Source organism: Carassius auratus, chromosome 27 (assembly GCF_003368295.1).
Source record: "Carassius auratus strain Wakin chromosome 27, ASM336829v1, whole genome shotgun sequence".
NCBI classification, from domain to species: Eukaryota; Metazoa; Chordata; class Actinopteri; order Cypriniformes; family Cyprinidae; genus Carassius; species Carassius auratus.
In genome coordinates this window covers 3,894,695-4,038,873 of record NC_039269.1, presented here as the reverse complement: position 1 = coordinate 4,038,873, position 144,179 = coordinate 3,894,695, and the positions used below count along the sequence as shown (strand labels likewise).

Below are 144,179 nucleotides of genomic sequence, written 5' to 3'. Positions count from 1 at the left end.
AAAAAAAAAAAAAAAATCCTATACATTATTGTAGGTGAAATATTATTCTTAGATACTGTGGCATCTATTATTGATACTCTGAATTTGCTGCATATATAACCACAAGGCCGCCCCATTTTTCTCCTCCTGGCCTACTTGTCTGAGCCCTCAAGGGCACCAGTGATCTGGGAGATGTACTATATTTAGTGGGGAGCTTCTGAGTTCTGAAGGATGCTGGGTGGATGTGTAAGTCCTCTTGTCTGTACACACACACCTGCATTCAGTGGATGTGAAGCTGCTGTGATCCATCAAACAAACCATCACTGGTAATGGATTATTAAAACAGTCTATTCGTCGTGTAAAAATAAAAGCTTTTATGCCGGTCTCGCCTTCAAGAGGAAAGTATAGAGGAACATCTTTTCAAGAGCCGCTTTGACCCATATCACAATTGCACATTTGATATGAGTAAATCCTGGTATGCAGAACTTTTTGAATCCTATAGCTAAAAAAAAAAAAAAAAAAAAAAAACTTATAGAAAGTGTTACCTTAAATATAAAACATTTTAAATAAAATCATGAAAATGGTACGTAATTGGTACGTAATGGGATTTAATCCAAACAAAAACATGTTTTCAATTATTGTGAAATGAATGACTGAAGTTTTATAGGATATATTTGGCCTTTAATAATGTTTCCTTGTTTGATCTGGTTTTAAAAACACATGCTATACATTGTAGAGGTTCTATTTCTATTTGAGTTTTCTATTAAACATTTTTATTCGGTGTGTGTGTTTGTGTATGTGTGTTGGTGGGCGGTGGGGGGTAACTTGTAGGTGTTGTTTACCTCTTATTGACCACAGTCTTTTGGGATGTCCTCTCTATGTGGGCTTGCTTTCATAAACACCATTAAGCATAATTTCTTCTTGCGTTTCCCTCTGCCCTCCTTCATTTACGGTTGCAGCCAGTCTCGCCTTCATGTTAATTTGTGTGTTGAGTCCATTGAGCTTTGTGATGAGCTGGTGTTAATCACACAGCTCACACCACAACTGTGTCCACAGCCCCTCGGAGAACGCCATTGATCAGAGCCTAATGACTTCACAAAGCCTGTGATCCCAACAATTCAAGACACCAACTCGCCCGAGGACAAGGGCACAGCCCCGAACATCCCATCATTACCCTGGGGGAGACAAAAATGGAGAGAGAACAGGAAATCTTGCAGCAGAAATACACAGAACACTCAATCCTACATCTTGCTGCATGGGGCACTGAGGCAGGAGTCTTATGAAGGACTTGTTTGTAGATGCAAATTAAAAAGAAACAGACAGGATAAGAAGGCCAGCTTTGATTTGCTGTTTGTTTTCCTACTCAAATGACCCTAACCTCTTCCTTGCAGGGCCGTGATTATGTTGTGGCTTGCCCCGCTGTGTATGGGGGCCCAATCAGTGGGTGATAGGCCTTTGATTGGGTGCAGATTCTCAGCTCTCACATGCTATTAAGTATAACAGGTTTGTGGTGGCTGAAGCCACTAACACTCTCATTGAGTCGAGGGCTTAAATTCACTCTGCCCATTCTATCAACCATAGCTCACTCCGGTATAATGGCCTCTGACATCGTAAGGATGATGGATTATGAAGATGGAGTGTTTGTGATTTGGCTGGTTATTTTAAGTGATAGACCTTTGCATTCTAGAATCTTTACTGCTTCGCTTTGCATTTATCACTAGTTTACTGTCATTTCTTAGCATCAGCATCATAGTATGTATCAGTAATCGGCACATTTAAATATTTAAGGGCATACTTTGTCATGCATATTGACAACAGTGGAAGATGCTAATGAATGAGCCTGTTGACAAGAGTTTGGAGTGGCATCTTATTGCCATGGCTGCAGGTGTTGTATAATCAAGTGGGTAATTTTGATAATCCAGAGATTGGTACAGCCGATCCCGGTGGAATCAATATAAACCTAATCAAACTGAATGTCTAATGACTGTAAATATGTGTGTCTGTTTGCTGCATTATGTGCAGGTGGTAGCCTTTTAAACATACCTGTGTAAAACTGGGCGATAAGAACTCCTGCTTGTCAAAAAAGTTGAATATTTTATGAATATTTTATGCAATATGCAGTTTACTAGGTAAAGGGAACTAATGTTTCTCACCAATAACATTTATTTTTTATAACAAGCACAGTAACCTACCGAACAAAGTGTTGTTAACAATTTTCTTCGATCAATTAAAAAAATAAAAATAATATTACTTATTTTACTGAATTTGTGAATACTTGCATTAACTTTTTATATTCTAAATGTTCATTTAAATTCAAGTACTTTTGTCATATAAGATAAGATTTGTCAAATAAGATCTTATTGGTCAGAAATGCCTTAGTTTAATTATTATTTTTTTAACACCACAAGAGGGGGAAACAAAATGTTGTCTTAGATTGATGATTGCAGACATCCAGTTACTGAAGTGTTTGTCTTAATGCTAATTAGCAAATGTTTTATACATGCGGTGCTTGAATTACTCGATTAGTGTACGGTTTTGAGTTGGCATCACAATTAAGTGTTTCCCAAGTGTTGTTCAAATTTATTTTGAATGATTTGATGAAACAATTATTGTTTAAATAAATAAATAAATAAATAAAAACTTCTTAAAGTATTGGCAGAATTCTTTGGACAGCAGCATGAGAGAAAACATGTTTGCCGAAGGGCGTTTCGCCTGAGATGCTGAACTTGCCCAGACGGGCACAGCGTGAATCTGTCCGTCAACATCTGATGTGTTTTTGTGCCTGTCTGAAATCTCCCGCTGGAGGCTTTTAATTGTGGCCCTGTTTTAATGATGCGAATAAACAGGCTAGAACGCATCCTGAAACTGACCTTCCCTCTCCTCATGGGAGGCTGGACGCGATTGAAGGTTGAGATTTTCTCATTAAATCCTCATGCAGAAGGTCTTAACCAGCCCACCAGGGTGACAAAAAAACTGTCAGAAATCTCAAATCTCCATTAAATAGCACCAAGAAAAGTTCTGTTTTCTCAATTTGACCTCAGTAAATAAGCACAAAGTGTTGGATGTGGATGCAGATTGCTGTCCTCAGCCAAAACATTCATGCCTTCCATTAGTTTAAAGCAAAAAAGTGATTATGAGCTATTAGAAGAAAGCTATAACAATGCTTCCACAGCTAGTGACATTTACACTTTCAAAAACAGTCAGCTTAATAGACTTGTAAGGATGTAGGGATATGAATGGGTAGCACAAGCACTTTATTTGTATCTGCTACAATGATAATTGGAATTATGGTGTTAAAACAAAACAAAAAGCTTTTAGATCACACCATTTCATTTACAGCTGCAATATAACAAATATGCCTCATATCTCAGTGTACCAGCAGCAATCTGTATCTCCCCCAAGTTCTGTTGTCTTCTTGTGTTATTGTCTTATTTTTTTTTGTAGGGTTAGCCGAAAACCCCATCTCCTCCGGTTTGTTTTGTTCTCTAAATGCCTCTGAGACTCTCAAATGCCCATCAGGAAAACCAGATAGATCTGAACACGGCCTGAATGCTGAGTCTGTATTTGAACATGGATCAAGGCTCCCACACTTCACTGCGAAGCGACAGGAGGATCCTAGTGTGGGCGTTAAGCCTCGGCCCCCAGTCCAAGTAAGTTTTGATCGCAGGATCAGCTGGTCTCAACATTAGATCACTTGTGTCCTCAATAGGGTTAATTTGAATAAATTCACTGGCTGTTGGAACACTAGTTCACATTTTGAAATAATAACACTACAGTATATCTAAGCCATTATTAAAAATGCATTCAGTCATTAAAAATAACATTGGCGTGCATTTAGATTCAGATGTTTTTGTATGGATTTATATATTTTTTTCTTCACTTTTTCATGCCATTAAAAAAAAAAAAAAAAAAAAAAAAAAAAAACGGAGAGAGAAGGATTTGCTTTGTGTGCAGGTCTGGCCGTCTGCGAGTGAGCGCTCGCTCAGTAAACATGGCCATACCTCAGCTGAAGACTGAGTCAACAGCAGAACAGATGGTGAGATCCTGCAGGAACTGTTGGGTGTACACAGAGCCGAGAATTCACCTCCTGAATGAAAGAGGAGACAAAGACAGATGAGAGGGCTATAGAAAGAGCTATTCAGTGTTAAAAGTGAAATGTTTGCTGATACTTTGGTTGAAGAAGAGTTAAAGGGTTAGTTCACCCCAAAATGAACTAAGCCTTCATCTTCGGTACACAAATTAAGATATTTTCGATGACAGAATGCTGTCAGATTTCCTTCCATTGACTGCCTTTCTAACTACCGCTTCAAAAACTTCATAAAGAGATCAGGAATTCTAAAGTGTTACCGAAAATGTATATGAATCAAGTGTTTTAGTCCAAAATTTCTAAATAGAATCCATCATTTTTTATGATGAACAGATTTAATTTAGGCATTGGTTACGCAATGTTTGAGCTTCCAGAAGATGTTTGTTCTTGTGCGTTATTCAGGTTAGGTTGAGCTTCTGGTTATGTTCATTGATTCATGTTTACATGCGAGTAAAATCATAAATTAAATATGTTTGACCATATCAAGTGATCGATTCTCTTCAGAAAATTTGAACTAAACCTCTCAGTTCATATGGATTCGTTTTCTGATCTCTTTATGAAGTTTGTGAAATGTCAAAGTGGTAGTTTATGGAAAGAAGGCAGTCTATAGAAGGAATTCTGACAGCATACTGTCATCAAAAGATCTTCATTTGTGTTTCGAAGATGAACGAGAGTCTTACGGGTTTGGAACGACATAAGTGTGATTAATTAATGACAGAATTTTCATTTTGGGGTGAACTAACGCTTTAATATTTTTTTAGATTTAATTTCTTTCTTTATTTTTATGCATGGAAAGCGTACAAGAATTTAAAAAAAGAAGGTTTAAAGCTTTCACTGCAGTACCCTAAGAAATAAAAAATACAATAAGTTACCTAATTACCCCTGGATTGTATTTACTAGTTACAACTTTCAAAAAGTACTAATATGTACTTTTAAAGGGTAATGCCCCATTGAAAATTTCAGACATTATTTTAAACCATATTCAAACGTCCATCAGCCACATTTGTTCACATTTTTGGAGCCTTCAGAAGCAATTTATTGTATTTTTTTATTTATTTTTTGCTACCTGTGTCTGGACATGTTTTTTTGTGTGGGTCTGATTAAGCCTATTTTGGGGAGCAGCCAACTATGAGGGAAACGGCTTTAAGGACTGGTTCATATGAAAATGTCAAATTTAATTGAAAATATTATTTCCGGATATTTACTCATCCTCAGGCCATCCAAGATGTCAGAATGAGAGTCCAAACAGCTAATCACATCACAATTCACAAGTAACTGACATGACTTCAGTCCATCAGTTAATGTCTTTTAAGTAAATAGCTGTGTTTGAAATAAATCCATCATTAAAACATTTAAACTTTAAACCTTGGCTTCTGCCTAAAATATGAGTCCTTTAGCCATAATATTACTTTCTTCAGTAAGAAAGCAGTCTTGTCTTCAGGAGAGAAATATGCACAGATCAAGGACTGTTTACAAGCAAAAACAGTTCTAAATAAATATAGTTCTTTAATATATCCTACTAAATATTATCTTGCAGAAAGGTTAATTTTATTTATAGAAAATACCATTAGCTAGGCATTAAAGCAATGGAAGTAAATAGAAAGTCCTCTGTTACAGAAAACCGAATGTGTGTGTGTACGCTTGTATCCATCTGCACTGTCTATGGACATGTGACACAGGTTTGATGACATTTTAAAATATTCATGTGAATTAACAAACAGAGAAATCGAAGCTAGCGAGGATGGGGGCAGGTTTGTTTTGCAGGAGCAGCCCTTTGTAATTGCTTTGTTTATTGCCTCTTGGCTGCGTGCGATGGCACATATGAAATATTACCAGGATGATGATACGTCTCAGCCTAATTCAAAATTATGACAGCTTAAAGTGTGGCAGAAAACAAGAAGGGGGGAATTGGCTGGCTCTGCTGTCATACATAACAAAACTTTGTGTAGATCCTGACCTTCAGGCCCACAGGTACAGCTAACAAGATTTTAAAATGATGACCTTCCATAATAAATGATTCGCCTGAACCTCAACCATGCGTGGTGGTGACACTATTAGTGTTTAAAATGATGGCAACTTGAGTTGTGCTGTGAAAACTAATTACAGATGGGTAATTGTTTTATTTGTCTTGATGTTAGCGTGTGAGTAATGGCCATGGCAAATGCATATTGGAAAATATGCCACATGCAAAGTCTAATTTTTTCTCATTACAGGATAAGAGCTCTCTGCGTTGGGATTCTGAGAAGTATATGTGCTGTAATTTTCTGCCATTTATCAGGCAACAAACAGTAAACAGGTCAATTTAACCATTACCATGTATTGTTGAGCTCTTTTGTCTTGTTTTAGGGATTTGTGACATTTTATATGATGTTTATTTATTTATTTTTAATCCAGCCTCTTCTGGAGTCTTTTTTTTTTTCTTTATTTTCTTCAATTCTTGACAGACTGCATTCTACATCTGTTTTTACCACTAACCTATGGTGAAGTCAGAAACGTTTCTTTAAATGTCATTGTCCATTATATTGATTGTCAGCCTTCGAGACAGAGACGGGATCCAGGAGACGTGGAGACCTCAAAGTGTCCAGTCAGCAGTGAGAGTCCATTGGATATGGGTAGAATATCACTTTTCCATTGGCAGTCACAGCACTTGTGTGGCCAGTTTGGGTGGTCTGGGTGGTCATTGGAGCCTACTTTCTCTGTTAAAGCCATCTGATCGGCGTCTGAGTACCTCTTTGTGAGCTGTCTAGGTGTCTTTTAGTGATGGCTATCTTTGCTTTGCAATCAAGTATGCGCAATATGACCTTTAGAAACATGTCTTCTTTCGAAGAGGAGGCTGAAACAAATGCTTTCATGGCTGCAGCGATGACCAGAGCACTCTTGACCACAGTGCAGAATCTTTATAGGTTTTCTGGAGATGGAGTTAAAGAAAGACGGAATCTTCAGTATTGCATCTTCCTTCCTTTTGTGCACTTGGTAATATTTTTCTTATTTAAAAAATGATAAATAAATTATACACTTATTAATATGTGACATAAATTATTTTATATAATCCTAGGTCATACTTTTTATTTTCTTAAAAATATTTATTAGCTTTCCATTATAAAAAAAAAATAATAATAATTGTCTTAAGCATAATCTCTTAATCTTAAAGGTAATCATTTTGTTAGATATTTTTCCAGTTACAAATTATTGGTGGAGAGCTCTTAAAGGTGTAGTTTATTTTACTTTACTAATAGCTATTTCCAGGTATTATACACCTCCTTGGGTCAATTGATCATACATACAATTATGCAGCGCGCCTTTAAATATCAAAGACTGGTTTATGCAAAAGTAGATTCCAATTAATTTAGCATTAATCTCTCTGCAATTCATTCACTGCGCTTATCTTTATTCTTGTGTATATAGTAGCTTAAATTCAAACCTTATACATAAGGGGTTTCGTGAGCAATAATATGTGAATATCATATCTATTTAACATAATTAGCCCCAACATTTCATCCTCAAGAAAGGACCCCATGAGAAAATAGCTGACATTTGTGGAAATAAAAGGCCTCGTCTGTAGACAAAGCCTCTAATTGACGTTGAAATCTAAACCTCTAGAGCTCACAGTATGGGGTCTGGGTAGCCAAACAACATTCGATATCCTCCAGCTCCGAAAACTCTCCCTCTGGTGGAAAAGCCAATGTTCTCAACTCAAAAAAAAAGATTGTAGGTGTCTGCAATTATAGCTGAAGAAAGATGTAACTTTTATGTTGGCGTCAATGTAAATTAAGGATTTCATATTACCCAGATGCAATGCTTCAGGTCTGAGATTTTACATTTTCTTACATTCAAAGGTTTCAGTGACAGAATTGATGAAACATTAAATTGATTTTTTTTTTTTTTTCGCAGCTGACCAAAGCCATGTGTTTTCATGGCTATCTCTGCGACCTGCAGCTGATGAAATATTCAGAAAGGTGTTGTGTTTTGGGACTAGCAGGATATGTTTGTGAATTTCTCTTTCCGAGCAATGGAAGAGAACAAGCAACCCTAGGGTCTATTCATCTTACACACATAAAAATGGTCCTCTCCGATCCATTGTGTCTTTGTTTCGTATATCTGTGAAATGAGCTTAAATGCATGTGTACGTCTCTTTTGTTCGAGGAGATGATTCTAATTATCTAGCCTTTAAACCGTTTCTATACATCAGCCTTTCAAATGTGTGCATCAGAGAGTGTAATGGGTACTTTCCTTCAAATAATGATGATCGGAGTTAAAACCAGAGATAATGACATGGCGGTTATTATTGTAACATGTTGCTGTTACTGTAGCAACCTGAACAGCTCTAGAATATACTGGATGAATTCATTACAGACCACTGTATATTGAGACTTTACATTAAGTAGCTCAGTAATTGTTTAGTAATGCATTGAATTTAGAGGTGGCGAGAAAATAAGATAAAAAGACCAGTAGAAGGTTGAAAAAGTGAAGAAATGAGATACATTGAAGTGAATATGCGAGTGATTTTATAGAGAGGCATCTGTTGAGTTTCATGGTGTTTTTGGCACATGTGAAAGATGCTGTCCCAACGGACGGGCCCAATGAATTCAAATCAGTTTGAAACTGATTTTGCACGGTGCTGATCTTCGCCACACTTTGTTTACCTTGCTGTCAGTCATCCTGTGCGGAACATTCTGGGTCTGATATGAATCTGTAGCATGGGAGATTTGCTGCCTAGAGATGGGGATTTTGTTTAGACCACCCAAATAAAAGAGTGGGACAACAGTATTGGTATTTCAAACGAACAGTCATAAAAGTAATTAATTTTGGTAAGTGGTAAACGGTACTTATTCATTTGTTGCACAGATGTGTGAATTATAACGTCTGTCAAAGCATATGTTTCATTGTATTTTAGAGTTTACTGTAGTACGTATTAAACAAAAGCTATTTAGTAATTTTGTTAAATTATACTATACATTTTCATTGAATTCCATTTATAAGCATTAACTTAAAATAACATTAAAATATGTGACTTTTTAATGTTTTCGAAATTATTCTATTATTTATAGAATATCAATAGATTCTTAATATTCTATAATTTATAGAATATGATTATATAAACAATAAATATATAACACAAACACATACACGTGTCAATATTAAATTAATTTGTATAATTATTATTAATTTATCATTTGATGTCTGCAAATTTTTACATTGTTCTGATGTTTTTTATATAGTTAGTTTTTTGACTGTTTTCTAGAAACTTTACAATATTTGTTTGTTTATAAGCTTTAACAAATCTAAACCACTCGAAACAGAAAATAGAATTAGATTTTATTTCAAAAATCAGATGAGAAAAGGGTTTGAAACATGTCGTCCAAACCACACACATCCTAAAGTTTAAATGGGTTCAAATTGCTTAAAGCATTCTCTGATTCTTCCACTTCATCTCTTCTCAATGGGTGGATTTATTCTTAAGAGTGTATTCCAAAAAATAAATTGATTCCAGAAACTCTGGCTTAGCATGTAAGTGTAGCATCGACGAATGAAGGGGAACTGAACAAACTGTTTTGTGCCATGTCCCTGTTTCAAATTGACTTTATACATCCATCAGGATTTATGAATTTCTGATGACAAGCAATAATATGGACCATATTTTTTTGCTGTAATCATAGTGCACAATGCTATATGTTTGTCTGTGCGTGTGTAAGAGAAAAAGATGAGGCTTGGCACAAATTCTATAATCGGATAGCGAAACTCGGCGGTGCAACTACAGGCAGCTGAGCCACTTAGCTTATTGCTTCCACATCCAAAATATAAAAAAGGAGAAGAGAAGAAAAAAGAGCGTGCTAACAAGATGCTGAAAATAAAAACTGTTGAGATATCAAATAAATCTCTGTGTGCTCATTTTCTAAAAGCATCATCTTGAAACCAATTACTGTTGAATGCTGCTCACTTATGAAACCTCGTCATGGCTGTTCACAAGGTTGAGCTCCCTTTCCAATCCAGTGAATCTCTTTGGAATGGAGTTTTGAAAAGTTTTCAGAGACAGTCTGCATACTTTTGAAGGTTATGGACGGTGAAATTATCCTATCACTTCATAAAATGATGAGACAATCCTCAGAACACAAATGAAGATACCTCTGAAGAATGTTGAAATCCAAACAGTTTTGGTTCCCATTGAATTCTGTTGTAATTTTTGACCAAGCAATAGAAGTCAATGGAATCTGAAACAGTTAGGTTACCAGCCTTTTTGTGTTCTACAGAACAAAGAAAGACATGAAGATTTGGAATAACATTAGTATAAGTAAATGATCATTTTAATTTGAGGGTATATTATCAATTTAATGTATCTTACTGTCAGATCTTAAGCCAATTTTTCTTACCTTTCAAGCATTAACAGTCAATTTCTAAGGTAAATATGGAAGCTTGGTGTGTTTGATTTTAATGCTTATTTTCAAGTAAAAGGCGTTGCCAGCTAATGCACTCGCCAAACACTTGTCTTTGTCCCTGTCTTTCTGAAATCACATCCTAGCCTGTAAGCTGATAGGGGAGGATCAATTGAAATAGATCGGACTTTCGAGACAGTTAAAACAGTCTTACTCTTGGATGCAGATCTTCTTTCATAAAGAAACTTGGCTAGTTGAAATCAATATTGAAGGCTCCACTTCTTTCGGTTAATGCCTCTGTTCTACTTCCGTTGAATGGTGTTTGTCCTGCAGTGCAGGACAGTGTCATATATAAATATGTTTATATTTATGTAACATAAATATGTTTACTTCGCCTTCCCTCTTTACTTGGTCTAATGAGCAGACAAGCTTAACTTTAACAGCTCAATACTTGGTCTTCACCTGACCTCCCTCCAGCCTATTGTGATGCTGTTCAACCAACAAAGAGATGCTAATATTGAGAGCACAGCATCTGTGTAGCGCGCCAGGCACCTGCTTTAGCTACCACATTGACACCTTGGCTAGATTTCAATAACAGATCCATACAGCCGTCCTGGCTCACTCCACAGCAGGGCCACATATTGATGCTCTTGTGTTCTCATGCTCAACACAACAGATTGCTCTTTAGAAGTCATTTCCTGTACATTTTTCTTAAGTATTTAGATGTGTATCTCTCGCCTTCTCATTTGTACAGTAAGTCGCTTTGGATAAAAGTGTCTGCTAAATGATTAAATGTAAATGTAAATGCTACATGTTTGGGATTGTGCGCTAACGAAGAGTTTAAACAGTCTTTATCCTCTGTCAGATGTGGAATTGATTGTGGCCTTTTGGGTGAAAGGGCGTAAATGTCCCATGAGTCTCTGCAGTGACAGCAGAGGTGTGTGTACTCTGGTAATGGCAGATTGGAGACAGACGCTAACATTTCGAAAGATGCAAGGTCTCTGGTGACCTAATGAGAGGTAGGGGGAGTGATAGAGGATGATGGGAGGAAAAGAGAGAAAGAATGCCTTTGGGTGTTCTTATGTCTCACAAATATTGTCATTCTGGCCCTCGTGGTATCCCAGCCTCGTATTTCAGCTCAGCTGGGCCGGACAGATGTGACATTTGTGTTGATCAATATTCCTGCCATCCTCTTTTGTCACTGAGGTGCAAAGGATGCTCTTTTTTTTCATATCGTCAAATTCCGACAAATCTTGCTCTACATATAATTTGAGTAATTTAAGATATTTTTACGCCACCTAATTTCTGTAAACCCAAACATACACAATGAACATCTGATTAGTCAAATATCTGAAAATAAATAAATAAATAAAATGCAATAATATTACAAAACACAAATTTGTCGAGTAGTTTGTGGGAAATAAGTAATCAATAATTAAATTAATTGATTCATAAAAACTTACGGTTGTTTATCAGTTAGGGGTAGGTGTGGGGAACTTACTGTCCCAATAAGGTGGTGTCCATTTAATACTTTTTATAAAAATTGTAGGGTTACACTTTATTTTAAGGTGTACTTGTTATGAATATAACATGTACTTAAAATTATAATAAAATGTATTAATTATGCATAATTTCATGAACGTAACCTTAAGCCAAACCCTAATCCTAACCCTTACCATACAGTAAGTACATGTAGTTAATTAATATTACTCAGTAACTAAATATATAGTTACACTGTAACAAGGACACCTTAAAATAAAGTCTAACCAAAGTATAATTTACACTCAATGCATTATTATTGCATACAATTTTATAATATACTATGGTGCCGAGGTGCAAATATCTTTCAGTTGCATTAAGTATTATAAACAGCATCTAAATTTATTGCAAATGAAATATTGGTTGCACTTTATTTTACAGTATGTGTACTTACATGTACTTACATGTACTTACAGTGTATTTATCTAAGAAAGATCTGGCAATACAAAGTAACTACATGGGGTAGGGTTAGGTTTAGGGGTAGGTTCAGGGTTAGTACCTAGTTATTACATAGTTATTGTAATTACTATAATAAGTACATAGTATGTACATGAGGAACAAGATTGTAAAATAAAGTGCTACCGAAATATTGCTACATAGTGTAAACAGAGTCTATCGCTATTTACACTTAGTGTAAATAGCATATATCTACAAAAATATGCTATTTTCACTTACTGTAAGTAGCATCTATTGCTGTTTGCACTTAGAAGTAATTGTCATTTATCGCTATTTGCACAAAATTTGACAATTATTTTTATTTAAAATATTTTCTGTGCAATCTTTTTTACTTTTTTCTAGCACACACACATCTAAAATCAAACTAAATATGTTGTTTACTATTGTATAGAGTTATTGTTGATGCGGAACCAATGGCAATATTGACAGGGCAATTAAAAATCTGATCAAACATACAAAAAAACAAACAAAAAAACAAACAAACAGACAGACACAAAAGACAGTATGACAAAAAAATCCTTGCTGTTGAACCCTTGTCAAGGTGTCTTAAGCTATAAACTCACTGTCTAAATTGAAAGAGATTTACAGAACATTTTTATGCAAACTGTCTATGAGGAAAACTAATGGTGTGTATGATGTGTTTTAACCCCGGAGGATATTTTTGGCAGCATGTCGCCTCCCAAATACCTTTTCCGCAAATGTTGCGTTGGGTTTTGCTTAATGGTGTAAAACAGGGTTTGTAGTGCAGAGATCATCCAAACTGTAATATCTCAAGATTGATGGCATTTGATTCGAGGTCAAGAACGATTATTTAACATCGGTTACTAACTGCTTAATCATGGTTAAAGTAAATAGTATGTTTTAGTTGGCAGGAGGTTTGGGCATAAGATTGATCAAGTATGGTAGACTCAATGGCCCATATGGCAAGTTGTGCCTGATTTATTTTGATGATTTTATGTATGTGTTATGAATGTATGATGTATTTCTTATGGTTTTTAAAAGGACTGAATAATAATGGAACTGGAATTCTGTGTTTTTCCTGTCCTGATCATGCCAGATATAAAACAGATTGTACAAAATCATTTCACTTCTATGTTCCTAATATAATTCCATGTTTTTCTAGGAACAATCAATCCCCATTTCAGATGAGGCTGACAGAGGGAAGTGATTTGGAGTGTGAACACTCATCTGTTGCTTTGGTTGTCCACACCGTACCTCTGCTTCACCCCCTTATGATGGACCGGTCCCCTTGCTGTCTACCAAGAAAATAATTTCTGTCAGATTTGATTATGTGGGCTGGCAATAATAGACTGTTTTTGACCTCCAGGACCCTGATCACATTTGAACGGGCAAGTGTAGTGGACAGCCCTCGGAGAGTAATCAGTGTCAAATGAACCGTTGATAAATGTGTTTGGCTCTCATTTGAGAATCTGTCATGGAAGCTCACATGCAGAAGAGTCCAAACCTCTTTCCAGCCCTGCCGAGAAACACCAGGAGAGCTGCCTGCCAAGACCACCAATACCTTACTGTTTTAGCTTTGTAGGTTTTAAGTTTGCAGTGTATGAGTTACATATTGTAATTTTGTATTTCCTTTTTGTTATTTATTTATTTAAAATCTACATTTATTATTTTTTATTTATTTTATTATATATATATATATATATATATATATATATATATATATATATATATATATATATATATATATATATATACATATTAGTGGTGGGCCGTTATCGGCGTTAACGTGTTGCGCTAACGCGAGACTCTTTTAAAAAAAATAATCTATGCCCACCTCTAATATATATATATATATATATATATATATATATATATATATATATATATATATAAATGTAAAAGTTCTAAATATTTTCAGAACTAAAAGTGAGTTAATATGAGAATTATAGAGTGTGTGGGAAGGATGCTACAGTAAGTTGCTGTTAAATGGTTGTGAAAGTGCTCAGAGTAGTTCTTAGCATGTGGTTTCCAGGGTGTTCAGAGTGGTTTTGGTTGCTTGCATGCTGTTTATTATTATAATTTTTTTTCTGGAGTCCTTTTCATGTGTTTCATCCCAACAACTTAGCTAGTAAGCACCACTATACTATACACTACACTATACTGTGATGACTGAGTTTTGTGAATGTGCATTATGAAGCTGTTGAGTGATAGGATCTGGTATCGTTTGATGTTACTGTAAAGTATTTGCATCGCAGAGTCTGTTAAACATGTGATGATACCTGTATAAATCTCATCACGTGTAAATGCATGGTGTCTTCTTTCATCAGTCTTCTGATCTCTGTATGTCTGTTAGCTGCTCTTGAAACCTAAAGTCAGTCAAATTTCACATACTTTTTTTTACAAGGTGCATCTGTAGTTCCGCAATAACTAGTTTTTACTTTTAAATAGAAAGCAGAATATATATATATATATATATATATATATATATATATATATATATATATATATATATATATATATATATATATATATATATATATATATATAAATGTTGAGGGGGTTACTTTGGCACCCACAGAACCTGAATACATAATTTCATAGTTGTATATTCATGTATTAATATTTGGTTGACTGTTTGATTACAGGTACTTTTGAATACTTAAAAGTACAAAAATATTGAAAAATTTAATTTCAAACGGTTTTGCATTAACATTTAAAAATAGTGCATGTCCTGGAATGAAGCTTGATCATGACCTTGATTTTGGTACAATGACATTTTTTTGTTTTCCGAGAATTCGATTTGAATTTACTTGCAAAGTTAATAGCAGTCAGATAACTTGAATTTATATAAATAAGCCAAAAAGTATTTCTTTTATCTTAAAATATACTTAAGGGACAGACTAGTTTCACCAATTAATAAATCATACAAATATATATATTTTTATTATCTTTTACTTTTTCTCTTTTTACTCTTTTTCTTTCTTTTGCTTCTTTTCTCCTTTTCTCTATTTCTTTTATTTATTTATTTTTTTGGAAAGAATTGTAAATTTCTTGCCAAGCAAGGCTACATTTAAACGTGTTTTTTTTTTACTGTGAAACTAATGAGAAATGATTATTGAGCACCAAAACGGCATTAGAATGGTTTCTTATGGATCATCTGACACTGAAGACTGGAGGAATGGCTGGAAAATTCACCTATGTCATTGCAGGAAAAAAAAAATGTAAATTGTAGAATTTAATAAATGAGAAAAAGTTGTTTTAAATTGTAATAATATTTCACAATAATTATGTCTGTTTTTACTTTATTTTGAAAAATTTGCTGCCTTGATGAGCATAAGAAATTTATTTAAAAAAACATTTTAAAACATCTTACTGAATTGTAGTGTACCTGTTCACAATTCTATTTTCACATTGAAAATATACATTTCCAAACTCTCCCTGTACGTTATTGTAAAACCTTTATTATTATTATTATTATTCTGTTCAAGTTCCTTAAAGCATGCTCAAATTGAAGTATTGAAAGTATTGAAGTATTGAAAGTGACATTCAGCCAAGTATGGTGACCCATACTCAGAATTTGTGCTCTGCATTTAACCCATCCGAAATGCACACACACAGAGCAGTGAACACACACACACACACACTGTGAGCACACACCCGGAGCAGTGGGCAGCCATTTATGCTGCGGCGCCCGGGGAGCAGTTTGGGGTTCAATGCCTTGCTCAAGGGCACCTAAGTCGTGGTATTGAAAGTGGAGAGAGAGCTGTTCATGCACTACCTCCACCCACAATTCCGTCCGGCCCGAGACTCAAACTCACAACCCTTCGATTGGGAGTCCGACACTCCAACCATTAGGCCACGACTTCCCCATAAAATTCAGTGCTTTGAGATGACACTGAGATCTGTTAGTTCATATAAAACTCAAGAGCGTTATTACAACCTGATTCCAAAAAAGTATTCTGAAATTTAAGCATAATTCCTTTGTGGTCTGGCCTGTCATGTATTTCATTAAGATGCCATTATTGCCTCTGTACCCTGACTCCACTCTGTCAAGCTGTAGTGGTCGACTGACAGATAGCGCCACCATCTATTGATGTGTTTATTCCCCTGTTAGCTCTCAGTCATAGATGGAAAAATAATTTGTTTTGCGAGAGTAGGAAGACACTTGCTAATGGCGGAGTGAATTGGAGTGTGTGGGCATTCAGCATAGTGCTTTATGACCTCATAGCTGGACAAGATGTGTTTAGATGATTACAATCAAACATGCGCTTGTATGAGACTTTGTTGAACAGGCCAGTGACCATGTATTATTCTTTTTTCACAGTCTTAGTCACATTTATATTTTGATTTTGACCTGAAACCAAACAACCAGACAAAGTATGCTCTTAATGCTTGTTCCTGGTATTATTGTGAATTGTTCATTGGTGCATATTATTCAAAAGAAAAAAAAAATTGTGTTGACTTTAATTTCACCAACATGTCTTATCATCATTAGAAAGTTAAAGCACTGAAAAGTTTATTATGTAAATAAAAATCTAAATTTTAGGACACTTTTTGTTCTCTTTTATGCTCAGCTGAGCATAGTCTACAGCGCTTTTATCTTTGAGCGAATGTGGAGAAACATTCTGTTCTGAGCGCAGCTTTCTAAATGAAGATTAATGCAGGCATTTGGGTTCAAGGTGATATTTTATTTGGTATTAGCCTATCAATTTGCTAATGCACAACTTTGGAGAGTTGCTCTGAAGAACAAGGTGACAGCTGTTGCAAATGGATATTGATTATAAAAGGCTGCTGGGTTTTCTTTTTACTTTTCCCCCTCCTTTTATCTTTGTCTTTCTCTTTTTGTCACGCTGTAATGTCTTATGTAGCGCAAAGCATGATGGAAGGCCGAAGCAGATTTCAAGGCTTCACGTCAGAAGCGCGCTTTTGAGGATACCTGATCGAATTTCAGCCCTCTTTTCTGTGGAATCTCTTGGATATCATTATTGATTTTCAACCTTAAAGCTTAGCCATGAAAATGGACCTGTGCACAAATAACTGAATAAAAATAGACTTGGCGTTTAAATATTTCCTTTTAGGGCAATATAAGATAGCCACATGAGTCTACACTTGGAAAATCACAAAATCATTCTCCTGTGCAGTTATGTTCATGTGATCACACACCTGTATAGTCGACCTACATGTGGTTCCTTAGCAATGGACACTTAGAAATGAAACTCCTTTTTCACAGCCTCACTGCTGTAGTTTTACTTGTATACACTAACAATGTACTGTCATAGTATTTTTCCATACTATGGTGGAAAAAAAAATTCATAAACTTTGTTAAATTTATTGTGTAGAATTATTATATATTTTTTATGTTTTAAATGTAATACAAATGCAATTTAATAGGGCATTACAAGTGCACTTAAAACAACACACACACACACACGCATTATTAAGAATGCATCAATCAACATAAGTTGTAACATAAAACCCATAAACATTATTATGTTAACAAAAAATGACAATCAAGTGTGAAGTTCTGGGAATGTCAGTTTGCAGGGGTTTTTTTATCTGCTAATTATTAATGACTTTACTTTCAACATTTAACAGTATTTTAATGTAAACACATGAAATGTAAGGTTGGATTTATAATCTCCAGGTCTTCTTGAACTGCAGCTGATGTTGTTGTGCATTCAAGGTTGGACTCCATTATTTGATGAGACTGTGTGTCCTGGGTTTATGATCTCATATAAAGCATGTGTGCACCACAGTGTCTTTGTTTGTGTAAAAACGCCTTGCTGCATAAGCACTTATTTCTTTCGCAGTGTTACTCTTGGTTGTTCTTGCCATGTTTCGGGAGACGTGTGAATCTGGCTACCCATCTGCATCACAGCTGTGGGGTGTCCTTTTATTTAAATGACTTTGACGTGAAGCTCCAAACACAAGCAACTCCACAGAGCAAACAGCTCTCTGCACTCAATCAAAAACACTTCTAATGAAAATGATTCTACCATCTTTGTCATATTCTATCTATCTATCTATCTATCTATCTATCTATCTATCTATCTATCTATCTATCTATCTATCTATCTATCTATCTATCTATCTATCTATCTATCTATCTATCTATCTATCTATCTATCTATCTATCTATCTACCTACCTACCTACCTACCTACCTACCTACCTACCTACCTACCTATCTATCTATCTATCTATCTATCTATCTATCTATCTATCTATCTATCTATCTATCTATCTATCTATCTATCTATCTATCTATCATTTAAGGTTTGCAAGCGTTTATTTATCAGGATGTTATTAACCATATTAATGGTTAACCAAAACCTACTGAATCATAATAAGCAAAAGTTCATGGAACATGTATTTTTTGCTATGAAATCTTTACAGATATTTGTCAGGTAAACATAGGAATATTTTTTATGTTGTTTGTAAGTTATATTTTAAGATGGACACTCCATGGACTGAAGGAAATTGTAAATTCCTTAAAAAAAAAAAAAATAATAATAATAATATTTTTTTTTGCTCAGTTTGCGTCCCTGAAATAAAATGATGGTGTTTTTCCCCCTCCTCATCAAGTATAAGCTCCATTTTTTTCTGTGTCTTACTGTATGATTCCATAAAAGCATGATGGATAACATATGATACTCAAAAATAAATAAATAAATGCAAACTTATTAATAAAAATACTGTTCCAATAAACCGTGCAACAATATTTGTCAGACTTGATCAGGTTAATTTGTTAGTCAGCCTGCTTTAAATAAAGCTACTGACTGCTATATAAATAAAGCAGTTGAAGGCTAAAGGTTAGGTTCAGCCCACAGTAAGACCAAGCACATCAGATACCCGCCTATATTGTCATTTGTCACTAACTGTAATCCATTGATGGCTCAAATTAATTGAACCCTTCAGTCATAGATCAATGGGATTGATTATGATAATCACATCATTGGTGAAAGGTCAAAGGTTAAATGAATTTAAAGACTGGTAAAAACCATTTAACGCTCTGACCGATGCTCTGGATCTCTCTTTAAAACTGTTGGAGGGTTTCTAATTATGCAATATTAATACCTTGACATACCCTTTTGCGGCTCTCCGTGGAATAATGTTTGAAAAACCAGTGCAATGTTATATAATGTGTTGTCACAAAACTGTAAGCGTGAGACTGTGTATCATAATGTGTTCATCTTTCTACTGTACTGTATCTTCCCTCTTTTTCAAACCATGCTGACGTTTGGAAAAACATCCTAAGAAGAGCAGCCAGGCCTCAGAGTTGCCAGAATATCAAGATGTGTTTGATGTGACAGATGTGTTAGCCCAAACTGACACAGCATTCATGACGGGGTACTTACTGTTGACATATTGGGGGCAGAGGAGGAGATGTCTGTTGTCTACACAGACTGACTGTAGAGAGACAGGCCTTGTGTAGAAAAAGTCAGATATGAAACTCTCGCATAAGCTGATGTTTTGCCCTCAGAAGTGCAAGAATGCGAAGTTTGCCCTTGAAACCAAAGTCAAACCATAAACAGTTTTGTCAGCCTTGTTGTCCTAGACTAAGCGCTCGGCTTTAAGCCTTGATTGCATTATCGAAGGTAATCAAAGCAGATGGCATTGGCAAAAAATGAGCAGAGAGAGAATGCATGAAAGGTGGCATGTGGGAAATTCAGACTGTCCTTGGGCCTGAACCTTTTACTGCTCTGTTAGTTTGCCTTTAGCACAGGGAGGCACTAATTAAAGGTTCATTTAATTTCCTGAAACGGAATTTGTCGAACACTGCTACATGTGCGCTTGTTAAGCCCCGTGGCCCTTAAAGTTCCATCAAATAAATGCTGCAAGTCACAAAACACTATTCAGCAGAATTTTAAACAAGGTGTTATACGTTTGAGTATCTGGAAAGAAAGTGCTGGATGTTCTACATTTTTAACTTGCAAGGTTTTTCCACCTGAAATGAACAAAAACGAAACCAGGCATCACAAAAAAGCTTTGATTCACTTTTCATTTCCGCATCCAATGATGAATATGTTCTTTTTCAGACCTCCACTCTGATTAAGGCGGATGCTGTAAAAATGTCTCGTGTTACTGACCTTGATGATTCGTTTGAAAGGACTGATGATTCAATATGATTAAATAACTCTGACCTCTGATGACTCTGATTTTACTTGAATGCCATGTTTAAATAATGATAGTTATCATTTCTATCCATTTAACTCGGCTCAATAATGTGTGGTATTCTGTTTTATTATTTTTAGAGTTTAAGCTACATTTTCTTCATCAGTAATTTAATTTGAAATGGTTTAATCTAGGGTTGCTTAAAAAATGTATTTCTTGATTTTAATCAATACTTCATTTTTACGAAACTTAAATCCCACAAATCGATTAGTCTATAGCCTGTTTTCAGTAAATGAACGTAACATTGTAGTGCATTTCCCATCCAATGAATCACAATAAACTTTGAGCTTTGCTACTTGAAACAAATTTTATTATAGTATATTTGCGCTGTTTAATCAGAATCAGAATCAGAATGAGCTTTATTGCCAGGCATGTTCACACATACGAGGGATTTGTTTTCATGACAGAAGCTCCACAGTGCAACATAACAGCGACAGAACAAAAAAACACAATAGGAATAAAAAATATATATATACAAATAGGTGGGTAAGGAATGACAATATACAAATTGAAAATGTATGGCAGGTATATTACAATGAGCATTTATGTATGTACATGTATATTAGGTGCAAAATATTTAAGTGTACGCTAAGTATGTATGTTAGATAAATAAGTGTAGTGTATACAAATATAAATAGTGTGATGTGTTCCACAGTTATTATCAGCTGTTCATAAGATGGATTGCCTGAGGGAAGAAACTGGTCCTGTGTCTGGTCGTTCTAGTGCTCAGTGCTCTGTAGCGTCGACCAGATGGCAACAGTTCAAAGAGGGAGTGTGCTGGATGTGAGGGGTCCAGAGTGATTTTACCAGCCCTTTTAATATAAACGCTGACTAGCGAGAAATCTAAGGCAACACTAAAACTGAACTTTAAATTTTTATTGGGTTGGAAAATTTCAATTCCCAGCTGGGTTTTATAAATATCTAACATATTTGTGCTATTCAAACAAACTTGCAAAGACACCTGAAGCAAGAGAGCTGTATATTCTTTTCTCAGCTGCTGTGTGAAAAGTAATGAAATTCAAAGCTGCATTTCCAACAAGTGGGCTGCGGGAACTGTCCACAAACCCACGATTGATCTTTATTCATCCTTAACGCACAAAAACATGCTTAGAGTCTAATGCAGTGCTCCCAAACTGCCTTAAATTGGTTATTGATTTAGATTTTTCCAAAAAGCAACAGTGCATCCGCTTTAGCCAACAGCTTGTGACATTTGTGTTCACAGCAGCAGTGATAAGTGAAAACATAAAAAAGAAGCCCAAAATGTGACCTAAAAAAAAGATAATGACGACCATACTCTCTAAAATAAGCAGGAAATAGTCAATCTGAGAGCTTGTTCAGATCTGATACAATCACAGCCTTCAATAATGGGAAACACATGTGATTTTACAGCAGTGCAGCACGCTGAATTCATTTCCTCTGTGTTTTTGCCGAGCGTTTACTGTGATTCAACAATGATGTGATCTCTGTGCCTGAGACTTGGCTGTTTTCATAAAGAAACATCTCCAGTTTCAACACTGAAATGCACATTACTGTATTCCCTTTGTATAAAGTAATCGCATGGCCTGTATCCAGCAACCATAGATGTAAGTCTGTGAGGCTAATGTGTGTTGTGCACGGTCTAAAACAGACGTGATACCTCCATACTGTATTCTCATAATCTGTGAAATATATTACGTATTGATTTGCAGACAATAAATATTCTGCTGGTAACTAGAGGGGATTCAATATTTAAGATATATTGTACGTTATGATCGTGAGTCATTGACTTTTAAATGTGGTAGCTGTCTTTGATCACAATGAGCAGGTTTTATTCTTAAGCTTTAATGGTATGGGTCTTTTGGAGATCTTAAGGGCGTACAGTGGCCTCGGGCAGGCTCAGGGCTGCCGGAGACCTCTGGACCCTGAAAGGAGAATTTTTTGGGGAGGCTGTACAGCTGAAAAACTTCATGGAGAGGCACTCTGGCTCCTGGCAATTCAGGACTCAGTGGAGAATATAATGGAATAGAGAGAAGAGAGAGCTGACTCAGGAGAAGCAGAGTGTAGAATAATAGAGAGAGAGCAGGACAGATTTATGTTTGTGTTTGTGTGCCTCTGTCAGTGACCTACATATCTTGAAAACATTCTCTATATTGTACTAAAAGATGAAATCTTTTATAACATGCAATCAGAACTAGATTTACAAGGATAGCTCCACCAAAAGTGAAAGTTCTTCCATCATTTATACACCTTCATAATGGTTCAAACCCTTTTCATTTCTTTTGAGTAACATTTTATTGGGACTCAATTTTTTGAGATGCTAATATTACTAAAATAATACTAATCAAACTAATCAAAATCTATCTATCTATCTATCTATCTATCTATCTATCTATCTATCTATCTATCTATCTATCTATCTATCTATCTATCTATCTATCTATCTATCTATCTATCTATCTATCTATTTATTTATTATGCATATGTTTAGTTTTAAACAGGCATAAAAAACATTATTTTGTGTTTTTGGTTAAATGGCAATGTGTTTATGTGGTTTAAGGTTCAAAAAACACATTATTTTGTTTCTCCTCTATGCCCCACCTTCTGAAACGCGTCAATTTTTACAAAACTCATTGTTCTGTAAAGCGAGGTGTGCTCTGATTGGCCAGCTATCTAGTGCGTTGTGATTGGCCGAATGCCTCAAGCGTGTGATGGAAATGTTATGCACCTTACCATACTTTAATTCCATGTCCTGGCGTGATCAGACAAAAACAGGAAAACCTATTACAATTGCGGCATTAGTTTCATCCAGTTGGAACATAATTACTGATAATAATGACTTATACTGTCTTTTTATGCGTTGCGTTGTGAATCACGGTGCGTAAGCATAAAACCATGTCTGCATTTGTGATTGGAGAAATGACAAACAACTAGCACTGCTCTACACTGCTCAAAACTCATGTTTGAATTGTTAAAGACAAATTCTTTAAATATGAAGATGTACTTACAGGATATGAGTCAGAAGCACCATACTGTCCTTGCAAAGTTAGAATTGCCCCACTTTACAGAAAAAGCCTTTGAACACAACCAAGATCCAGGAAACAGTCAACCGTAAAATGCGCTGCACACATCTTCTGGAACAGTGTTGTAAATGCAACTTAACCACTGATTAAGTTATGTCCTCTTTTGGAAGACCAAACAAAATAGTTTCGCTTTCACAACAAAACACAGTGTCTCCAAGACATGGCAGCAGTCAATACTACAGCGAAAATCAAAGTTGTGTCTTCTTTATTTGCGTGAACAACGTTATAACGTTGTTATACAGATCTTCCCACAAAGTGACGTAGACGTGGGGGTATGTTTAAACGAGGCGTTTTAAGAGGGTGTGGACCAGTCTTAACTTTTATAAAGAATATCTCTTTGGGTTTGAGACTTTAGTCTTTGCAACTTTAGGGATCTCATCTGTGCATGAGCAGTTTGTTAAACTCCGAAGAGAAAGGAAAACTTGAAATTGCATAACATGACCCCTATAACACCTTTTGTTATGTCCATATTTACTACATTTCTATGTTTCCTCTGATGGACTGCCGTGGGTTGAAATGAAATGACGGAATTGGGTGACATTTCTATTTAAATTGCTTCAGTATGTTACAGTCAAGATGCTGATGTTATCACACCAGCACAACCACTTCCTCTCTCATGTTTCCTCAGACATAACAAACAACACAGCAATTTTCCTGTTTACCATGACAAAGGTCGGAGAGCTGTTAATCGCAGCAAAACATACAAACATTTCTCATTCAGACAACAACTGAAATCAGAGAAACCACCTGGCTCCAAATCCCTGTCAGCAAGTGTACATGCTCAAATGCGTGCACAAAATGAACATGCATTTCCATGCAGTATTCCGCTTGTCTATTCTCAGAACCCTTCATTTGGAGGAAAAGTAAATAAATAAGCTGACACAGCAGGGCTGGGAAAACAAAATGCTTAAGTACTAAAATTAATGAGTGGGTCCCATGGAGGGCTTGACTGAAGTGGTCTACCCCAAAGACTCTGCTTTGCCTCCAATTCTGATCTGCTTTTCTTCTCTTTTATTGCAAGTCTAACCATTGCCGACATTATGTCTTACAGATGCTGCAATTTCATGCCTCCACGATCCACTGCCTCACTTTGGGGTTTGCTCACTGTACATATGACCACTCACAGTCATATGATCAGAAGATATTGATTCGTCTTTTTAATCTGAAAACAAGTGTTTGTGTGCGGGAAATTGAACAGGAAATTAAATCCCGAATGATGTCATTCTCAGTAATCTATAAGAGGATTTCTAATTATGTGTGTTTGGATGTGTAAAAAGTAAAACTAGCCGTTCTGAAACAGAATTTGAGCTGATTCTCTTGTGGGGTGGACAGTTTTATTGTGCGAGTTGATTTGTGTGGTATCAGTTCCTCAGATGTAAATACATCCAGATATGTCCAAGAGCAATAAAACAGTCTTTAACTAAAAACAAAGAAGTCTCATGGCGTGAGAAGAGCGAGTCCTGGTATATTAGTTCATTATTTCAAGTAAAAAAAAGCAGTTCTAGCACTGGAGCAAATCCTGTTTATTGTCGCAACTGAGTATCTGGTGCCGTGCTACATTTTTTACGTTTTTACAAACAAGATAAATTAGAGATATAAATTCATGTGGGAACTTTACTGAGGGTCAAATGATTCCAGCCGCCCAACTGAAGAAAAAACAAAAAGTATATTATGGTGGTATATAAATGGTGCTTATTTGTGCTTTTCATCTGAATCTGTATAGTGTGATTTATGATTTGTAAAATCTAACCATACAATTATTTATGATACTAAACATTCACCTGTAAACTTGTGAATAGCTATGAAACCTGCACCCAAAACACAAAGCATGCTGATCCTTTGAGCAGGCCCGTTTTTTGTTTTTTTTTCGCTTGGTTCTTTTCAAGTGATCTGAACTTGCGTAATTTCAGCAAACACCACTTCAGAAGATAGCATAGTCTAAAGCTACGCAACCGCTTTAAGGACCCAGTCACTTGAGAACAGATTTCAGTCAAACGAAACGTCTCCAGGCAGCATGGCAAAGTCACAGCCGCAATTATGCCTTTGCTGTTTGCATGTTTATAATTGTTTCTTTTATTTAGGAGCCCTTGAGGTCCTCTGGAGAATCATAAATTGTGTAATTAGGGGCAGTGAATGGAAATCCAGAACATTTCGCTGTCTTCTACTCTGATCTCTCCCGAGTATCTACAGTCTTTCAACTCTTTGCCCTGAAGCCTTCTGAAGCATTTTATTTTCTTTGCGATTGGAGGGCTCTGCAAGCTGAAGCGCATTGTGTTTTGTTCCAATAATTGCATTGTTCAAGATGTTTTTCCCCCTCACTGCCATTTTCACACACTGTTGTCTGTGTTCGGGTCTGTTCCAGTTGGCGGGGGGAGGATTTTTCATTAACTTAACTACTTTTGGTAAGTGTCAGAGGCTGGTTTGACTGACAGCACTGTTCGATTGCACAGTTGGCCAGAGATTGCTCCACTCCACAGTGGGCGTGGCTGAGGGAAATTGATCAAGCCCCCAGTGCCTGCTCCTATCTTCTGCCTCATGGCAGGTGGAAATGGGCTGTGCATGGACTGCAGTCTTCTGGAAATGGGATTGGATTGGGAGTGAATGCGGGTGGTAGAGTTTGTATTTCACTAGCAATGCACTCGTCCCCTTTTTTTCAATCTGGAATTGATCTAAAATGCTCTGGATTTGCAATTGATTGGAAGAAAAAGATATTGAGAAGAAAGTCATTTTTCATTTGAATAAAGGGTTACAGCAACAGCAAAACTAACAAAAAAAGAGTTCTTCCCTTATTTAATTACCCATTCATTAACTGGAACTTTTTCATTATTATATTTAGTATTTGTATTTTTTTTTACCTAAATACTTATTTCATGATTACCAAGTACACTCCATATATATATATATATATTTGGATATATAATTTAAACATAGTAAACAATCTCATATCACAAAAAAACATTTTATCTTTTCTTTTTATCTTAACCCCTTAGACAGTCAAAACAGTTTTGAGAAATTTTGTGTCTCTGGAAAAGGCACATTGACATAGTTTTATGTTAAAGTTTGGATATTTGACACAATTTAGGGTTAAACTTTATTTTAAGGTGTCCTTGTTACAATGTAATTATACATTTAAATACAGAGTAGTGTTACCTACATACAATTATTATATGGTTAGGGTTTGTCTTAAGGTTACTTGCATGTAATTCTGCATAATTTATTGTTATTATAAAAGTAAGACATAAAGAAAAAGTCAAAATACGCACATCCCAAAAAAGTATTTACCAGGCGCAAGATCAAAGGGTAAATCAAATAGTAGAAAAAAGATCTGCACACTCTTAAAAATAGCAACGTTTTGGTCAAATACCTTCGTCAGGCGTTTTGTTATTTTTTATTTTTTGAATAAAGGGAGCATAACAGTGTGCAGATCTTTTTCCTACTATTTTAAAATAAAGTGTTACCCAATTTAGTAAATGCTTATTTTTCTAAAGGTGGGCATCTTTCCCCAACCTTGCCCTTTAATAGCTTTCTAAACAGATAAATAGCAATCAAACAAACAAACAAACATATATACAGGCTGTATAATCATTTATTTATTAAATTCTTTATTACATTTTTTTTTTTTTTTTTTTTTTACTGAACAGGGCTGCATTTCTCAAAAGCATCATAAGCCTAAGCTGATCATAGCACCACTGGTTTCAAAGGGTCTACGAGGTACTTATGATGCTTTTGGGAAATGCAGCCCTGGACAATTGGTTCAAATTTCATTATTGTCTTTTTTTTTTTTTTTTGACATTGTGCTAAATAAGCATATATCCATGTGGAGAATAAATACGTACAGTAGATACATACATACATATAAAGTAGCTACTAATTAAGTTATTAGCCTGTCTCACACTCCTGTGTAAGCTAGTTAGCCTGGTCTGTTTATTTTTTTTTTTTTTTTTAAGGGTTTTGGGACTTTATCTGAGAAACTAGTAAACAGCTTAAACCACTTGAGACTAACAAATGACCTTGCTTTCTTCAGTGCACAGTTTAGGAATATATAATGTTTTGGACATTTTTCACATGCTGAGATGCATTTTCCAGTTCAGCCGTGATGCAGAGCTAGCTTCATGTAACTGTCAGAATGGAATGCAGAATATATGCTGTATGTTCTATGATGTATCAGATCAAATCATCAGCACTGAATTGAGTTTAATGTAGCGGTGCAGTTATTTTCTCTGCTGTAAGGTCTGTGAGACAGCCCTCCGTCATCATCTTTCATCTCTGTCCATGAGAATACTCATCTCTCCACTTCTGCTCCTCCAACATACCAGATCATCTTTTCCTCCAATCATTCATCATTACAGGACCAGAGTACTAGAAGCGTGCCTCCTCTCCCTCGTTCTCTTTCTCTCTCACACTCCATCCGCAGCTTTAGTTTGCTTCTCATTCCCTCAGTGTTCTGCTGCAATCTCACTCTCATTGTGCTTTTTCTATGACATATCACGACTACAGACCTACTTTTCCACTTTCAATCTTTCAATTGGTTTTTCATTTTTTTTTTTCTGGTACAGGCAGTGATGCAGGAGGGACAAGTGTTCCAGTGTGCTGTGGTAATCAACGCTCGCTGAGGTATCAGTCTCATGGTTGTAACCCATGTTTTCAGAGAAGATTGTGATTAAACAGACTTGTTCTCCACTGAGCGAAATCCTGTGATTGCAGTTGGGCTTTTTGCCCTGCTAAAAATGTTCACAAAGTTAGTTTGAGGGAATTTTTTTGTGTGAAAAATAAACTTGTTTTGTGATAAACTCAGTTGCTGTAGCTCAGCGGGTAGAGCATAAGCAACACCTACATCATGGTACTGAAAATAATTATACCTTGAATCCACTTTGATTGAACAGCATCTGTCAAGCACATAATGTTAATACAAACAAATGATAAAAAAACAAAACAAAAAAAAAACTTCATAAATGTGCTGTATACTCATCTAAATAATCTAATTGCACACATATGTTGCCTAGAAACAGGAGATAAAATAATATATCACTGGCAGGTAGATTCTCTTTATAAATGTAGAAACTTTTTTATTATATTTAGTGAGTTGGGTTGTTCTTTACTTTATGTAATTTCAGTGCACACATTTTCTGAACTGCTTGTCCTGTGCCAAAGTCTGTCCCTGGATCGATGGACAGATGGCCAGTCTATATACAAATTATAAGAAGTATTGGATCAGTATAATTTAAGCAGCACAACTGTTTTCAACACTGATGATAATGAGAAATATTTTTGAGCACCAAATTAGCATATTAGAATTACTTCTGAATGATCGCTGCAAAGTAATAGCTACTGCAAACTCAACTGAAAACAGTTGTAATAATATTTCACAATATTAATGTTTTACTGTATTTCTGATCAAATAGATAAAACCTCTTCGAGAGACTTTATATATATTTAATATATATAAATATATATATTTAATATATATAAAATATATTTAATATTTATATATAAAAATAATTGTATAGAAATGATTAAAAGTCATTATAAAATACATTTAAAATTAAATTTATTCTAATTTAATAAATACTGCAAAAATTGTCTAATACCTAATGCATATATATATATATATATATATCTATATATATACTTTAATAGATATAAAAACAGCAGCTGTAGTTTTCAAATTTTAGAATGTTATAATATATATATATATATATATATATATATATATATATATATATATATATATATATATATATATATATATATATATATATATCATACATCACATGGTACTCTGATGGCCTGTTTCTGAGCAGCTTTAAGTCAGAATAAGTTGAAATGAGTAGCAGACTGTGAGACTGCTATATATTTGGATTAGAGCGGTGTCTGTGTGTGGTAGTTCATCATGGCCAAAAGCCCATCAGCAAGTGAATCTAGATTTCCCTGAGCTCACACAATGGCATCATCCACCATAATCTTTTCCTTAATATCTCTTTTCCAGTGCTCGATTTAACGTTTGCAAGATGTGGCACGATGTTCCAAGAAAAAGACACAACCAACGCTCATTTTTCACCCTATGATCAACTGCAACCAGCAGAGGCGACTCTTCCAGAAACGAGTGCCAGCTGTGCACCAAAAAGCAGCACATCTGCAGAGGGTTAGAGGAAATCCAGACCTCCACTGAGAAATATCCTGTACGGTCCTCCAACTCCCCACAAAACCCCAAAATAATGCTCATTTTGAAAGAGGAAAGTCAACCAAATGTTATTGAGCGGTTCACTATAACACTCACAATGGGAATACTGGCGACATGCCCGGTGCTGGTGGAAAGCAAGGACAGCAGTCAAGACATTTAGTGTGGATGGTGACAGCTCTCCCCTTTCTTCTCGCTTTCTTTCTCTGGTGCGGCAGAATGCATCGGGTGCATTCTTTCCTGCATGGGTCAACAGTATTGAGAGTCTCACCGTAGCATGCTGATCAAAGCAGGCGTATCAGGACCATGCATGTAATACAATTTAAAGCACCATACTCGCTTTTTAAATTGAATGTTCGACTTTGAGAGCTAATGAAAATTTGAGGCAGGAAGTGCTTTGATAGGCAAATTAAAATTCCATGAAAAACCAAATAACTTGGAATGAAAACAGGCACAGCAACAGTGTCAACTATGATATCTCAAAAACCGCTTTTAGTGTTCGAGCCAAGGTCAAAGGCTTTGAAGAATTCCTGCCTAAAATATGCAAGTGTGCTTGCAGACTGGGAGGTGCTGACTCATCAATACATTAGTCAGAGGAGCAGTAAGACTTTTTTTGTGAGTGATGCTGGTAGGATGGTTTTCTAGCAGACTGATAGACGGGCATCTGTTCCAACAGGCTCTAATTAACATCCGCCGTCTGTGAAGTAACATCTCTACTGTCAAACGCTACAGCTGATCGTGCATGGAAAAGTCTGATGTATGTGTGGAGTCTGATACTACTATTCCGTAAAATCTGCTTTCGTTTCTCTTTTGTAAGTCACTTTGGATAAAAGCATTCTACTAAAGGCATAAATGTAAATGTAATAATAGCAATATTAGACATTATAAAATATATAGTTCCAAGGATCTTGGCTGGTCAGTTATTGGCCTTGATATATTCCTACTGTATAATAACCATTTTGTTCACCACATCACTGAACAGCCCATTTAGTGAACTGTTATGTTATTATTATTTTTTTTTTTCACATAACATTCTGTTATGTGAGGGACTTGGAAAGGATGACACTTTCTTATTAAAACACATTTTTTAATGAAAAGGCGTTTTATGAAAACCAATAACATTGTATAATCTGTCTGTGTGTCGATAGACACTATATTCCAAAAAGTTACTATGTGTCTTACTCAAAGATCTTTAACATCGACACACAACCATTCAAGGACTAAGATGTTACTTTGGGTGGGGGGCGTAATATGAAAAATTATTTTATGGTTACAGTTCAGGAGCTGCTGGAAAGCCCCTATCAAAAATGCAAATTGTTCATTGTTTCCCAGCGTGGCTGCTTGTCAATTTTAATAAAGCCTCTTACAATGGTCTAACTGTATGCTTTTCAAAAAACACCATTTACAGGGCCCTCGCTGAACATTTCTACAACAGCCAAGACTGCGCTGTTTGTAAGTAAGCCGTCCCTATAGATGTGTTTTGCTGAAGTGGATTAGGATGACGGCCGGGCTAATCTAGTTAAACGTGAAGATCCCCTTTGTGAGCTGAAATTCTCCCACACTTCCTGTGGCTCATCCTCTACCACAGTCAAACAATAGCTCAGTGAGAAGCCGGATCATATTAAACACAGAGGACTGCACAGCAATCACATGTTCCCCCAGTATCTCAATAAGTGAGTAAAACAAGCTAGGCTTTTCTTTTTTTTTTCTCTCACTGAGCAACAAATGCGATTTGTTTTACAGAGGGAGTGACAGAGAAAATCAACTGACAAATTTTTATGAAAAACAACATCTGTTCAAACAGCATTAACGGTCTAGGTTCAGCAGTTGCAGACTGACATGTAAAACGCTGTCAGTTTGGGCTAAGACACCGTGAGCTAGCATGACGAGGGAACTAGTAGACTAGATTTCCTTCAGGACTTCAGTTCTGATCAAAGCGCTACGGTGTGTGACCTTTTTGCTATTCAGTGTCACGTGAGGATGGCACTTGTTGTGTTCTGAACCTTTTGTTTTCGCCTTAATGAATGTAAAGGCCGGACGCGCTAGGAGCAAACGTTAAATGTCACCGCTAATCAACCAGGATTACATGACAAATGGGAAAAAGCTGCCACCGGGCCACAAGTTAGAGTAATAAGAAAGCAATCCAGAGTAATTCGAATTTATTTGCGCATTTATCTAACTATATTTCATTTTCAGATTGGAGTGGCTTTGAATTAGCATTCAAGAAATATGCGTCCGAGCTTAATGTATTAAGTGCTTCCCAGTTCCCAACGCATCCATGAGAGAGCGCAGTGGGAACGGATCGGTTCCCGGACAGTCACGCGACCCAAATTGAATCCTCTTCAATCTCCCTTTGTCATGTTCACCGTATTAAACAATCACATGACACCAGAAAGCAGGGCAGAAAGGATGACCGGCTGTCATTTAGGACAGCGTGATGGATCACCCCGTGATAATGTGTCATTTTACCAAACCACAAATTAGGCCCAAGTCCATATATTAGCAGATGCGAACAATTGGCCACAGTCGGACATATAGATTCATTTTGAAATACACATTGACATAATTTGAAAAGGTTATATGGTGAGGCGAAGAAGGCTCGAAAGGCCAAAACATGACGGATGGGGTTGTCGGGCGCGTGCACAAACTCGTACGGCGCACTGATTCACTCTGAACAAATGTAGAAACACACTAAGCGAACAAATTCACTTTTACTCACTCTCTCTGTAACACACACGCTCACGGTAGCGAGTCTCGAGGGTGTTTAGTCTAATTACCCCTCTCAGTCATGCTGTCAGACAGGGGCTTAGGTGTCTCTTAATGTGAGTGCAGAAGGCATTAAAAGAACACAGGAGCCCGAGGCTGGATGGTGCGATATAGATCCACTCAGCAGCGCTGGAAAACTGACCCTGCCCCTTGTAAAAATGGCCCTGAATGATCGCCCCCCACACACTTCACACGCTCGCAGTGACACGCAAAACAAACACTGATAATGCCTTTTTTTACTTCCTTGGTTAACAAGAAAACTTCCCACCTTTGTGATTTGTCTACTCTATAAACACTCCACGTTTTATCATTGTGTAATGGGAACACAAAAGCCCATGTAATACTCATTAAATGGAGAAACTACTTTCATTTTTTCAGTTCTCAGCACTGCGGCACAGAGGCCTGTGACATGTAACGAATCCGCGAACCGTTAGAGATGATTTGTGTACTGTTTGAACTTCTGTAAAGCAATATGATTTGTTTGAAAAACCGTCCGTAATGTTCATCTGTACTGTCTTTCCTGCTGATTGTATTATTGTGGCCCTACGGGCTGCCCATAAATCTGTCCGACTGCCATACTAATGATGGCTGAAAAATGACTATGTGTTCCATATGATGTGTGTGTGTTGTATAATGCACAGCAAGACAAAGGAGAGAAAGAGAGAGTGGGGATTGGTTGTAATGGGCATAACATAGAGTGAGAAGAGAGGCAGGAGTGCTTTTAAAAGCTGACCTTCTCTGACCCGTTTTCTCTCTCCAGAGAATATGACATCCGTCTCTGGCACAGCGCACAGGTCAAAAAAGGTCCTGTTTTGATTAACATAAATGCGGTCTAAAAAAAAAAAAAAAAAACACAGTTATAGCCTCATTAGAAGGCTGAATGTTTTTTATATTTAGTTGTTCTTTGTGCATCTTAAATATAAACAAATGTTGTAGATACACAAATGTGGACTCATTAATTCTTCTTGTAAAATAAATATATTAAAATGTAATATATTAAATCAAAATGTAATATATTAAATATATTAAATTGATGTTTGATTTGATTATTACCATTATTTTCTAAATGATTCAGTGCATTAGGAAATCTGATATTTGGCCACAGTTTGGTGCAATTCATGCAAAAGTGCAAAAGTGTAGAGGGTCAATTTATACTAAGATGTATAGAATTTTTAACAACTGAACCTAAATTCTGATTGTATAGTATTTTGGATGTGCAATACAATAGATATTGTTTATTGCAGACACTGCATTCTCATTGTCAATTATTTTTTTATATTTTTTTTTACATCCGTAGTCTTTATGTTTAGGTGTAAAATCATTTATTTCCCATGGCGTATGTGCACAAAAAAATAATAAATAAATAAATAAAAATACAAATAAATAAATAAATAAATTAAACATTTTGAACAGAGAACAAGATAATCAGAGTACATTTTACAAGAAAATATAACTAAAATATATTTTAATCATGACAACTCACAGAAGATTTTTAGCATGGTGATGGATATGACTATGTTAATGTATTTGGTCTTGGTGGAACAGATCTGCTACAATGCTGCTGCTGTTGGTTATTGCTGTAGTTGTAGATCATTGCTGCTGTTGCAAGCAAGTACAAGAAATTGCTACTGCCAATGCATACAGCGATACGGTGCTGTGAGTTTTTTTTTAAAGTAATTTTATATATAAATTAATATATTTTATTTATACGGAGCCCGGCACATGACATGCAAGAAAAAATAAATAAAATTTTATCGCATGATTTACTAATTCATTCCCTCAATTTACTAAAACGTGCACACAATTACTATTGCATTCTCTCGATTTACTATTGCGGGAACGAATTAGTAAATCGCGTGCACAATTTATAAATCGAGTGAACGAAATAGTAAATTGAGGGAATGAATTAATAAATCGTGCACATGATTTAGCCTACTGTTTTTCCTGAATGTCATGTGTGGGGCTCCGTATATTTACATATATTTGTACATATTTATTTTATATGTAACTATTCGGTTGTTTACTAAATGCCGTACTTCATGAAATCTGAAATTTGGTCATAATTTGATTCTAATATTTTAGTGTGCAAGATTTTCTAAAAATAGTTTTTCCACACCATTTTTATTTTCTTGGTTTATGTGAGTGTGTGTGTGTGTGTGTGTGTGTGTGTGTGTGTGTGTGTGCAAGCATGATAAATAACCACAAGTGCATTTAGAGAAGAAGGAAAAGATATGCCAAAGCTTCAGGTGAGAAATTAAAAATATTAGCATTTATTACAGCGACATGAAGAATTTCAATGCGTACACCCTTTTTTGCGAGCTCAAAGAAACCTGCAGTGTGTGTAGAGATGGGCACATAGCTTACAAAAGAACAGAGATCATTCACAAAGGATCAGCCCAAACACATGTACAGAGCCTGGGCAGAACAAAAGACAACAACTCGATAGACAATTTATAAGCAAGATTCATCTATCATCTTCTATCATATTAACACATTCCACATCCTGCCACTAACACTGTTTAGTCACACAACCACCTGCTTTGATTCATTTGGTGAGCAGATATAGAGATAGAATTCTTTACTTAGCTGTTTTTGCAAGACTGGAAGTTTGATGTTGCAGTGGTAAAAACTGGAGCTTATGTTTTATTAATGGTCATTAATATTGCCACTATCATCATCATCATCATCATCATGTTATTATTTCAATGCAATCTTCTGCAGTCAGTTTTGCCACATCAGCATATTGCCTCCCTAGACAGAGTTGAATGGATTTAATTTTGGACTGAAAAATTAGCAGAAAAATGGATGAGTTTCTGGCCTTCTGGAATTACTTTACATATTGAAATCTCAGATTTAGTGTATAAGGTTCATTAACATTAGCAGGATAGAACAAATGAATTCATCTAAATGCATAATCACTTGTTTAAGGAAGTGTTTTTCCTCTCCCTCTGTAAAATATGCATGAAAAAGAAAAGAAAAAGAAAACTAAAGAAAAGTGCAATGGTTAGTAGTGATCCTTGCATTCATGAGTATAATTTATATATAAATGCATTTTTTTATTGTAGTGTTGTTTATTCCAATTTAATTTGGGGAATTAAATATGTGACCACTTTAAACATGATTCGAGATGTAATTTTCAGGATTTTCACCTTTTATGAAAATAACCAGTTATGCATACTCTAATAACAGATGATGATGGATTTTCATAAAAAATGCCGAAAGGAAGTGTGATAATGTGTGCTTAGTTAAACCTACACGGAATCTGTGGCTACAGAATTCTGACCTTTTATTTATTTATTTTTACTCATTAATTCCATTTCAATTTTGTTTTTAATAGAGATATTTTAGCATTTTCAAATCCTTTCAGGAAGAAATACCCCTACAGATTCCAAGCAAGTTTTTGCGATTAGTTACTGCATTGTGTAGAAAAAAAATCAATGACATGAACTCAAAATGTGAAATGACGTCATGGAATCATGATTTGAAGTATGATTATCTCTTATTTCCATCCGTTCCTGTATTCATGTATCATATATATTTAAATAAAACAGGTAGACTTCTACTTTACAACAGAACAACCTCACTAGTACAAAAATATACAGTGCAGCAAATCAGTCTTGGTAAAGTTAGCATGAGGAATTTAGTTCGGCCCAATAGAGTCTCTGTCCCTGTTCCACACGGATCGAACGCGTTTCCACAAACAGCAGACTAAAACAACACGTCGAGCCCGGCTTTAACATCGAGCTCCAGCTTCTCAGTGACGCAATGATAAATACTATGTACATTAAACTTCATGATATCGTTTCTAAGGGGAGGACGAGAAAAAGAGAGAGAACTGCACAGTTAATAAGGCATCTAAAGTCAAGCAGCTAAGGGCACCACTTGAGTGAAAAAACTGCAGTCACCTGTCAATCAAAGATGAAGCTTAGGATCCATGCTACATTCCAGAGATGAGTTATTATCGCACATCGGCAAACGACGGTGATAACTGCCACTTCCTCCTCTTCATACTAAATAAAAGTACATCATTACAAACATTCTAGTTTTTCGTGTTTTTTTTTTTCGTTTTTGTCTTCTTCTTTTTTCAAATCAACACTGTACATTTTATACACTATAGTACAATAGTCGTCACGCACTACGAGTGTAAACGTAAAGACGATGCGAAATTCGTAATGACGAAAATGACCTTTCAAAGTTGTCTTTGCTTGATCTGATGTGCACAAACGTTGCAGTGGTACAACACGTTGGCATATCTGTGCAGCGAATGGACGGAAATAACATTTCTATTTTCTGGAAGTGTGTTTGAGAAACCAACTGGTTTCTTATTGAAATGCTTGCAACATGGCAAAGAGTGAAGAGCAAGGCACGGCCTTCGTCTCTGTCATCGTAGATGTTTCCTTCCATCTTTGCTGGTTGTCATCTTTTCGTCTGAATTATGAAACTTGAATCCATCTGTGCTCAAACGCTCAATTATGACAAAATAAATATACTATAAACATCTTCTGATATGTTACTGTGGCTTATAAGTGATGTAGAAGGACAGACTGATATCCCAAACACAGATTTGGAAAAACAAAACAAAAAAACAACCCTCTTTTAAAGAATAACAGTCCAACCTCAGATATGCAAAACGTCAAATATTAAATGCAAATGTCGAAACTGTTAAACACAAGCTGTGAATTCTCCCTAAAGTGTTTTTGTTCCTTTTTTGTTTAATAACCATACTTCATATCTGATTTGTCGTGGCCTTGTCAAGCGAATGTAGATCAGTCTCGGTGTGTTCCTCTGCCTGTAGGAAGCTCGGACGTGCATGGACGGAAGCCAGAGTGCTGACAAAAGGGTAGTTTGCGGAAACATCCAGGGTGAGAACTGTACGGTGAAGCTGCTGATAGGGACTGTGGCGGGAGCAGTTGGTAACTCTCTCAGTCTGTACGCTCTTCAAGGCTTGTTATACTTGCACGTGTGTCCCCTGTGCGTGCAAACTCTGGACGGCCGAGAGAATCTTCTTTTGGTGCCCGACCAGAGTCACGCTCATCTTGCTTAACTCACTGAGCAAGGAGGGATAGAAAAAAAAAAAAGGTTCAGGAAATCATTTAATTTTGGATTCAGTTTATTAGTAGTTTGGTTATAGATACAATGATTAAACAACAATATATTTAAGAGTGGTATAATTTCTCTGATATTTCATGTAAGTAATTGCAATTTGGAGCATGATTTTTGAACAAAGAGATTTCCTTGTGGGTAGAGCTACCTTGCACTACATTACATTATAAAAATCCAAATAAAAGAAAAGTGAGAAATGTCAACTAGCTGAAATAAAAGAAAGTTTAAGATTTTTACAAATATTTTATTGCAGTTAGCAGTTATTTTATTTCAAAAAAGGAGTTTTTTTTTTTTAGCTTACTATAATAACCTTGCACTACAGTTCAGAGGATTGGCGTTGGTAAGATTTTTTTTTGTTTCGAAACATTACACTCTTATGTTCACCAAGGCTGTATTTATTGATCAAAAATAAAGTAAAACAATTTAAAATAACTGTTTTCTATTTTAATTAAAATGCAATTTATTCCTGAAATGGCAAAGGTCCCCTGTCTTGAAAAATAAAGTATCAAATTATTTAAAAAATAAATTAATAAAATACAATAAAAAATAGGGACTTCCTATTTGCCAAAATGTGTGTTTACTTTGGGTTCACAAGTATACAGTAAGCGTATTTATATTGGTATACAAACTTACCATAAGCTGACGTACAGTATGGAATCTAGAGAAACGTAGCCTGCACTGGCAAAGTTGTCTTTGTACTGGCCCATATTGATAGCGTCCAGCCATTCATCCACCGTACTCACACTGAACTCTGGGGTGGTGGGGTCTTCCCTGAAAAGGAAATTGCATTTGTATCAATTGCGGTTTGGTTCATTGCAAAAGCATCGAGAACTGAGCTGGAAAACTGGTCTTGCATTATAAATCATCTGTGGAGATACAGGACATAGTATTAAGCTTCATCTTCAAGCCTACAATTAAGAATATCTAATCAAACTGTCACTTGTTTCTCTTTTCATGATAGTTTAATGATAGCCTTTTTTCCGAACCAACAAATCAAGCTGATCCAAGAACTTTCTACTAGAGAATACAGTAGTTTCTTCAGAGAGCCGATATCTTTAGCAATTTCATGAGGAGTAGCAGTTGAGCTTAAAACCTATTGTGTTGTCTTTCCGTTCTTCATGACAGATGGGTTAAGTTCACACTGCAGAGTGACAGCAGCGTTTGTGTGAAAACCGGGGGTCAATTCAATCTCAGACCTGGGATGTATTTAACGCCCTCATTCTTCTTTGGGATAAAATGACTGGCAGGTTGGGTTGTAATCAGAGTGACTGTGTTGGGCTTGAGGAAGCGTATATCTCATGAAGGGCTCTGAGTCACTGGCTTTACGGCTGTAATGTGAACTCCTGATAAACCGCAGGTGGAGGGAGAGGCTGCGCTCTGTCTCGTGTCAGGTTTAACAATGGGGGTTCAGGCTATCTATACGACTATGTCTTTTTACAAAGCCGCGAGATGGATGTCTGCTGGAAAAGGATCAGCGACACTGGGTTTGGTTATATTAGACAATATGGAGTTTATCTACTTGTTGTTTCACATAAAACGAAAGATTAGAGAGTTCATGGGGCAGACACCGAAAAGCTGGATTGGATTCTCTCTGGATTTATTTGAGCTGTAAGGGATTTGTTTTTGTGTCTTTTAAATGTTTTATCTGTACATCACTTTAAAAGAGACAATCCTTTGGTTTAAACTGGTGTTGTCCTTTGTGTTTCATGTTTCCACCACATTATTAGCTTTTTTTACGAGTTAACAATTTTGGGTTATCTTGATCCATGTTTACACTGATCATACTATTTGTACACACTGTACATGAGGAAAACCTTGGGGTAGTTTTCTAGTTTGCAAGTCTTGCAAAGAGAATTTGACATGTTTGAGTGTCTTTTCAACAATTGCCGTCACTATTCATTATAACCTCTTTAATTAATTTAAATGATAATGCGTTTTCATCCCATTGGTACTTTTCAGAATATATCTAACAAAATATGGTTAAGTTTAAAACAAGATTAAAATGAGCCTTCCCTACTAAATGTATATTAATTTATCTTGATTTTTTTGATTATTGTTTTTTATTTTTTTATACCAAAGTCTATGTTTATTTGATCAAAAATACACTAAAAACAGTAATATTGTAAAACAGTATTACAATTTAACTTTTCTAATTTAACATTTTAAAAAGTTATTTATTCCTGTGATGGCAAAACTGAATTTTCATTTTTGAATTTTCAATTTTACATGATCCTTCAGAAATCATTCTAAGATGCAAATTTCCTGCTCTAAAAATGTATTAATGTTGAAAGAAGAACTGTTTAATAATAATAATAAATAATAAAAATGTAAATAGAATAGAAACCTTTTGCAACATTATAAATGTTTTTATTGTCAAATTTTGATAAATTTAATGCATCCTTGCTGAACAAAAGTATTCATTTCTTGCTAAATAAAATAAAATAAAATAATTCTGGTATTGACCACAAATTTTGGGATGGTAATGTATATTAACTTATCTTTAATTTTTCTGGTTTCAATGATGTTTAGATATTTTTACAGGAAAACAGAATTTAACATGATTTAATGCAGCATGAACATTACCAAAGTCCTTTTAAGACAAGTCATGTCACTCGGCGGCCATCTTTGAAACGCCTCTCAGGCATGCGAGTGCAGCTCCTATCTCTTTGAATGGGGAAACATCAAGTTCTCCAAAACTGTTCACTAAGCTTACGATTAAATTTCATATTTGAAATCACCAAAGAAATTTGACAACAACTGTGTAATAAATGTTTTTTAGCCTTATAAAAAGCTTATTTTTTTCAGGCTAGATCAGCCAGTGCGCACAGTCCTGATGCATGCATGTCTTAAAATGATGACTGTTTCTATAGCAACTGGGACTTCTATCGGCAGCTGTAATGACGCGCTGACTTTACCGATTTATTGATTGGCTCTTTTATTTTAAAGGCGGGGCTTTCTTGAATTGAGCAGCCATACTGAGCGAAGTATTTTTCTCCATTCAAAACTATACAAGTGACATATCTTGGGTATTTTATAGTCTTTGATATTACCTATTCCAGGGTCCAAAAATGGCCTTAATGCAGGGTTAAAAACAGAGTGGAAAATCATCAGTATGCACCAATATCAGCTGAGTTTTAATGAAGTGAGGGTTCATGTTAGTTTTTTACCAGACTGAGCTGTTGGCGAGCTCTTTCAGACTGTTGGGGTTGCGGATCAGTTTGTCAAGAGTGTTGACGATCTGCCCGAATTTGGGCCGTTCACTTCTGCTCTTCTCCCAGCAGTCCAGCATCAGCTGGTGGAGGACAACAGGACAGTCCATCGGAGCGGGCAGCCTGTAACCCTCATCTATAGCTTTAATCACCTGAAAGACAAAGACATGCATTGGAAATACTGTACAATACAATGTGCACGTGCAAATGTATATTTAAGGACATATTTCTATTGGATTCTCTACAAAAATGCATTAATATGGGATGTTCAAACATTTTTGCTTTGAAGACAGTAATAACAGTTAACATCATGCCCCTCATATTCTATTTTGCTGAAAACTAAGGTTTCCATGGTATATTCATGCAAGTAACGTCACTTTTACATTTCCATAATATACCAAACTATAAGTCAACTCAATGGTTTAAACATCTTCTATACGACTTTAATTCATTGCTATGGTTAAAACTGTTCCTTTTCTATACAACTTCCTGTTCTTAAATCAAAGGAACTATTTCTTCTAGACAGGAAACATTCTAACATTCATTTCTTTGTTTCAAAATGAGCACTAAAGATCTAAATCATTATCTGCAGTGCCCCGAAGGTCTTGAAGATTTCTTTGACATTTCCTCTGATGGTAATAAAGGGAGAAGTCAGAGAGCGTTAGCATAATACAGCAGTGAGGGATGGAGTGTGTTTAACTGGCTTGTATTAAAGGCAGGAGCAGCTGGACAGTCCTCGTTTATGAGGCTCCTAAAAACCATTGTCATCCGAACGGTTGCTATACAGACATCACCGCAGGAAGACGTCTGTTACTCTCTGAACGTTTGCAAGGACACACTGCTCGGAGCCCCCCCGAGAGGCTTCAGTGGAAATGATATTAGCGGAGATATTAGATATTAGTGGAGCAGATTTCAATTTAGACAATACACACGAGAACACGTGCGTTTCCAGTTTCTCAAGGACACTTACGTCTTGATTAGACATCTCCCAATAAGGCCGCTCTCCATATGAGATCACCTCCCACATGACGATGCCGTAACTCCAAACGTCACTTGCTGAGGTGAACTTCCTGTACGCTATAGCCTCAGGGGCCGTCCATCGAATGGGAATCTTTCCACCCTAAATGAGACAAAAAATAAATAAATACAATTAAAATAATTTCCTTTTAAGACCTTCAGTGTATATACATATTATTTTATATATATATATATATATATATATGTATATATATATATATATATATTTTTTTTTATTATTATTTTTTATTATTATTATTATTTTTTTTTTTTTTTTCTAACCAATTATTATTTTTTACATCATATAATAAAACACAAAAAGTGTGCAGATTTTATTGTTTTAACCTTGTAAAATCGTATAAAATCCATAAACGTTTTAATAAACAATAAATCAACCTCAAACTTTTGAATGATTGTATATGGTTTAATTGTCTGGAAATGTTAACCTTTCCATCAGAAAATACTATTAAACACAAATACATATTCTGGTGTCATTTCTATTTCCATGCGATTTCCACTGTTGGACATTGTTAGTAGACTAATAAAATTGATGGTAGTGGGAAAAGTGTGTTTCAGTAGAGCTTATCTTCTAAAATGTAAAGAAACAGCCATAAATAAACAGCAGAATAGAGACAATATTTGTCTTTTCCTATTCCAGCACTATGGCAGGGTCTGTATTTTCCTAAATGTCTTTTTAAATAGCTGCAGTGGTTTGTAGTTAATCTCTATATTCAAAGTCAAACAAAAGACAAACCGGCTGTACTCTGTATAGACAAACGTGATGAGAGTGCCAAAGAACGGCAGCGGTACCCATGGGGTAAAATCATTTAAAGAGAATTTCAAAAAGCGATCTTTACAATTTTTTAATTATATAAAGTCACGGCACATAAACGGCTGCCTCGTGTGGCCTGGAGGGTTTTGTCTCTTCATGATTTCACCACTTGAAGCAACGGGACAAGGGTTGCTGAATGTCAGAGCCACTTATGTTTTAAGAGTTCCTCTCTGTGTGAAACACACACTTTGCCACAGATGCGCACACACAGACATCAAAAAGCAATCTGTGGGGGTCTGTTCGGGGTTGTATGAGCACTTCTCACCCCTGTTTGCATGTGACAATAGATTCTCCTGCTGAGTGTATGCTTTGTCCACCCGAGTGGACACCGACGGTTACACACACACACACACACACACACACACATATACAGTATGCCTCTTTCTTGCCCTTGGCCTTCATACCCATCCACAGGGTGCTCACCAATTACCGAGCTGAGAAGGAGAGAGAGGAACGAGTGAAGGGGGTTTGGAGGCGGTTGTCCTGTCAGAAACGGATGTAATTAATACATGCTGGGTTGACAGAGAAACTGACCCCTGAGAAAGCCAACTCGCTTCTCAAACATCCCTCCTCTGTCTCTTTCTTTCGGTGTCTTGGTGAAGTTCTTTCACACAATCAAACACTTTCAAAAGACATTTTCAAGGAGATCAGAGATATTTCAATCATTATTTCTCAACTGAGGGCTCATGGAATAATATTGTACCTGTATCAAGCAAAGACAATGCTCTGAAAAAAACATTAAATAACAACTAAAGTGTGATTTATACTGCAAACAAGATGTTACAAAAAAATTGTTTTATCCGTTAAGTTCTTCCTTCATTCCTCATTCCCATGACTCAATCTAGAATCTAATAAAACCTTGAGGGGGTAAAGGTGCTTTACCCGTGTGGTGTACGCAGCTTCAGGGTCGTCTTCTAGCACTCTGGACAGGCCAAAGTCGGACACTTTGCACACCAGGTTGCTGTTCACCAGGATGTTGCGTGCCGCCAGGTCACGGTGGACGTAGCTCATGTCAGACAGATATTTCATTCCCGAAGCGATTCCACGCATCATTCCCACCAACTGAATGACCGTGAACTGCCCATCGTGTTTCTGCAAGAGAACGAGAAGGCATCTGTTATTATTTTTAGATCGTACAGCTGGTGTACACTGTTAAAAATAAAGGTTTGAATAACTTAAAAATGTTATCCTGTGACAGAAGAATGCAAAACTGGTTGTAACCGGAACTATTATTTTGTTTTTATTGACTAATTTAATAGGCAGAAGCAACTTATGTAACATATAATTTCAGAAATCATAAACTAGCAATATAGAACATTTTGGTAAATAAAGTACCTTATTTTAAGGTGTCCTTGTTACAGTGCAATTATAAATTTAAGTACTGAGTAATATTAATTAACTACATGTACATACTATACGGTTAGGACAAGGATTAGTGTTTGGCTTAGGGTTACTAGCATTTAATTATGCATAATTTATTGATATTATAATAGTAAGTACATGTAACGTGTAACAAGGACACCTTTAAAATTAAAGTGTTGCCAACATAAATTACGTGTATATATATATATATATATATATATATATATATATATATATATATATATATATATATATATATATATATATATATATATATATACACACACACACACACACACACACACACACACACACATTAAGTAATATAGTCAATTTGCTATATATTAATATATTATACTTTTATTTCTGTTGACATTTTTACATTGCATTATTCAGAAAATAATTTCTATTAAATTATTATGTGCATATAATTAGTATTATATACATGTGTTGGTAGGAGACACTAATAGGTAATATTTGAAGGCTTTTTTTCTGTTAACGTTCTAGACTTAATGCATTTTTCAAACACTCCATTTTCACATTTCTAATGGTTTTGCCTTAAGTTCTGATTCATTATGCAAAAGACTCTGACTGCTATAATGTTTACAGGCCTTTATTAATGTAAAACCATCTGGATTTGGTGCTTCTGTTGACTAAACAAAAGAGCCTGGACATCCATTTTGCCTCAAAAACAATCTTTACAATGAGCAATTAGCCCAGTGCCTTAATCTCCATATCTGGGCAGTACACTAATCTTGTTAAAACCTCACTTTTGTCCCTCCGAGCAATATCAATCTGAAACATGTGCTCGTATAGTATTTCATGCATCATAATGTGGGTAAGTTAATTACGCTGTGTTTTGTGAAATGTGGCTGCTGATTGATCGTCTGGTCTGATCAACTGGATGTTATCAATCTACTGTCAGAAGTAACACTACTTACAGGAAGAGCAGAGAAAGACAGAAATAGAGACAGAGAGAAATCATTTGTTTTTGTACTAGTAAGTGATGCTTAACTGATCTGTCCTCTAATTAAACACATGTAGCTGGGTGGCCGAACTATGAGCTATTAGCCATAAAACTGACCCCATAATTATATTAACTTTTTATGTGGGCTAAGGGGGTATTTATGGGGTTCATTATGTATGCTGCAGAAAGATCGAAAGTCTCAGACAGGCCCTTTTTTTAGGGGTGGAGGGTGTTAGATTTCATTTTCATTTTCCCAAAGTGTAGGCAATTAAAAAGTGTCCTGACTTAAAGGAAAACATATCCATGCTGCCTGTAATAAAACCTCGTGGCCCGATCCGCTGGGTGACAAAGGCGGTAATAAATTAGCGAGGATTGCGGGAGACGTTATGGCAGCTTGGTGGCCTTATTATAAATCTACCAAATTCATTTACTCACTTCCTGTCTCTATATGAGACACATTTGCAACATGTTCACTCGAGTACGCGCTTAAGCGTTATTTCTGATTACTAAAACAAAGGCGAAAAAAATGAATATTTCATGAAGCAAAAACGTTCAGTATTGCAAATGTGCAAAAGTCTGATTATTATAATCTTGGCACTTTTGATGTACAACAGTCAGGCTGCCAAAACCCTAATGGACAGCGAGCAACTGAATCCTCACAGCTTCCACCAGGCAACCATTCCATGCTTAATTTCCCTCCAGTAATAGACTTTCAGGGAGGTATCCGTGGCTTATACCCTTGAGCGATGCTCGTTTATTGGCTGTAGGTAATTAAATGTAAGGCAGCATCTTAAACGGCATGCGAACATCGGTGTGGACTTGTGCCACGTGTTTTGCCTTCCTCACCTTGAGGAAAGTATCCAACGATCCATTCTCCATGTACTCTGTAATAATCATCACAGGCTTGCCTGTAGACACAAAGAGAGAGAAAAAAAGACAAAAACACAAGATTTACCATCAGCCTAGATGGAAGGAAAAAACATAAAATGTCGTAACAGATTGATGATTCTACACAAATCCACAAAGAAATAAATCACGGTAATGGTGTCATTAATCCTTTATAGCTGAGATGCTGAAACACAGGAATGAAGGAGAGAAAAGAGAAGGCTAAACTCTGGCCACACTCTCAGCCTTTATCCTGGGCAGCCCCATTATTCAGCATGACAGACCTTCATCAGAGCCTTCCACCATCAAAGACAGCAGTTAATTAACCCCGGCTAATCCACTGAGAACCAATTAGAAAGCTTTGTTGCCATGATGGGCGGGCAGGAGGGTCTGTGAGAGCCGATGAGAGGTCATAGCACCTGTTGTGATGGATGGCAGGTAACGAAAGGAAGAGTTTCGGTAATCTGACACTTTAGAGTCCAACAGTGCACTTAGTTTGTATTACAAATGACTCTAAAACCCAAACTGAGACAACAAAGTATTAGTCACAACACGTCTGCCCTCTCTCAATACAACCATAATCAAGTCCGACAAGTATTAGTCTACCGGTTAGCCTGAGAAACATGCATGTAAACATTAGCATCATAGTTTTCTTCATGTGTAAGGTCATTAACTTCCAACAATTACAAAACTTAAAGCATTATAAGCATTTCTGACAGAAATGGTCCAAAATCTAGGTCAGGAAATTATGTTGACTTCTAAATGTCTCATTTTAGCAAAATGCTTATATAGCATCGCACGTCTCCTTTGCAAAAATACAATACCAGTTAGCCAACTAGTCAAAGAAAAAAAAGTGGTTGTGGACATACACTTAATTAGTTCTCTTAATATTTCACTCAATCATTTTGTGTGACATCTGTTGTTGGTGCTTTTTATTTCTGTTAGATTAACATGTTCACTTAGCAATGTGCTAATGCCAAACAGTAGCTATAGAGTGCTAAATTCAGGTTCTGAATGTAAAAATCCAATTCATTATCTCAAACAGTGAACAGATTTTTACTGAAAACAGACCTACTGTGAGATACAAGGTTGTTAGATTATTCTTTTGTTGAAGCTGGGAGTCAAAACTAATTCAATTTTTTTATTTTTTTGTGTTCAAAAACCAAATTCCTGGTGAAAAACGACATTACCCATGATTCTGTATGATTCTCCCTACACTCTCAAACACATTTGTACATATATGCCTATTTTTCAATAATCCTAAAATGTGTTATTTCTATGCAATGAACATCTTTTAAACAACAGTTTTGTATTAATATATCACTTTTCAATTGATTGTGCCATTTGCAATGCTTCATGGGATTGTAGTTATTTTCTTCATTAAAGCAGTTAAGTACACTGTCTTGTACCTTTGTATTTTTGTCGGATTTCCAAATATGTTTTGCTTTAAATCAAAGTTTCTAATATTGTGATTCACCTTGTTGCTGGTTGGTTTGGTTTATATCAAAGGGAAAAACAAAGAATGGGAAACATTTAACTAACCATTCTTGTATTTGTGGGTTAGACAAGCATACAGTATTTACATGCAGACTAACATATTCATTGTTTACATTAGCAACTGTATGTGCCTTCTGTTGAATTCCATTAACCTGTTTTGAACACAAGAAGGCATCCTGCATGCACACCCGCACTTATAAGGCAGCTCCTTCTGCAGATATAAGGCAAGAATGTTGGGTTTTGAAAGAGAATTTAAGTCTTCCACACACACTCACACTAATAAGCATAAGTTTTACTACTGCTGCCACCAATCTACCACAGGGCATCATCTGCAAGCCGATATCTGAAATATAGCGACAGAGTGAAATAAACAGAGAAATGTTCCAGTGCCTTGTTGAGTCTCGGTTAACAAGCTCTGTCATATCCCTCTCAATCCTCTGACCTGAATACATCCATCACAGGTCACTGAGAGTTCAACATTTAGCGACCCTTGCTTCATTTGACAGAATGTCTAAGTGCAGATTTGACGGAACGAATCCAAACGTGACCGCTGGGGTAAAATGACCGTGTCAAATGTGCCTGTTGATTAGTTGGGGCGTATGATTCCGGTGGTGTACACCATGTTTGCCCTTGTTAAAGGGGCATATCAGCGCTGTGTATGAACCTATGCCAAGCATAAGTAGGTCTCCAGAGTGGAGGCTTATTGGTTCATGCACAGACACTGAATGCCAAGTGGGCTTACAGTGAGCCAGATCGCAGGAAACAGGCCATCTCGTTATCACCCAGAGATGTAGCGTTCATTTGCTTTTAAGTCACTAAATTGCTCTTTACAAATATTAGTTTATGGAGGACCTGCATATTATTTATATAACTCATAAACTGACATACAAAACAAGTGTTATATTAGTGTTATTTATACACTGTTATAGTATTATTAATACTTTGAAAATTATTTAATATTTTGTCAGAATTAATTTTTTATTTTTAGCAATGTTGTTATGTGGTTTTGTAATTTTATTTAAAATTTTAATTTTATGTAATTCTATTTTTTATTGAAATATTTCTATATAGCTTTTATTTTTATTTTAGTATTTCAAATGCATTATTTTGTATGTTTATTACTTCAGCGTAGACATATTTGATTCAGTTAGCATGTGACAATCAAAATGTGTTGCTTGACAAAACATTTTAGTTTCAGTTAACAAAGACGTTGATGCAATATGGATATAGCAGAGAATTAGGATGCAAACAATGCAAAATGAGCATTTTCAATGCAAAAAGTCCTTGGTTACTACTCCCAAAAAATATGAGCACTCAGAATGTGTGTCAGTGTATCAGTGTTTATTAGTGCTCAGCATAGGGCTGTTGTCCCTGTCTCTCTCAGGGACATGTAAACACCAGCCACGTCAGTGCTGATAAATGACTTACATTCTGGTAACCTCCACTCTGGAATACAGAGATATGTGCTCGAGTAATGGGATGTGAGGTCTATGTGTGTATACAAATATATATGTCTCTATGAGTTTGTGTGAAAAAACAGGTTTGATCACCCCCCTCCGAGCATCACCACAGCAACAGACTGGTTATACATCACCTAAAATTAAATCACTATCTCACCAAGATAAATGCCTTCCATGACATCCCCAAACCTAAACCCCCATGTCTCATCTGAAAAAAAGAGGGGGAAAAAATGCAATTCCGTTTATTTTTCAGGGGCAGACTAATGTAGCTGTCAGCCGCTGAAAGAGAAAGAGAGGGAATGGGCCACAGCGCACCGTGTTCTGGGAATGGAACGCCAATGGGTGGCCATCTGATGTCACTATGTGTGTGTGTGTGTGTGTGTGTGTGACTGCTTTATCAGAAAGTGAGTTGAAGCGTCAAGTGGCATTGATCCTGAAAGAGCGGGTGGCCGAGACAGTGGATCTGATCAGAGAAGCTTATGGCAGCCTCCCGGGTCCCTGACCTCAGAGCCGAACCCAGAGAGAGAAAACACAAGCTGTACCTGCAGTTAACACTGTGTGAGCAGATGTGAGGAATCAACGGCATTACGTATTTATTTCAGTTAGTATTTTACAGGATGAATCGAAATGTATTAGTATTTAATGGAATGTCTAATTTTTGTTGAAAGTTTAAAAGTTTATTTGAACAATAATACAAATAATATATATAGTTTTTCAATCTAACATGTTATTTGAAATAATAAAATTAAATAAAATGTAACAAGATAGCATATATGCTTTATTATGGTAGTCCTCCAGAACAGAACTGGTTTCAAAAGCTGAAATTTACAAAGAAAATTAATTTTATACTAAAGGTCTTTGCATAGTCCAAAAATCCCATCCGAAATCTCCACATGTTAAAAAATAAATACAGCCTTGTGTTGTGTTAATCACGTTTACTGCCTCTGAAACATTCGTCCATCATGAAAAAAAATAAAAATGAAATAAAAAATAAAAACAGTCAGGTTATATTTTCTGTTTTCGCATCCATAGCAAGTATTTTGATAGGAAAGGATGACAAATACAAAACCAACAAAAAAACGCACATGAAAATTTCGGACTCAATGTGCAAGGACCTTATAAGCTTGATTAAACGTTTTCTCAAGTCTTGCAATAGAACTGCTCTGGTAAATCTTTTGGAAAGATCAACTGGTGTTGATTTTATATGTGGGTTTAAGTGTTAAAACAACCATTAGCCACAATCACAGCAGGCGTTTAACTATAAAACACTTCTTATTATGAGCTCTTCAGAAAACAACTCTGAAAGATTCGCTCTTGACATTAATCCCTGGCAACCTCGAGGGGATTTTTTTAATTTCCCCTCTAATTCATGCATTATCAAGTGATCATTCTGGACATCTGACATGCCAATTTTTCCAGAAGAGATATAAAAAGGTTACGGCACAACCACAAGCACACACAAGCAGCTTCATCCAGGGCAGACGGTGTTCGCTATCTCAAAGCACACAATGGAACTCATTGAGGGCTTCCTGCATTAGCATCACATGTCTTATGAACAGAGGGCAGGCATATCTGTGATTTCACCCTCAAGACCTGCTTTCTCTTTTTGCTTTGCTTCTACAAAGAGACGAATATGTTTAACCCTTCATGAACCCTGCCTGGCTGGAATAGCAGCAGTCTACAATGAGCTCTGTGTACGTGGGAGTGAACTAGCAGTTAATGTCACCGGTGGTTTACTAAGTGTGGCCTCAGGTACAAAGCTTTAACAGAAAGATCGGTTATAGATTTACATACTGTGAAGATCAAGAAACCCTGAGGGTGACACTAAATATGGTTCAGACAGGCAGGTTTACAAATCAGTCTTCAGAAGACAATGCAACTGTCTGACACAACGTTCTGTTAATATGAAGGAATTGTCCTTATTGATTTTTTTGTAAGTGCTTTCCCTGTGTTTTAAATTACGCATTAAATTGTGCTGTGTTTTAGTTTTACAGGAAATGTCTGTAAACTTCTCTATGGATTTTTTCATTGAGTGGTATATCATATGATGCTGCTATTTTGTTTCCATATCTCACTAAAGAAATCAGTTTCGATGCATTAATGCATTCATTACATTTATTTAAATTCAAAAGTACAGTAAAGACTAATACATTGTTACAAAAAAAAGAAAATATTTTTTTTATATTTCTATGAACTTTCTATTAATCAAAGAATCGTGAAAAATGTATCACAGTTGCCACAATAATATTAAGTGGCACAACTGTTTTCAATATTGATAATAAGAAATTATTCTTGAAAACCAAATCAGCATATTAGAATGATTTCTAAATGATTCTGAAATTGTAATAACATTTAATAATATCACTCTTTTTTCCCTGTATTGTTTTATCAAATAAATGCAGCTTTGGTGAGCATGACTTCTTTGAGCTTTGAAAAACATAAACAAATATAACCCACCCCAAATTTTTTAATAAATAAAATAATATAAAAATAAACTATTAAATAGAAATGCATATTCAAGACACAAAATAATTTCCTCAAAGCTTGCCAGAATGATTTTCCCAACTCTGATCCTTTGTTACTTTTAAGAAACATCTACAAACACACCTCCATCGTGAGCACACACACACATAAAAAATATGATTATTGTACTGTTTTTGCTCTGGATAAGTGTGTCTGATAAATGCATAAATGTAAAATGTAAATGCGACTATAAAAGTACAGAAAGTCATTGTATGTGGTTAAAATGGAAGCATGGATCCAGATCTGCTTGTGTTGTAATATCTAGGACAGAGACTTAAAAACCATATCCACTTAAATAAAGCTGTCACAGCACGCTGCTGTCAGAGGCATTTTGCACAGAATCTCTTGAACTCTATATGTACTTACCGGGGAAAATCGCTGGATAATTCTATTCCCAACAGAGTCCTTCTGACCTACATGTTTGTATCGCACGTTCGGGGGGAAAAAAATGAATACCTGCAACAAACTCAAGTAATCAATATCACATAACACCTCATCTGTGTAATGCAACACCCCTGTGATTTACTTCTAACCGGTATTGTACAATAATCATTAAAGGAAACAGACCTTTGTTGCAGGTGATTTGACATTTAGAGAGCATGCAAGTTATTAAAAATGCTTTGTGACATCAGATACGAGGTGGATTGCGTAATTGCGTATTGGGAGGGAGGCACACCAGCTTGATTGTGTGTGTGTAAACATATGTTTGTGTGTAAAGCGGCACACCAGAGGCTTTACATTTGGCCTGTAGTCGTCCCATCAGGACCCCGACAGTGACACCCTTTAACAAGCTCAAATCAGGCCCATTCTCAATGCTGGCTCATCTTTAGGGTGAGAACCCCTATTGCAAATAGAGTATTGATTTTACACCCCGCGTTAAAGTGTGGTGACAGCAGAACGCATATCTCCATTTATTCTGCATTGGCATACAATGAACTAACTTATTATATAAAAGAGAAATTGACCAGGTTGATGTCCTGATGGCCCACTTTGGGCATGATTATGAACATAAGAACACAAGGAGCTGTTCTTCAACTTTACAATCTTATTGATTTTCCAAATGGTGTTTTAACTAAACGACACATGATGTTCTTAGCACTGAGCTTCTTTTCCACTGTTCCCTGCATCGCAACCCTAAATCTACCACAAGAGATAGCGCAATTTACCACACGAGTTTCTGCAAGACTTTAAACTTTCATTGTCCCCTAAACAAAGGAGCGTTGGTTTTAATGAATGCTTTCTCGAAATAGCAGCCACTTCGTTAAGAGGAAAATCCTTTGCGGTGGAAAGAGCGCGATGAGAGGAGATGATAGCCTCCTCCAAATTGAATGGTTCCAGATTAGGTGATTGTTGGCATATAAAGGAGGAAATGAGAGATACGGAGGGATCAGAACTTTTCTGACAAATGACGAGATAGCAATTAAAAGGGCTATTTCCAAAGCTTTCTTTTAGTCGCAGCAAACCAACCATCTGCATAACAATGGAAGCAATCACAGCGAGAGGGAGGGTTTGGAACATTATTCTGATAAAGCACTGTTGATTGGAGCTCTGTTTTTGATTTGTTGATCGCTGAGGCCACAAGCGTAAAGAAAAACGCAAGAAAAACGACATTTACAAAGGCTTCTTTGTGTACATCAGTAAAATTAGCCCAGAAGGATAACATTGGGAAGTCAGATTTATTCTGTTTATTCAAAGAACCAGTTAAAACTTGATTTACCAACTCATCTGAGTCATTATTCAAAAGTGTTTCCAGCAGCATTTTAAATTTCATTTGATGTTGTTTTTTTTGTGTGTGTGAAATGCTGCTGTTGATCACTGTTTATCATGGTTTTTTATGATTTTTTCCATTACTTTTGCAGATGTTCGAGATTACTGGATATTCTAATAATGTTTTATAATGAGTTTTTAAAGACTGTGCTCACAAAAAGCAAAAACAAAACAATGAACACCAATGAAATGTATTAAAAGTCAATTCATGCCTGCAAATTTGCTGATATTTCCAAGTTTTCCATAACCACTGGAAACCTGTTGACTAAATACAGAGTAATTTATTAACACTTTGGAAATCTGTTAAAAAAGTATGACTGTTTATGAATTAGACACTTTCAGCTCATCAAAGATATGATAACAGACAGAGACGCATTAACCTTCAAGGATTTTACACATCCCAAAGGTTTTTTGTTTTTTTGTTTTTTGTTTTTGCTACAGTGAGTGGTAATCACAATGGAAGGATTTGAATGCTGGGAGCTGTTAGAAATAGATGTTTTGAATAACTGTCTGGAGTGAAAGGTTAGAGAGCTGTCCCTGCTGTTCCCTTGCCCTCTCCTCGGCCCTGCAGCCACTGACCTGCTGAGCAGTGATCTGTGAAATTGCCTCTTTCCGCTGTCATCCGTGCGACTACACAACCCCCAAGGCCAGAATACATGCAGCCATATGCACAGTGACATGACTATCACTTTACCCTTTCAGAATCTCTAAGATCTTCAGTACATAAGATAAATAAAGAGCACAAATGAATTTAAGTTATTAAGTTTATTAAAGATAATTAAGTATATTCCACAAGACTAAATTGAAATCACTGTATTTTACATAAAATAAACACCAATTGTGTAAACTAAAATTTTGTATGTAAACATCTGTGAAATTGTTTCATTAGAGAATTCAATAAAAAAAAAAAAAAAAAACTTTTATGACCTTTTAGTAAACATACGAACAGAACAAACTGAACACACATTTAGCATTGATATACTATTATAGTTTTTTATGACTATTTTGAACCTAATTTATTTTAATTTTAGATATTATTAGTAAATATAAGTATTAGTAAATGTGTAGTGTTTTGACTTTTTTTTTTTTTTTTGCAGTTTTGTTTCCCTCCATATGTCTATGGAGTCTTATACATTTTATATTTAATTTTTAGTTTTAGTTATCACCTCAATACATTTACATTTATAGTCACAGGTGCTTTAATCCAAAGCGACTTACAAATGATGAGAAGAGAAGCAATCCAAACCAACAGAAGAGCAATGAAATGCAAAGTGCTATGACAAGTCTCTGTTACTCTAAAGCAGTTACATGTAGCAAGTTTTTTTTTTTTTTTTCTAAGAATGTCAAATATTTCCTCTCTACATCTTCCCCTAAACTCTCTTTTAGCCTGTCAAAAGCAGGCTTATTTTAGATTCCAACAGAGGACTGGTCTATTCCACGAAGACAGAGGTCAGAGTGCAGCCCAATGTTGAATGCATTACTCTCACTTAAACCGCTACTTTGTTCTTCCAAAGCGTCTGCGTGCTCCGAGGGACACTGAACTGAGCTTTAACCCCGAGCCCCTGATATTTGCTCAGAACATAAATACACCACTTATAACTAGAGGACAGGCAATTAGGCAGCGTCTGCCTTTTCAAAATGAAAAGCAAACTCGATTTACAGAGAAAATAGTTCTGTAAACTGCACAAACCAATGCTAACAAAAGGTCAGAATTAGCATTCCACATTAAGAGAGAACAGAGCGAAAAATGAATAAGAAATGTCGAGACGTCGCTGTTCATATGTGCGCTGCTGAATATTTATGACACTTAAAACACATCCAATTAACTATTTAAATGATTAATATTCATGCAGTCATAAATATGCAAACTTTCATTGTTGTGCTCTATAGGTAGCGCGGAGCCGCAGACGTTTGTTCAGTCATAATGATGCTCGAAAGAAAGGGTTTTTGTTTGGTGTCTGGTGAAAGCTGAAGTTCTCCGATAAGCTCTCCCCCATTACTGATGAGATAATGAGACTCTGAAAGGTTTCTAACACACACAACACTGTGCTAGTCTATCTCTGTGTGCGATTAAGATCCAATTTAGACAACGCCATCAGGCCACAAATATAAGTGCAAAACGGGAGTTGAGGATTCGAGGAACAAGCGATAAAAAAAAAAAAAAAACATGTCCTAAAAGATTTCAATTTGCTTGTAAGAATGTTAAAATAAGCCTTGTTTACTTAATCTGAACAGACCATTATTTAAAAATCACTGTTTCATTTCCTTGTTTTCTAAAAATTTTGACTTGTAATGTTCTGCATGTTGCTGAATTTGTATGAAATACCGATTATATCTTATCTATACTGTTGTAAAACTTTACTAAAGACTTTTAAAGATTAAAAAAAAATGTTTAAATTCCACTCAAAATATTAGACTGTCTGAAGAAAATCTGACTTTGTTCCACGCATCATTGTCAAAACTGCAATGCTAAGGTGTTCTGAGCAGTTTTGGGCGAGTTCTTATGTTTACTAAGATTTTGGGGTGGTTTTAGGCATTTAATTGCTAGGCGGTTTTGAAAAAATGGCATTTATCATCTACCTTTAACTGTCTGTAGCAAAAACAGTGGGGAATGAGTCAAGCGCCCATTTTATTAGTCATTTAATACTGTACTTAGGTTTAACTTCTGCATAACATTCCCTAATCAAAAGCAGCCAAATGACCATTTCCAAATGACAAGCGGATTCTAGAGATAATAGGCTTGCACTGCAATACATCTGCTGTAGCGAGTCTTTGTCTTCCAACCCTCTTGTGTGGTCGGATCCAACTCAACAGAGCCATTCAGGTGTAACAGTCGAGCTCTGTTTCTGTCCTCCCCAAGGCTGAGCACGTCAGTGAGTACAGCACACCTCCATCTGGCTCTTAATCACAACGCCATGAAAACACTTTGTGCCCGCTGTGGCGGAAAAGGTTTGTTGGTGTAGTCACAATAATCATATACTGTCACACTTGTGCTATTCAAGCACGCTGTATAAAAATTGTATCGAGCCAAGAACTCAACTGTGCAATTGAATCCCTGCACAATGATTTCTTAAAGCACTTTTGAGAACAGCTTATTTTTCCCTCAGTGCTAACAATGAGGTGTATGTACTTACTTTAACTTTTCAATCCGTCTTTTAAAAGCTATTGGGAGAAGGTGAAGATAAAAGTATATGTCAGTCACTTACATCTGGTAACAACTCCTTCCAGTCTGATGATGTTGGGGTGGTCGAATTGGCCCATTATGCTGGCCTCGCTCAGGAAGTCCCGCCTCTGCTTCTCTGAGTATCCTGCTTTCAGACTTTTGATGGCCACGTAGATTTCTCTCTTGCTGGGGAGCTTCAGACGGCCACTGCAAACCTCACCAAACTCACCTGAGAAGTAACAAACCTATCATCACATCAGGGTCAGACTATGGTGGAATTATAAAGGAAAATGTGTGTAAATAAAATTCACTTGACTGAACACTGTGACTGTGCTCACTGTCTTTTTTTCTTCTTCAGTGAAAATATATGGTAACATTATAAAGATATTGGCTGTTTATTAGTACTTATAAAACGCATATTATGCATGACCATAATCCTACACAGTACCTAAACTTAACAACTACCTTACAAACTGTTAATAACCAGCAAATTTGGAATTTATTTTGTTTGTTAATAGCGAGAATTGGACATTAAAATAAAGTGTGACCAAATATATAAAAATAATTTAAAAGAGAGATATTTTCTGCATATTACAACTCATTAAGACAGCAGGGAATATATGTATAGTTTAGTTTTTTTTTCTGACCACTTTTATTTTTTTATTTTTTTATCATAAATACAAAATTCTGTGATGTTTATTATAAAAAAGCATTTTGCCATTGGGGTAAGAAAATTGTTTATACAAGTACACAATTTAAGGATGATTAGATATACAGTATACAGTTTATTTTTATTTTTATTTTTTTTTCTGAGAAACAAGACAAAAATGTTTCTGATATTTGTTGAAATGTTATTAAGTGAGAAGAAAGGGGCTGTAGAATGATACGAGAAACATAAAACTAGAATAGCTTTGTAGAAAACGAATTACCATTGACAGAACAATTATACAGTTTAGCGGCATACCGTATACAAAGATATATATCGTTTTGGGAAAGCTCTGTTATATGGTGGATAACATCTCAGTCAAATATGTTTGAGTTAAACGCATGCCCTGTTCTCACACAAAGAATCTAAGAATATTTCTCCATGGTATTGTTTAATTCAGAGCTCCTAAAGCCCTAAAGAACTCTATTGCACACTATTGCAGCCAGATGAAGAGAAATCGGAAATGAGACAGAGAAATAAAGAACCAAGATAAAACACACAAAAGAAGTCTGTAAAACGGAGAAACAGTCACTCACGGACAGAGAAAGCATAAGCTGAGGAAAATGAGATTTCAAAGCCAAGTTCAGACACAGAGATATGCGGAATTAACAGCTCAGTATTTCAAACAACAGCTTTGTGTGTGAGGATTACAGTTGGCAGACATTCTATAATTAGGGTTCAGATAGAAACCTCCGTTCTTTGACATACATTAGCTCACAACTGCGCTTACACACTGAAACACACGTTTTATGAAGTGAATAAACCTCAATATTTAAGGAGCTACACTGACACAATTTGCATAATGTATATTTGAGATTCAATATTGTTTTATTTCTATTTTATTTCCACAATTTGATGGATAGAAGAATAAGACCTCACCTGCTCCTATAACTCTCTCTATACGTATGGTGGAGGCATCGATTTCCTTGGCAAAATCTCGGACGGCTTGATTTGGGTCCTCATAAGTGTGGGGGTGAATATACGTCCTGCTTCCTGGCAGTTTCACTGCAAAAAAAATATATATATATAAAAATAAAAAAGAATTCACGTATGATTTTCACACAGGGATTTTCAGTCCAAATGAATGCCAAGACACGACCGGACCATAAACAGAAACAGCCTTCTAAATAAGTTGGAAAAGATAAACTCTATGGTGAGGCTGAACATGATGGTTTTTGATTTATATTGCACTCTCACAGCCAGGACTGGAAGAGAGACCTTTTACATTTATGCTACCTCTAAAAACAACCGTTTGTTTTGACAACCTATTATGTATGAGTGTTTCGTGTGTGTTTGAGTGTGCTATTTTGGCCATCGTACCTCTCCCATTCTGAAACTGCATTTTTTCTTCATCTGGATCTTGCTTTGCTTTAATGTAGCCGCAATGTCTGCAACAGATAAAAAAAAAAAAAAAAAAACGATAAAAACATCACCTATAAAAATGTGTATTTTTATATACCAGCCATAAAATTGCCGTTCAGGACTGTATAAGAGAGGAAAAGATTATAATTATTGCCATGCTGCTGAAGAGATGAAATTCTCTTCATATTTTAGGCACAGCAGTGACATCAATCAGCGTTTTCCAGTCCATATACAGAGCATTAATTGAGTCTGAACACGTTTGAATGAGTGTGCACTCAAAACATGAATAAAAGTCTTCAGATGACAGTTTGAGGAAGTGTATGCCCTGATAAAAGTTAGTCTTTGCATGTGTATGTGTGTGTGTGTGTGTGTGCTGAGAGCACTAGCACATCTGTGAGTTGGTCTCCGAGGGCACGTTGGAATGTCTAAAAATACCCACTGGTGTTCTGGGTCTCCGTGGGTATGATTTTGAAACCGTCTGCCTTAGCCTGCAGCAACATAGTGCAACACACCCAGTACAAAAGCTCCTAGAGGCTTAGCAACATTTTAAACATCACTGCAAAAACATCATTCGTCAACTGAATGCAGTGGCAGTTTATGCATTAAAAGACCCCTGAAGCGTGTCTCCTGAAGGCATTTCATTAAATGAAATTAAATAATAGCTGTTTCACAAATCAATTGTACAAGTTCACCTTTTCATTCGATCCATGTTTGCCTTTGCGTCTGCGATGGTAGACTGAATATGAGATTAAACACAAGCTCAAATTTCCATCATGAACTAAAGAGGTTTATATATATATTTGTTACTAAGATGGATACTGAATGAACTGACCTGCCTTTGAGTGTGCCTAGAAACCCATTTCTTTACCTTAGAGCAGGTCATGAGGATGCTTGAGTGAAGATCTTCTTGAACCGAATCAGCCTCTGCAACTTCCCACATGTAACTGCCTAATCTTTCATGCTCCCTTGCAAACAGCATTACGCTTTAATGAGAGAAGCTATGAGGGAATTACATTTCCCTTCTTCGGGTTCTTCTCTCCCCTGTTCCTGTGCCTAAACTCTCCTCGGTAATTTGTCTCAAAGTAAGAATCGCTCATGACAGCTAATCTGAGTAGAAAATGTTGAACTCTCTCATTACAATCAAGGACTAGTAGATTTTAAAATCATCTTTTGATTATAATTGGTTTGGGGTGAGTTCCAAGGCGTCCGTAATAAGCGTGCTCTGGGTTGGGCCCGGCGAGGGAGCAGCCGAGCTTGTGATAAGAGTCGGCAGCAGGGAGACAGATGAGCTGGAGGCTTCTGGCTTTTAATTCGGCAGTAATGATGAGGAGAGGGGCTGCCCATGCCAGGGTCACAGGAGCCCAGCCATGGCCAGTTGGCAGCTGGAGCTGTGATTACGTGGCAGAGAAAAGTGAGAATGATTCTGTCTTTGGCAAGCGCACCTCACTCGCACACATGTGTGTGTACACTACATAGTGTAACCAATTGCCAGTGTTCATCATGCTTCATCACTTCAGTTTGATGCTGATTTTATTTGGCTGAATCAAACACAAGCTTGTCATCATGTAAACGGCACTAATTGGCTGGACGGATGGATCCCCCAGTGCATGCTTGCGTGCATGTGTGTGTGGAAACCTTGACTCATCCTGTCATTGATGTCAAGGAGAATGAAGAAAAATGTGAAATATAACAAGACGAATGGCTGAAGGTCATCAAAAGTTGAAAACAAGCCATTCATTAAAATCTTAACTTTATTGTTTTCTTGAATGCAATCTGACAAATGGAAAAATATTAGCAAATTTAACAGCTGTTTATCATGACAGCACTCAGCTATGCTGTCAGGAAAGTGGCACAAGCGCACACCAAAATACTGTGTGTGTGTGTGCTTATTGTGACAAAGATTTTGCATTAGTTTTTCTAATGTTTTGTTAGGGCTGAATCCAATGCCATCATCCTTTTATAGAGATGCTTAAAAGCACAATTACACTTGCAGCATTCTAATGCCTCACTTTCTGTAGGTGTGTTAGTGTGTCTGATGGCATTGTTAGTCATGTTTGAGTCTTGTGTTTTGAAAATAGTTAAAAGCGTTACAAATTTATGCATAGATAAAACCAACAAACAAACATATAAATAGATAGAAATATAGATAGATAGATAGATAGATAGATAGATAGATAGATAGATAGATAGATAGATAGATAGATAGATAGATAGATAGATAGATAGATAGATTCTATTTAGAATAATAGGATTCTTCCTATAATTTGTATAATGCAACAGTTTCTACACTCAGTTTCTGTTTTGAAATGAAAATGAGCGCATTCTGTGCCGCATGTCAATAACGAGCATACATTTCCATGACACAAAGTGTGTATGGGGATATTGAGGACCACAAATCTTATGAAGCTGTTCTCACTGTATGTCCATATGGCTGACAGGCCTCTCAGAAATCTAATGAGAAAAAGTGCATTTTATATTGACAAAATGTCTCTCCATGAAGAACAAAGCAGCGAGCATCACCCTGATGAACGACTCCAATCTTCCAGTGCTCCTCCAATAAATGACCGAACGCTGCTTGCTCTTGTTGAGCAAGGCCTCTACTCTTTCAGTACGGCCTGAACACCATGAGGACAAATCACTTTGTGCTGCCTAATGCACTCTCGCTCTCTTTCTCCAGAACATTCTGCCACACAGAGCAGACAGATATGAGATGTTCAGTACACCAGGGTCTGCTATTGTACTTTGCTGACGGGAGAAAAAAAGCTGTTCCCGCTCTACGTGAAGGTCTAGCACATTTCAGCTTCATATTTCCTCATTCTCAGAGTCGCACACTCAATTTACATTTCAATTTACCTTCCAGGTCTTATATGCTGTCACATGAGCGCCGTTCTTCTTCATGACGGCTTCCAGCTTTCCTGTCCTGCAGATCATATACAGTGGCTTCTATAAAGAATAGTTCACCTAAAAATGTAAATTCTGTCATCATTTCATGGCGTTCTGTACGACTTTCTGTCTTCCATGATTTTAATGTTTAAACAATATCCTGGCCACTCTTTTGCTAAAATGCGTCATAAAATTATAATAAAAGCAGACCATTCAAATCAGTCATCTAAAGCCAGAAATAAGTTGTCAAAATCTTGACATCCAACATAGCTCTCACTGACATTCATGAGATTTCATATTAGAAGAATATCTGATCCATCTACTAATCATTTTGAGTCTAATATTTCCAATGAACTGATTGTTCACAGAATTATCTGAATGATTTGTTCAATTTTTATGTTTTATTTTACATAAAGTTGCTTCAGAAAACTTGGAATATATAATGACATTTTTTTATTACCTTTTTTATGGAGAAAAAAAATCTTGTGTTTGCAAGAAATTATCTTGAGTAAATAACTAAACAGTGACATATATATATATATATATATATATATATATATATATATATATATATATATATATATATATATATATATATATATATATATATATTAGAGGTGTAACGGTTCACAAAATTCACGGTTCGGTTCGATACGATACACTGATGTCACGGTTCGGTTCGGTTCGGTTCGATACGTTTTAGATACAGCAAAATGCAAAAACATCTCAACTTTTCAGAATGCCGCAAGCGCACCGCGGGTCATGTGACAAGAACTAACCAATCAGCTTCATCCTTTCCCATAACAACGTTGAAAACTCAGCCAAGATGAAGGAACAGCTGATTATAGTTGTATATGGATTGCAATTTTGAAATAAATTTAGTAGCAGAGCTACTGCAAGCGATTTTTAGAGCTGCAAATCCATTTATCCTTCGCTGAAATTTCCGCGTCTCATGGAGAGAGCACGTCATTGTTGCTTAGCAAAGACAGACGCCTCATGAGCGCTTCTGCCCAAGCGCTTTGGAAAGGAGGAGAAAGACGTGCTTAGCGTTTTCCACGCGTTTTTAGGAGCGATATGTGAACGGACCCTAAGGCGCTCGCTCACTCAGCACGCGCTGAAGGCTCATTGCAAAATGTCTAATGCATTTAACAGACCAGAAATATAAGATCCTAAAATAACCAACAGGTCTGGTGTTTGGGTGCACTTTGGATTCCCTGTAAGCTATAATACTGGTGTCTAAATGCTGCAGGCATAGTTTGTTGCGTGCATGTTTCTCCTTTTTTTCGTCTTTTCCCAGATACTGACACAATAAGGTGATGTCGGCGTAAATGAGTTGACATGTTTCAAGTATTCACGCTGGTGTTTTTTTTTTTTTTAAAGCAATGAAGCAACCGCGCGAAGCCCTCACTATATAGGATTTTAGAAAGAATGCAGAGCACTAGTGTAGTGTGCAAACTTACCACAGTGTGGATTTCAGAAAGTGTGCAAAGACTTCACGTGCACACTTACCATAACATGGATTTACAAATAATGTTCTAAGGAGGGGCTCTCATGTCACTCTGATCGAGCAGCTCATAGATGGAATCATGCATCTCAAACAATATGTTTGAGAGTCATCTTCTTTTTCTAGTCTGTTAAACGCATTGGCCATTTTGCAACGAGCCTTCAGCGCGTACTGAGTGAGCGAGCGCCTGACTGAGTCATAACATAACATAAACATAAGTTGGTGTTTTTTTCTTCTTCGGGAGTGTCAGGGGCGTTGCCTGTTACGTCGTTTGGGTTATTGGGCTACCTTGTTGAACGCATATCATTATATTTCTCTTTTTTTTTTTCAAATATAATTAATTAGTCCAACGAACCGTTCGGTATGCATAATGCGTACCGCGTACCGAACCGAAAGCGTCGTACCGAACGGTTCAATACGAATACGCGTATCGTTACACCCCTAATATATATATATATATATATATATATATATATATATATATATATATATATATATATATATATATATATATATATATATATTTATATTTATTTTTATTTATTTTTTCGGTGAACTATTCATCATCATTTGTCTTATTTTATACATCTTACTCTTATTTAGATTTAAATAGCTTTGTTAGTATAGTACAATTTGGGGGTTTTGGGGGTTTTAAGCAGCACAAACTTTTTCAAAATTGCTAATAAATGATTTTTGGAAATTATTTCTGAAGTACCGTGTTACACTAAAGCTGGAGTAAATGCTGCTAAAAAATTACTCAGGTTTGCCATAAAAGGAATAAAGTACACATTAAAATGCATTAAAATAGAAAATTACTGCAATAATATTTTACAAAATTATTACATTTTTGATCACATGAATTCAGCCATAGCGAAACATAAAATGTACGAATAAAAATGCAAGCAGGAATTTTATGCATGTGGCACAATGTTTCCGTTATTTTTATTCTTTCCTTATCTCTTAACTGACCTTTTCATTTTCTGGAACTTCCATCACAATGGTTTCTCCTCTCCCTTCATCTCTCTCGCTATATTTTCACATCTACATCTTGACACTCTTTGAGTCGGAGCAGAGCTGCTGATTTTGCTGACAGTGTTCTTTCTGCTCGGAGCGCTCAGTTGGGCTGCAGCATACTAACGCTATTGAAATGAGACTTGGGGAGAAAGTGATCTGCTGTAACAGGAACCCTAGAGCTGTTAGAGCCCATTCCCATCAGCCTCTGCCCTGACTAAGGCGCTTTTTGATTCCCACATCTCTGCGAGGTGCCTGGTGTGAAAAATGGCTCTCCCCAAAACAGAATTTCTTTAGGATCAAGAAAGCTGGCCAGACAAAGACGGCGGCGTGATCAAACAGAAGGGAACTTTCTCCTCTGCGTGAGCTCAGATGGATGTTTTTTTTTTTTTATGCCGAGACTCCTTTAGAAGAAACTTTGATACCTTTAAACTGAGTAAATATGGATGTAAAGAGAGGCTTTGAAACCAAACAGTATCAAATTGAAATGTGAATCTAATGGAAGTTCAAAGGCTGGAAAGACACAAAGGAACTTCTCAACCTTGACTGAACCTTCTCGAAATTCAAACTTCGGAAAAATGACGACAAACAAGCTGTATTATGAGAAATATGTTATATGACAAGCAGGCTTTCTCGATAATCAGATCAGTCGATCAAGACAAGCAGGACTACAGAAATAGGAGGACGGGTCAGGGTTCTCCTCTATCCTCCTGGCATTCCATTCATCTCCATTAAAGCCTCCCCAGCCACATGTCCTTGCCAACTGTTTCTAACTGACTCGCAATTAGGTGAAAAAAATGGTTCAGGTATTCCCATGGCTGCCGCTGCCCTTACCCTCGCGCTCCAGCAGTGTGTTGAAATACGATCACCTCATCTGGTTTAATTCATCCGGCATCTCATTTTACAAACACAAAGTGGACCGCCGTAGAAACGGGAGCAAGAGAGTCTGCATCAAGTAAGCCTTTTGCTAAAGAGTAATCAGTGACTGTTTGGTCAAAGCGATGACCCTTTGAAATACCGGTCAGTTTATAATAAACTTGAAATTAAAACATCCTTTTTGACCTTGATTTTTATTAAAACGAAACTGGGTGTTTATCGTAGGCTTCAGCAAAATACACACGTCTGACCTCCACGCTGACCTTCACTACTGCTCCGTTCCACCTTTTAAACATCCTCCTCATCTCAGAGTGATGAATGGCAGGCGGTCTTAAATGTTGATTTCCTGTTTGGCGCACGTCTGGGCTGGGGAAGAGCTGTAAAACCTGAAAGGAGCCTGCAAAGGGCACAGCATGAAGTTATTTCCTCCCATAATGCTTAATTGCTTGTTTGATTACCTTGTGTTTTTCACAGCATTAAAACGGGAGGTGACCAACCTTAGCCTTTCATTTGAAAATAAGCATGTGACCTTGAGATAACCGCCAATGCTGACGACACAAAACAGCTACGGTCAAGCTGATATGTGGATTTTACTTTTTATTAATGGGAGAAATAAAGACACGTAGGAGACAAAGGGACCTTTGTCCAGGACTGCAACATGTCTACAGCAAATTCATGCAGCTTATTCTGGATTTCTAATAAGGTTTTAGAAATTCCGGAAAATTATTTAGTTTAAAAATACTGAGATACTGAGCACTCTTCCAAGCTAAACTAAAACTTTCACAACCTGATGCTACAGAAGAACTTTTCAAAGTTCCACAACGGACTTTTTATTCTCTTAAATAAAATGGAATTCTCACATTTATGCCATAGAAGAACCATAAAAAAAAAAAAAAAAAAATCTCAAGAATATTTTTCCACTATAAAGAACATTTTGTGGAATGGAAAGGACACGCTGGAGGTACTATGTCTCTAGGCTGACCTGAAAATGCCTTGGTATCCCCCCGGAAGAGCTGGAGGAAGTGTCTAGGGAGAGGGAAGTCTGGGCATCTCTGCTTAAGGGCTATGTACTGTAGATATTTAGACATTTCAATAGTCCTTGGTGTGACATCATAGTTTCTTAAAGAGATAGTCCACCAAAAAATAAAAAAAATAAAAATACAAATAAATCATGTCATTCCAACCAAATATGACTGTCTTTCTTCCGCAAAACACAATATATGATATTCTGAAGAATGTTTCAGCTGTTTTTGCCCAGACAATTAAAATCAGTTGGGTCCAAAGTAGAGCCCGACCGATATATCGGCCGGCCGATATTATCGGCCGATATGAGCTTATTGCATTTAAATCGGCATCGGCGTTTATAACGGCCGATGAATGATGAGAAACAGTCTCATGCTTTACTCATGTTATGAGTGTTGCATAGTTTACCCACCAGAGGGAGCTCTGCAGCTCCAGAGTTGACAACAGCGCCAGAAATCCACTAGCGAAGAAAGCGATCAGCCAAGCCAGCCACGGAGATTTTTTTTTTCTGTTTTGACGGTGAGTCTGTCGTTCTTCATGTGAAATGATTTAGTTCATACACTGTATATACAATGATGTGGTAGTTCTAGCTAACGGTCCTATCATTATCACTTATAAATATTCTGTAACATCACTTACAGCCGCTTAATGCATTGCTATATTAGATTAGCCACAGAGCTAATACCATGTTTATCAGTGGAAGAGTGCGAACGTTAATAAGAGGTCAAACTATAACGTTATCGTTTAACTTATTCTAAATATATCTGCAGTGTTTCCCACATAATGACCGGGTAACTGTGGCAGGGGGGCAATGACTAGAAGTTATGTTCAGCGTGCCTCGAAAAAACAACAGCTGTTATGTTATTGAATGAATTCATTAAAAATAGGTCATTGCACTTACATCAAATCACGATATGGACGAATATCTGTAAGTATTAAGCCGGAATAGTCTTTTTAAATATGAATCCTGCATGTTCTGCGTGTCTCTGTTAATGAATGGCGCAGAAGCGCCTCTTCATTCATTAAACACACGTAAGCGCATTAAGCTCGCGTTGAATTCAGCGTCTGCTGTCTCACTAAATAATCACGTGAACACATGAACAACATCTCCAGAACTGCTCTGACAGTCACTTCATGAGCATTTGACCGTTTGATTTAAGTAAAAGCAGCATCACATCACATACACAGAACTGTAAATGTACGCCAACCTGTCAAAATAAAAGTCCAGTTAAAGGCTGTTGTTCAGCAGAATGTACAAAAGCCTATCATAGACTCGATTACTAAAATATTCGATATTTACAGCCTTATGTTATTCTAACGCTAATATAGCTTCCTTTTTAGCAGGCCCCTTAAATGCTTGCTATTAACTTGATTGACAGCGGTGTGTTCATGACACTAACGTTAACCATTCAACTTCGACTAGATGCGTCAGAAATGATTAACCAGATAGGACATGTAAATAAATGTGAGCTGAACAAGCGCTTTTTTTATTTTATTTATTTTTATTTTTTACAGATTGTTTCAAAGCAGCTTTAAAGACATAACAGGAAAATGTTGTAATATTGTTAAATAGAAGTAGGTAATCGGTAATACCTATTGGTTGACAAATAAAATATATATATATATTTCTCATTTTTGCCTATGTAGGAGATCCCTGTTTATTATAATTCTAATTCTAATGATGACACGAGTAATGATACATGGTGATATTATTAATACACATGCTTATTCTTTCTCTGTCTCTTTCTGCCCTACAGATGGCTGAAAAAGGGCATGCTGTAGCAGCAAAGTGTGGGACTACTTCTGCAAATACTTTAACTTTAGTATTATAATTTATTTACAGAACACACACAGACTGTTAAAACCAGCTTCAACTGGAAGAAAGTAAAAGTGTTAAATGTTTAAAATCAGGCTGTTTTTTTTTATCATTAAAAAATATATACTTTTGATGTGCAATTGTTTAGTCATTGAGACTATAATCTAAGGCTTTTTTTTTTTTTTACATAATCTCTTCTGGAAAATGGTTTATACAGCCCACATACATAGAACAGGCAGATATTTTGCTATTGAATGTTGTGTAAGTGCAGTATATAGGAAATGGGTCTAATATCCAGTTTATTTTCAAAATCAAAATATCGGCTTATAAATCGGCTCTTTTCGAGTTAATATCGGCATCGGCATCGGCCCCCAAAAAACCATATCGGTCGGGCTCTAGTCCAAAGCAACACTGGACCTTATTGACTTTCAATGTATGGACTAGGCGTGACCCCGAATAGTCGACGAATCGATGCTTTGATTCAAGGAGCTTGATTCGACTACCAATCTAACAGTGAAATATTCAGCGGGTGTTATTGATTATGCAATTTTGACTATATGTGGGAGCTCAAATGTCTGATTTCACATAGAACTAACGGTATTCTTCCAATAAGTTAATATACAGCCTATTATGACATAAGAATCTGAAAAGAAAGAAGCTTCAAATTAATATTTTAAAGTGCATGAATAAATCCAACCACCCCTATAGAGTTATGTTTCACTTTCCATAATCCGTGACCCACAGAGAAGCATCTTGGAGGCAGGCATTTAAAACTTTACCAAGACTCAAACTGACACAGGCAGAGACTGGATTTTTTCGATCAGGTAGGGTACAAGTTATTTCAAAACATTTTAGCTGGTGTATGTATATTGTGGATATATTATTTACCTGATATAAGATGCATTTGGTTTTGAGTCAAGGGCTTCATTGTAGTACTACAGTGATATCTCTTCGGTGCACAGCGCGAGCAGGTCAAACTACAATGCAGAATATTAATATCTATGACTGGGACTGTTATATACATACTATTATATTGAGAAGACCATTATAATAAAACGCTGTGAATTTTTACAGTTTAGCTAATGTGTTTCTGCACATTGTTTCATGAGGAACGCATCCACAAAAGGAGCCTCACAGATATGTTCATGTGCATTTGGGCCCTTTTGCAAATAGCCTTAATATTAACGTTATGTTGTATAAATAACGAAGCATATACTATATGAAATTATGAGTTGAATCCCATTGATTAACAACTTGCTATCAAATGCATCACTCTACTGGTCATCTTCAGCGCGCACAGCTCAAAACAGAAATGCAGAACATTAACTGCTACCATTTTAGGCTAACGTTATAATGAAAGCACTATTGTTCTTTAAAAAATAAATAAAATCAAAATGTTAATTGTTAACCGTTTATATCTACAAGGTGTTCATTACACATTTTCCCTGCGTGTTAACATCAGTAATTATGTTATTCGAATGTCTGACTTGACGCTTGTTAATGTATTTTGCCCTGCCCATAAATGTATGATTCGTCCATCAGTCGAATATCGGCAAGATTCAGATCCAACTATGAAAACCCTTAGTCGGGGAAGCCCCTAGTATGGACCAAAAAAAAAAAAACACCTTTGGAACAACATGAGGGTGAGTAAATGATAAGCGTATTTAATGTTTTGGTTGACTACGGCATGCTGATTTAAAGAACCTAGAATCTCAAATAATTTTTTTTTTTTTTTTAATCTCTAAAGATCTCTACAGTCCAAATAACTCAAATGTACAATGAAATATAATGCTTGATAAAAAGAGTTGAACCTGAGGTACTGCAGCGAACACTGAAGAACTTTTATTTTGAAGATTGCCGCAAAATAAGTTGCTTTGATATGTTGTTAACATCTGAAGCGAAGCGTTCTTGTTATAATTCAGATTAGACAGCAGTGTCCGTGTTTGAAGTCAGAATCAAAGTAAATGCTTTTGAGAGGCCTCTATTACTGATGAACAAAAAAGAAAATTATGTGAATGATCTCGTCAACATTCCATAATGAAGAAATGTAACAAATGACAGCACTTTGTTCTGAACCCTTTGTTCACTATACTGTCATGCCAATAAAGAGAGAGGGAGAAAAATAGGAATAGGTTTTGTTTTTGGGCTTCAGAACATCTACATCGCACACACCAACACTACACAGTGTCCGTACAAAATTAGCCTCGAAAAATTGACAATGAACCTGAAAGGAATGCACAGAGAGGCTCTCCACTGCTCCGTATTTTTGGTGAGGGAATGTTTTGGCCCGCAGTGGCTGTCAGCAGGGCTGATTAGCATAAACGACAGGCTTTTTTCAAAGATCAGACGATTTCTAATCATTCGGTGTGTTTGCCACAGTGCTAATAGGATGGAGACGGACAGAGAAATGCCTCACGCTCCCTAACGCTTTCATCATGCGGAGTGGCTCTTCAGATTAATGGCAATCAGCGACACCCACGGCTCCAGCTCACAGGAGCCGTCATTGCTGCATCGTACGGTCATTACATTATCAAGCAATAACAGATAGCCAGAATGAATGCGAAACAAAATGCTCGTCCCTCGTCTCTTGATCCCTCATTTCTTTAAGCTACTTTCTTTTGGCTCCTTTCTCAGTTGGAGCAGACCTGGCAGATCTCCAAGGCCTGTGCTTGCTATTTAAAAAAAAGATTTACTCCAGCTAAAGTCATTATTAGTGAAGTGAAGAGATTAAATTGAGATATGTGCTAAATTCCAGGACGTGTTTCTGATAGGTGTGGAGAAACATCTCATTTGTTAACGATTCATTACAGTAATTGAGAATGCAGGAGAGAAAATTGCGGCGATAATGATCCTATTTCTGAGAGCCGCTTTTTATTAGTTTGATTCAGTACAGCAGTCAGAATCCAATTAATTAAGGAGTTTGACCTCTGACATGATGACTAGTGCCGCCCTAATCTATGCAGGGGCCACGCATGTAATAAAACTCTCATTTGCTAATCGGCCCGAAGAAAATGAAAGGACGTAAAGTGCATGCCTTTGTTTTGGCGAAAAACGACTGTGTAAATTAGACTTAGCGTGATTGCAGGTTCATTCCGGTTGACTTTTAATTAGAGATAATAAATACTAATGATACAAATCGTGAAAGGTTATTTATTCAGTAAATTATGAAAGCAATCTTTAAAGTTATAATTCTAATATATATATATATATATATATTCTCATTATTATTATTATTTTTACAAAATATTATATTCTCATTATTATTATTATTTTTACAAAAGCACTATATAAAACTATATAACAACAACATTAATGTTATATTGTATGAATGTACTCAAATAATAATATAACATTTTCATAATGCATAATAATAATAATAATATTTTTATAATTATATATTCATAATAATAATAATAATAATAATAATAATAATAATAATAATAATAATAATAATAATAATAAATATTTTCATAAAGCATAATAAAAGTTATTTTATTATTTAAATGCTATTTTTATAACTTTTTATATAATTATTATTATTAATAATAATATTACATTTTCATAAAGCATTATAACAATGGTATTTTATAATAATACAATTATTATTATTATTAGAAAAAACAATCATAGTTCCAATTCCTTAACCTAAAATCTAACTTTATTTTGTTGTTTTGAGCAAAGTTTTCTGAGAAAAGTACTACAGCACATGGAAATCTACACTCCCTCCCTGAAGACTTAAAGCTCGAACCACACAAACAGGCCTGTCACTTCTTTCCTAGCAAGAGGTTTAAGATTCCCTTCCTGTATAATTGCGCTTGACAGGCGGCAGCTTGCTTTGCTTTCATTATCTCAGTGTTTACTTCTCTTTTTTGCTGACTATGCGATATTTCAGTCGCTACTCAAATCGCACCGCTCAAAATGAACTGAGCTATAGTGCCGTCCATCCTATAGAAACAATTATAGCAGCGGCACCGCTGCCAAAGAATGCTTTCACACACAGCAAGTATATTGCGGTGAGAGGCCAGTCCATCACGTTAAGAGGATGGGAGAACCATTACACCTCTGGATAAACGTGAGAAGCATGTGTGTGAATGTGTTTGCACATGAGTGTGTAAATGAGAATGAACTGAGAAGGGCCCGCTGGCTATAGACTTGAAAACTGAGCTCCTATGAAGCTTTGTGTTCACCATTTCAGCTTTTATAATGGGACAGCTCTTCAGTTTATAAGTAGTTTTGGCTCTAAAACATTGCACTTTGGTAAGTCTGCTGCTAGCAGCACAGATGCATTTATACCAGGGCAGAAAAAAAAAGAGCCAAACGTTAAATTGTTAAATTGGTGCCATTTGGCCAATCAAAGATATCACTTCGATGTTAGCACACACAGGCACACTTGAGGTAAAACTGAACATGTTATGCAGAAATCCATTACAAAAATGGCAGCGCAACAACCTGTTGGAGAGATAATGGGAAGATGAAAATTATCAAAAACATGTTGGAGAGCATGAAGAGCTCGTTCGATTCACAGGAGAGTGAGTGAGCATATGAAGCACACTTTCATGTCATCATTAAGTTTTAAGAATAACCCAAGGCCTGTAGCAGATGCTTCGAAGATAACATCTCATTGACAAAGAGCTGCTGCTTCTGTCTGATTAGATCGGCTTGAAAATCTTCCTGTGCACTTCATCTTTCATTACAGAGACAGATCCATCTGTGCCATCCTAGCATCATCAAGGAGATAAGTGAATGATCTCTTGTGGTATCCCAAAATGATTTCCACCGTCTTGATGGTGAAAGGCGGTATATGGGTTTATAAGCACAGTATACACTTATAAAATCCCAATTTGTTTTTTCTCAAAACTCATCTGCATCTTGGATTGCCTGAGGGTAAGTACATTTTCAGCAAATTTTCATTATTGGCTGAACTATTACTAACTATTTAAACGAGGGAACATCATCTTTGAGATGCATGATACTGCAATTTGTATGAATAATTTATTGAATATTAAAACAAAAACAGTAGCTATTGATAATTAATCAAAAAGAATGCGCTTGCTTGATTTGCGTGCAGCAGAAAATATTAAAAATGTAATTAAAAGACAAATATTGGCATGTGTAGCGTGCACGCCAAATAATTAGGCGCTCCACTGAGGATACGGCTTAAAAGAGATTATCCTAAAGGATAGAGAGAGTTAGACGTGGGAGTAAAATACGTTTTCCAACTTTTCTCATGAGTTAAAAACAAAAATAATTGTCTGGCAATGATGAGAGCAGAAGTGATGTTTGATAAGTCGGAGAGCTGAACTTGCAGGAGTTTCCCAGCCGTTAACACCCACCTGCCGGGTTTTAATTGCTTTTTAGGGAAACAGACTTTTAAAAAGAAATTGTAGTCCGAATTTGATGAGTGAACACCATCTGCCTGCTGTAACACATGCCAGTTTCTCCTGTTGGCCATATACAAGACCACAAATATTCCATATTCTGTCAGCCAAATGTAAGTCCCTGATGCACTGAACAAGCAAATTAAAATAGCATTATTTATTTATTTACTTATTTTGATCTCAGCTGTTGTATTCACACAAAAACGAAAGAGATCACAGGGAATGGAAAGAAGAGAAGGGAATAGCTTCTGCGCTAATGGCTCCAACTAAAACTTTATTTCGATTAGCCAGTGCACTTATAGTTTTATAATTGAGAATTTGACTTTATGACTGTTTAAAAAATTCATTTTTATGGTATGCTAATCATGCTCCCCTTTTTTCAGGGAGAATGACGCTAATTAGGTGTATTTCAAACGATTATATTAAAGCACAGATCCCATCCTCCTAGTCTTTCTCGTAGGCTGCAAGTATTATAGCAGTGGAGCTGGCAATGCTGATGTTAAAATCTCTAAATTATGCATTATCTCTGTGAGCCAGGTGAAGTCAACAGTACAAAAATATGCTAACGGTAGCGTAGCCTTAGCAAAATATTGCTCATGTTTTTACAGACAGAAAAGAGAGAAAGAGGGAGGGAGAGTGAGAGAGAGAGAGAGAGAGAGAGAGAGAGAAGAGGAGTATGTGGAATAAAGATTGAAAATAATGAAGTAACACAAGCTGAATACTGCAAGTCTAACTAGCCACTCCGCTACTGTTTGTTATTGTCTTTTTATTTTTATTTTTTTATTAATTCACTCATTCCTTCATTCAATTGTTTGCTTGTTACTGCATTTGTTCTTTCACTCATTTGTTCATTTGTTTGATCACTTGCTCTTTCTTGGATATACAAAATATATAAACAAGATGGATATACTTGGCAGCTATAAAGACCTCATGGTAAGAGGAAACAAAATGGACTCAACAGGGATTTTAGCAGACCAAGACGTGAAGAGTAGTAAGGTGATTATGCTTTTCGATCTCTTGCCCTGAAATCCTGAGCTGCATGAAGTGAAACTCTTCTCAATGTTTGAATGTAAGCCAACGGTTCAGCTGGAGGACATATAGCTGGCCGGCAGGGGTTATTGAGGCCTGACTTCTCTCTGAAGAACGATACCGTTTGCATAATCTTTCTATAGTATGTCAGACAGCTGTGCTACAGTAGAGACTTACGTCTGAGGCCTGTAGCCAAAGGAATAATCTTCTGGCAAACATGAACACAGTAAAATAATAAAAAGACATTTGGGGCCCTCAAATTTGTGGGAAAGCCTGTATATCTGCATTATATTAAGGCTGGCATACACTGTGCGATTTCGGTGCGATTTCGGCAAGATACCAACTCACACTGTACGGGTAGATCGCATGCGATGTAAAGCCAAAGCTCATGATTTTTGTGCGCTCACTGTAAGGTCCGATTGCCGAGTTGCGATTTGACTGCTCACACTATACGTGAGGAATCAACCGAATCAATACGTAGGATCCCTCAGAACCCGGATGTTTGTGGCTGTTTCAGAAAATTATGTGTGCTGATCAATCCATTTTGCAACGCGAACTGGAGGCAAGCAGGCGTTTTTTCCCCTCTTTTCTTTGCCATAACTCCACAAGTTATCCCTCCATCACTTCAGTCCACACTACACGCTGTGTCAGGTGTCACCATGGTTTCGTTTATGGTTTCACGCACGCGCAGTGAGGGAAACGCGGAAAATTGGTTCGTAGCCCTGCTTCAATAGTGCGATACCTCACGAGACGAGATCTAAATTTCTGACATGTCAGAAATCCATCCGACCAACCGATTGCCGGTCGGGAGAGGCTTATCGCCTCTCGTTTCCCCTTGTACACTGCACGAACACTGCACGACAGACGACGCATGAAAATGCTGAAATTCGGCCCGACCCGAAAAAGAGTCGCACGAGTCAGAATTCGTCTCAAAATCGGATGAAAATCGCACAGTGTATGCCCGGCCTTAGCAAGTCTACAGTATAGCTTTTGTACCATTTTTCGGTGTCTGAATGTCTTATGTGAGCCCTGTTTAATTAGGACTAATTATACCCCTCATGGTCATTTAAGTTGATCTGTTTTAACTTGACACTATTAACTAAATAACTATTGACAACAAATCAGTCTACAAAACAAAAACAACAACAACAAAAAAAAACAATGAAGGCCATAAGGATGAGCATTGCCACAAACATTGCTCAAAGCAAACATTTGAAATCTGACAGTAACTGTGTTGAAACGTATTGTTCAAGCCTCTGAATTTCCAACAGCTCCTCAAAGGAGAAGAATTTAGAGATGCAACATCTCTGAAAGAGTTTAATGTGCTGACAGTCCAACAACACACTTAAGACAACACACTGTCAAAATCTTTTTAGAAAAAAGTGTGTCTTTAATTTTATTTTTCAAATTCTAAAATATCAGTGCTAAAAACATGAGACTACTAGCCATCTTCAGTAATTGGCCATATCGTGTCTTCTCTTCTACAGTTATCTGAGGAGCACCAGTCAACACTGCCTGTTCTCTCAACGCATTCTGTTTTTCCAGCTTTCACTCCGAAAAGACAGCTCTAATTGGAAATGCATGAAGCTGAGCAAAACCTGCTGAGAATCACTCTAGTACACCACTTTTTCTAGTCTTGCGTATTCAGTCTTACATATTTATTGTTTTGGTTTATAGTTGAGTGGTTTGAGATTAATTATTTGGTGCACATGAATCCATTACGTGCATTTCTACATGCTCTCAGCAGGCTAACATGGGTCTTTTCTAGTCAATACTGAATAGGGCACTCAGCATGATAGGCAATCACCTCAGATCAATACTAATGTTTTTAGAGACTTCGGGCGAGCTTTGTTCGAGAAAGAAACCACTATTTAATTCAGTCAGAGTATATTTATTATCAGCATTAATTTATAGGCTCAGTACGTTTCATCCAGCTGACTGCACCGTCTTTTCTGCTTCAGCTATTGTTTGAATAGTAAAGATGCAGTGCAAAACGTCTCCTCAGACTTCAATTTCAAACGCTTTCTTCTTGGTTTTTAGAAGCCTATAAGACACACCTCACCGAGTGCCTGTATTGGGTTGTTCTAGCTCTTTTAAATGCTTCGGCACGGAAGAATCCACACTTCATTTTCTAATTCAAGGTTCAGTTTCTTGTAAAATCACCATTTGACAGCAGCTCTCAGATCTAATGAACAGAAGCGTTTTATTTTGCAATGTAATATCAGCCCTCGGGACCAGTACACCTCCAAGAAGGGTTTCGAAGGACGGAACCACTGAAGCAAAGGTCAGATGGTGTTAAAACTAAGCCTATTCTTACCGTCCACTCACTACAAAACATGCCACCAGGAAGATAAGGAGCACAATGCCACCGGCTATGGACACCGCAAGGATTGTCGACTGGTTAGGGTCCCCAATGGCCAGCATATCTAAAGATGGAGAAAGAGAAAAAGAGACATATTTGCATCAGTGTTAACCCTCATGTCCGGTTTTTGAGATTGCTTCACTTCCTGTTCGGCCTCTAAACCCCAATGAGTTCCTCTGACTTACAGTTATTTAGAAATACTGTCATTATTATTGATACAATTATTTTATTATTTCATTTATAAATGTTTAACAAATCAATAAATAAATAGTTTACTATTGAAAAAATAGTATTGTTTTGTGAAATATAAAAATGGAATAAAAGTGTTTAATAATAAGAACAAGAACAACAAAAGTAAAATATTAACTTATATATTTCACTTTTAACTACTGCATTCTTAAAAAAAAATATTTTTTTTATGCAGTATAGTGACATTTGTGAAAAATTGCATTGATTCATATTTTATATCAAACTACCAATAGAGCATCTTTCATGGAGATTTTTCAAAGGATGTGGTCTCTTAGGGCCCAGAGAGGGTTAAATACCTAGCTCCAGTGTCAAACTTTACTTTGGTTTCCTTTGAAAAAGCAGAACCAGCTGCGTTTGGCTACTAAATATGTAGACGAAGACGGGAGGCAATTTTCTAATTTACACATGCCATCCAAATAGGTATGTTAACAGAGGGAATAACAGGCTCGGTTTGAAAGTTTCACGGCGAGTATATGGATTTTCTGCTGCCGCAATCGACTCATTACTCAAAACAAATACATCATTTATCAAGGCCGGCAACGCATGAGTAACCACCTCTTTCAGGAAAATGAATATCTCCAGCAACAGAAATTGATTTAGAATTCCCTTCAACTGCACCAAGCACAGAAAGACATCGCAACGTCCTGAGTCAGGACCAGATGCATGAAATATGCTAAATAGGAATCTCTCTCTCTCTATCTCAGTTTTTCTAAATTTGACAATTATTTTGACAGAACAATAAAAGATATGATCAGAAAAGACATCGAGAACAGAGGCAAGCATGGTTCGTGATATATAAAAACTGGAAACCTTTACAGTCAACTTGAATTAAACATGAAAATGCCATTAGTGCTGTCAAGCGATTAGTCGCGATTAATCACATAAAAAAAAATAAAAATTAAAAACAAAATGTAAAAACGTTTTTTCTTACATAATATATGTGTGTGTACTGTGTATATTTATTATTTATATATAAATACACACACATGTATGCATATATTTCAGAAAAATATGTTATGCTTGTATATTATATATATATATATATATATAATATGGAAATTTATATAAATAAATGCATGTTAAGACGTAAATAGTTTCAATATATATACTGTATGTGTTTGTATTTATATAATGAATATACAGAGTACTCATACATATATTATGCAAACAAAAACTTTTATTTTGGATGCAATTAATCACAATGAATCGTCTGACAGCACTTAATGCTATTAAATGCAGATTGCATTTAGCAGCCCTGACTAAAATAAATAACAAATAAATTACAACTATACTACTCTGCAAAAACTAAAAGTAAACTAACAATAAGTGAAAGTTACTAAAACTCCTGGAAAGATAAGTTGAAAGTAAAAAAAAAAAAAAAAAAAAAAAAAAACATTCTATTATAATAACCTAACATTTTGCCAATTGTTTCTTAATTGGATTTTTCTACATTATCAGACTAAACATATGCAATATACAGTGCTGCCTGTTCTGCTCTGATGTGTATCGTATGAACAAATGCACATGGTGTAAGCCGTTTATGAATGTCACTGTGAGCCAACGGCTTAAGCATTTCTCATATTATTAAAAGAGCAATTAATATACTGGACTCCGTTAACTTTCAGCTTGGCAGATCAGGTCCGCTGAGCTCTGTGATATGCTTCCAGAGATGCTCGCTGGGCCGTAACATACTTTAAATTAGGTGCATATACCACAAGGTCTCTGTGTTTACCGTATGCCCCAAAGCCCTTTAATATGTGCCTCCATTCTTTGATCCCTATCAGAGGAACATTGACTCAACACAGCCTTGTTTGTCCTCACAAGACACACACCGTGCTCGCATCCCATTGAGCATAAGCAGGAGGATTGGTAAATAAGTCACACACTAACTCTTCATATTAAATTCAAAAACAGTGTCCTTTAACTCCCAGCATCTGTTCAACAATGGAAAGAGGAACAAAACATGCAAAATATATAGAAGTAAATTAAAGAAATAGAAAACTGTTGAGAAAAGCATAAAATCATTACCCTCATGACTGGTCTCAAGCTCTATCTCTCCACCGTAGTTTCCGTAGCCTCCGTCAGTGCGCGCCCTCACTCTGAACACATAGGTGGTGCCCGGCTTCAGCCCCTCCACTGTCATTGTGTGGGCTTTGGTCTTCAGGACCGTGTAGTTCTGGTCTCTTTGGTTCTGGAACGGAGAAACACAGCAACATTCACATTGACTTACAGTGAGATTTGTTCAACTGGATTAAGAGATTGAGGATAAAAAAAAAAAAAATGATGGAAAATTTAGTGTTGCATAGCCTTCCGGTCCAATTTTTAATGTGAATAACACGACTGTTTAAACGATTAAGGTCTATATAAATGCCTATGAAAGAAAATTTTCCTGATCCATAATTTCATTATTCAACTACAGTCTTCAGTGTCACATGATTGGAAATTATTGGAAATTATATTATATATATAAAATTATTATTATATATATATAAAATTATTATATATATATATATATATATATATATATATATATATATATAATAAACAGCAGTTTTTTTGTACATTTAATTTTTTTAATTTTTTATTAAAAAAAAATAATGGAATTACACATCTATAAGTCTTGACAAGCTTTCTGTTAAATCTAACTGTGATGCTATGCTAGCAATGTTAACCAATCAGTCTAATCTATTGTTAAATCTGTTTAAAGTAAACGGCAGGGTGGCAGCGTTGATGTGCTGCATGTAGAGCAGCAGAATTTCGAGGTTGTGCTGTAGAATATGACATAAGAGGATTAATGAAGGATATTATTTCAGCAGCATGTTAACACTGTAGCCAGCAGGCATCATATGTTGAGTCAATTTTAGAGAGGCAGATGCTGGGGTGCTAACAGACCAGGCCAAGGCTTTAATTTACACTGTTTGACATGATTATTGGTGTGATTATAGTTACATGAGTCAGACATCTGCAGTGGTGTGTGACTGTGAGTCTATGAATACTGTAAGTTGATTAACTTTATAGTAATTACCAAGAATGCCAGCTAACACTTAACATGGCAGCTAACACTTATTCTATGATGCATATTGTACACAAAAAAGACAAAAGCTGGTAGAAAGTGCTAGTTAGGATGTGACTGACTGATTTTTAATTGCAGTGAGCAGTCTGGTTATGCATTACATTTACATTCCAACATTTGGCTGACACTTTTATTGGGAGCCACTTGCATTCAAAATATAAAATATAAAAAATAAAATAAAATCTTGCAATATGATCTTATAAACTAATCATATCAATCGAGAAAGGACAAAATGAGAGAAAGAGAAATCAGTCATTAGCTACCAGCCATTAAAACAGTCAAAACTACCTTTCAAAATGAATACATTTCTTACAAATATCAAAGAGCATCCAATAACCAAATGGGTTCTGGGAAAGACTTGGTTCCTGTCCACCACACCCAGAATGAAGGAGTGCAGAGCAGGTTTGTGTCTGAGAGCGTGGGATCATTCCAGTTCCAACAAACACAGCATGCACCACACGATCTCCAATGCCAGACACCCATCTGGGCATTCAGTCTGAGCTGACATCCCATAATCCCACAGCAACCAGTATGTGTGCCAGACTAGACTAGGTCAAATGATCGCATCTGTGCAGGACTGATGTAAAAAGAAAAATAAATAAATAAATAAATAAATAAATAAATAAATAAATAAATAAATAAATAAATTTTTATTTATTGAACGGAAATTAATTAGATGGTTTTACATTTATTATTAAATATAAAAAAAAAATAAAGGATGTACTGTATTTATATGCCTCACAGCCTTGATTACTTGAGTAACAATTGTGTGCGCATGGTAAAAATAAAATAAAACCAAAAAATTCAACATAAAATATTGGTTATAACATATATTGGATATATGAAGTACAGCGCGCTCAAAGTATATAATGTATATAAGTAATATAAATATGGATATAATGAAGATCACCTTGTTCAATGTGTATGCACAAAAAGCTGATCAGACATCAATATTTACATAAAATAAAATATTAGATTTAAAAATGTTCAGTTAAATTTTCAAGATTTAAAAAACAAATCATTACTTATTAACAACTGTGTTGTCCTTTATTCTGTGTGTGTGTGTGTGTGTGTGTGTGTGTGTGTACACAGGTGAGTATTACAGTGAAGGTATTCTCTCTGACCGGTGTGGTCAACCCTGGTTTCATCCTCCCGTTATAATTAAAGAGCTGATTATAATGTATGTGTGTGAGCAGTGCTGTACAAGGTCTACTGATTGCTTTCATTCCCAAAGGCACGATGATGCTTCAGCCCTCAATTACACATGCCAGGGCTGCCTGGACAACTGCAGTCGTTACAGCTTTTAATGGAGGTCAAAGAAGCATGTGTGCAATCTGTGTGTGAGGATGATAACTCGGCCTGTTCAGATGCTAATAAAAGAGGAGAGAAGAAGAAAGTGAAGGAGATGAAAAGTAGATGTACCTTCTCATAGTAGATGACTTCATATTCCACTATGACTCCGTTTGGTCTGTCGGGTCCCTGCCAGGCCAGTGTGATACTGTCTTTACTCTTTCTCTCCTTCAGGATCACATTCACTGCAAACAGAGTGAGACAAAGGCACAATGTGATGACGTACATACAAAATGGTCAATTCTATCTAGAAGAATTCAGGATCACCTCAGTTCAATTAGAGCCTCTTGACCCATATGGTTTTATTCCAGTTACCCCTCTACTCTACTCTACAAAATGAAGCCTCTGAGAGCTCACGATCCCCAGACTTACAGAGAGTGCTTTACACACATACACACAAGTGAAACCTTTGTCTAAAGAGAGACAAAGGGGCCACACAACAGCAGGTAATTACACTCTTGAAACACAGTCTAACACCTTCTCTGTCTCTCTCGTCTGTCCCTTCATCTCTCTCACTACAGCAGGACGGAGAGAGGAAGAGACTGAGAGGGGGCAGGGAGATGGCAGCAGAGACAGCGGGTCAGATATTTGGTCAGATGGTTGGAGGTAAATACACCTGCTGTCCTTCACCTTTTCTGTACTCTGAGATCTGCGAGCAGCCTTCAAAATTGCACCAGGCACTCACACACACACATACACACACACACACACACACACACACACACAAAGAGAGAGACACACATTAATTACAGTAAATTACGTTTAATGTCATTTTCTTTAACCAGTTAATTTTTATGTGATTAATAGTTATAGATTTTATTTATTTTTGGAAAAATATTTTAAAAAGACTGAAATCACAAATAAAATACCATTAAAAAAGTTTGGCGCATTTCTTAAATAAAAAAAATAAAAATAAACAATAATAAAAAATATAATTCATAGTTTTATTCAGAAGGATACATTAAATAGATCAAGAGTGACAGTGATTTCTATTGTCAAATAAACAATTTACTTTTCTTTTTAAAAAACAACTTTTATAAAAATATTATGCAGCAATAAGAAATATTTCTTGAGCACTAAATAGAATGATTTCTGAAAGAATATATTTCATATTTGCTATCACAGGAATACACTAAATTTCATGATGTATAAAAATATATTTTTTTTTTGTAAAAAATATTTCACAATATTACTGTTTTTACTGCATTTCTATACTGCATAACTCTACTTATAATTTCCAAAAATATTTTATACTTAATTATATGGAAATAATAAAAACGTATCATACTTACAGAAGTATTAAATAATTACATTAATAATTAATCGTTAAATTTAATGGCCAAGGCTTTATGGTGTTATTAAGAAATATAGAAAGAAAGAAAGAAAAAGAAGAAAGAAAGAAAGAAAGAAAGAAAGAAAGAAAGAAAGAAAGAAAGAAAGAAAGAAAGAAAGAAAGAAAGAAAGAAAGAAAGAAAGAAAGAAAGAAAGCCATGGCCATGATCTATAATTTCTTGATTTTCTCTGGTTTAAACCACTTCATTTTCTAAAGAACTAGAAAGTAACAAATCCAGAAATAAATAAATTAAATACAAATAAACTAATAAAACTTGCTTGTGGTACTTTAAAAAGTATCTTCCATTGCATCAGGCTGTGAAAACTTTTTGTGGAATTTTTATTCTGAAGAGTGTGCCATTAAATGTGAATTTTTATGAGCAGCATTAATTCCTAAATTGCTCTAAACTGTATAATATTCGGATTGGGGTTGGTTCATGGTCTGACGTGGCTGAATGTATAAATCATTGGGATCTTTGACCCTGTTCCGACACTAAGCGCCTCTCTCTCAGCATGTGCTCGTTCTGCTCAAGAGCTTCCCTCTACAGCCTCAACATCTTCATACATATTTAATAGCTCAGCCGGAGCCTTACGCAAGGCCCAATACACCATATACACATTCCCAAACACACATTTAATGAGAACACGCCTGCACTGATGACCCCTGTCAGGGGTGTGAGACAGAAATTTGTGAGGGCAGTTCTGTCTTCAGCACATTTTAGCACCTCAGAACGAGTCCTGACTGCAGATAACATATTCGATGATATGTATTATTTAGAGCATTTGGATTACTATGAAATTATGAACTTCCACAGAGGTTGTGTGTATGTGCGAGAGAGCAAGATGGGAATCTGCAGATGCCAATCTGGTCCAACAATAACCCTCTGGCTGGACCAAACCTCTACTTTGTCTGATATCGAAAGCTGGGACCTTGAGCAGAGCAACATTGCCGGGGAAAATCAACAATACGCTGCATAACAAACAAAAACACACACCCGACACAAGGGCTGTCAAACACTAGAGTTTGTAGAAATATCACTAAATAAAAAAAGATAACCTTTGCTGACAGCGTAAAGGTTCGGGATGTATAACATTGTGAATAAAGAAAGTGGGGGGAAAAAAGACTGTTTACCTCTTTTGTAACACAGACGCGCACACGTTGACTACAAAAATTCCTTCAAATCATTTTTGGATCTAATGAGGACCTCTTCACAGAAAATCTATCGCCTAAGGCATTCTGGTTTTCAGTTTATAAACATGCAGCATTGCGCCAGCTTTGGCATTCAAAGTGTAACACTGCATCCTAAACAGGTCCGACACGAATCAACATTTGAATAATTTGTCAGTCTTTAAAGCAAAATGCTGCACAAAGTGACAAAATGAAAAGTGAAAGTGACATTCAGCCAAGTATGGTGACCCATACTCAGAATTCATGCTCTGCATTTAACCCATCCGAAGTGCACACACACAGAGCAGTGAACACACACACACAGTGAACACACACCTGGAGCAGTGGGCAGCCATTTATGCTGCGGCGCTCGGGGGGCAGTTGGGGGTTCGGTGCCTTGCTCAAGGGCACCTCAATCGTGGTATTGCCAGCCCGAGATTTGAACCCACAACCCTAGGGTTAGGAATCAAACTCTCTAACCACTAGGACACAACTCCCCAAATTTCAGTCAGTCAGATCTTATCTGATGTTAGTTTGTTTAAACCAACAATTTTCAACATCATTTAAACATTAGCATGAAAGAAAAGATGCAATCTACCTGTCTGACTGGTGGTGATGTTGACTGTGACTTGTTGTTTAGGGTCCGGGCTCAGATCGGACACTCCGTTCACCGCCTCTATGCTGAAGGTGTAGTTGGTGTTGGACAGCAGGTCCGTGATCAACACTTTAGGGATCGAGAGACCAAACTGTCTAGGTACGAAATGGACGCTGTTGCTGCAGGGGCTGCATGTTTTGCCGTCGTTGGTGCACTTCCTGCAGTGGACGTTGTAGGTGACGTCCCCCCGGCCGCCGCTGTCTCTGGAAGGACTCCACTCTAAAGTCACAGAGGTGTCATTCAGGGTGGAGATAGGGTTCTCGGCTGCAGATGGAGGCCCTGGAGTCAAAAAAAAAAAAAAGGTAGAAAAGAGTGTTATTTTAATTTACTCAGATGGTATAAAAATCCAGTTTGTGTTTCTACTATATGAACCTACATCTCTATCAACTGGTGGCTGTGACAAAAATTCAATATATATATATAAAAAATAAATAAATAAATAAATAAATAATAAAGACAATAAATATGTTTAAAAAAAAATCTATTAACTTAAAAAATGAGGATAAATCACTTCCCATATTAATCTGTATGATCAATGGGACATTTGGTAATTATGATTAACACAAAAACAAAATATTTGGTCCAGTGTTTGTTTCAATCTTAGATTGGTAAATATGTGGCAAATAAATGCACAAATTGATTTATGCATCAAGAAAACAAAGTAATTTGTCTAATAGAGAACAACAATTGGGTTCCATGTAAAAATCCCTTTCAATTTTTCCAAAGAAATGAATATATCAATCTCTATAATTATAAATCTTTACAATAAAAATCATAATTGTGCACATATATATTTATATTTAAATATTATTAAGTTTAATATAATACATAAAACAATGAAAACATAAAATCAATTAATATCATTCAGTTGTTATCACTCGATATCACCCGGGGGGTTTGGGTGACCACATTATGTAAAACATAATTCTTGAAGTCAGTGAAAAATCTAGCAAAAAACAACAACAAAAAAAAAAACACTTGAGCAACTTCTCCTGCACTTTTCTTTTCACTTTTTTTTTGCCAGTCAGAAATAGGAAAACCATACTGTGCAGCACTCTCACTGAAGTAAGCACACCAACTGAGACAAACGAGGAACAAATAAATAGGAAGAAAAACCTGGAGGTTCTCCTGTGCTGTTAAGCTGTAACTTTTACACTAAATGCTTCCCATATTGCCTTGATGCAGTGCATTAAGGGTAATGTTCATTCAAAGGAGGGCATGATAATGGTAGGTCTGAACAGGTTGTGGGGTGCTGGATAGTGCTGCCATGGGCTCTTTTCTTTATTAACCTGCTAAAGCTGCAACTATGCACAACTCCAGTAAAGGTTTTTTAACACAACTCTGTTCAGCAGGGTGTCTTCTCTTTGAAATATGTTCTCATATGAATGTGCGTGGTGGAAACAGGAAAATACAGCCAAAGGCAAGCGAATTAGATAGGAAGAACCGCCAATGCACGGTTCTATTCCACACGGACACAAATTGTTTTTGCAAAGCCTCAGTAATCAAACACACTCATCTCTATTCCTAGAGAATGATGGTTGCTTTCACTGCTCAAAGGGTTTGAAGAGGCTGCGAGAGAGCTTCAGGATAGAGAGAGTAAATGAAGCAGAGGAAACAGGGGATCAGGGTGGAGGACTTTAAATGACTGTGGCGATGACATTTCACCAGATCTACTAGCTGCTGGGGGATGGAGGGGGCTCCTCTGGGACACGGATCAGTGTGTTTGTGGTCACCTGTAGATGAAGAAGTCTATATGTTGCACAACCTAAAGGTCATTCCAGCTACTGAGTTAAAAGAGAGAGTGTCCTTTTAAACAGAAAAAGACCCTTATACAAAATTTTGTTTAAAAAAATTTAGAACAATGATTAAAAATATATTTGATTGCTGTTGTTTAGCAAGGATGCATTAAAACATCCCTTTTTCCAAGTTTTTTTTTCTTTTTTTTTTCTTTTTCTTTTTTTACATTTCTGTTTATCAAAGAACCCTAAAACAATGTATCCCAGTTTGCACAAAAAAAAAAAAAAAAAAAAAATCACCAGCACAAGTCTTTTAGCACTGATAATAAGAAATATGCACCAAATTAGCATATTATAATGATTTCTGAAGATTCAAGAGACATTGAAGACTGGAGTAATGGCCTCTGAATATTCAGTTAATAAATTACATTTCAAATTATGTCAAAATAGAGAACTGCTACTTTCAATTGTAATAATATTTAACAATATTACTGTTAATAGTGGATTCTTAATTAAAACCTTGATGAGAACAAGAGCATAATGGCCATTTTCAAACAGGTTTAACATTTTGGAATACTGCATAAAAAAAGCTTGAGTTGTAAAAGTGAAAACATGCGCATAAACTGAATGTGATGTTGTTGACACGCATATGTGTGATTTACAGCTGGTTTCTAAGTAATCACATTAGCACATCATTTTTATTTCCTGGCACATGATTTTCATATACAGTACAAACAGTCTCATTTCACTGCTGTCGCCCTAATTAATTTTATCATTACATTAAGCAAGCAGTGAGAGTGTGTGTGTTTGGGGTGGGAGGTGAGTTTGTGTGTAAGTGTGTGCGTGATGTATTACAACTAAAGGTCATTAAGTGAATCCATATGTTTAGCTCCACGCATGATTTGTCTTATCAGATGAATGAGTCCTTTAATTAGGATCTGTCGTATTGGGTTCTTTCTTTCTCATTCATTTATTTCTGTTCTCTTTTTCGTTCTTCCGCCCTTCAACCCACCGCAACACACACACACACACACACACATAGGCAATGACTCACTATCCTGGTCTGTATAAGGTGACCTCACCAATCTTGTAAACGCAGCGTTAAACGTCCAATCTGACATGATGTATGATGATGAGACAGTGATGGAGGTGAAAATGTACTGAGTCCAGTCTATAAGAATAAATAAGGAAAACAGCCTCCAGCCTCTTCTTATAAAAAACCTGTCCTCTATACATCCATTTTTCTATCCATCTGTCTGTCAGTCCTTCCATCCATTATTAGAACTATCCATTCAACTAACTCACCATCATTTTACCAGTCCATGCATCCACCTATTATCCTTATTTTCAACAGTTTATCCATAAATCTAATGTATCCATACACTTATAATGTACATTCGTGCATTCTTAATTACCTCCACCTATTCATTCACCCCTCTCTCCATCAGTTCATCCAGCTATGGATCTCTCTGCCCATCATCAGCCATGCATGATCTATCTAACATAGATTTATTAGTTTAGTGCTGGATCACTCACGTGTACATGCCATTGACCGTGGGTCCATGTCAGCTCTGTAAAACCCCTTCTCGCAGGAGCACTCGGAGAATTTCTCCTGATGGGCGAAACTGTGCGGTGGACACTTGGTGCAGTAGGCATCCATGGAAGAGGCCTTGTAGGTGCCTGGCCTGCAGGCTGCAAAACAGACACATGAAGACTGAAATGTTAGACATACATCTTCAAAGAGCACTCCAGTAAAACAAAAAACAAAAACAAAAAAACAAAACAAAAGAAAACATAAAACAACAAAAAAACGAAACAAAACTAAACACTAAACAAAATGAAATGAAACAAACACTAAAAAAATAAATAAACCAAATGAAATAACAATAAGTAAAACAACATGAAATAAAACATGAAGCGAAACAATAAAAAAAAAGTAAAGTAAAAAAGTAGACCAGTTTTTAAAGAGTATCTACCATATCATCTAAGTGGTCTTCCAGACTGACCTCTAATATCCATAAATCAACAACTTTGCCAACAGAACAACCAAACAAAACCAGTTGTCACCATCAGAAGTGAGTAGGATGAGTTTGGGTCATGACTAACTGTTTGTCTAACCAATGGTAGACAGCATTTGAAAAAAATGGTTTATAAACATTCATTATTTTTGGAATTCTTTCAAGGATGCAAAGAAAGTACACACTTCAGCTGTAAATACACATTCTTTTTCCCTTTTCAGAGCTGTTACAACATCCCGTGTTCTGTAAAAATGGGTCAGTCAACACGGACTTATATAACCAGTAGAAAAAAATGAGCCCGAATGCAGGAATTACAAATAGTTTCTTGTAGCAGAGCGTCCCTAAAGGGCTTCGCAAAACCAAAACACATTCTTAAGACTTGGATTCAGATTCCACAATTGCCCTGCCACAGAGTACACCACGATTATGTTTACAAACTAGAGAATGGCAACCTGACTCTGTCCTCAAAATGCAAAATCGAGTTCTCGCTTTCACTTTTCTATCTTTCTCTTTCTATTTCCCATCTTATTCACATATGCTTCTCATATTCATTTGTTTGCCTCAGAGCCCCAATGGATGACCTAATTTCTTGGTCCCTCTAAGGAACCATATGAAATACGTGAGGAGGAATTCAGTCTTCTACCCATTTACAAACGCGAAGTGTTCTCACAAACATAGGACTGAGAGAAGGAGTGCGTAGAGGAGTAGATGAAGGTGGCGTGTATGACTTTAGCATGGTGTTAGCCTCACTCTAGCTCAAGGCACCAAAAAAAAAAAAAAAAAAAAAACACACCACATAGGGATTCTGCATATTCTAATATATGTAAATTTGGAGGCTGTGTGAATGTTAATGAATTGGAAAGGGCATATTTATTTGATTGCTTTGCTGCCTGGCACTCGTTGAGGGGATGTTGGTGGGAGGGAAGTGGTTTGTGATGGCGCGTCTCAGGGGTAGAGACGTAAATTCACAGTGCAGTTAAGGCGAGAGCGTTAGCAATCTGCACCGTGAGCAAATTAGACAATCCAGCTGGCCGCCGAGGTCAAGCCATCGCTAGTGTCGGAAACGCAATTCAATTGATGGATCAATGCAATGATGAATTTATCCTCGCCTTGATTGCCTGTGTGAGTGGTGAAGGTCACGGATTTAATCAAGGCCTGCAGCTCCCTTGCTCACCCATAAATCCACAAACGGCAGAGAGCGGCATGCTAACCCTGCACCGCAAAGATCCAATCTCCACCTCGGTTCCTATATATTCTCATAGCACTTGTTGCAGTTTCTCTTTTCCTCTAAAAACATGAATAGAAATACAATGTGTAACTTTCATAAGCCTCCATTGCTTCTTTGATTTATCATGGGAGCCAGTTTTAATTTGTGTTGTTTGTCCAGTACAAATATAAAACCTTTTTTTTTTTTTTTTTTAAGGGTACATTTACTTGAGAAACAAAATTATTTAAAGTTGGCATTAGGGCTGAAGATTAATCGCATCCAAAATAAAAGTTAACATAATATATGAATGTCTACTGTGTATATTGATGTGATTGATATGATGTATATATAAACACACACACACATACATGTACAAAGGAAATGGGTTACACTTTATTTAGATGATAAATCTTTATACATTATGTTAATGCTAAGTAAATTTGTAAATACATGTCAAATAACTGTCATTAGAGTATTAGTAGATTGTTTAGGGTTAAGTAGAATAAGCTGGCATACTACAAGCAAAAGTGGTTTTCCAACATTGGTGCTAATAGCTAGGCTATGGCTTCATCAGCTCCATTCTCCCTGGAGGAACGCATGCCTTCCAGAACAATGATCTGAATAACTTGGATCAATACTTGTCACTGAACATGTTCATTGATAAAATACACTGGTGGGAAAACCTCACCTGATAGCGAGGCGCTATCAAACAGTAGCACTGATAGAGCCATGCTTTACCTGCTGAGCCACAAAAACTTATTTGTTCCTTTGGACAACAATGGAGGGATCGAATCAGCATCCTTCCAATTACCACCCCATGAACCTTAACCACTACACCACGCCATCCCATTTCATTGTCCTTATTCAAATGAAAAAGTCAGCCAGTTGGGATACATTTCACGGCCTCCTAAATAGCCATAAGCAAACAAATAAATTCAAATTAGGTTCAAGAGCATGTTAGTCTTGAGTGTGGTGGGATTTTGTTGAGTTGTAGCGGTTGGAAAGAGAAGGAGAGAGATAGAAAAAGAGATGAGCAGGGCTCTGCTCTTAGAAAGCCTAATCAGAAGTGGAGCGTCTGGGGTGAAGGCTGGGCACCGTGCCGCTGCACTGGAGAGTTTTGGACTGCTGATGAGGGTTGCCTGGCTGTTCCTTCCTGGCACTGATCCACAGCGGTATATCAGAACTCCCAGGCAGCCTGACCACACACAAACACACACCAAAAACACACACACAATCTGGAGCGAACACACATAGGCCCTTACGGCCACAGGAAATTCCCTTCTGCGTAACAATCTTTGAAAGTCTTTCAAAGTGTTTCGGAGAGAAGAAGTCTATGACCTCCAGCATCTGTTCAGATGAGTTTCAAAGACTCAGCGTTACCACAGCCATTTCAGCAGTACGTGCTGAACTCAAGCAGTGAAAATAATACGGCTGGGACGAAGATTGAATAGCCACAATTTTTGTTCATTGTGCCAAACCCAAATTATATTCAATGCAAATAATCTCAAGTGAGAGTGAAACACTGGAAATTGCTCCTATTGGAGTCATAAGGCTCAGGGAAGTTTGATGTTTATTTGAAAAGCAGTGTCTGACAGAGTTAAAGACATAAGTACTATTTGAACAACAAAAAAAAATTCCCAACAGTATAATTTTCATGTCAGGAAAAGTGAAGGGTCAGGGCGGCTGACTAGTTATCCAATACTTGTCAACCCTCCCTGTTTAGATCTAAATTAAAGGCACATCTCTTTAGCCAAGCATTCATACAGCTCTCATTAAGTGTGTTATTAAATCTCTAAATACACGTGATCATCTTTTATCTGAAATGCAATGGACAGCAGCTAATTATTCTCATTTTGCTTTACTGATTCTCTACAGATTAACTACAGATTGCACCAGTTTCAGTATGGATCCAGCCTTTTTGAAGATTTCAGATGGGGCCAACACTTACAAAGACCTCAGCTGATGCCAACTTTGGATCAGCATACAAAACTGTCCATCATTGTCAATATATTGTAATCATAGGAACGCAATAATGTTTGTTGCATCTGCTTAACTGAATACATGACATTAACTAACCTAATAACATGAATTATATTACAGGTACATATTACTGCCATATATGGACATACTCATCTCTGAATGAAAACAGAATACTTCCTAATTGTAAAATTGAAACAAACATTTTCTGTGAACCTGCTTTGAAGTAATATGTGTTGTGAGAAGCACTATTCAAATAAAATTTTCAAAATGATTGAAATAGTGAGTCTTTATGCGTGTTCATTTATAAACATGATTTTTTTTTAAATGTATTTATTATTAATGTATTTTTTTAGCAGTGAAATAAGTAAAAACCAGTGAAATGATTTACAGTTTGGACATACTTGTATTAAATCTTTTTTTGAGTTGAGATGCATGCATTAGACGCATGATTATGGACAACTCACAACTTTACAAACATCCATGGAATGGAGGTAGTACACTTGGGACCCCCAAATCTACATCTATGCCTCTTGTATAAGGCAGCCCAAACTTCATACATCACAACAGAGAGATTTTTCAATACTTCAGCATCCAAGTGCAGCGATACGTCTGAGGAAAAGTAAAGCACTGCGTCCGCTCCTCCCAACAGCATGTGCTCTCACTCCAATAGTAAATCAAAAGACAAGGGGAAGCGAACGCTCCAGAAATCTACATCTCGGATATCTCCAGGAGGTTTGCCCCATTAAAAATTCATACCCATCTGACTCCAGCTTTTTGTTTATGGCAATCAATAGCTTTTAGATGTGATTCCTGAACATAAAAAAAGGGAAAACGCAACGCTTCAGGGAGGCGAGCGCATATGAAAACGATCCACTCACAAGACAACATTGTTTATGAGACAAACTTAATCGTCATTTTAATTTACAGAGTAGCGGTCATCTGTGGAATCTGATTACAGCATTGCTCAAATATTTAATGGTGAAAGTGTTTTATGATGTTCGATAATTGTGTGATGTGTTATAATAATGCTTTAGAAATTTTTTAAAAATAAATAAAGGAAAAACAGAGAAAATACAAGAGCTTGAAAAGATTTATGTAAAGTATATGCATCCACTTAATGCACATGAAATGTCTGATCTCAGCAGTACTGATATCATAGTCAACGGTAAAGTGAGTAATCAATTCCAAAATGAATAATTCTTCATTTATGAGTTCACTTTTCATCTAGATATCCCGATTCACTTCCTCCATCTCTTATAAAGAAGTCAAACGGGACCCGACAACTCAACGTACGCCACTGATGAAGTATGACCCGTTTGGGTTATCTGACTGCAACACTGTCACATCGCATCCATGTATCACTGATTATAATCTAAACAAATTTTCTCTGTGCTAATTGGCTATCACAGCAGTAAACAGGCAGAACAGATTTCAACAACATCCCTCTTTATCCAATCAGACGTCAAAGCAGAGGTGTGCATTTTTCAATTACTGGCCTTTGTTCGGCTAGAAAACAAATTCGCAAGACAGAAAATTACCAACCCCATAGCCGTCGTCGTGCTCATACATAATGCATCAGACGGTGCTTGTCTTTTTAAAGAAATGACAGTAAGTAAACAGTGCTCTGGTGTTGAGCACGACACACGCCTCTTCAATAATGCTTTTCGCAAAAACTACCTTGCATCAGCATCAATAAGGACAACGTTAATTGCATGGCGAGGACAAGGGCAGGCATGTCTTTGCAAATTTTTTTGGCATTTGCATTCCCCAATTTTTTTAGATAACAACTAGGTTCACCTGAGATTAACAATGTATGACATGTACACTGTTACAGACGTAGCTGCTAATTTACTGTTTTTCAATAGCAAGTGAACTGCTGATAAAAGGAACATGGGAAAACGGCTAGTAGGCAAATGGGCCTAAAACCGCTGTGGAATATGGATGTGTCAATCAAACTCTTTCCACAACAGTCTAGGATATGCTGTTTTTTTTCCCCAACAAGTGTGAAATTCATATGAAATACAATCACATCCCGAAAGAGCAATACCTAGTCCCCGGGCTAAACAAGTGTGTGTGTGTGTAAGAGAGAATACACTCACGGAGGTGTCTTGGTGTCTCTCGCTACCTCAGGCAAAGAAATAGAAATCACACACCCCTAGATAACTGTGAATTACTTTCTGGAGGATGACATCATTACTGGAACACACACACACACACACACACACACACACACACACACACACACACACACACACACAAGATAGGTAATCACCAGCAGTGAGCTGCATCCTGGTCTGTATGTGATAAGGCTGTGTGGAGACTCACAGATGGAGCTCTAAGAGCTGGTGTTACTGCATCATATGATATCAGGACATGGACGATCAGGATGTGCCCATCACACTCTGCCTACATCATAATGTGCCTACAAACTCACAAGGAACGAAAATGGAAGAAGACACTCTAGATAGGTCTTAAGATTAGCCTTCCTCTAAACACACCCACACTGGAAATGACAAATTCAATGTACTCGAAAAGTCACATCAGAAATCTGCTGTACTCATGATGTCTTTGACACTATTTTGTCTCTATGTTCCAGCTTGCAGAGTAACAGGCATGTTTACAGCAGTGTTGTTATTGTCAACTAAAATGATTTCAAATCATGCTCGTTATTCAAAACAAATTGAATATATGCATAATGCACTATATATGGTTTACTATTTTTTTAATTGACAAATATTACACAGTGCTAAACTTTTCAAATAGTATATGCTATACTGTCACAATGAACAATAAAAAATACATTTATAATAATAAATTACCCTTCCAGTTATTTATGATTACTGAATAAGGAAATAATAATAATAATAATTTTGTAGAGACAAAAATCGCATAATAATGTCTTGCATAACTGTGGGAACCTTTTAATTTAATTTGAATGGCACCAATTAACTCAGTCCAAAATGAACCTCATTTTCAGCTAAAAGTAAGTATTAGAAGTTCACAATAAGTCAACATAACCCAACTTTAAATACCATGTTAAAAAATCATACGGATTTTACTTTAGATTCATTAATCACACTAGAATTTTGGCAGCACTGCATTATGGGATACATCTCACATGGTGTGCTTTGGCTGTATATTGCAAAGTCTGGCAAATGCTGTAGGTCATCCGTCTATTATGTGAATTTTTAAATTGCGCATAGCATACACACTGCATACTAAGTATTAAAAAAAAAGCTAGTATGCCACTCTGAGCATCTCCCCACAGCCCAGAGAAAGACATGTGATTGGCCCCTGTGGTCGACAGGGCAATGTCATTTTAAGATAACACTCTCATTTAATAATCCCCTCCCTTAAGCGGAATGTTTCTATGGGATTACGCAAGGCCTCTCTATTGAACTTCAATACGGAAAGCATCAATAGACACAGGGTGGGAGATAATGGGATTTGACTTGTCTTAAAACCTGAGGGGCCACCGTAGGGGTCGAGGACATCCAGCACGTGAACACAACCACTTCCTCCACATTCTGCAATCTCATATGCAGAGGATGCATGGGTCAGGACATTACAACTATCTGATCGGGGTGCGAAATGCACTTGAGCACCTAACCTCGGAGCTCTGACGAAATGACGGCTTCTTCACTGATATCTTTCACATGGCAATGCGACACAGGTGCTAATGTTATTTAAGAGGAAACGACTGGACTGTATCAGCCAGGCTTGGCGCAAATCACATTCAAATCTCAGGATATGAAAAACACGGCAGACGATTGTTCCTGCCTCTAATAAACGTCGGCGAGATAAAGGGATTCAATTTCAATGCCTTGTGTTAGATTTCCAGGAACTCCTTTTGTCATTCGCTGGCAGTTGCCTTCACTGCAGGGCCTCTACCTGTATCTCCATTTACTGTTTATGATTTCATAAAACCATTCCCCGAACGTATTAGGGTTGGACATTGACATAAGGAGCTGTTCCTGAAGGGCTCTAAACAATGACAGGCCTCATTTGTCATGAGAGAGTAGAGTGTATCTGGCAGACAAAGGAGCAGACGGATATCTCTGCAGGAATGAGGGTGGCGTAGGGGAGTGAGATATAAAACCCAAGCTCTTTGTTTTCCTCTCAGATTTTGATGCCTATGACAGATGTGCCGTTAACGTTTCAGAACAATGCCATGCATGTGTTGGACCGCTGTAATGACAACATAATTAGCTACACTTCCTGTGCAGGAACATCGAATCTAATAACCTAGAATAAACACAATTAGCAGTTCACAAACCTTGGCTTTTAGGGTGCTACATATTAGGCCTTTGAAAGATGACATTTTTCTCAGAGACTGAAAGCATCATTAAAAACCTGTCAAACCAAAAACCAAATTTGGTAAATGCGCCTACATTAATTACTTTTAGACTTTATCCAATCAGAATTCACCTTATTAACTCCTAAAAATTGCATATTAGCACATTATTCATATCTTAAGTGTACATACTAGTGCCTAAATGGCACATACTAGTAGACCTTCTGAAAGGGTACTGTCCCAGTGACAGATTTTATACCTGGTTTATTAATGAGATAATTCACACAACCCAGACAGCAACCAGTGTCGGACCACAATCTGGATTTCACGTCCTCCAGATGTGGGCCGGATCTGGGCCAACACTATGTTGCTGTCTGGGAAAGAGGAAAACTATGATCATGTACACACAAAATAAGATATCTCTATTGATTTCATAAAAGGAAAGCCAATGTGATTCCACAGAAGAAGGAAAGTCATACAGGTGTGGCACAAAAGTGAGCAAATGACAAAATTGTCATTTTTGGGTGAACTGGCCCTTTAATAGGGATTTGTAAAACAGATGGTTATGCTTCTGAATTGTGATTGAATGTTTTAAGACATTGTAAAGCACGTATATCATCTAAAAGGGACAGAGAGAAAGAATACAAGAAAAGAGTGAGAGTCAGCATGATTTCAAAAAGTCGTTATGAGTTGATGAAATGTTCAGGGCTTGTCTGCTCATGTCCTGGAGGCCAGGGAGATATGGACACGTCTGCCAAACTGCCCGCCTGCTGTCGTTCTTTACTGAGAGAAAGCTGGAACAGAACCGAAACTACTATATCTATATATCTATATATTGATACATCTGCTTTAATACATTAACCCCATCGCTGAACCTATAGCAAAATGAAAAAAACTTTTCTCTAACCACGAAGACATTTAATCACATACTAAATCACAAAATAAAATAAAATAAAAGAAGCTGTCAGGACTGCATAGGACAGGGTTTTAGCAAGTATTTCTTCTACTTTTCAGATTAAAGGATTCCCGGATGGGTAATGATTCCAGGTTGGGTACGAACACTTCCTCATTCATTTAACATCATGCATCCCTAGTCACGCTCTCAATTAATTTCTAAATCACTCTGCCTCTAACCAGCTCTTATTGTGCCTTCTGGAAACTCCTGAGCTGTATATTGTCTACAGCTGTTACCTCACCAGGGTTATAAGCTGTCCTCAGGGGTTACATAAAAGAAAACTGTGACCTGAAATGTTTTGCCCGGTTAGCAAGCACTGAGCTAAAGCTCTGGAGGCCAAATGGAGACATTCACAGCTTGGCTAAATGCAACCTGAGTGCCTTCTTTCCCCGTAAGAGCCCAAATCAGGGCTAAATCCTAATAAGCACTGAAGCAAACCAAATCCCCGCGCCGCTCCTCCTCTCGCTCTCCTCCTCGGTTCTTTCTGCTTCTCTCAGAGGGAGAGAGACAGACGGCAGGCTGCCAATCAGCTGTGAAGGGGACAGCTCAGACACCATGACTCATCTAACCTTAGATGAGGGGGCCACACACACACACACACACACACACACACACACACACACGCGCACACATGCGCACTCTAAATTTAAATATAAATTAAAATATAAATATACATTATTTTTATTAATACTACTGTTACTCCTTCTTGTATTAATTAAAATAGCTTTTTAAATGTTAAATGTTTTAAAACAAATAAACAGAAACAAACAAATACATGAATGAATAAATAAGTTTAGACAAAAACTTATTTAAAAAAAAAAATCACACCTTATAGATACACACACATAATATCCCTGGTAAATTTTCAAACACATTATGAAAATTAATAATTATTTAATTACTTAAATGCTCACAACTATGATTGCTAATTCATCTTTGTGTGTGTATTTTTTTTTTTTTTTTTTTTAAAAATTCATATATGCCAGGGTCATCTCATAAATATAAAGAATATTCATATAAATAATAATAATAATTATTATTATTATTATAACAGTAGTAATAATAATAATAATAATAATAAAAATAATTTTATTTTAAATAGTTTGAATAACTATTAATATATCATTTTTATATAAAGTATTATAAATGCAATAAATTAAACAAATATAAATGATAAAATTATTATTAATTAGCTAAATGCTTCCAAATATTTCTGATTTCTGATACCTCAACTATTTGTATTTTTTTAATTCTGCTTATGTTACTTTGTTCATCAGGGGCTACTCGTATCCTTATTTTATTTTTATTTTTTTTTAAATAAAGTTATGTGAATGTACATTGAGCGTGAATATGTGTGTGTGTTCGTGTGTGTTTGTATCATTGTGAATCCCACAAACAAACAGTGAGGTACTGCCAGTAGTAAAATAGCACTAAAATACACTAAACAGGATACTTTAATAGAGAGAAGCATAATTCAACATGAAACTCTGCTGACTGCCTCACAAAAACCCAAGAGATTCTTCCTCTCTCACCATTTTCATTCACCTGATGGGCAGTGGGCCGGGCCGGGCCGCTCTGAGATATTGATTTTGTGTCATCAAAGAGAGGACAGACTCTGAAAATCATTTTTAAACTCTTCTCTCTCCTCTTCATGCTAAGTCTGAGCACTGCAGTACATCAATAGAAAATCAACATGTCGCTATTCCAGGCCGAGCAGAGCTCCAGATGAGCTGAACTAAGGGCTTTTCTCTGTAATAGCTACAGCCGGCCCACAATCATGCATGGGGCAGCTATTCACCCGGGAGTTGCCTCAACAAAAATGCATTTATCTCGTCGGCTGCTGTTTTCTGAGCTAAACGGGTCACTGAATAATTATCTCTGTCATTGGAAAGATTGCTGGTAAAAGAAAGATTAAAGGGAAAAATAACAGCTAAGGCTCGAGGTGCAGAAAAAAAAAATCTAAAACAGAGCTTGTAAAAGTGACCGCACACTTTCACAGCATGGAAGTAGTTTTTATGGTATTAATTTAATTTTAACTAACATTTGGTAAGTAGATAGTTAACATTAGATAATGTTACTTTGATAGTTTGCAAAAACACACCACAATCCAGCAGTTATATATATATATATATATTAATTATAGATTATAATTAATATAGATTAATTAATTACACAAAAAATAACGCGTTAACTAAGATTAATTAATTACAGAAAAAAATGCCTGCATTTTGAATAACTTATTTTTGAACCGCGGAACGTTTCACACTGGATGAGTTTCGGTGGACCGATTATACAGAAGCAACAACTAGCGTTCGCACATCACCGCAGCACATGATCGAACCTCAAGTATCACCTCACCGCAAAACATATAGCAGCTAGCATGGACTTTACATTTTATGTTGAACTATGCATTATTTTGTTGGTGCAACAGTTTATGTTGAACTCTTTATTGTTTTGGCCAAGGTTATTGAGAGTTGGACTTAGTATGTTATGGCCTCTGAAGCAACAGAGAGATGTTTTCTAATAGTCAGGGTTTCCAATGTTCTGAATGTATTTGACAGTATTGTGTTTTACTTAAAAAAAAAAAAACACTTTACAGAAGGTTCCAGCACCTATAAGCTTCCTGAATTTGTGAAATGTACTATTTCTAAACTGTTTCTAAATATGCTATTGCTACACTTCATGGCAAAAATTGCACTGGTCTGCTAGACTTGGTTGAATAAAAATAAACAATATTTTGTTGCTTAAGCTTATGTATTCAGTCATTATTCAATGGTATACAAGAAATCCATGTGAAAAAAATTACTTCTCACTGTTCTCAGGTCAAATATTTATATGCGATTAAAATGCGATTAATTTTGATTAATTAATTACAAAGCCTCTAATTAATTAGATTAATTTTTTTAATCGAGTCCCGGCCCTAATATATATATATATATATATATATATATATATATATGATTTTACAAAAATAATACTATAAAATATTTTATAATAATATAAAACAAAAAGATATATAAATCTATAAATTGGCATATATGTTTTCATAGTAACAATGTAGATATATTTTTAAAGAGATTTTCAAAAAACGTCCAAACTGAGCGCCTGTGATCAAGCGGGGGAATGGAAATATCCCAGAAGTCACCGGGTTAAGCTTTGTGACACCCCTCCTTGTAATGGGCAAAACATGCACAAACACACACACAAGGATATTGGATGCACAGGCCAGATAAAATAAATAAATAGATAAAAAACTCTAGTCAGCCCGGATTGCCCCATGTTAGCAGAGCACCTTTCCAAAACTGAGTAAACCCGTTCCAATTACTTAGATCAGTGAAGGGGAACATCATGTTTCTCCTGGCTCGCTGATTTAGGCCATTCCACCACAACACTTCATTTCCCATCAATCACTAGGACAGCAGCACTGTGTTGGATGAGGCACTCCTGCTTTAACTTGTTGCACAAAGGTACAAATTGTTGTAGAACATGTATTTAGAATGTTGTTGTATTAAGAAACATTATATTTGTCATGAATCATTTTCAATTCAATTCATGTTTAATTCTAGTTTCACAGATTTTACTGAATCGTTTGTTTATTATAGAATTATTATATGTTAGTATATGTGAAGAAATTAAATATTTCATCCCAAAATCACAAGATTTTTAGATTAAGATTTTAAGCAACAGTGATATAATAATACTACTACTACTACTACTACTACTACTACTACTACTACTACTACTACTACTAATAATAATAATAATAATAATTATTATTATTATTATTATTATTATTTTAATAATAGTTAGTTAACAAAATAACCCATCCATTAATTCTCAGTAATTTACAGTAATTTGGACAAATCTTATTCCCACTGCCTGATAATTATTACGACAATATTTGTAAGAAAATATTTTTAGCTGCCATAAAAGTAATGTCAGAACACCAAAATGTCCACAAATATTTTTTTTATTTTATTTTTGAGGGTTAAATATAAAGTTCTATGTGACCCAGAACAATATCTAATTAATGTATTCAGGTTCATGTTAAATATTTTTGGTTATTTAAAACTATTATTATTACTAAACTACTATAATTATTTAAATTATTTAAATATTTTAGTGCACTACCACACAGGGTCATTGAAAAGTATTGTACATGGGACAGTGTCTACAAATGCACATCGACGATGCTAATCATGTGTGTGTGTGTGTGTGTGTGTGTGTGTGTGTGTGTGTGTGTTATAAAATTCTGAAAGTCTAAAACAGTTTCACTAAAACAAAAAAGTGACCCTGCTGTCCAGTCTTCAGTCAGTCAAACAGATAAATCTAGAAAAAGGAGATGCCTTCAGATATGTAGACGGATAGATAGACAGGAAGTTAGGGCTCACGCTTTGGTCTCCGTCTGCCAGTTTGTGATTGTTATTCCTCTCTGACCTCTCGGCATTGTGCTGGCCATTTGAAATTAAATAAATATTAGCGCAGGAGCTCTGGAGGGGTCAGGGTCAGAGTCTGACAGACAGCCACAGCAGGAGGCAAACACACACACACCATCTTAGAAGACATTCCCATCCCCAAAACTACCCATAAATGTTGATGTGAATGCTAAATAGGTTAGGGGAAAAAAAGCTTGGCGTGAGGCCTGCCGTTTCATTCCTCTATTTCCCGAACACTCCTTGCAAAGAGTGCTGGAAAAAGAGAAGGATCGTCCAACTGTTTAAAAGGAGATGGGACAACACTTAAAAGACAGCAAGAAGAGGGGAAAAAACATCTCCAGAGAAACAGAAAAAGAATGCATCTCAGGCTTACTGCTTCGCTCCAGATACTCAGCAGTGAGCCACACTAATCACTCACTAATTTCATGCATGCCTACAGACACTATAATCACCCAAACGCACAACAAAACTTAAATCGATCCCAGCTGCATTTCTGCTTATTTGAGTATAGCTGGACACAGCATGTGTTCAGGAACAGAGCCTAAAGAAATGAGAGAGAGGGCGAGGAATAACAAGTTCGTGCTGGACAGCAGAATGTGCTGGTTCTGCTATGTAACGTCCTAAGCATTTCAACTCAATGTAAAACAGGAGCAACGACACACTTTTTTTTGTTTTTTTTTGCATTTTGTGCATCCAAAATTTCACCTCACGTAATTTCAGATTTTCTTTAGGCTTTACAAAAAGTTCACCTACCTTTAACACTAATAATAATTATTATTTTAATTATATTATAATGATTAACAATGTGTCCTATTGTTATCCCACTATCATTATTAGAATGCTTGATTATTATTATTATTAATAACTGAAATGATTATTAAAAATAATAATTGGGAGGAAAATGTGTTTAACTTAAGAACAGGGGAAAAAAAAGTCTCTATGAAAATAAATCCTAATAGTCCAAAAATATAAAATCTAATAATATATATTTTTTATTATTATTGTAATTTTACAATAAATAAATAAATAGGTTTGATGCAATATACAACTAACACTGCTGAAGTTGATTATCAAGCAAAGAAAAAAAGTGAATTATTTTAGTTGAAAGGCTTGTAGTAGCAAGCAGCAATTCGAGCTCTGGGAACAGGCCTTCAGCTATGGAGAGGAACCATAATGTCTTGTTTTTTGCTGTTTGCCTTACACTAGAAAGTGTAAAGAGAGTGACAAACCAAGAGCACAGTGATTAGAAACAGAACAACGGAAAGGTGAAAAAAACAGCTTACTAGAGAAAAGGAATGATAAAAGAAGAGCGAGGTTAGGGCTGATTCAGGAGTGAGGGATGCAGAGAGAGGGATAGGAGCTTGCTGTGTGATCTGTGTTGTCGTGTGAGGATGAGCAGTAAATATTTAACGCTGCAGGCTGGGACTCACGTTGCTGCGGCAGGTGCTACAGCCCTGCGCCTGCTGTCTGGAGACCGCTCTCTTCCTCTCTCTACATTCACATTTACATCTTTCTCCCAACTCTATGCTTCCGTACCAAAGTAAACATGCACATAATTTGTCATGACACTCAGTCTTCGACAACTAGTACAAAATGCAAATCATACACAAAATGTATTCTTCTGTAGACTTGCATGCCTGGGCTTTAAAATAAGAATGCTAACAGCGTTTTAGTCGTTAGACAGCAGCAACAGCCATATGCACGCATAGATGGATGAATGTAGTTTTGCACATCCCTAGTGCCATGTTATTTTTTTGTAGGCATTAGAAGTTTCTGTCCATGTTTTTTTTCTTTTAGATGGAGGAACACCAAAACTACGTCACGCTCTGTGCCATTTACAGGATAAACTGAGCAGCAGTTAAATAAAGGTCTATAAAACTGCTGCCCAGCTTTCTGCAACCACACCACCCCAAAACCTCCTTCTGAGCTCTTCTGTGCGTGAAATATCTGACATGAAGAAATACAAACAACCCCCTGCTCTCCAAACCTCACATCTCTCACTGGGAGACCAGAGTCGAACTAAGATGTGTTCCTGAACTCCTGTGAACTAGCCTTATTCTATTCTCTGCTTAGTGGGAACCAGGAGAAACACATCCATTTGGTCTGATCAAATGTCTTAAAGTAGTATTCAAAGTCCCAAAGAGTGTAGTACTTTTAGTATGGCTTTCAGAAAAATGGAATGGCAAGTGTAGTGTCTAGGGCAAAAGTGAACCAAACTAAGCTGAACTACATATAAAAAACAATAATGTTTCAATTTTAAAAACACCCTGGTTTAAAAGCCTCGTCCCTAGAGTTTACCACACTGAGAAACGAAACTGGGCCAAAAAGATGAAGTAATCTCATGAAAGAGAAATTGATCTTACTCCAAAAAACACAAATTTTTCTTTTGTTTGATGATAGAACTAATGCAACGGTAGAACTAATGCTGTTTGTATATGCGTGCGATTCCTGTGCGATCAGATGGATTAAATCAAATAAAGATAGAAAGAAATAAAAGAAATAAAATGCATTAAGAGTGTCACAAAAACAATCATAGCCTATACATGTAGGAGAGAGTGTGTGTGTGTGTGTGTGTGGGGGGGTTATCCTTTTGTTAATCTTTTAGTTATATTATAGCCTATGATATATTTTGTGTGGTTAATTTATTCCTTTGAACAAAAAAAATTTACAAAATTGTCATTCTACAATTCTCCACTTAATTTACTATGCTGCACACAAGTTCAGGTAACTCAGAAACTTGCGTACATGATGAGACCTGGCGTGATATTTGATCCTTGCCACCACTCACATCCATATTGATAGATTTCAAGTTTTTGTGTTGAAATGACCGTACGCCCATGTTCGTTTCATAAATGAGCCCCAATATATTTCAAATAATAATAAATAATCATAATACTAATAATAAATTTTATTGCTTTCTTTCGTCTACCCAATATTATGTGGCTTCAAAAGTCTTGTTTTAAAAAAGAACGTCATGTGGGCCAAATTAAGAAAAAGTCATAAGAGTTTGGAACAACAAGGATGATTTTTTTTTTTTTTTTTTTTTTCATATTTAGATGAACTATCCCTCTACTTTGGATGAACTATCCCTTAATGATGATTAATAATTAAAATAATTTAATGATGATTTCAAAATTAAAATTAAAAGTAATCATAATAATATGTACAGTATTAACTAAATGTATAATTAGTTTTTATTCCCATTCTGTTGTGAAAGTCAATATAGCTGAAATTACAAGATCCAGAGTAAAATTAATTTTTGCCTACTGTCATTAGTAGGTATAAGGTTTCGGCAAATTACATCCTGGCTCCGTTCATCTGACCCCCCGGCCCACATGGCAAGTGACGCTTCCTCTTTCCGGCAGGCACACAGACACACACGCATGCACACATTGTGTGAGAGAAAACACTATCAAACACTGATAACAGGCCTGACCTGACACAATATCTCATCCCTATTCACTCATTCACACACCGCCAAACTCCTGCGAGAAAGCTGGCAGATTGTCCGCGGGCCATTGTTCCTTTCATCTTCAGATGGGAGGTTATGGATTTCAGATTGAAAACTGCATACTGATTCAGATGAAGCATATGCTCCCTCTGTCAGAATTAATAAGAAAAGCTCGCTCCTTCCAGTCTTGCTGATAGGGATTTTAGTGTCCGTTTCTTTGAGAGTACAAATGAACCCTGATGAGCTCTTCCTCGTTGATAAGCGCAGTAATATCCGGGTTTCGCCCTCCGTGGCGGCCCGCTGCTTTCTATTGTCCTGGACTGATTTGAGTCATGGACTCTCCAGGAAGCTTTCCAGACAGGCTCTTTATGAGCTCAGCTCACCGATTTCCCAAAAAAAAAAAATAAATATAATAATAATAATAATAATAATATATATATATTAGGGGTGTAACGATACGCGTATTCGTATTGAACCGTTCGGTACGACGCTTTCGGTTCGGTACGCGGTACGCATTATGTATACCGAACGGTTCGTTGGAGTAATTAATTATATTTGAAAAAAAAAAAAAAGAGAGAGAGAGAGAGAGAAATATAATGATATGCGTTCAACAAGGTAGCCCAATAACCCAAACAACGTAACAGGCAACGCCCCTGACACTCCCGAAGAAGAAAAAAACACCATCTTATATGTTTATGTTAGGCTACTCAGCAGGCGCTCGCTCACTCAGTACGCGCTGAAGGCTCGTTGCAAAATAGCCAATGCGTTTAACAGACTAGAAATGAGAAGATCCTCCAATAACCAACAGGTCTGGTGTTTGGGTGCACTTTGGATTCCCTTTAAGCTATAATGGTGATGGCAAGAGAGTGGTGGATAAAAAAACAACGGTATGTCGCATCTGCAACATGACAGGGTACACCAGCGGGAATAAAAAAAAAAAAAAAAAAAAACACCAGCGGAAATATCTGGGATATATGCGTCAGTACTATCTGGGAAAAGACGAAAAAAAGGAGAAACATGCACGCAGCAAACTATCCCTGCAGCATTTAGAAACTATAGCTTACTGGGAATCCAACCCAAACACCAGACCTGTTGGTTATTTTAGGATCTTATATTTCTGGTCTGTTAAAGGCATTCGACATTTTGCAACGAGCCTTCAGCGCGTGCTGAGTGAGCGAGCGCCTTAGGGGCCGTTCACATATCGTGCCTAAAAACGCATGGAAAACGCTAAGCGCGTCTTTCTCCTCCTTTCCAAAGCGCTTGGGCAGAAGCGCTCATGAGGCGTCTGTCTTTGCTAAGCAACAATGACGTGCTCTCTCCATGAGACGCGGAAATTTCAGCGAAGGATAAATGGATTTGCAGCTCTAAAAATCGCTTGCAGTAGCTCTGCTACTAAATTTATTTCAAAATTGCAATCCATATACAACTATGATCAGCTGATCCTTCATCTTGGCTGAGCTCTCAACGTTGTTACGGGAAAGGATGAAGCTGATTGGTTAGTTCTTGTCACATGACCCGCGGTGCGCTTGCGGCATTCTGAAAAGTTGAGATGTTTTTACATTTTGCTGTATCTAAAACGTATCGAACCGAACCGAACCGAACCGTGACATCAGTGTATCGTATCGAACCGAACCGTGAATTTTGTGAACCGTTACACCCCTAATATATATATATATATATATATATGATAACACCTCTGCCTGTATGTCTTGTCCTGTTAATCTATTTTAGGTTGGGTTTGACTAGCAGTGTCTGATATTGAAGGACAGATGAAAAGGCAGTGCTTTCTATCCGTATTTTCAAGTACAGAAAGTAAAGAACAAATCAGATATCTCCAGAATTTTAGCTTTTCCAATCAGATATTCATTCATTGATTTAGATAACACTGACTCATTAATTTGTCACTATTTTTGTCTAATTAACTTCAGAAACCGCATCATAAGAGTTTAAATCACACGCAAATGATGTAAAGCAGTCTTGCTGACTGATGTCTACCATACTTACTGTCAAACCATCTAGCCATATCTTCAATTGATAGGAAATATGTAGAATGATCTAGAAGTCAAGCCTAAAAAAACCTGTCTCTCCTTGATTCAGATGTCAAGAACCCTTCAAACCCAGTGATACTGTATTAGTGGGCATTACTGAGCCTTCTGAGAATCCTACTCACTTACACAGACAGATATTAATATGAAGGAGAATATACAGTGTCAAGGCTTCCCGCCTAAGAACAGTTGTTAACAGGTGAAATCAAATTAATTTAGCTAGCTTTCTGATATCAGGTCATTCAACGATTCACACATATATAAATACAGCTTCAAAACTGAAAACCACTGTGAATGCGGTTCACAATAGGCACATCTAATAGGCTTACCACGATAATATTTAGCAGGAGCTGGTCAAAGCAAATATTGGCTTTTATACATAGATAACAGAGGTACAATAAAGACATAGAGGTTTATATGACACAGCAGTGTAGATACAATGTACTTGTAGATAAAGATGATTGAAGTATGTTTTGGTATAACTTCAGTTTTCAGAATAAAGTTTAAATCAATGTGTATCTTGCTATTTCTCAGTAACTGTACAGTTTGTGAAATTTACAAGCAATTTCTGTGTGAAAATTGTTTCTATCTTTCATTTATTTATTTATTTAGTTAATACTTTTATTCAGCAAAGACACATTAAATGTATTAAAATATACAGTAATAATACGTATTCATCAGATATTCATCATAGACTCCTGAAGAAAAATAATAATAATAATAATAATACCACAGTTTCTGACTTTACTATCTGTTGAAAAATCAGCTTTACCATCACAGGAATAAAATACTTTTTAAATATATTAAAACATAGTCCATTTTAATTGTAATATTTCACAATATTACTGTTTTACTAAACTTGTTAACCTAATAAAAGCCTTGGTGATTATATATATATAACATTTAAAAAAAAAATCTTACTGACTACAAACTTACAAGAGCAACTGTGAAGAGCAATTGTGAAGAAATGTCACCTGATAAATATTGCTGGAAAAAAAAGAACTAAGATATATAGGCCCAGACTTATTTTCAACCACAGTGGCCCTGTAGCTCAGTAACTAGATAAATAAATAGTGGTCAACAGGACACAGGGTGATTAGAAAAGAACAGCATGGTGCAGCTGATAAAGGGACTATGAGACTTGTGGACGTGTTACTGTGCGCTCTTGGGACAGAGGTTATGAATTATTGAGAGAGATGAACTTAAAATAAAACAGAGCTGGAGGTGGCTTGAAAACCAGCGATGTGCTCACTCTTTCTGTGCCACGTTCCCACCTCGCCGCTGTTTAACTTTATGCATACACTTGGCTGGCACAGAAACCAGAATGAGTATGAGAAAGTTTAGAAACACATGATGTAAATGAGGTGAAAAAGGCCAGGGAACAGCCAAATGCAGCGAATGAAGACAGTTTTAACATCTCCCTATGATTTCCAGTAAAAATGGCAAAAAGGTGAAACTCTAAACCCATGTGTAGAGCAGCAGAATAACAGTAATAGCCTGCTTCGGCCAACATCATGAAAAAGGCAGGCGCAGAATCCCGCTCTCTCTATAATTAGCACAGTGATGTCCAACTCGCAGCTTGGTGTAATGAAGCTGTGCACGCTCCGCTCACAGCATGACCACAGATCGCAACAACGAACACAGACACTGCTCCACTACGAATAGCACTGATTAGCTTACCGCCTCTCAAATGCCGCAAGCTAATAACTGCTAATACTAACCCCCACGGTGGTCGGTTTACAGAGATCTCAAATCACATAACAGTGAGCACTGATAGAAAACACCCTTTGATATTACAACTGGTATTTTTGGCCTAATGAAGCAAAAGGGTACATCAGATTTAGGACATTATATGCTTTGGTTACAACTGCTTGCATGGTGATATTTCACAACAGTTTTGTGGATTGATTTTGTTTTCATGTTTCTTTCCATCCACGGCATAAAACCAAATCTCCCCACAGGGATCAATAGCGAATCTCTCGGTTTCTATAATTTGGAACCTGTCCATCATAAAAAGCTCAATTTCATCACACAGGGTCCAAATGCCAGATTGTTTAGTGATATTTTCCACTTAGCAAGAAGGTATTGGGTTGTGAGAAGACTGTTTAACAGATAAAATGACTTTCCTGCCTGAAAAAAAAGAGCTTATACCAATTTGTAGCATATACATCTAACGCAAACAGCACGCGAAAAACGCAAACTCCAAAGAGATCTCTAAATAGGCTTCTTCCACTCCACATGTATGAACTACTGGCCTTCTAATTATCATTTTTGAGGAACAACTAATCTCCCAAGTTTGTGAAATGGGCAGCTTCAAAACTAGCAACTTACACAAAAGTGACTTTGTACCAGTAATCAAAAGTCTGGCCCCGTAAGACCAGGTGCATGAAAACGCAGCATGAAAATACACAAAAATATATTTCTTCTACAGTAAATGGTCATGGTACGTGGTTGTTTCCAGCAGGGTTGCTGAGTTGGTTTTCCTGCGGTGTTGGTGGGGGGGTGCAGAGGGGGTGGATGTTATAAATCTGTGGGGGTGAAGTGTTGTTTGATGAAGCAGGTGCAGATCTTTACCTCCTCTGACAGACTAATCAATTCAGAGCGATACTTATCACCTGCTTGCACTCTCCAATACATCACACATGCACATATCTCACATCACACCCTCTGTTCCTGCCCTGACCGCATTTTATTGAGGAAACACAAAAAAAAATGTTCAAGCGCGTTACATGTATGTGATGTTGGTGTGATAACAGATGTACAGTCTGTTCAATAGCAGGCACTTCAGCACACACAGCCTCAAAAGCACAAAAATATGGTCTAAAGATGACTGAGAAAGCTGAAAAATGACATTAAACTCAGCATGTGTGGCTTAAAGTACCATTTCCTTTTGTGTTTCTCTGTGTCCTTGAACTCAAGCGCCAAAGCGACAATGTCTGAGCAGACAGAGAGCGGCCGTACTTTAGAGAGGAGAAAAGCCTGCAGACTCCAGGAAGGCAAAGTAGGGATCTGAGGAGCAAACTGGGTTATGAGAGACATGGACAGCAGGCGAAAGCACCGGAGCTTTTGCATTATTGATAACATAGCAACACAGCGGGCCTCGTTCGTACAGCGGCCTCCAATTCTCAGAGCTGTGATTGGTGTTGTCAGCACAGAGGTCAATGCGGACACGGCTGCCGGTCTGACAACATTCAAACACATCTGGAATTTATCGCCACGGATCAGAGGAGTCAATTCTCCATTTCCTTCAGGAATGAGACAGCTGCCTACCAACATGCAATGCAATTTATGTATAGCTCCAGCTCTTATATATTCACATCCTTTTTTCACCTCTGTCCCTCTGGGCTCATCCCTCTTGTGCAATCCTATGATTTGTTTAAAAAATTAGCTTTTTATCTTCTCTGATGCTATTTTATATTTAGTAACACTTAATATTAAAGTGCCATTAGTTAATGTCAGTTAATGCATTACATAACATTAACTAACCAGTCCCTCCAGAAAAACGTGGATTTTTTTTTTGTGATTGTTGCGGGCAAAAATCCTTGATTTTGCGGCACGTTTTCTTAAAAAATGCGATGGAATATGCGGGATATTTTTGCAATTTTATGCGATGAAATTGCGTGAACTTGCAAAAACTGTGGTTTGATGAAAAAGAGAAATAAAGGTGATTTCCCCCAACACCTTTTTCTCACTAGGCTACTACCTTAATGTAAAGAGTAATTTCTTACCACTTCCTATGATAAGCGAGCATACTAAATCACAGAATATTTAAGTTGCAATCTCTTACTGCAACGTAAATTATTTTACATACTACTAATATAATTACAACTGTAAGTTTTTGGTACTGTTCTGTAACAAAAAAGTGCAATCTTACAACTGTAAAGTTGCATCAACTTCTGAATGAAACTACAACAGTGTTAGTAGCCTAGTGAGAAGGGGGTGTTGGGGGAATCACCTTTTTTCTCTATTTTATCAAATCGCAGTTTCGCAAGTTCTCGCAATATAATTTGGCTCCACTGTCATGTAACAAATCGGGAAACTGCTTCACGCGTTCTTTTGCGCTTATTTTTGTTGGCAAATAAGAATGATTTGCGGGCTTCAAGTTTCACCGCGGGGTTTGCAGATGATGTTCACGTCACGTAATTACGTCACTTCATAAGGTTCCCATGGCAATAGGGGAAAATGGCGCTTTACTTGTGTAAACGCAACATTTTTCAACTTTCTGCTAATATATATGTGAGTTTTTTGCAACGAAAATACAGGGATTATGAAATCATGCTAGCCCCTCATATTTTGCTTTCAGAAATCGGTAATTTATGCGGCAAAAGAGCGGGGTATTTGAAAAAATGCGACCCCGCATAAATATGTGGCCTTTGGCTGATTATACGTTAAATCAAGCGATCGCATAATCGCGTTTTTCTGGAGGGACTGACTAACAATGCATTAGTTACAGTATTTATAAATCTTTGTTAATGATAGTTAACTTTCCATTGTTAGTTTGTTACAGTCCATTAAATAATATTTACAGATGTTTTCAAAGTATATTTCATTTTTAATTTGTTTAGTAATGTTAACGTGGCACCAGATTTTAAAATGTTACTTTTTTGTCTCTGGGATATTAAAATGATGTCTGATACGATAAGAGTATTTTAATGTAATGGTCAATAACTTGTAAAAAAGCTAACAGCTGAAACCTACAAAACATTTTCTTTAAGACAAATGAGAAATAAAAACCAACTAAAGTACAAGTGAATGCAATCATCACATCACTATAGATGTACAGTGTATATGAAAATGGGTATTCATTTTGAGATTGAGAAATGTACATTTAACAGAGCTGTTGGTGTTTTTAATTATTAATTTTAATTGAGCACTAATTGATGGCAAAGGCAATCTAAATGTAAAAAATCTATAATAATAATAATATGATTGTGTGTTAAGAACTAGTCAGGGAAATTAGACAACGTTTCTTTTGCAAAAAGGGGTATGACCAGTTTAAAAAAAAAAAAAAAAAAGTACTACTTTAAGTAGTAAATTTATGCAACAGGCCTATATCTTATTGTGGATAATACACCAGTTATGTATTGTTCCTCCCCTAAAATGACTTTCCTTTTACTTATTTCTTTTCTTTCACTACTTCCTCTTACATTGTACCTCCTCCACCGGTAAACAAAATCCACTTTCAAATTCCAATCTATTGCCAGTGAATAAAATCAATCTCCATCTGTTTTATTTATTTATTTATTTATTGCTGTAGATCCTGTTTCACATGAAAATTCATAATATCATGAAAGCAAAGTAATGTTGCAAACAGCGTTTCATGTTCACCTTACAAAAATCATTAGCTGTTCTATTTCACTATCTAGCTTTTTGGTGCTGGTGTGTTTGTGTGTGTGTGTGCATGTGTGTGTATGTGCCCAACACTCATAACAATCTGCAATATTCCACCGTCCAACCAAAGATGAGCTCTGATGTCCCCAATTACAGCAAAAATATGTATTGAGCTATGAATATAACCATGGTGTTCTGCACAACTATTATGGCTGCATCGTCCCACGGGGGAAAAGGCGATCTATATTTGGACCTCAGATTTTCCAACTGTACATCCATTTACTGCTACGCACGTTCTTTGGCCTTGTTTCTCCCCTAGACTTGAAATACTGGGGAATAAATGTTATACGTTTCACTTGCTCAGAGTCTGAGAAAATTAGAGGAGGAGGAGGAAGAGAGGGTGATGTAGTCTGAAAATGAGGTGCAGCTGTGTATTTGAGGTCGGCAGTGAGTAACACTGAAGCTTTGTGAGGATGTGAGCAAAGGGGGGCTGGAAACGGCCCCCAGATTGTTATTCAAGGAGTCATTCCACATCACCCATCAGTCCCCCTCAAGAAACATCTGGCATGAGGTAAAATTGCCCCTATGCACACAGAGCTTCAAGAGCTCTCTTTCAGCGAGAGGTCTTGGGCTTCTGACTGACCCTCTACTGCGGTAAAGAAAGAATGAACGAGAGAGGGCTCAGGAATAATGTAGCCGCTCAGGGAGCACTTGACCTTCAAAGATCCTCTGCTGTTTCAGATGAACTTAACAGGGATCAGGTGGGTCTTGACTGACTGCTGCTTCACACTGCCACCACAGTGTAACACACACACCTCTTCTGATATATGACAGGACACACTGGTGAGAGGAAGAGGGGTTATATGAACAAGATCTCTCAAAAGACGGTAAAAAATGCCCCCGTAATGTAATGCGTTTTGCAGGACTAAAGAATAACCTTTCATAACATCTGTTTTAACTTCTAACATGTTCATATATCACTATGAGTTCATACATCACACGGAGCTCTCTTTTAAAAGATGAAGTCTGTTTTTCTTATGAACCACAAACAGTCATTCTCCTCTGAGAGATTCAGTCAAAATTTCATGAAGCACATATCTGAGACAAAGATTTGATAGACCTCTGTATTGCTTTTAAGATAGCTAGAGACATTTGGTAAAGCAAGTCTGTGTACTTTGCAGGAGGAAAAAAAATATCCTTAAAACATTTTGCCGTTTTAAAATAAATTATGGTATTTTAAGGCTGTTTACAATAAATGATGGAGAATTTGTTGGAGAATTTATTCCATGAACTTCCAAAGGAATTCACTTCTATCTCTTGCCTCTTTTTCAAAAATAATAAAAGAAAATAATAATAATTAAAAAAAAAAGTTATTAGTATTAGTATTAGGACTAAAACAAGGACTAAAAAAATATAAATTAGAACTAGAAGTCACTGAATTAGCATGCATCTGCAAACAAATTATTCTAGACCTACAATATTTCTCAGAACTCATTCTTTTCTAAGCCATTTACGACTTTTAAATACCTATAATTTTAAGTGGAAGTTCAGTTCCCCTCAAGTTCATACACGTCTCTTCCACATGTGTAGTTTATCACACTGGACATAATCCACTAAAGTTTGACAACCAGAAGTGTCCAAATATTTTGGGGGTCACTGTATAAATATACTGCAGAGAGCAGTGACATTAGTGTAAAAAGAGGAAAGGCTGAAGAATTCATCACTGTCCTCCCTGATAAAAAGAACAACAATGGTGGTTACAAGCATGTGTTTTAAGATGCTGGTGTCCTCACCGGACTTGAAACTATAGCAAGACTTCTTCTAAAAACATGATGCTGGTTGACCAGCTTTACCAGCTCTTTCATTGCAGAGAGCCATGACCCACTTTTCCTACTGTGAAATCAAATCAGTCTGCTCTTAATCGCTTTTAAGAGGGACCCATAGGCAATCAGCCAGGACGCACTTTCCCCCTGCGGCCAGAATCTGTATTCTGCTGTCACTTCGACGACCAAGAAAGCTCTGGGCATCAATGTGTGCTGCTGGACCCAGCCAGAGATGTTAGGACATTTAATATCCCAGAGCCCACCTCAGAGGAACGTTAGTAAAGTAAAGTAAAACAGTCTTCCTAATCAGACCCTTAAATGTGGCTGTAAATGATGCATCCTAATATAATCAGGTTGATTCAGTCATAATATTTTTGGCTTGTTACCGTTTTCTTACATCATTAAGTCAATTTCACTTAATGCTGCCACCAAGTAAGCCCGGGAGGTTTCTGCTTGAGTTCAGAAATTATAAATATGAAGTGACACATGTTCAAGTGGTTTTGAGCTGAATAAAACAGATGAACACACTGGGGAATTTCATATTTTTCACTCTTTTTCAACTACTGTCAAAAGCACAAGGCTTATTAGCATTAGTGAATCAAACCGAAGGGTGCATTAGCTGTGCACAGGATGTGCAAACCACTTACATGACTAGTTTTATGCAGCAGTTAAATTGTATAGCAAAAATTGTATCACACATTTAAAATGATTAATCTTATGTCTTTTGTAATCGTCACTAACATAACTCAACCAAAATGCTGAGTTTCCAACTGGTAGTTAAAACATATCACAAATATGGTCACTCTGACATGACCTGAAGGCAGAATTGCACTATTTGTCAAGATTCACATTGAATCATGATATCAAAAAACAAAAATTGTGTTTTGATCCTGATATCAAAAAATGACCTGTTCACCGGTCTAACATGTTCACCCGTTTGCAACATCACACTGATGCCATACAATTTCCTGGATCCTGCACGAGAAATAAAACATGACGTATTGTTCAAAATGAGTGCAAGACAGCAGGACTTACTGAAGGGCATAAGACTGGAACAGAGAGAAATTAAATATGCCAACTGAAGAGAAGCAAGGAAAAAACCTAAGTAGGAGCGATCGGCCAACGTCATGCAGAAGGAGTGAGTGTGAGTCAGTGGAGAGAAAAAGTATATTGGGTTCCAGGACAGAGGAGTGGAAGATGACAGGTGTCTGGGCTGCTCTGGTCTCTGCTGGAACTGTAATTGGTTGTGGCAGACGTAGACAGCATGAATGGCCTGCTTCAGGCCTCCAGGGGTCAGGTAGAGAGAGACGGAGGAGAAAAAAAAACATCAACTCAAAGCCATGATAGAAAATGGAAAGAGAGGAAGAGACAGAACCAAAACAGTGTGCAATGAGTGCAATTGAGGATATGTATCCAGTGGTGTTTTGACAGCAAATCTCAATTTCATAATGATATGATCCCTTGACAGTACACATCAGGTTATTTATTTATTTTTTTGCCATGGACGTATAGGGTTACTCTGAGAGAGATAGAAAAAAATGCACTCAGGGAATCGTACAGTCAGTTATTCCGTTTAATCAGTGAGACACTATCCGACATCAGTATCTTGGGTACCGCGAAAGTCTGAATATGACACACTTACTGTATCTTATAAATACACAGCCTCGTGTCAAAATAGAAACAAACACAAGCGACATTTGGAAGAATCTAAAAATTGTACACAGGAACAGCCCAAAACATTCATTATAAATATCTACGCACCTAAAAACATCTCATTGTGGTTTCATCTGATGCAGGAGTTTTTTATGTATTTATTTATTTATATATACCAAACTTCAATCTGACTGGTTGGGTTTTATGCAATTTCTGGGATTGCGTGTGGAAAGGTTTGAATGCGTACAGCACAATGTAGCTTAAAAACGTTCTGCTGGAACTTTGTTGCATGGAAGCTCTTGAAGATTTGTATAAGTTTTACGTTTTTGCAATTTTAATTAAAAGGTGATGTGGAATCAGTGCAGAATTTTAAATATCTCTTACTCCTTTAGCATTGTAATCTATATTTTTTCTACTATTATTTTATCGAAAAGTCATACGTTAATCATAAAGTTGTATGTTTAAATTCGATGCTGAATCACCAAAATCCAAATTACTGCTAAGCCAAAAAATATTTTTATGTTATGGCTGATAATTGATTAATTACATGTTATACTATTTTGTCAAAAATATATAAGTATATAAATATAAGACAAAAACAAAAATCAATAATTGTTAATGCTTCAAGGTGACATGAGAATGAAAAATGTATTATTTAAAAAAAAAAAAAAAAAAAAAAAAAAGCATTATAATAATCTACAACCTATTTGGTACTGATATAATGGCCTGGCCTTGTTTTATATTTAGAAGTCTGGCTCTGCGAGACTACCTTCAACATGACATATGCAAAGACAAATGTGCACTCTTCTATTCATGTAAGCAATCTGAGCTCAACAGAACCAAGCCCTGTCTACCCATCCTGAACACTTCAAACCAAGAAAGCAACAGCCTTATTTCTCCAGCTGATATGAGAAGCAACACAATAACTGACCTGAGAACAGGCAGCTCTTAACAGATAGGCCCTCAACGCTGGGAATAAAGCCCACTGAAAGAAGACTGTGCTAATGAGAGCTCTCTTGAGACTGAAGACAGCCTGAGCATGTTAATTACCTACCAGGGTGTAAAGGTTCTGGACGGGCCCATTTCAAAATGCCACATAAAAAAAAAAAAAAAAAAAAAAAAGAAGCCACACAGGCTGGTGAACCACTAAGGAAGATCCACTGTCAATGGAGAACTCATCTGAGTTTCAGAAGATGGGCTATTCTGGTAAGATAGATGATAGATTTACTGTAAACTCATTAAGTGCATCTTAATATTTTTCAGACCAATTCAAATCACTAAATTCCACATCCGATCCAGCATTAAATATACATTAAGGAATCAATGGAAAAAAACAACAACATTCAAAGTGTGTGTTAAACTGGAGTGAGTAAATGATGGCCTTCTGTGTTGCATTGCTGTGAACCCACCCAATTAATCCTTATAACATCCATTTAAACGATAGTGCACCAAAACATTTAAATTCTGTCATTACTCAATCCTTTCTCTTTTCTGTGGAATAAAAGTTGTTTTTTTATCAGCTGATCCAGTCCACAAACCCAGACTGCTCACAAATCAGACTGATTCAGTTCAACTGACTCTATCATCAAGTCACAGCTCATTTGAGGAAAATATTATTAATAAATAAAAACTTATTTTTTTTTTTGTACGGCTTTTAAAGATTTGCAATATTGCATCTTACTGCTTACTTCTACATTGCTTTTTGCAGCTTAAAAGTTCCAATCCTGATTTATTATAATTTCAGTATTTATATATATTTAATATAATGTTTGGCCAATACATTTTTCTTCAATACAACGGTTCCATTTTTAGTTACACAGGTTTAAAACAATATGAAGAAAAGTAAATAATGACTCAGTTGAAATGTTTGGGTGAACAGATCCTTTAAAACAAAAATATATGTTCAGTATAAGTGATTTAAACCATTATAATATCTTTTTTTAATCATCCGAAACTAAAGAAAGCAGTATAATTTGATGTCCTCTAAAGTGTGGCAGTGCTCTATAACACGATCTACTCATCTGCCACAAACAAGCCATCTTTCTGATAAATGCAGTTATACTCAAAAAGTGCATTGAAAACTAACTTTAAAAACATTGCTATGAAGATATTAATATTTTATAAGCAGAATGATACCGTCTGCGTCATCTGAGAAAACTATAGAGGGAACGTGCTTCGTCCAGAAGTCCCTATGGAAATGTACCAGTGCTCTAGCCTGCCCCGCTGCCCCGGCACAGAGGACAACACGACTCAACCAAACACACACGCTCATGCCTTTTCAAACACATTTATGCACGACTGTCAAAAAACGCAGTCTTGAACAAACATACGCTGATCAGCATTCAAATGGACTTCCTTGCTGACTTCCAAATGAGAAGCGTTGACGGGCAACACACAGCCAAGCCTAATTGAATGTAATCATTTTCCATTATTTGTTGCCTTTTTTAAATGAAAGCACTTAGCCTTTTTTATTCACGTTTCTCAGAGACAGTTGGATCCATGAGTCCTAATGAATATTTAAACAGGGACCAGCAGCCTCATCTCCTGAGTGGTCTCCGAGCGTCGCTAGAGCCCGCGCCGGGAAGGAGGGGTGACCATTACCGAAACTCGACCACGGAACAGCTGAAGAAAAACACGGATATTATAAAAACAGCACTATGGAAAATGTCAGTAATTAGAGCTGGCTGCCATTTCAGAGGCAGAGCGGGCCCAGCTAATGAGTCCATTAGCACCTACCTTGCATAAAAAAGACAAGCAAAAAAGGCTCATTTTAATACATTAGCCTGCTGACAGTTTCAGCGCAGAGGCTATTCAGCGCAGCTGACACGCTTTTCCGAGGGCTCTGACCTTTTGTTGGCTGAGCGCTGGCTCCGAAGAGAGCATGGATTCAGCTCTCCTGGGCATAAACACCAGAGCAAGTGTGAGAAACCAACACCTTTTGCCTTCTCTGACTCATTGAGATGCCAGCGGCTCACTACTTTTTTTTTTTTCAGACACTAACGATCATGGAGAGGTAACACAATTGCCCATGTGGGCATTAGTCATACAATGTTTCCAAATTTAGCCATCACTCAGGTCCTCGAAAACATTCGAAAAGCTTGCTGTTTAGGTGAACACTCATTTTGGCTCGCGATCAACAAACAGTGAAAAGAATGAAGTGTTCCCATTGTGTTTCTGAATTTCACTCTGCTGGAAAACTTTCAGCAGATAAAAGTAGAAGTCCTTTCACTCCCACTTCTCTCTAAATACTTTAAATGTCCTTGCCCACGTACCTTATTGTTTAGTTTACCCAAAAATGCATATTCTGTCATTATTTACTCAACCTCAGTGTTGTTACAGACCTGTATGAGATTCTTTATTCTGTAGCACACAAAAGGTCTGTAAAGTACAAGGGGGAAAGCATAATAAAAGACAAAAGACAGACATTTAAGCACTGTTTGCTGATAATCTCATTTAAATACCTGCATATTCAAATTTGATATGCATCTATGTGAAGTACAGAAAATCAAAATAAATTGTAAATATTATGCTCAGGAGGGCTGCATTTATGTGATCATAAATGCGGCAATATTGTGAAATATTACTACAATTTAAAATAACCACTTTCTTTTTTTATATATTATCAAATGTAATTTATTCCTCCAATGGCTGAATTTTCAGCAGCCATTACTCAAGTCTTCAAGCGTCACATTATTCTTCAGAAATCATTCTAATTTGAATAATTTGGCATTTATTCATGAAATGTATTATTATTATTATTATTATTATTATTATTATTATTATTATTATTATTATCAATATTGAAAACAGATGTTCCGCTTAATATTTAGTGGCTTATTTGATACAAACACATAAATCTTTGATGAATAGAAACAGGATTTATTTGAAATATAAATATTCTTTACCATTGCAACTGTTTTTACTTTCACTTTTGATCAATTTAATGTGTTCTTGTTGAATAAAAGTATTCATTTCTTTCAAAAAGAAATAAAAATCTTACTGATTCCTAATTTTTTTTTTAACAATAGTGTATACCAATATAGGACAAAAGACTATTAGTTATTTATTTATTGGTGCTTTTTTTTATTTTTGGAGCTCGAAATCACTTCATCAGACTTTTGTTTCTTTGTGCTAAGGTCGGAACACAAGAATGAGTAAAAAAAATGATTAAAAATTCTGTGAACTAAAGCCTTAAATGCTGCTGCTATGAAACATCTTGACATTTTTCACTACTGCAAAGCATCAGAGTTTCTAATTATGCTGTTGTTTCGTAGTCGATTATCTCCCACCACAACAATAAGGCTCCACGCTAACCCAAAGTGGCCTACAGCGCAAAGAAATAGATCCACGATTCCTAATCCCACGCTAAGCTTTCCGATATCTGCTAGATGTCTACCTGTCGATTAAACAACCATGTGGTCTCCAAGGCAGCTATTGTACTAGCAGCAGAATCCATTTCTAGAGAGTCTGTCAGCTTAATACAGATGGAGGATCATTCACAAATCCGCAATATAATCAGAGCTTACAGGGATAACTCATCTGCTAAATATGAAAAGCCATCTGCCGGCCTGATATGTAATGCAGTCACTATGGTGAAAGCGAGAGAAAAAAAAAAAAACTGCGCTTACACATACCCACACACATAGGGTTTAATTCACTGCCTGAGAGGAAAGACAAGGCCATATATTAGACGACCTCTGGCCTTGCGTTGCCAATGGACCTCCATGATTAGCCATTTCGTCATGCTGGCCTACGGACCACCACACTGAGAAATAGCTCAACACGGTCAATCTCTATTTATTGAGTCTTGCGCTCTGTTAGCAAGGCCTTCAGCGAGTTCTTATTTCTCTTTTCCACTGACCTCTCGCATGATTGATTGAGCAACTGGACCAGAAAAGATACAGCTAGGTTTGTCTTGAATAAGGTTAATTGACCGGCAGAGAGCAATTCATTACACTGGCACATTGTGATAAGATTATTTTGCAAAGAGTGACCATTCCTTGACCTGCTGCATGAGAAGGAGGGAAGGTTTCTTTCAAAGCAGTGTTTTTGCATTTATCACATTTCCTGAAATTGGAAGACATGGAAATGTTTGAAATTAAATACTATACCACTGTTTCTGCAATATCCAATAGGAAAGTCATATAGGATACTGTATCCCCCAATGTTCTCAATGTGACCATTTATTCTTTACAGTGATGAATGTCCTGGATGCAATATCAACAGCGATTTCAAATTTCAGCATTTTTATTACTGGACTTCCAAAAGGTCTTAAGATAATAAAAAAATAACTAGTTCTGTGGATCACACTTTGTTTCACTTGCTACCGGTATATTATGTAGTACAATAGCTGCATTATATTTCTTAAAGGGATAATTCACTTAAAAATTCTGCCATTAATTACTCACTATCATGTTGTTCCAAACCCATAAGACCTTCATTCATCTTTGGAACACAAATTAAGATATTTTTGATGAAATCCGAGAGCTTTCTGCATAGACGGTAACAGAACTACCATGTTCAAAGCCTAGAAAGGTAGTAAGGGCATCAATAAAATACTCCATGTGACACCGGTGCTTCAACCATAATTTTATGGAACTATGCGAATACTTTTTGTGAAATAAAAAAAGACTTAATTCAACAATTTTTTTCTCTAATGTGTTTATAGAACACATGAACATGGTAGTTCCCTTGCTGTCTATGGAGGGTCAAAAAGCTCTCGTATTTTATCAAAAATATCTTAATTTGTGTTCCAAAGATGAATGAAGATCTTAAAGGTTTGGAACGACAAGAGAATGAGTAGTTCATGAAAGAATTTTTATTTTTTTGGGGTGAATTAACCCTTTAAACTACTTTTCAGTGTTTACCTTTATCAAGTATGAAAACAAAAGGAAATATTTTAGGCAATTAAGAAATTCCTGCCAGGACAAAGAGAACATATTATGGTCACTCTAAAATTGTACTGCAATTATGAAATTAGCACATGCTAATCTAAACAAAAAGGCATAGCAAAAGAGCTATAACCACAAAATAAATGTAGTTAACACTGAAAGATGGAGATGTGATCTGTTTGCAAGTGGTATATGTCTGCTAACATTTCATCACGAATGTGCTGTCATTAGCTCCTCAGCAGGTCCCTCTCTGTTGCTCTGGCCTAGTCATTAGCAAACAACATGATGCTACTCGGCAGCCATTAGTCGGGAAACAGCCAAATGCACAAAGAAAGAGAACAACAGCCCCACGATTACACTCACATGAGCCTGTCATGCTTTCCTCACTTCCACAGCAGTCTAAGATCTCAGATTTGATAAAAGAAAGGTACACTGCATAATGATGCCATGCAAATAAATAAAAATAAGTAGGAGTTTCAATCAACAAGAGGTTTGAACCTGCAAGAGCTTTGTGGGTTGCTCGATATTTTCTCTTTTTTATGTTTTGACATGTTTGCAGGCTACACGGAAGTCAAAACAGCAAAAGAACAGCACAAGACGAATTAGGAGCAATTGAAACAAGTATTATCTCAGCAGATCAAATAAAAAGAAAAGCATTTAAAATAAATACAGCAAAACCATATAGTATACAATTTTATTAGCAACAGCTATGACTCAAAATACCTCTGGATTTTCTTAAAATTTGTTATTAATTTCCATGTATTTTCTAGAAACATAAAAAAAAAAAAAAAAAAAAAAAAAGTTATATTGTGAATATAAACAACACTTTTTAGCTGCATGGAATTTTATACTATATTGCTTCAATATCAACTGAGTGAATCAAGAAGATCTGTGTTTGACGTGCTGTTACACTAGCTTGAAAAGATGCAAGAAACAAGCAGATTAAAAAAAGAAAAAAAAGAAAAATAATTTACAGCTGGCTTAGACTTCTTCGGAGTAAACTTGTACAAACTCATCCAAAAAACACACACTCTCACAAATAAAAGTTTGTCTGCCTGCTGGAGGCCTATGGATTTGCAGAGCAAGTAAACAGAACAGATATTCTGTGGAATGCTATGTCTCAATAATTTGTATCCTGGAGCACAACTACCTTCCCCAACACAGGGAAACGAGGCACAGAGTGAATCTGAATGAGTCACTGAAGCCCACAGCTACTTTCATTGCAAACTTATTTGCATTCGCTCACAAACACACGCATACACGCTCACTTCAGAAGCAAACAAAGGGACTGCAACTGCTTAAAAAACTGACTGCGGATACATTTCATCACTACAGAATGTGTCATATATTACCCGATAAATTGCCCAGTTAAGTAAAAAAAAACATGTTTTTTTGTTATATAGTGACCTTAAAAGTATTTGGACACTTGTGTCTACTTATGTGTCTATAATTTATTTAAAAAAAGGTATCCAAGGTATTTGCACAAAAAAAAAAAAAAAAAAAAAAAAAAAAAAATTCTGATGCAGATGCAAATGTTATTGATATTTCTATGTAATGCAATGACATTTAAAAATATAAATGGGGATGCACTGATATTAAAATACTTCCAATAAGAGGAAATGCATTTCATTATGGCTGATAATTATCACAGATAAATGGTGATATTATCACAGATAAATGGCAGCTATTAAAAGTGTAATCTATTTTGTCTAAATAAATAATCTTTTTTTTTTTTTTTTTTTAAATCTTTGATGCTTTGTAAGCATCACAACATTAAAATGTATAGTATGAAAAATGGATAAGCTTATTGGACAAAGATATGCGTTATGGATATTACATTCAACAATATAATTATTAGTGTTTTTAAATATTAACTTTATGTAAGCACTAAATTATGTAATCTTAATGTAAAGTTGTGGAAAAGGGCATGCAGGATTAAATATCCAATATCAACCAAAATATTTATATCAGACTTAAAATCAGTCATCAATATCAGTGCATCCCTACATTTTAAAGTGTAACTTGAAAGTTCAAAAGTGTCTAAATACTTTTTAGGTCAACTGTATATCAGAAGTGGCCAATACAGGAGTAAATAATGCTGCATAATAAACTCACGCTGACAGTAGTCCTTGTTTTCCTCAAAGCCTGGCTTGCAGACGCAGCGTCCAATGGGCACCAGCCATCCACCATCTCCACTGCAGTACATCCTCGGCGCCTCAAACTCCTCGGAGTCATTCACACAAGAGCCCCTAACCTCCACCAAAGCCGAATCTCCCCCAGTCACTGTGTCGGGAAACTGGGCCAAGTTCAGAACGGCAAGAGGACACTTCTTATAGAAGACCCTCAGGGACACCAAAGCGATGCAGGCGCCAACATCTTGGAAAGCCAAGTAGAAACCCTTCTTGCTCAAGTTACTGATGTCCCTCACTTCTGTGTTTAGTTTCATAACGCGATCACCCACGTCAGTCTGCGTGAAGCTCTCATCAGCGGCGATAGTGTCGATCTTTATGTACTGGCTCTCTTTGATAAACCACAGGTTGGCGTTGTTGGACTCGTAGTAGTACATATTGAAAGTTTCTTTGCAGGTGCCAGGGACTCCAGGCAGACTGTTGCAGTCACGCAGGGTGAACTTAATCTCGATGTAGACGCGCTGCGCTCCATCTCGTGGGATGTGGCGTGTGCGTAGCCAGTTGTTCTGATTAGCCTCCATCACGTTACACACCTGGTAGGAGCGCATGGGGGTGTTCCTCTCATCCATCACACTGATTTCCTCCCACTGCAACAGACAGAACAACTGTTATAGATGCAAAAATGTGCTAACTTTTTCACAGTTTTAATATGAAATGTGACATTTCTGTCTCACATTTATTTATTGGAATAAAATTATTTTATCTTTTAGAAACTTTGGTGTGTTTGTGTATAAAAAAAAAAAAATATATATATATATATATATATATATATATATATATATATATATATATATATATATATATATATATTAAAGTTAAAATGTATACTTTTTTCAGCAAGGATACATTAAATTCTTCAAAAGAGACATAAAAAATCCATAAAAACTTTATAATGTAAGAAAAGATGTCCATTTCAAATTAATACTCTCCTTTTGAACTTTATCTCTAGTTATCAGAGAATCCTGAAAGAATGCATCACAGATTCTCAATATTTCACAAAAATATTATGCACCACACGTTTTTTTAATTTTTTTATTTATGCTGATAATAGTATGAAATGTTTCCTGAGCTAAAAATCTGCATATCAGAATCATTTCTGAAGGATCAAGAGACACTTAAGACTAGAGTACTGAATGCTGAATATGTATCTTTGCTTTCAAAAGAAACAAACTACATTTGAAAAAAAAATCACAATATAGCCTTTTTACTATATGTATGATCAAATAAATTCAGCCTCTGGTAGCATAAGAGTCTTTTAAGTGTGTAAAAAAATAAAATAAATAAATAAATTCTATAAAAATCAATACTGGGCTTAAATATTGCATGCATATTAGGTAGGCCTAAATATTTATTATATATTATTTCTGTTTCATGTATCTCTATTTCATTATGCATTTCTATATATATATATATATATATATATATATATATATATATTTATTTATTTTTTTTTTTTTTTTTTTTTTTTTATTTATGGGACACAAAGTGTGCCTCAGCTAGTTACGTGTATGTGTGTATGTCTCCAGTAAAGGCAGTGGTAGATAGAGTCTGTTTAAGGGACTCGTCTCCCATCATCTCTTGCCATCTGCTTCCACTTGTCTAAGGTTCCTTCATTTGGAACACTTCATGCATAAGTAACATTTCACTCCTTAAAGGGAGAGAAAATAAACCATCCAGGGAGTCTTAGAGGGGTGGGCAATTTCTTGAACGACTGCTTCTCAAAAAAGATTCTGATTTGCTTCAATAAATTCTATTCCTTCTCTGTATAATTTGCAGCAAAAATGAGCTGAAGGACCACCGGCTCAGTTTTAAGTGATTTTAGGGATTCAGTCGAGCTTCTGATCAATCAGCGAGTAACATACTAGACTTCAAAATCTAGGAATTCAGAAATTGTTGCTTGACCACTTGAGTTCCCACTTGAAGACATTCATCATCATTTCTGCTCAAGATTTCTTGAACATTGCATTATGGGAGCAATCCACTATGACTGCAAGAAGACAGGGAATGTTAAAGCTTGGTCTTTTAAAGAGCACTATGTTCTTTTGAAGGACTGGTTCGCATAAAAATAAAAAGTCTGTCATCTTTTACACAACCTCACGCTGTTCCAAACCTTCATTGGAACACAAGATGAGAACTAACCACTCGTTTCCAATTAGAGTAAATGCAGACTGGAGCTTTCAAGCACCAAAAAGGGTGTTAAAATGCCATAAAAATGATCAGTAGTACTGACTAGTGCAATTTTTTTTCTGAAGCCATGCAATGCTTTTCTATAAGATACAGCAAGCATCTGTGTCAGGATCATCTACAAATGTTTCTTTTGATTCAAATCGTTTCAACATTAGGTTCATACAATCAATCTGAATTATTATTATATCTGTTTTTTCTTTTGTTCTTTATGAATCAAACCCAATGAGTTAATGATTCAGATACCACAGTTACCAGATTACTGAAGTGAATGTCTGTTTAATATACAAAAAGGGTGACACTTATAAAACAGCCTGCAAATTATTTACAGTTTAGAATTTATGGTCCTTTTGTTTTCCTTAAAAAAAGCTTTAAAGCTCCTGTCCTCAATACTCATAAATGAATGGCAAAGAGCAACCAGTACCTTTTGCATTCCAAGGAAAAAGCAAAGTCAAATGGCTTTGGAAAGAAACAAGGGTAAGTAAATGATGATAGCATTTTCATTTTTGTGTGAACTAATCCTTTAACAAGCCTTAAACTGATTGGCAGCTGAATATGGGTGCACATTTAAGCAAATGGTCAAGGAGACAGAGTGCATCAGAATGTCTCCAAAAGAGCCATTTTCCACATCAGTGCAATCAAGCATTTGAAGTATTTTATTCTATGCGTCAGCACAGTCTGGAGTGCACATCACTTTCTACCCATGATGTCATAGCAACAAAGAGAGCATTTATGACACGTTGCCATTAGCTTATAGCTTTAAAAAAGTGATCGAGGCATGAAGGTCAATTGCTAGCACAGTCTGGCTTTAAACTGAGCCATATGCTGACTGGTGGGAATGGGCGGACGTTACAGATCAAAGCGACACTGAACGTCTTGGGTATGTTCTTTCCCTTCAAGTGCAATAAGTTCGACATTTGAGGGAATATTTATACAGGGATAAAGGCAGGTTTATGCATTTCTGTTTATTTATTTTCAAAACTCGGTCTGAACCCAACCGCTACGGAAAGTTTCTTTGGAAACGCATTGTCTGAATTCATGAAGTATTTTACCACAGATGGGTGGTTATACAAAAGTCTAGAGGGTTGTGTTACACACTCCAGATCTCCAGAAGCACATGTACAATTTAGTTACGCATTTTAGCATGCCACGATAGGGCACAGCCATCTGAAAGGAAATTGGCCATGTGTAGTTGATATATTCATGAACATAACTAGCAAACCTTTAGAAAAGGCATTCGTAAATCCTCCTACATGCAGCTAGTTCCACACACATTCACAATTGTTAAGTGAAAAACAGGTTATTTGGACAGGAGGTAAAGCTTAGCCACTTTCAATCAACGTAATGGTCATAAGTGTGACATGGACATCTTGTTAATTAGCGTCTCCAGCTGTCCACTTCCCCTAGAGTCTCATCTGAAATACCTTAACTCCATTCTCCAGTCACCCTTCACAAGGTCTGACCTCTTTGAAGCCAACCAAATATGTCAGATCAGGGGGTCTGCTTAGCCCTTCACTGGCTTAACTTAATTGCAGGTCCACAATCATATGGTAGTTTAAGATACTTAAGTGCAATTGACTTTGAATCCCTGAAAGAACGTCTGTTTTTTGGGCAGAAGGTCTCTTTTGGAGGACATGTTATGTGGGTTACCTGTTTTCTATCACTCTAGGTGAATTACTCCCTTCTATTTTAGTAACAGACACGCACACATACCCTAAATGACTATGGCCATTTGATAGCCAATCCAAAGCAAGCCTTCCACATCTGGGACAGGGAAAGCTGTATTAGTCTTGACCTGAGAAGGTCAAGTGGCAGTCGATTGAGTCAGTAAGGTAAATATCTTGCGGAGGTGAAGCGGCCGCTTTGGGAACATGTCAGCTTTCCTGTGAGCTGCTCCACAACGGCGCACCGGCGGGTTCAGTGGGTCATGGGTCACAGCGATAATCCTCAAGTATGAAATGCAAACTTCAGTTATGAGACCTGATGTAGCCTTACAGTTCAGTCCCATTAAATAACTGCCACACAAGCAAAACAAAGAGACTCCTACTATCACCTCACGAGGATAGGAAAGAATGTTCTCTGAAGAGTTTAACAGACGTCATGTTGATACAGGCCAACTGGAAGCGACTCTCGCAGTATGTGGGAGTCACCCAATCCAGTAACTAAAGTCTCTCAATTTGGATTAATTTTGGACTAATCATTTATGACTAAATTTGGCTAGTGGTTTGTTGTAGAAATGAAAACTATCTATTTAAAAGCTACTAGGCATGTTTGAATAAGACAAGCATTTTGATGCATTTTTACACTTCAGGTTTCAATCGGCCCAATGGGTTTTTGGTTAAATGCCTGAAACAAGGCCTGTAGTTAACACAAGTTCAAGGTATTTTCATGGTTTATTGTACATTAGATTCAACACTTATACTGGACAAGTGATTATTTTTAAGCACTTAAGCACTTTAAGCACTTGTTTGTTTCACAACAAGTGGCTAAATGGCATTAACAGAAGTTGACAAGAATGTTAAACATCATCACGCCAAACAAGAGAACTCTTTTACTCAAAAGTTCTCTTTCATAGTCTGTTTATACTCACACTCTTAGAAACTTTCCTAACTAAAACATTTAAACTTGTAGACTGTAAACAAAGAATGAGTTGCTGGAAAAAGTAGTGGTGATGTAGTGTATTTCATTTATAGCAAAGATGTGTTTATGATTGAGTATATTGATAAACAAAAGTTCAAAAATCATGAACTCAGAGCATATTCTCAGTAATAATCTCAAATCTAATGGAAAAATTGCAATGGTTTTTTGTCAACCAGACAAAAATAAGCATTCTAATCATCATAACCATGTAAAGTACAAAATATATATATATATTATTCAATTATTCATTTTGACTTGTACTAAAGAAAAAAAAAATTTAATTGGATGGATGGATGGATTTTCTGGGAAAAAGATTTTATTTCATTTATAAAGTCTTTAATGTGGTGTAAGTTACATTATTTTATGCAACAAAATAAAAAATAAAAAATAACCCAAGTTGAGTTGTTTTTAACCCAGTATTTTAGTGTAGTATTAGATGGTAGTAATAGTAGTCTACAATGTAAAAAAAGGCTGTAACAAGCATTCACAATTAATGAAAACGCTAATATTGGTCACTAAGTGATATGATCCCGATATCATGCATCCCTGAAATACAAATTCCTATGCTGCGTACAATGCAGGGCAGATAGTCTGCAAACTGAAATGCAAACTGCTCTCTGTAGACGCTCCAGTCATCTGCCGAGAAGCTGGTGATGGGTTCACTCACCCTACAGCAGCGCTCAATCGCACTACAGCAATCCAAACACACCAAGCAGTTTACAAAAGCTAATCTCCTCTATATAAATGTAAGAGACCAGCAAAGAATACTGTGACTATTAAACATGTCAGATCTCATAACTCCTAAATGTGGCTTAAAGAATGTATCTGTTTTGAGGATCTTGCTCTATAGCGTTAGCATTTTCTCCACAACTTTTAAATGTCATTCAATATTCACATGCTCTCCTAGGGTGACACAGCGGGTTTGGGTTATTGATAATGTATCAGCCTGTTATGCAATGCAATACTCTGTTATGCAAGTCTAATATTTCTCGGTTTGAGAAAGGGTACAGACTTCATGTCTGTCTGACTATTTCCAGCAAAAAATCATTTGTAAATTCCGCTCATCTCCAGATTTAGCTGCTACACGACACATCTCGTAGACACCCGTGTGGGGCACAGACAATCTGATCTAGCTTCTGACGGCTCTATTAAATCATTTAAAAGACGGCTGTGAAATCCCAAAGATTGATTTTCCTTTAAGCCCACCATGGTTTTTGCAAACTCAATTATTTTTAGACCACTTTGGGTGCCTCAAAAAAGACAGAACAGGCCTTCTCTACTCAAAATAAAGGCTCCTTCTTTTTGCTCTCTGGCACAGGGGATTGTGTTCCTACTTTAGAGACTCTTAATCTTGACGTCTTCCTCAAATCAATTGGAAGTAAGCGACTGGGGAAGTTGGTGTTAAGCCGAACATGAACACCTCTTGGCTGGAAACTAAGGCTGGTCTAGGCTCACTAGACTCCACATGACCTTGACACCACATCCTACAATTTACACACGCACAGAACTTGCTAGGTTTTATAAGAACTTGAGAACGTGCTTACAGCCTTTTTTTCCCATGAGCCTGATGAATGCTGAATCCACTCTTATGAATATACATGCGTAGTTCAGGTTTAACCTTATACAATTCCAGCACATCTGAAACGTGACAGCGTGATTACAGATGATTGTTTGCAAGAAGAAATGTGCTAGAGGGGTTCAAAAGTGTGTGGAAGCCCAGGAGCATAGATTCATTTTAATTTGTCCCTGCGTGGTTCAAGTCATTTGTGTAAAACTGGCGCAGACAAAACGCACCATAATTTGGGCTGGTTGCAAGAGTTAGAATTGATTAAAGATGTTTGAGGGGCTTGTGTGTTTGTCTTGATTTTGATTGGTCGTGTTACTCACCCCTTCAGCTGGATAGGCCTCCCAGCCAAGGTCTCCCAGAGCAGACATGGTGTCCAGCAATGTAACTAGAGAGAAAGAGCACAGGGGAGAGAAAAAGAAGTCATGATTTGTTAAAGTTCACTCAACCTCGTGACATATTGTGAGCAAAACAAGCCGGTTAGATGAGATTGCATATTTGGCAAGTAAATCACAGAGCAGTTGCAGACAATCAGGTCTGTAGCCTGAGGGACGAGAGTCTAGCCCCATGGTTTAAATCATTCCCACAATGCCCTCCTTCATCCAGCGGCGAAACCCAATGCTGGGAACCCATTACGAGAGAAAGACTGTTTTATAAATCAGATATATCAATAAAAACGTATTCATGTCTTACACAGCATTACCGGTAAAATAAAGTTTGCCCTCGATAGCAGTATTGATGGTTTTCATTTTCATTTCGGGAGTATATACGAGTATGTGTGTGAATGCCAAGTGGAATGGGTCAACAAACCATCTAAAAGGCTATTTAATTTCTCATAGTCTATCTCTTCATCGCACAGCATGAAATAATGTCTTACCATCGACAGCTATTAATTTTTAATCACCTCTGATGTTGCGTTTTCACATTGAGGAAAACATACACGGCTCATTTGATAAAGTGTTGCAAACCATTTTCTACATTTCAACACTACATTTCATAAACAGAATTAAGACACAATTATCAAAACACTGATTTAGATACATTTGATTTCCATATAAATATGGTGATACTGTTTTTGGTGTTACCAGCTGTAACAGTAACATTACAGAAATGAACTGAACAAAATCTGAATTTATAACATCATTATTAAAATGCCATATGTGTATATTATACATTTGGATAATACATGAGATGTTAATGCTGTTATTAAATATTGAAATAAATTATTGATCATTACAATATTCTTTTTAGAAAAAAATATTGCCGTCTGATTGACGGATATACACTCAGACTATCTCTCTCTCTCTCACACACACACACAAACACACACACACACACACACACACACACACACACACACACACACACACACACACACACACAAACACACACACACACAGAGACAATCACAACTTCTCGTCAATACTTCAGGATATCCGCATAAAGAAATGCTTAGCACAGCGTGTTTTTTTATATTGGCACACATTCAGTTTATTGGCATGCAGATCTTAAGTGGTTTAATAGCCTTGTTTGTCTTTCACCCTCTCGGAAGTCAATGTTTTAACTGGATTTGTCAAAAAAAAAGAAAAAGAGTAAAAAAACTAAAGTATGACCACAGTATTCTTAGCTGTTGTGTACGAAGCGGAGTGGGATGTGTGATTGATTTATAGTGACAGTGCAGTGTTGGTGTCAGATTAATGGAGTCATGTATCATAAATATTTTCCCGCAGATTGACTGTAATCCTTAAGCGGTAAGAAGGATCTGCTCTACCTCACAAACTGTGCACTGCATAATTTGTCCATAAAATGTCCAAACAACTACAGCGACACAGAACTGTGAATCTCAATTGCTCATTTCACATTCAAAGTGTTTAACCAACTATAGAAAAGGCCTTTTAAATAGAATGTATTTTAATAGAAATAGTTTTGCCTATATAGCTTAATATTAGATGTACATGAAAGACAAAAAAGTGTTCATATGGAGTGATTCAGTAAAACCAGATTCTTCTCCCCTCCTCCTCCTCTCTTCTGTCCCCATGGATTGATGAGCAGCACTTTTTCAAAGTGTTATATGCCTGATGCAACACATTACGCCCCGGTGACGGTGACATTTGTAAATAAATAAAGTTGCAGCGAAAGTGTGTCAGAGTGTGTGCTGAGGCCATTTACTCAGTGAACAGGAACCCTTTTCGCTGAAGAAAGGTCGCGCTTTAAAACCACACACAACAGATAAAGAGCATTTATGTGGTCTCTGTTTGGTTAAACCTAGTGATTACTGATGTCTTTAACAGCACACCGTCTAATGGAGGGCAGAAGCTGACCCAATACAACCACCCTGCGTATGAGAACCACTAATTTGGACGTGTTTAATCGGGATAAACAATTCCGAAATGGCAGAGGGAAGAGGAAGCCAGTAATAATGCAGATAACACAGTTGGATGGCTGTTATATCAATTACTCAGATAGCTGCAGATAAATCCTGTGGTGGCGAAACAAAAGACTTTATTTAGCTAAACATCACACATCACACCTCTGCTCTGAGGCTAAAGATGGATGGATGGATGGATAGACTAATAGACAGACAGACAGAGGCAGACAGACAGACAGATGGATAGACAGATGGGTAAACACATAGAAATACACTCTCATCTCTGTCTCTTCTGTTCTTTCTCGTCTCACTCCATTTCTCTGTCCCTGGAGAAGTGAATTCATCTGTACGTGTAAGTGTAACTCTAACTTGACTTGCTTTCTCACATCTAAAAGACTTTTGTCCATTTGTGTCCCAACCCTGCTCAAATTCATCATCCAATAAAACCAGACACAAAACACCATCCATCGACTCGATACCAGATCAAAGCCAGCAAAACACTTTACAGTAAGATTCATATATTGGCTCATCTCACACTTCTGACAAATAAAACACTGCCTTGTCACACACTTCCACAGCCTTACATAAAATGGGTTTGATTATCAACCGTAAGTATTTTTCTAAGGATTCGTGTTTGCTGCAGAGATACATTTTTCTCTCAAAACAACATGTGAATCATTTTCCCAAGACCGCCTCTGTTGTCTGCAGAGAAGACTGCATGGGCTCTTCTCAGCGTTTGGTTTCAAACAGGCATGTTCATGTATCGATTATCGTCAGCGGGCAGCATTGTACATGGGCAAGAAAAGCAGAGAGACTGTGGGACCATGTTACTGGAACAGGACACCCCAGAGACAAGCTAGAGTCCACTCCAGGATTTTATTGTGATAAATCATTAAATACAACACTTTGATCATAATCCATTGATCTGTTGCACTTTTAGGTCCTTGCATTAGTGAATCTCTAAAGGAAGCATATGGGGAGGAAAATGTTTGTTATTGTCTGACATACATAAAATTAGTTTTAGTGGCCAGGCTGAAAAAGTGGCTGACATTTGGACATTTTAAGGCTGTGTTTACACTTGGCAGGCTTGGGTTGAATAAAAAAGACTCTGGTGTGATCGCTCTGTTTAGTGTTGTTCACTTGAAAATGTGTGAAGGCTGCCAACCTTGGTGCTCACAAAGTGGACAGAGACACACTTTTTCATGTTTTGTAAGTTTAGTAAATTTGCTAAATATACGTCACAAAAGCTGTCCATTGTGATCCTTATGCTTTTTGTTTTGCATCTTTTTGGGTTTGTGATAAAAAAAAAATGTATATAAAAAATGACAAAAGTGAATCAGGAAAAAATATATCTTGTTTCTTTTTTTTTCATACTCAAAAAAAAAAAAAAAAAAAAAATCAAACAAGACAAATGTTACAGCAAATATTTATTTAGCACAGAGGCATTCGAGAAATCAACAGTAATTAAATAAAAGTACTAAAATAAATGCCATAAGATATTTAGAACTTTTTACAACTCAATAATAAATGAAATGTTTCTTGAACACTAAATCAACATGTAATAATATATGTGACCCTGAACCACAAAACCTTAATCGTTGGGGTAAATTTTTAGCAAAAGCCAAAAAAACATTGTACAGGTCAAAATTATCGATTTTTCTTTTATGCCAAAAATCATTAGGATATTAATTAAAGATCATGCTCCATGAAGATATTTTGTTAATTTCCTTCTGTAAATATATCAAAACTTAATTTTTGATTAGTAATATGCATTGCTAAGGATTCATTTGGATAACTTCAAAGTCGATTTTTCATTATTTTGATTTCTTTGCACCCTCAGATTCCAGATTTTCAAATAGTTGTATCTCGGCCAAATATTGTCCAACCCTAACAAACCATACATCAGCGGAAAGCTTATTTATTCAGATGATGTATAAATCTCAATTTTGAAAAATAGACACTTAAGACTGGTTTTGTTGTCCAGGGTCACATATGCTTTTCCCATCAAAGACATAAAATAGGTTTATTAAAACTGTATTTTAAACTGTAATATTTAATAGTATTTTAGATTGTACACTATTTTACACAAAAATATTCAAAATCTTTGAATTCTTAATTATTAATCTACATGCTTTTTAAGAAAATTCTCTGGCTGTCCTCTGGCATCGGCCACTGAAAAACCAATTTCATTCGCTTGATCACTAGCATAGCAGCACACATCCAGAAATTGAGACCAACATCAAAACTACTCCCTTTTTCATTCTCGTTCTCTCTCTTTATCCATGTCCCCCATGCTGCTGGCTCTCTCTCTCTCTCGCCTGCTGTTGAAGTGCTTGAGTCCAGGCCAGTGGTGATTACGGATGCTTTGAGTGGGGAGAGCTCAGTGTTCCTCTGGCTGTGATCTCCACTTCCATCCCCTTTCGCTTTCTAATCCCGGCGGAAGAGCTGCTTTAATCTACCTGCCAGCAATCAAACGCCCCGCCAGCCCTTCCAATACCTTAGGCAGAGCCGCACGACTTCACAATGAGGGCGGCAGCCAAAAACACTTGCTTTGTCACAGGTGTGAATATACGGACTGCCTACTGAAAAGCAAAATCGATATTAAGATAAAAAGGTGTATTGGCACAGCCTGCCTATAAAACACATTAGGCCTAAAAACATAAAGTTTATAATAGATGAATCACAAAAACGCCCACACACACCTCTGAACCTCTCTGATGCATTTCTCCATCTGAATGAGGCTGTCAATGGTGCTTAGGGTCTTTCTTTCTGCTCTAAGTGGCAGGGGCCAGAGTGTTGTCGTGGTAACAGGGAGGTACTGGGGTACAGCAAGGGGGAACTGAAGATTTGTGGATCTCGCTCTAGTAAGACATTAAGGAATGCTGGAGTCGGTGAGGTTCGGTCAGCCCTCTCCAAGCTGGGTCACTCGGCAGCCAATGGCACATTAGTGAGCACATAATCACTGCTGAGGGCCGAGTCAGTGTACCTGCGAGCAGCTCCCAGCATCATGGGCTGCATCCGTAATGAGCCAAAGTCATCAGAAAAACATATGGAAAAGAGCGCTTCCTCTTCCAAAACCACAGCTTGCTTGGAACGGCGTATATAAAACCATTTTAGACAGAGATGCCAGATATTTCAGTGACTATATCAGTATAAACTTTGCTTGTTTGTTTTTGTCTGATTGAATATAATATTTGCTGTTACAAAAGTATTTAAAACTTACCTATATGTTCTACTTAATTTCTCATATTACTATAGATTAATAGCATGTACAATTTATGATCTGTGTTTTAATATGAACAGTTAAACAAATAATAATGGCCATCAAATTAATGATATTTATATAAATATTATATATGCTTAATATTTTTTGTGGAAACTGTTCATTTTTCAAAAATAAATTTATAAAATAAACTTTTTTGAGTGATGTCAAATGATCAATCACATCCCAAAACGTTTTTTGATTACATAATATATGTGTGTACTGTGCATATTTATTATGTACATATTTATAAATACACACACATGCATGTATATATTTAAGAAAAATGTTATGTTTATATATTAAATATATTTACATATTATATATATATATATATATATATATATATATATATATATATATATATATATATATATATAAACATATGCATGTAAATAAATGTATATACTCTCAAAATGTATAATGTGTGCGTGTATTTATATATAAATTGTAAATACAAAAAGTACAAAAATTATGTAAACAAAAACTTATTTTGGATGTGATTAATAACAATTAATCGTTTGACAGGACCACTTTTTTCAGTATTTTTAAATGAATAAAAAGTGCTAAAGTAATGAAAAAAAAATGAACCATGACTTTTCACATTACTGAACAATCTATGATGTAGAACCAATTTTCACTCTGAAATTTGATAGTAAATAGATTTCATAATTATTTACAAAGACATGACAAGTAACACGGAATTAAACATACAATTTTGTGTAGAAAGACTAAAATAGTATTTTCTTGTAAACCTACACGAATAATCTGTATTTAACATTATAATTTGTATTTTACATTATAAGCTGTATGCAGAATGTAGCTACCAGAGACAACAGCACAATTTAGACACCTGAGATACAGATTTTTACAGTATATTTTCTTATTTTATATAGCATTTGCTCAATCTGGCTCTGTAAAATACTGAGAAAAATATTGTAAATTGAAACTACAAATAGCACTATGTTGTTTGTTAACCCTCTAAACGTACTGTAGAATTTATGTGAAGCACCGTGCAGCCAGACAAGCACAGACACACACAAAACTGGACAGGAGAGACGGAAAACTGAATACAGCAGCTTACGCACACACATGCTCTCTGACAATCACACAGGAGGACAAAGCTTGGAGTCATGGGAACACAAAGCTTTAGAAAACAAGATTTTTGAATGACAGCATGCTCAAGTCCCTCGGCACCAAATTGGCCACAGGAGGGAAAGAATGAGAGAAAGCTGGAAGAGAGAAGTGTGTGAGTGACTGAGGGAGAAAAAGAGAGAAAGAGAGAGACTTTCAGTCAGTCTGGGCTAAAGCTCATTGGCATACAAATCCTTCCCACAAACACATCTCCATTCTGCCTCTTTTTTCCTCTATCAGCTGCCAGGTCGCCCTGCTATTGTGCTGCCAACATCAGGCCCGGTCTGTAGAGTGCACGGAGAAAGAAGCCCTCAGACAATGACCACCCTTTTCCTCTCCTTTTCATCTCTTTCATTCTCATTTTCCTCTGCCATTTCCCACTGGCCATCAGGCTCTACATGGACAGAACTAAAAGACCACAAAAAATTCCCATAATCGCATAGCTGCTAGATGAAAAAGGTTTGATAAGGTAAATATTAGGTAAATATTTCATGTAAATATTTAACACACACACACAAACACACATACAGATATTATATATACACACACAAACACACACACACATTATATAAATTGATTCAAATAATCATTATGTTTTAAAAATTATTAAGATTTTTTCAATTAAATTATTGAAATATTTGAAATAAAAAAAATAAAATAAAAAAAAACAGCTTAAAAAAATTAGAAACATTACTTCACTTTAAAACATGGTCACTAGTTCATGACCTATGTCACTGTAGTTCTGTCACATTGTGGTTGTAGAAGTGGGTCGTATGACACCAGAAACCTAAATCTGCAAAGGAAAAAGAGAATTCATTTCCACCATCATCTACTCACAAACCTCGTTCCGTCCATTTTCAGTGCACTTACTTGTGACCACCAATAGTTTTGTGGTGCATTATCGTATCATTTGAACTTTTTTCTCTACCAAAAATGTTGCCCGATCTTTATAACATGACCAGGCTGTATTATTTTCCAGTTAAGAGGTGCATTACTTAAATTACACCTCTTTTATCACTGTGTGTTGACCATCTAAAGTGCTGTCTCTAAAACCACATAAGACTGGATCAGGTAGCAAAGACAGCATGTGATATCAGAATGACCCAGGAAACAGGCCGTCCGGAGCAGGATGTCGGTTTTAGCTTTTGAAAAGGAGATGCCCATCGAGTGGCAAGGTCGCATTGCATCGAAATGTGAATCTGACCATTGTTTGACCCAACACAATAGGAGAATGGATAGATGAACTGAGCAAACAGCCCACCTTTAGCTCAAACAAACAAAAAAACCAGAGACTCGAAGCATGCGGCACACAGACACTGAGAGATTTCACCCAGTCAATAACACAGAGCCGAGCAAATTGAAAAACCCTGCTGTTTGTTTAGCGCTGCGGTAAGGAGGCGATTCTCCCAGCACAATCGCCTCTCCAAACTACGCAAAAAAAGAGAGAAGCTGAGGCCAAATCCAGACAGATGAATTCAATTAAAACAAATAAAAGGTCAAGACTGGAACCCAGCAAGACCGTAGGGAGAGCGGATCGCACAGCGTGACGTTTAGAGTCGGGCTCCATTGTGTTGACTAGCCTGCTAATGAGCCTCCAGTGAGAGAACCGGTAGCTGAACATGAGTGTCAGAGGCGTTCATTTGTAGAAACAGAAAGAAAAGAGCGAGAGAGTTAAAAAGGGAGGACGGAGCGGCTCGTTTGTTGGAGACAGAAGTAGTTGTAGCTGACAGGGCAATGCAGAACAGAGGGCATCCCAGTGAATACAGGTCACCAGCCCAGCATGTCACAGGAAGGGTTTCTTTACAAAAACAACAGATAGAGCCCAAACAACGACCCGAGTTCAACCAAAACAAATAACCGGTCCAGTAAAATGATCCTTATTCACAAAGAAACTACACCGGTCTGCCTATTCACACCGTTTGTAGGCCATTGTGCACCAATCATAGCTGATGATGTCCTAAAATCAATAGCTATATCTCTTTCACCTATTTTAATTTCATTGCAAATAATATTGGCAATCAATTACCTGGCTTGAGCCATTGTGTGTCCAGAAAATCATTGTCCCTCAGCCTTTGCTCGTGTGTGGTAATAATGGTGTGTACGGTAGGAAATTAAGAGGCCCTCTAAGGTCTTTTTAATGATTGCACATCGGCGTGCAACCTATAGCGCAAAGCCATCAGTAATCCCAGTAATAGAGGTGAATCAGTGCGGTGAGGCGGCCAATCAATGTCCACGTCAGCTCAAGGTCATGAACAAAATGATGATGGTGATAAAAGCAATCCAATTACACAGATGTGATTAATCATAAAACGATATTATGATTCCCGTTCTCATTATACAGATAAACAAGTGTAATCAATAAATAGATCTATAGTTATTCTCCTAAAAGAAAGACTCTACTGAAAAGTTTTGGAGCGATCTTAAAGGAATAGTTCAAGAAAATTGAAAAAAGCTGTAAATTTTGACTAACCCTTACATTGTTACAAACCTCTACTGCAGAGCATAAAAGATGATATTTTGAAGAATGTATGGAGAAAAGCAGCTTAAACAATAAAAGTCAGTGGGGTCCCAAAGAACACTGGATCCCACTGATGTGGAGACAAGAACATGATTTCAAAAATAATTCTTATTTTGTTTTCCACAGATGGAAAGAATTATTTTTGGGAACAGCATGGGATTACATGATGACCAAAAGTCAAACATTTCCCATTTAACTTTGTATCCAGGATCAAATGATCTGAAGTATTCTCCGCACACAATGACTCGTTTGTTTCAATTACTATTTTGTCTGAAACATTACTGAAACTTCTTGTCTCCTAAATGTAAAGTAGATAGACAGATGTGTGTCGTACTCTCTTGTTTGTTTTAGCCGAGGCATTTGGGCACAAGGGCACTCTAATCCAGACTGTTTAAACCTGGAGAAAAAGCAGAGAACAGAGGCTCCTTCACAAACAGAGGCTCTTCCCCTGGGGGGAAGCTGAGCCACTAATCCTGCTGCCCAGCAAATGAAAGCAAGCAACAGGGACAGGTCACCCAAACTCGCTAGAAGGGAGGAAAGAGAGAGAGGAATATCAGAGCAGTGAAAACAGCCCTTGGTGGAGGTAGAATACTAATCTGAGGCCAAAGAAGTAAAAAGAAACATAAAAATCGATGACCATTCCAGGAGTTCAGCAAAAAGATTAAATGTTCTTTTTTTAAGCCATTAAACCGAATTAAGCTCACCAACCCGGATCAGACTCAATCTAATCTTTTCTCAAGCAGGTGGTATGAACCCTCCTCTGGCAGACCGCAAGAGACCATACAGAGCTCTTCTTCATTTCATTGTAAAATTAGTTTTGGCATAACTGTGTGAAGATCTCCATGACTGGGGCTCAAAATCCCAAACTTTTATTAATTTTTTTTTGGTTCTGGGAAGATTTTTCATATTCTAAATTCATGAAACTGTGAGATCCACCGCGAAACAAAACCCTGACTAAATAATTTGTGCACTACAAGGCGCCCTCTGCTGTTCACATCGGCTGCTGCACTGTCCCCTGATCTCTCTGAATTCATTCCTTCTTAGATGACTTCCACATTTCGGTCCATATGTGGCAAATGACTCCCTTGTCATTGTGTTCGCATTGCTCCAGTATAACATGGCACCCGCACTCCCACTGCGGCTTAAAATAACAAACGCTGGTCAGTCTTACGGCTCGGTGAGCAAGCACAGCGGGCGTCCTCTAGATGAGAAGACGTTATTTACAGTCACATAGAGCACCATGGAGCACAGCAGAGACAAAGCAGAAGAGACCGTGCTTAGGCGTTGGAAGCCACTGGCGGTTATGCACTCTACTCACATATACAGTATGCACAAAAGCACATGCAACTGCAAAAATACAAAGACATGGGGCAGTCGACTAAAGTAAGCTAATTAGGCTGATAACAGAGGGGAAGGTTCAGAAGAAAGCAGAAAACATTATAAAGAAGAAAGAGGCTAGAAGGACAAGCCCTGCTGGGAGGGAACACGGGGAAAAAGAAACAGAGCGAAAGCGATTTCCAGTCACCGGACAGCCAGAGACACCAACCAGTAAAGCACTGTTTAGTCCTTCTGTTGGGCACAAAATGATTTGTCTCCCATCTCCACTGGTAAAACACAGTTTCACCATCCTCTCAAGTGTTTTTTTCATCTGACAAAATACAGTTTAATCAGGTTTTGAAAGTTGGCATTGGTGCAATCAAAGTGCTTTTGTGAATCAAAATGATGATTTCTTCCATTTATGAATGAATTCACTGAAAGGATCCAGAAAAAAAAAGAAAAAAAGAATGTATTTCACTCTTCTGCTTGGGAAAAGAAATTACTGCAATAGCTCTCTGCTTCGATGGGAGTATTATATTCATTGTCTATCTAGGATGCATTTTAAACTCTGAACTGAGCTGTGCTGAAAAAGAAGCTTATTCATATGGTCTGACTGTCTTTATAAAATAAATAAATAAATAATAATAATAATAATAATAATAATAAAAACAATTAAAAACAAACCATATTGAAATATTTGCTGGACAAGCTCTGTCACACACAGAAAAACAGGCTCTTTTGCTTTTTTTAGATTATTAAAATATTAACATAAACTAATTATTATTCCAAATGTATTTAAATAAAGTGATAAACTATGTGGCCAGTTTCATGTGTTCTAATTCTTGTGACAGAGAACTGGTACTCATATGCTATTTTAGGATTTGATTATTTATTTAACAGACTGGGGAACAGATTTTTCTAGCGTGTATTGAGACTGCTATATGGACAAGATGCAGTCACCATTAACAAATCACCTTATGGTCACTGATAAATGATCAGGCTTATAGGGACTTCTCTCGGGTTCCAGCTGGCCATACAGCACATTGCACACAACACACAGCACAATTTATGGACATATAAGAGTATTACCTGCTTACAACAAGTTTTTAATTTTGTTTATTTGCTTTTTAATCCTTAGCAAATATATGTGCTTACAAAAATAACTTTAACACTTAGAATAATATTAAATAAAATAGTAAATAACTTTTTAATACATATAGTCGGTCTCTCAAGTGTCTTCAAGTTAACTTTTAGGGGGGTACATAAATAAATAAACCTTTAAAAAATATTGATTACCGTTGTACTGTGACTTTCGAATAGAGTATATGAGTTTTCACAGTTTATTTTCTATTTAAAAAAAATGTAAACAGATTTTTACACTACAAACTCGTTTTTTTTTTCTTCTTCTGTGGTATGTGCATTACAAAAAGTCTTAAAATTTTCCATTTGTGATTGTGTGCAAGTGTTTTCATTATCCTAATAATATCCAAGAAAATAAATAAATAAATAATATTGGAAATGTCCTACTGCAATCCACATGGATCACTTCAAAACGAGTTCTACAGGACAGTCATGATGTACTCCAATATTTCAATAATCTTTAATTAAAAACACATGCATTTGCTATTTTTCCCTGCTTGCTTCATTCACCTTATGCATGATTTATAGAAACCACAGCATCCAGAGCGCACTTCACAAACTGTGTCTCCCGCAAACCTCAGCCATGAATTAATCCTATTCTTAGTTAATAAACACAAAGCCCTCTTACCTTCATTCTCTGGGTAATTCCGTAAGGCTTGACTCGGTGTGAGGGAAGGGAAAAGAAAGAAAATGAGGGACGGATAAATCCAAAGGGTTGCCATTTTCAGGCTGCGCTCAGCGCGCGCTGCATCCCTCTCGCAGTAGAAAGTTACTGAGGCTCGCGATCAGAGCTCAAGTGAGGAGAGGAGAGCAGAGCAGAGTAGAGGGAGGGTCTTGGACTATCCTCGGAGTGTCAATCATATCGGGCTGCCAAGGAAACGGAGGACGGCCGGCGACTGCTTTTAAAGGCGCGAGCTCGATAAAGACCTCAACCACTGTTGCCCAGACCACGGTTTTCCCGCGGAATTTGGCTACTTTTGCACTGTTGCCGCGGGATATTTGTAATGTCCGCGGGTTAAAGCGACACAAATAACGTGATATTTTGCCCCTTAAATGCCACTTTTACCAGGTGAATCCCACCAGAAAATACGTATTTACCGGAACCTCCCGCTCTCCCAGGTGAAGCCATCAAGGAATTGACTAAAACTGCAATTCATTGACTGGCCACTTCAAAAGGTAGTCAATCCCATCCCATGTTAAAATGCCAAAATTTACAACAGTAAAAGAAAAGATTTTGGTCTAAATAGCTAATTTTGCCCTTCATGACAACTGTTATGATGCTGATTTTTTTTTTTTTTTTTTTTTTTTTTAACTCATTCATTTAAATTACAGTATATTAGCTTCTAAAGTTCTGCATAATTAAGGGCGTGGCTACTTGAGTGCCAGGTGGATTGCCGCTGCTGACACGCGATAGGAGGGCGTGGCTTCAGCAACCAGCTCCCGCCTTTTGCCCATTTTCGATGATCTGGGAGTGTGTCAAGATGGCAACTACCGCCTCCGCCTACTTTGAGCTTTAAAAACACTCTTCAGAAAACTATGGGTGACTTCACGGCACTACATCCCTGTTTTTATACATTCTACGGTTTTAAGTATAGCAATTGGGCGGGTTTTGCTGTGAAAACCTGGCAATCCTGATGTCAGCTGCCACACAGAAACTGAAGGAAATGCGGACTAATTTTAGACTGGTTTTAAACTGCTTCATTCTAGTAATTTTAGTAATAGCAACACTTTGTTTGATGGTTTAAGTTTATGAAGTAAGCTATTAGGAAAAAAAAATAGTATTACGATGAAATAAATATCAAATAATTTAAGTGGTTATCTATTTAGCCATACAATTGCACTCTTCGCTTATATACTGTATAGTGGCGGCTTGTCTGGGGAGGCATGGGAGCCATGGCTTCCCCAAAAATTTGAGATGAAAATGGGAGGACAATTTAATGTTAATAAAATTCACAATTCATTTCAGTTCATGTCTCAGAATGTATATATTTTTTTTTTTTTTTGTAATTTCACAGCTGTAATACCATAACATGTTACTGAAGTTGGAAAGCGCTGCTTTTCTATTGCTAATTAAATGCACAACAGGCAGCTCTCATTTAACACACAATTTTAAGGGATGGATGGATGTTTGCTTCAAGTGATAGGCCTGGTAAGTGAAATTATATTATCTTGCGTCTGTCGCGTTCGTTAAGTTTTCTGACTAAAAGCAACCAAAAAGCCATTTTAAAGTGGTTAAACAAATAATAATAATAGACAGGTGTGGCGAGTGGGGGGGGGGGAGAGGCGTGGGAACGAGGAGTGAGGCCAGGTGTAGTAATTGGAGATGAGCTACACCTGCGCCCCACCGCCGGTATCGAGTCCCACGTAGGAGATGGAAGGATATAAAACTGGAGCGACTATTTTATTTTGAATTATTAAAGTTTCGTTTTGATTGTGCACCAGTTCCCGCCTCCTTCTTCCCGATGAGTATGGAGCTTTTTTCATTACAGTGGTGCCGAAGCCCGGGAGAAGGAGGGGCACGCTGCTGAAGATCCCTCGCCGCTGTGGTGAATCCGCGGTGCCCTCGAGCTGGCGAAGTATGTGCCGCCATGGACACTCGAGGCGGTGGGCCGGGGACGGGCGAGCTCGCTGCCGGCCGCCCACGATATGGAGGGGCGGCTGCCGTCCGTGAGGGAGCGGAGGAGTCGGCGCCGTTCGCCATGGGACCGGAGCCTGCTGCCTCCGCGAAGGAATCCAGAGGGGCGGTGAACGAGGGACTCCTGCCGGCTGGCCAAAACCAGAGGAGCCGTCACAGTCCACCGTGCGGCGGAGGAGTGTCGTGCCGTCCGCCGAGGGCCGCTCAGTGCCACCGCCAGGCACCGCGGAGGAGATCACCCAGGTGTTGGAGGGCCGAGCAGCAGTGCGGCTGGGA

The 144,179-nt window shown here is 36.7% G+C and overlaps 1 protein-coding gene across 1 annotated transcript; it reads right to left on the bottom strand.

The window, feature by feature from the left end:
- Positions 1 to 34,811: 34,811 nt before the first annotated feature.
- Positions 34,812 to 142,354, bottom strand: LOC113045128 (ephrin type-A receptor 3-like). Its single transcript, XM_026205311.1, has 17 exons — positions 141,897 to 142,354; positions 129,853 to 129,917; positions 123,068 to 123,728; positions 87,405 to 87,560; positions 84,076 to 84,411; positions 81,050 to 81,162; positions 78,583 to 78,745; positions 76,261 to 76,369; positions 58,382 to 58,449; positions 57,941 to 58,066; positions 56,399 to 56,584; positions 45,907 to 45,968; positions 43,614 to 43,823; positions 41,853 to 42,002; positions 40,841 to 41,034; positions 38,307 to 38,444; positions 34,812 to 37,618 (listed from the first exon to the last, which is right to left on the bottom strand). The coding sequence occupies exons 1-17, from the start codon at positions 141,988 to 141,990 to the stop codon at positions 37,519 to 37,521; spliced, it is 2,931 nt and encodes a 976-aa protein (XP_026061096.1). The 5' UTR covers positions 141,991 to 142,354; the 3' UTR covers positions 34,812 to 37,518.
- Positions 142,355 to 144,179: the final 1,825 nt, after the last annotated feature.

Excerpts from the sequence above, each read along its gene's own strand:
- LOC113045128 (XM_026205311.1), bottom strand. The coding sequence starts at position 141,990 with ATGGCAACCCTTTGGATTTATCCGTCCCTCATTTTCTTTCTTTTCCCT. Across the intron at positions 76,370-78,582 it reads GCTTGAGACCAGTCATGAGG|ATATGCTGGCCATTGGGGAC; the intron begins GTAATGATTTTA and ends CTCCATCTTTAG. Across the intron at positions 38,445-40,840 it reads CTCGCCAACAGCTCAGTCTG|GGAAGACCCCACCACCCCAG; the intron begins GTAAAAAACTAA and ends TTTCCTTTTCAG.